We start from the raw sequence: 133,920 nt of genomic DNA, 5'->3' as shown, positions 1-133,920 counted from the left end.
CATGCCTAAAATTCAGTCCATTATTTCCTTCTCCCAACTCCATCCTCCTCCTCCTCCTTCTGCTTTCTATTTTTCAGTATCATACTATTTGGGGGTTACTTGAGACTCTGAGATTCATAGTAGTGATCCCTTACTAAGGGATTGTCACTAAGAGTCACTCTGGGCAGTGCTTGGGGGCTACTTGCAATTCTGTTCTTGGGACTCGATCCTGGGAATTCTTCGGAACCATGCAGTGCTGGTGCTCAAACCAGGCTTGGAGCATGCAACATTAACCATTGTACTCTTGCTCCAACCCCTCTGTTCATTCTTTTGTGATCTTAATGCAACATTTTTCTCTTATTTTCTAAGTCCCATATTTTCCCAAAACTTTGTCATGGGCAGGAAGACAGTTCAAGTGACTGAGCACAAGCTTTGCTTATATGAGAGGGATCTGAGCTCAATCCCTCCCATGCATTGCCTAAGTGACCCCCTGATTTAGAGCTCTACTAGGTGTGGTAACAAAACAAAACCTTTTCATGATCCCTTTCATTATTTTCCCCTCAAATATTTATAAGAAAGTTTTGACCCAAAGTTCCTTCATTACTTTTTAAAATTTAAGTCATCTTCATCATTTCATAGATTGTTATAATTGCCTCCTATTTTGACTTTACCCTTGCAGCATTTTATTCTAAACATAAAAGAGGGTTTGATAAACCTACTCATTTTAAAGAGACATTTCTTTTGTTTAAAGTCTCTCTTTTTCATTGTTTTAAAGGCCACAATAAATCAAAATTCCCATCTTCCTTTCAGCCAGGCTCTTTAAATTCAGTTAATTTTAACCTATTCCTGTCTGGTGCACACATTTGGAGAATAACAAATTGTTAACAATTATCTCCAATTACACCATGCTGTTTCATGCTAGGAATGAAGCCTCTTCTTTTTGACTTGATATCTTCCTTACCCCTTTATCCTTCTGGAACATTCCAAACGGCTAGATACAATTCAAAGTACCACTCCACCCCCCACCAAAAAAACTTTCCTTTCCAACTCTAAAATTCTATTAAAATGTGAATTCTTTCAGGACAGGGCTATTTTCTATTTTGTTAGCACTTGTTTAATATCAATAATTATTTCTGTAAATAAATAACTATTTTCTTAGACTGGAACCCTCTAAACTTAAAAAGCATCTGTCTCCTTATTTTTACTGATTTATTCCCCCACCAATAAAGCAAAATGTCTGATACCTTTCACAGGTTTCCTTTCTTTGTATGTGAACTAATATTTAGGGAAAATGATCAAATTACTCTAAGTCTTTAATCTCAAGGTGAGACATACATATTGTACTATAATTATGCTTTATTTGAAAATATTCTGATACAAAGATGATTTATTAACAATCTATTTCAAACTTAAGAGAAAAAATTACTTGTCATCCTATTTATAATGAACCTTAAGATTTGATATTTCTTCTGCTTTTGAAAAAGAAAATGAAAAATAATTTACAAAAAATGGATTTATTAGAACAGTAGATTTTTTAAAAAGTATGAGCCAGTTTATTTATAGCCTATATTCTTGATAACGCTAGCATTTTCTCCTCTTTCAAATATATGTACATACTCACTTAGCCTTCTTAAAATAAATTGCTTTTCTGGTGCTGGAGTGATAGCACAGCGCGTAGGGCGTTTTCCTTGCACACAGCCGACCTGGGTTCGATTCCCAGCATCCCATATGGTCCCCTGAGCACTGACAGGGGTAATTCCTTAGTGCAGAGCCAGGAGTGACCCCTGTGCATCGCCAGGTGTGACCCAAAAAAGCAAAAATAAATAAATGACTAAATAAATAAATAAATTGCATTTCTGAGACACATGAAAAATAGTCATTTCTTTCTTCTCCTCTAAGACTCAGCTGAATAACCAAGTGTGCAAATCACCAAGAATGAGTTTTGCAAGGCTCCAGATCAGTGAGATGATATCCTAGTAGAACCAGAGCAAACAGAAGTTATAAGTTAAACTCATAACCAAGGGTCCCAGGGATGATCCAGGGAGGAGAAATTTGACTGTCCTAATTTCAATAGACTGAATATTGGTGAATGACTTTCTTTTTTTCTTTTCTTTTTTCTTTTTTATTTTTTTTTTTTGCTTTATGGGTCACACCCAACAATGCACAGGGGTTACTCCTGGCTCATGCACTCAGGAATTAACTCCTGGCGGTGCTCAAGGACCATATGGGATGCTGGGATTCGAACCCGGGTCAGCCGCGTGCAAGGCAAATGCCCTGCCCACTGTGCTATTGCTCTAGCCCCATGACATGATTTTCTATCTGAAAACAATGACTGTCTTACACATGTATATGTTTATAAATCACACACACACATGCTTTTATTTAGGGTCACTAAATTTTCTGTGTAACTATATACAAAGAGCTCTGTTGGAGAAAGCAGATGGAAAATATGGGTCACAAATCCTTCTTTTCTTCCTAGTAACCATTTTTAAAGAACTTGTTCCTGATTTAACTTTTGTACTGGAGCGATAGCACATTGGTTAGGGCATTTACCTTGCATGGGTCGATCTGGGTTTGATTCCTTCATCTCTCTCCAGGAGCCCAGCAAGCTACTGAGAGTATCCCTCCAGCATAGCAGAGCCTGGCAAGCTACCTGTGGCGTATTTGGTATGCCAAAAACAGTAAAGTCTCACAAAAGAGACATTACTGGTGCCAGCTCGAGCAAATCGATAAACAACGGGACTACAGTGCTACAGTGCAGTGCTAGTTTTAAGTTTTAAAGGAAGCATTTATGGACATTATAACAAATTCTTAACCATACCCTAATTTATTTGCTGCAAAAACAAAACAAAAGATCCAAGGCCTTGGGCTGGAGCTATAGCACAGTGGGTAGGGCGTTTGCCTTGCACGCGGCTGACCCAGGTTCGAATCCCGGCATCCCATATGGTCCCCTGAGCACCGCTAGTAGTAATTCCTGAGTGAAGAGCCAGGAATGCATCGCCGGGTATGACCCAAAAAGAAAAAAAAAATCCAAGGCCTTGCCTTGTCTACCATATAAGGCCATTAAGGGGGAAAAAAAAGAGCAAAGAGATACTGCAATCAAGGTGCTTTGAAAGCTATAACTCACTACTCAAAATATTATTACTACACTCATCACTGTCATAATTTGTTTTCACAACAATCTTGTGAGTACAGTAACTCTTACAAAGGAGGAAACTAAGGAAAAGTAAGATTAAGTACCTTCCTTGAAGGTGTTTAGCTATTTGATGATCAAGTTGATAGGAATTTCAACATACTACCAGACCATATAAATGTATGCACATTAAAAGCCAAAAAGGAAAAGAATTCTAGAATTGCATATGAACACTAACTTTTGTGTCTTTCACAGAAAATTGTTTAAACTTTTAATAAGATATAGTAAATATCTTACATACATCCAAGTCAAAATATCAGGTTAAAATTAAAACCAGTTTCTCCAGTAAGTCAATCAAAACCAGAACAAGACAAAGGGTATGTAGCAGTGTTTACCCAACCAAATGAGACTGATTTTCTTAGACCTTCAAAATACGTTAAAGTTACTAGTTTGAAAGTATGAGTCATTATATACTATAGATGGAAGTATAGCTTAGGACAATTTTCTTTATAGAGTAATTTGTTGAGATATATATGTACATATATATATGTATATATATATTACAATTAAAGGAACAGAGCAAGTTAGCGACTATCCAGCTGAGAATTTAGACTTCAAATATGAATTGTTAACACAAGAAGTGTAGCAATTCTTGTAATAATAAGAAACTAAACTCAATTGAGTTGATTCTAAAGAATTTCTTAAATAAATTATATATTGGTTAATAGAAAACTACTTAGCCACTTTAAAAAGTGAGATTAAGGGGTTGAATCGATAGCACAGCTGGTAGGGCTTTTGCCTTGCACGTGGCCAATCCAGGTTAGATTCCCAGCAACCCATAAGGTCCCTTGAGAACCCCTGGGAATAATTCCTGAGTGCAAAGCCAGGAGTAACCCCTGTGCATCGCCGGGTGTGACCCAAAAAGCCAAAAAAAAAAAAAAGTGAGGTTAAATTTATGAGTCTAATGAAAGATGGCCATTCATATCTAGTGATGAAAACCAGTTACAAAATATATAATTTTTCATTTATAACATACATATAAAGATTGGAATGAAAACGTCTGATGTTCTACTTTCCCCTAAAGAATGCATGGCTCAGGGACCAGGGTTAATACCTGCATGCATTAGGCCCTAAATTCAATTCCTAGAACCACACAGCTCTTAGACTATTACCAAGTCCCCTGCATTGCGGGACTTAAAAGGCCTCCACTGCCTAAGCACTTCTTGAGAGGTCCAAAAATAAATAAATAAAACTCATGACAAAGTAGAATTTCACTCTCTATGTTCCATTATTGCTAGAATTTTTATTACAACAAGCATAAACCATTTCAGATTGTACATTTAAATAAAAATAGCGTTAATTCACCAGTTCACTCTCTGATTTAGGGCTATACCAATGAACAGATGCCTTATGTTTATTGTTATGAACAGATGCCAGAGTCATAGTACAAAGGGTAGGGCATTTGCCTTGCACACAACGGACCCTGATTTGATCCCAAGCACCACATATGTCCCGTAAGCTTGCCAGGAGTGATCCCTGAGTGCAGAGCCAAGACTAAGCCCCAAACACTGCCAGGTATGGCCCTGAACCAAAAAAACAAACAAAAAGAGATAAAGAAATAAATTGATGCCTTATAATATTAAAGATAAAAAGATAAAGAATATTCTAAACAAGAATAAGAAGTGCCAAGAACAACTAGCTCTTCCAAAGACAAAATAGAGATAATAAAATGTTGCAATATTCACACTCACACAAATGTAAATGAAGTTTAATTTTTAATTCCAATGAACCTACTTCTGTGTAAACATTCAGTGAAATAATCCCAGGAAACCTAATGTTATTTGAGGGGAAGATATAGTGTATTTAAAACTTATGCCTCAAATCGGCACCATTTCAACTATTTGAACAATATGTAAAAATGCAAAAAAGAAAAAGAGAAAATGAAATGAATATTATTACCAGAAATTCAGGTTTGGTTTTGTTTGGTTATTTGTTTTGACTTTTGTGCCATACTTGGCATGCTCAGGAAATACTCTTGCTCTGCACTCAGGTAATTTCCAAAATGCTCAGGTACCTGGAGGAGTTCCAGGAATCAAATCCAGGTCAGCAATATGCAAACAGCTTCCTAACTGCTGTACTATTTCTCTCTAGTCTCAGATACTCAGGTTTTAAAAGATACCTCCTTAAATAAGTTTCCCAGAGTAAAATTATTTGTACACACACACACACACACACACACACACACACACACACACACACACACCTTTGATCTTGACAATTGTTAGGAATCAAGTTTAGAACACACGTTTTGATGGATGTTTGATTATTTCATGACTGACACTCAAACATGAAAACTTTGAAACTGTAGCTCACAGTGATTCAGCAACAAAAAAAATTTAAAAACAAAACACAAAACAAACAAAAAAAACACACGTTTTCACAACTATTACAAAATGCACAGGGAAAAATAAACAAAATATCTAAACTCAACTCACTTAAAGTATCAGGCATTCTGTAAGTTTTCACAGCAAAAGAAAGCTAGAAGCAAGTCATATCTCCCATATAAATAAAATTAATGTAATATATTTGTAAGAGAATAATAGGACATCATATTTAAATGTAATCCTATAAAATAGAAATGGTAAAAACTGTAAAGGTCACAGGGACTCTTGTTAAAACTCCACATAAAAGTGAATTAAAACCAGAAGAATGCATAGAGAAAGGGAAAATGTATTTGTTCAGGTTGTGAAAATATGGGTTAATTTTATGTCATTTTAAATGTTATTTTAACAGTTTACATTTAACTAGCCTAATGGAGTATGTTGAAGTGCACAGATGATAAGAGCAAAATTGTTATCATCAACTAGCAACTTTACTGACACTAATTTAGGTAGACTAAGGTATATTATTAAATGTGAACTGACTGCATTAATAAGCACAATTGTTTTCTAATAAAGGACAGTTTCAATTGTTTAGAGACAGAAAAGAAATGGATACATTATAAAATGCCTGATAACTACATATATTTTAAATGTAAATCACTAACATATTGCACAATGTCTGTTTAATTCACTTTTACACAGGATTGTAGGTGTGTGTGAGACATTAGGCTAATCATTGGTTTCAGGCCTTTAATGTAACTAACTCAGCCTCCACCCTAATAAAACAACTATATTAGGCTCAATTTTTCCTCTGAGATTTGAAAATAGTCTATAATTAGAATCTGAAATTCTAAAGAAAAGCTAAAAATACATAAAGCATATATTCGTGATGCAGAAAACACACTGAGTTAGATGAGACCTGGGACAATTCTCAACTATCAAGATTCTCATGCAGCTGGCACTTGAAGAACAAGTTGAAGATGCTTCTGCCACCTGGTGGTCAATAATGTTTTTACATTTATAACTAGAATTAAGACCCTGAAACACTTTCAGAGTTATTTCATAATGGGCTGGAGCGATAGCACAGTGGGTAGGGCGTTTGCCTTGCACGCAGCTGACCCGGGTTCAATTCCTCCGCCCCTCTCGGAGAGCCCGGCAAGCTACCGAGAGTATCCCACCCCCACAGCAGAGCCTGGCAAGCTCCCCATGGCGTATTCGATATGCCAAAAACAATAACAAGTCTCACAATGGAGACCTTACTAGTGCCCGCTTGTGCCAAAAACAGTAATAACAAGTCTCACAATGGAGACCTTACTGGTGCCTGCTCGAGCAAATGGATGAGCAAAGGGAAGACAGTAATAGTGACAGATACTAATACTGATGTTTCTACTTAGCCTGTTTCTACTCAGCCCAATAATGATTAAGGAAACTAAAATTTATTTTAGGATGAACAAAGCTAATAAAATATTTTATTAATTTACTGAACATCAGTTAGAAACAGTAAAGACATATAGTTTAAAAGCAAATAATTTTTAAAATACAATGCTTCTTAGAAAAGTACCTAAAGCTTTCTATTTTGGCAAACAGTAACCCATTGTTTTCAAGTTTTGTATATTTTTATCCAATAATAGAAATTTTTTTCTTCCCAAATCTAATTAGGAACATGTGGATAAACTTTTTATTGAAAAATGTTAAACTTTACTATTATTTATTCATTCAATATGTCCCAATGTTTACAAAACCCTCCATGGTGAAAAAAATGAGAAATTATTTTAATTATTTCAAAACATAAAAAATATTTTAAAATATGCTTCATAATTTGTGCCACAAATCAAAAACACTGACTGTTATAATAACAATTGTTATCCCTAGATTAAGTCTTTTTTTGGGGGGGTCACACTCAGCGGTGCACAGGGGTTACTCCTGGCTCTGCACTCAGAAATTATTCCTGGCAGTGCTCAGGGGACTATATAGGATGCTGGGAATTGAACCTGAATCGGCTGCATGCAAGGCAAACACCATACCCGCTGTGCTATCACTCCAACCTTCAACTCCAAGTCTTGTATTAACTCTATCAACTCCAAGTCTTGTATTAACTTAGCACTAAACTCAAATGCTTCTTTGCTAATGTTAACATATTAATAAGTGAAAATATAAACTTCTCATTTTTAACATTTTTTACATCACAATAATTTTATTTTCTGGAGCAAAGTGCCACACCCTGATCAAATATGAAGCTGCATGGCATCAAAAAGTTATGTGAATTCTGATCTCTGAAGACAAATAATACCTGATTTTCACCTGAGAGGAGTTAGTGAGAACCAGCTTACTTAACATCAGCTCAAAATCTTGCTAGAGGTTCTCTGGCTTTGGTTACCAGGGATGAATATACTCTCAGCTTCTGTAAGCACCTATTCTTCACCATCAAAATAATCCTCTTGCTTTAGTTTTCTCTGTCTCTGATTCTCTCCTCCCTTTCTCTATTTATATCTCCCTCCCTCCCTCCCTCCCTCTCTTCCTTCCTTCCTTCCTTCCTTCCTTCCTTCCTTCCTTCCTTCCTTCCTTCCTTCCTTCCTTCCTTCCTTCCTTCCTTCCTTCCTTCCTTCCTTCCTTCCTTCCTCCCTCTCCTTTTTTTAATGATAAAGTGGAGTACTGCTATTTGTTCAGCCACTGATTGCTTTTTTTTTAAATTGTATCACCATGAGATAGAGTTACACAGCTTTTACGTTTGAGAGTCAGCCATACAAGGATGGAAAACCCATCCCTCCACCACTGCATATTTTCCACCACCTACATCCCAGTCCTCACCCTGCCTTTCTGGCAGACAATTTCCCCAATATGCTCTGTCTAATTTTGGGCATTGTTTTGCTCGAAATTTCCCACCACTATTCAAGCCAGGGGCAGGCACTTGATAATTTATTTTCCATTGCTCATTTTGAGCATCATGAGAGCTTGCACAGTCATGGTTATAAATGTGAATTTCTAGATTGTAAATGGTTGGGTTCCAAAAACATCTCTGTATGGCAGAAATCCATTTTGGGATTCAATTGGGAGTCTCTGGGTCAGGGCTGTTGGTGTGCAAAGATGGCACACGGAGGCAAATTGTGGGCGTGACAGCCAGTCTACTGGGCAGGCAGGGACCCAGGTTTCCCCTCCATGTGTCCTGGAGATTTAGTCCTGGAACCCGAATACGGGGGTAGGGGCTGGGGCTTGTTTGTGGAAGCTCTTTGTCCCCGAGATTCCATCTGGAGTAGGCAGGGAGAGTGCACCTGCTCTGTGCCTGGGATGATCCAGTGAAATTGGCCTGGTATGGGGGCTGGAGAGATCTCTGACGCTGTGGTGTCTTTCAGGACTTGCTGCTGTGTCTCTGGGCCAGGCTTGCTGGTGCACTAAGATGGCACCCGGAGGCAAATTGGGGCATGACAGCCAGTCTGCCAGGTGGGCGGGGATCTGGGAGGTACAGCCCGGATCCTCTGCTGCCATGCCTGGAGATTTAGTCCTAGAACCTGCATACCTGGGTCTTGCTTGTGGAAGCTCTTGATCACCGGGATTCCATCTGGAGTAGGTGGGGAGAGCACACGTGCTCCATCTGGGGTGCCCCGAAGAAATTGGCTCAGTATGGGGCTCATGTGGTGGTGTCTTCCGGGACTTGCTTCTGTGTCTCTGGGTCAGAACTGTTGGTGTGCTAAGATCCACATTACAAAATTTTCAGCAGATTAGATATTGATTTAGTCCATCCTGAGACAGTAAAGTCAGTGTGGGGGTGTGGTGGCGATTTTGGATTGTGGAAGCAAGTGGCTGCCCAGGGCTCTGCTTGAGTAGGCACAGGCCAACCCACTCCCGTCCAATTTACCCCAATCTGTTCAGTCATGCACGGGTCTGAGCTTTTCTGTGGCTTTTGATCTCTTTTGAGATTTATTTAGGGGTCTCTGAAGCAAGGATGGCAGTAGAGCTTACAGGGTGGCACTGGAATTGGTTCTGGGGGTGACTGCCAGTGCTTCCATGTGTATTGGGAAGTGGGAGGAGTTAGCCCACCCCAACTCTGAGAAAGCCTGGAGATTTCAGTCACAAAACCCGCATGAAGAATTTTCAGCAAATTATATCTTGGTGACGTACATCCTGAAATAGTGGAGTCAGGCCAGGGATATGGCAGAGATTTTGGATTGTGGAAGCAAGCAGCTGCTGGGGGCTCTGTTTGGGTGGGCCACGGCCAACCCAGCCCCCTATTTCACCCCAGTCTGTTCAGCCATGTGTGGGTCCAAGATTAACTGTGGCTATACTGAGGAAAGGCCTTTCTATACTCATTTTGCGAGAGTTTTCATCACAAACGGGTGCTGGATCTTGTCAAATGCTTTCTCTGCATCTATTGATATTATTATATGATTTTTATCTTTTCTTTTCCTCCTTTGTCCACCCAAGGCATCGGTCGTCCTGGGTAGGGATGTGGCCGGAATCCCCTGAATGCAGGCAGTGAGAGAGAGCCACTGGGATCTCCCTAGCTGCTTTGTGATTACTCAGCTGGCATTCCTGGGTGGGCACGAACTATCAACTACAGGTAAGAAAAGCATTCAGTGGACCCCCAGTCTAGAGCATGAGTGGGAGAACTGGATATTTTAGGGTGCTGGGACTTAGAATTCTAGCAACAAGTCCCTACTAAGATGGGACAGATTCTGGGCCTTCCAGGATCTTCATAGTTTCTTGAGCCAGATTGAATGGGCCAAGTCATTTATTGATTTGATTCAGTATCTCTCCCGCAGAACAGGGGACCCAGAAGACTACATTTCGAGACCAACTCTAGTCCTGCTTTAAAGGAGTTTATGATATAAACCCATGGTTCCCAGATGAAGGAAATCTAGATAGCAACATTTGGAAAGAAGTTAAGAAAAGTATCTACACCGCATCTAAGGAAGGGACTAAAATCCCCATGGAATACTGGGTTACACGGGGGATTGTTAATTCTATTCTCCTGATTTGGAAAAGTACAGTTGAGGAGGAGGAGAATATTAAAAATAAGATGCTCTCAGCTCCTTCCGTACCTAAGTCTTAAAAGAAACACAATGTGTTTCCAGTAAAAAAGTGCTCGCAAAGTAAAAATATTTCTGATGCTGGTGAATTAATGCCCCCTATGGAGAGAACCTCATCTCTTCCATATAACTCTGCCTCCAGTGCATCAGATGAAAGTGATGCAGATTATGAGTCTGCCGCCACTTCCTCAGATTCTGAGTCATAGTTGGAAAGAATGTAAGACTGAAAAACAGCAACAAAAATGAGGAGAGAAGCTGCTCAAAGATCTGTCTGCAGGATCTACTAAATGGCTTCTGTGGTCTCATTTTGATCAGGGTCTCACTTGAGTAGAGTAAAAAGCAGATTTTTCAGAACTGTGGTGTAAATATGCAAAGACGAAATGATGGCCATTGAGAGCATGATTCTTTTTTAAAGTTCAGTATTCAGTATTGTCATTTTCTTCTGTCAGCTTTATATGTCTCCAAAGAAATAAATGAAAGTATAAGTAAAGGATGTAATCTCCAAGGAATTGTTTTGTACATTGCTAAGATTGAACCCGCGGTCTCATACGTATGAGCCATGAGTGCTACTACTGAGCTCTGTCCCAAGCATCTGATGTTTTTTGAGTCTGGCTTCTCTAGAGCTGATATTTTGTATAGTAGAGTAAGTGTGGGAGCTTGGTGGTTTGGAGGCACTTTTCACTTAAAAAAATTCATCTTTATAGAGATGAGGTATGTGTATATGTCTAAATGACAGAGTCAATCATAATAAAATTATGAGACCCACACTACAGCAATTAAATTAAAAAATATCTCTGTTAAGCAGGCAGACTGGGGGATAGAAAGGAATCTGAGGACTTTGACACAGGGAAGTCAATTCTGGGGGTGTGACAGGAGTTTAAACAATGTAGGACTGAAACCCAGCTAAGAATATATAAATCACAGTGCCTTGTTGTCTGATAAAATTTTTTAATGAAAATTTTAGAAGTTTTATCTCATTTGTCTGTTTAAACTTCTCCTAACAACTGACAACACAATTATTTGATTATAAGACATAAGAGGCAAATTCAGGATAGATAAGAGTAAGCTCTTTGACAGTAGAGGGGTTAAGTCTTTACCTTGAATGCAGTTGGCCTTGGTTAACTTGATCCCAACTGCCACATATGGCTTTCAGCATTACCAGGGATTATTTCTGAGCACAGATCCAGGAGTAGCCCTGGAGCACTTCTGGGTGCTCATCCCCTAAAATATTAAACCCCATGTTTAATATTAACCCTCTGTTCTACTCAATAATCTATTGTCTTGAATGTTTTAGAAGTGAGATGTACAACATCGCTGTGCTGTTGGTCTTGCCTTTAAACACTGCTCACATCTTGTGGGGCAAATGCCCACTTATTCTAGATTTTCTAGAAGACACATGAGCTGGGAACAATCCTGTCTTTTCTGCCCAGACTGTCCCTCAGACAGCACAGCTTTCCAGAGGAGAAAAGAGAGGAGCCTCCTCTCTTCTTGCCTGTCTCTGAACATTCAGTATCACCAACTCCTGGGCAATGTGCTCAGCTACCAGTTATAGAATGGATGAAATATTGAATAAAATAATAAAATATTTGATAGCATAATAGAAAAAAGAGTAGGCTTTTTTTTTTAAGAGTAGGCTCTTTTCTAAGAATATTATTGGGAAAAGATCAGGTCACATCTGTCATGCACTTACCTGTGTATGAATGTTTACATTCACTCATCCCTTTAGCCAATACATATTTAAAAGCCTATGAATATACAAATCACTATGTCACTATATTATATCCTAGCCATTGTGATGCTCAGAACAAGTAGGGTTTTCTTTTTTTTTTTTTTTTTTTTTTTGCTTTTTGGGTCACACCTAGCGATGCTCAGGGGTTACTCTTGGCTTTGCACTCAGGAATTACTCCTGGCGGTGCTTGGGGGAACCACATGGGATGCCGGGGATAAAACCCGGGTCAGCTGCGTGCAAGGCAAATGCCCTACCCGCTGTGCTATCGCTCCGGCCACAAGTGGGGTTTTCTTGGTTAAGCCGATTTAGTTCTTGATGGCAAAGGCAGATCATATATACATACATACACAGAATGACCATTTCCAAGAAGAAAACAGATAATGAAACAGAGGACTCCAGGCAGCACAGAGGTAAGGGTTTCAGTGTATAGTTACTAGACTTCATCACCTGCAGTATGACTAAGACCACTACTGTCTACTACTGTCCCCACATCACCTGTCATTCTTCTTTGAAGCCGGACATTTCCAGATGTGGAATCATCAGTCAGTTGGGGGGTTACAGCCCTTCAACATTTCTGCAACCCCTGCCTCAATCCAGCACCGAGCACAATACGCTTTGATAACAACAACAGCAACAAACCACTTACACTTTCCATGTAGCCTATATAATAATTTTATTAAAAATCATAAAACCTTTAGAAAAAATAGGGAAGGTGCAGAGAGATAGTATAGCAGTTAGGGTATTTGCACACAGCTGATCTGGATTTTATTCCTAGCATCCCATATGGTCGTCTGAGCACCGCAGGGAGTAATTCCTGAGAGCTGAGCTAGAAATAACCCTAAGCATCCTTGGACATGGCTCCAAAACAAACAAACAAACAAAAAATGTTCCTACTTATAACATTACATCCTACAAAGTAACTAAATGAACTACAGTAAGAGGAAATATAAACCATACTGATTAAAGCAAGCCTTGAAGAAACAAAACTGAATAAATGCACATTAGATGAATCACTGGATTGAAAAACATATATAATAAAGGATAAAGTGAAACTACTAATTAGTAAATAATATCTGTGTGGTGAAGAGATTTCTGCGTATTCACCACTATAACCTGAGAGGCTACCTACAATAGCGCACAGGGGGCACTCAGTTATTTTATTTTAGTTTTTGTTTTGTTTTGGAGCTGCGCCTCATTGTGCCCAGGTTTATTCCTGGTTCTGTGCTCAAGGATCACTCCTGAGAGGATACAGGGGGACCATACAGGGAATGGGAATTGAACTTGGGCTGGCTGTGTGAAAGGCAAGCACCCTCAATATACTTTTCCTCCAGCTTTCAACTAATTGTTTTTCAGTGAACTGTCTTGATTTTTTTTTTAAGTAAACAGATTTTATTTAGAGGCTTTTTGAGGGAAGGAGGAAGGGATAAGTGGAAGAGAGAATAGTAAGAGTAACACGCTCAAGAGAGAATGTGGGCTTCTCCGAGGGTGGAGAGAGCCCTTACATACATCCTAGCACTAGACACGAATGCATGAAAGTACACATCTCAAGATGGGAGATGTGGTCGACACATGTGCTCGGCCACATAGGAGCAAGTGACACATGGGCTCAGGCAGCATATGCGCAAACTGTCTTGATTTTTGTAAGTAGAAAAAGAATGTAAAATAAGTGAATGCAATTAGCAGTTTTTTCTATTAGGTGTCGATTCAAGTTCTGTTTCAATGTGTTCCAATTATTCTAGAACTAAAGAAAATATCTCCCATGCAGCTGTAATTATTTTTTATCAGGCCACTGCCAAACAATGATATTTTAATCCCAGCAGGAATAGAGATAGAATGCAAATTGTTCCTTCTCCCATGACATAAGCCCTTATTATCTTACCCTGAAGTTCTGCAGTACTAAGAAGCTTGAGATAGAAAACCATGTGTAAACGCTTGACATTTGGTTCTCTCCAGGGAAATGAGCTTACTTAGCTAGTTTAATATTCCTTGGGGTGGACCATTTAAGCTGGTTGTTTCTCAGAGATACTTTTCTCTAGCTTTACTGATGATTCTTCTCATTGTTGCAAAAAATAATTAAAAGACATTTCAATAAGGAGGGAAATTTTAGGTAATATATTCCTATAACTATCCAATATTATCCTATGGTAACATAATTTTTCAGGCAGGAATTCTTTCAGTTCATGATGATATGTCACAATCAAAGTATTTCAGCTTAATATAGCTCAAATGGATTTAGGGTTCCATTTTTATTTTTGAATTCCTGCATTCATCTTCTAATTTATTTAACAAATATTTATTAAGTATCTGGTAAGAATTTTTCAGTTGTATCCTGAGGATCTAGTGGTGAATAAGACAGGAAAGCTCTCAACAGAGATTTTCACAAATCAAAATGTCACTGTGTTTTGGGAGTGGTTAAACAAAGAACTTAGAAGAAAGGAAAGAAACTATAACATCTTTTGAATTCTTATGTGCCAGTGACATTTGGAGGATTATCACTAAATATCCTTTCTTACTAGTGCTTTTATAAACCCTACTTTATTTTTCTTACCTACTAATTCCCTCTTGACATTGTTTACCTTTCTATCTCCACCTCTAAGAGGTGACCTTCCTTTAGTAGGTTTATTCACAGATGTTGCATGAGTGAAGTTGACAGATAGGAATTCTAGTTTTATAAATGAGACCAAGACTTCAGTTATTTGCTCATGGTTTTACAATGTTATTCCCCCTTTTCTTCCTTTTGCTGTTGTTGCAGTGATGGGTGAAAGGATTATCTGATTGCAATGCTTGCTCAAAGTTGTACAGTTTACTTTGTTTTTTTGGGGGGTGGGTCACACCCGGCAATGCACAGGGGTTACTCCTGGCTCATGCACTCAGGAATTACTCCTGGCGGTGCTTGGGAGACCATATGGGATGCTGGGAATCGAACCCGGGTTGGCTGCATGTAAGGCAAATGCCCTACCCGCTGTGCTCCAGCCCCAAAGTTGTACAGTTTAGTTGTGCTCACACACAACTTGATTGCTGTGTGTCAGAGATGTGCTTTATTGTGACACTCAGGATCCCCAACAGCAGTGCCCCAGAAGTAGTTTTGTCTGTCGGGCAAAGCAGGCCCTCAAACACTGAACTGTCCTCACCCAATTCTGAACCCTTGCTATTTTTTGTGGAGAGAAGGGATTAGGCCACACCCTGAGGTGCTCTGGTAATACTCCAGGTTCTATGCTCAGGATCTGTGCCTAAATTGATAGCCCTATGCCAGGCAAACACCTTAACCCATATAACTTTCCTTCAGGCCCCCATCCTGTAACTTGTAAGTTACAAATCAGAGGTTTAAGTCTTTTGTTTGTTTGTTTGTTTGCTTGCTTTTTGGGTCACACGCAGCGATGCCCAGGGATTACTCCTGGCTTTGCACTCAGGAACCACTCCCGGCGGTGCTTGGGGGACCATATGGGATACCAGGGATCGAACCCAGGTGGGCCGTGTGCAAGGCTGTGCTATCGCTTGGGCTCCAGAGGTTTAAGTCTTAATGACAAAATTCACGCTCTTTCCACATTAACTCCTATAAATAGATACTACTTTATGGAGGCATTAATTGGATCTCTTTAACACTGAGCAAATGAAGAAATGCTCTAAAGTTATAAAGAAGATAGTGCCTTCCAGAGCATCAAATAAAGAACTGGAAACCCAACTGGAAATGCAATGTAATGTTTGCATGAGGAGCCTGAGACAGGAAAAGTGGGAACTGGGGCTGAAGCTAGGTCCTAAAGAGCATCATCACCTGGCAGGGGCCTGTGGTCCCTGCTATATGCATTAGGCAGAGTAAGAATACTACTTCAAAGTAGACCTCTACCCTGCAAACCTTTTCTCTGACTGATTCCCGCTTCTCATTTAGATCCCAGAGAAAGGTAGTTTCTCTTTGAACCCTTAGTGCTTCCTTGTAGAGGAAAGAGAGTGGAAGGTAGAAGAAAGGGTTATTTTGAAAGGTGACTTTGTGGTCAAAGAAATGAAGAGGAGGAAGGAAAACAAAACTGTGCTAAGGAGTTTGTTTTCTCTTGCAAGGAGAACAAGTTTGGAAGAGAAGGGCGCTAACTTCAAAGAAATCTCCTCTTGGGAAAATAAGAAAACAGTCGAAAGTCCCTCACCATCACTTGGCAAACCTTTGCATTTCTCTGGCCTCGGTTTATAATATTGGGCACCAAACAGTGGCCCCCTGGGGTGAAAGCCGGATGAAAAGGAACATTTTCTACTCGTCACAGAGATCTGCGTGGGAAACGAGCGGCAGGAGCTGTGCAGAAGGCGGCTCGCCCCCACGCTCCGGCTTTTCCCTCTCCAAGCAGGCGGCCCCCTGGGCCGGACCTGGCGAGAGACTCGGCCCCGGAGGTCTTGACTGCTTGGTCCAGGGTCGAGCCGGAGGGCGGGGACCTGGACTCCAGTGCGCTGGCGTCAGAGGCTCCATCCAGCTGCGCTTCCCGAGCTCCCACGGGAGCGCGGGGGACCGCGGTGGGGGCGCGGGCCAGGCGACGGCGGGCGCGGGAAGCGGGCGCAGCATGTTGGCGGCGGTGGGGAGCCTCCTGCGCCCCGGCTTGGGACCCATACTCCGCTGCATCCCGGGGGCGCGTCCCGCAGCTGCGTGGGGCGCGCTGGCGCCTCTCCGTGCCCCGACCGCACCCCGATACAACAGTGGCGGGGCCCCCAGCGGCTCTGGGCCCCAGAGTCCAGGTGAGAGGCGGCTGGGACGCGCCCGGGCGGTTGCGGGCTGCGCCACGGAGCCGGGTGGTGGCGGCCGGGCGAGGGGCGAGCGCGGGGTGGGTCCGTGCGTCTGTCCGTGCGTTCTTCCATCCTGTCCCTTTTTTCGCCCGCAGGGAAGGTTCATCGGGTCCCCGCCGAACTCAAGCCTTCACAATTCGACAAAAAAATTCTGCTGTGGACCGGGCGTTTCAAAGCCCTGGAGGACATCCCGCCCCGGGTCCCGTAAGTGCACGCAGAGCCACAGCCCGGGTGGAAGCGCGCTGCTGGGCGGGTCCTGGCTGGGACATCCCCGTGCTGAGCGCTCCCCGCAGCGAAAGGCGACCGCCGTTTCAGGGTTCTTTCCCGTAACATTTCTGCCACCTAAGTCTGACCCTCACCCTCTTAACCAGACCTTGGGCATCTCTAGGGGGAAGAGGGCGGGGGTGGGAGTCCTTGAAGTGAAAACGCTGAGTCCAGCGGGGAGGGCTTGCCTTACACGCGGGCGATTTGGGTTCGATCCCCAGCATCACATTTGGTGCCTAAGCCTCCCTGAGCACAGAGTCAGGAGTATGCCCTGAGCACCGCTGGGCGTGCTCCCCCCGGAACCACTAAATAAAGAAAAGCAGAGAAAACGCAGAAATTTGTTGGACAGTTCCACCAGAAAGGAGTAGTGGAGCAGTTAGATTAAACAGAGGGCACCCCAGCAGACTGAGGAGCTCCAAAGACGGGACGAGGAGACGCTATGCCCTTTGCTCCGTCCAAGTAAGGGGTCCCTGGCCATGGATCTTGAGAGGTCAGTTTACTTTCCGGGAAGAAGCTGAGCGACCCTCTGTACCCGGGGAGAAGGAAGCCTGGCAGAGCCTCCAGCGCAGCTGCTGCTCTCACTCTGGGATCCAGAGGAGCATCCGTGGTGCCTGTGCCCTCTCTCTCCCGGGTCCCAAACCTGTGATTAGAGCTTCGCGAAATGATAAAACTCAAGCTAATAAGATCAGTTCCAGGGCAACTAACTTGGGGGTGAGATGGAGCTGGGACGTAAACGTCCCAGTAAAATCGGTCTTGTGTTTTTGGGTTTTTTGTCCCCCCCCCGCCCTCCCCACTGTTCTTAAAAATAAGGAAACAGAGCTATAAGTGTCAGGGATTTGAGATATTGTCTATTTTTACAGACTAGAATCAATGGCTATTAGAGTTTCGTGGTAACTGGGTTTTCATCTTGTTTTGCATATTTTGCCTACAGTAATGTTGCATTTTAGTATATCACTTACCAAAAGTACCTCAAATAAATGGGAAAAACCGTGGTTGAGACTGTTCACCCAGTGAATTCTCAATTATTTTTATTCCTTTTTGGAATCAACTTCTTTGATGAGGAATGGGTGTGGAATTTGAAGTTGGTTTCAACATGTATTTAATATTATAAAACATATTTTTACTCTAAGATTTGTGGACTAAAAAAACTACAAACAGCCGGAAGCCACAAGTTACCCTAAAAAGGTCCTTATTATCATAAGTCCAATTTCGCATTGATGCCCTAGGATTTTATGCATTTTGTAAAATGAAAATAAATAAAAACAACAACCTGAGGCTGTGAGAGAAAAAATTTTAAATGTGAAGTCAATACAGTCTAAATTAATACAATTAAAGCTTGTCAAGAAACACTATAGTCAGAACTGCATTTAGAGCTACATGTGATAAGCCACTCATTTTACACAAAAAATGTTTTCTTTGTGATGAAGGTAAAAAGAATTATTACAAATAGAAGACTTTAACTTTACACACTAATCCTAAGAAAAGTATTGTAGTTTAGATGAAATGCTTCTTTTCATCTTGTTATTTTCTCGAATGTTTTGGGTATTATTATTTAGGAGACAGATTACTACTAAATTAAGTGTAAACAGCTTTAATTTTTTACTCTTAATGGACCTATAATTAACAAATTGACCTATAATTTTTGCACCATACACTTATGTTAATAAAGTGTACACTGTTTTTCAGTGGTAAACCAATTTGGTGTAACAAATCAAAGCCAGATGGGTGGATAAAAAGATCAGATCTTTTAGCTCCATCTGGAATAAAGGTCAATAATAGATATAATCTAATAATGTAATCATAATCACCTATTTGCAACTAACATCTTATAACATGCATCACTCTTCCTAACATTAAGGAAAACAGGCAACATAAATTGTTTTCTGCACTCTTTCAACTAATAGAACAGTTAAGAGAAAAGTTTTTCATTTTAAAGAGAAATACCAAGGTTTTTTTTGGAGTATTTTTCAAAAAAATTTAATTACATTAAATATACACTGCAAAATGCATTCCCCAAAGTATGCTTTCAGGATGTCTTTATAAATTTGTTTCATATTATTGCAAACTGTTAATTTAAGTATAAAGTCATGATTACTTCTATGCATTTTCATGTTACTAAAATCTTGTACCATTTGATAAAAAATTCTATTAATAAATTAGACTTCCCACTATAGACTGACCATTATTCAAGCACATAAAATTTCAAAATAACTAGAAAATGAAATTGCTTAGTCAAATTATGATTTTGATCCTTTTTTAAAAACTTCATGCAAAAATCATGAACACTGTCAGAAAATTTTTATAGGAATATTCTCAAAAATGTTTCATAAGTTCTTTAATACAGCTAGGATGGGAGGAGGCAAGAAGAGATTGGGAGATTACAAATATAGAAATTGAATTTCTTAAATTAACTTGCTCAAAACTGAAAGGAGAGGCTACTTTGTAACACAGGAACACATGTTTAAGTCATAAACATGCATATGCTTAAATTCTTACCTTTTCCCTTAGTAGTGGAAAAATTATGGAGAGTTAGGCAATATCATTTAAAATTTTGAGCAGTTAGAAATAATATACTGCACTTTGGTTTCATAGTGACCAACATTAATTGCACTGTAGTGCTGTAGCACTGTCGTCCTGCTGTTCATCAATTTGCTCGAGCGGGCACCAGTAAGGACACCCATCCCTCCACCAGTGCATATTCCCCACCACCAATATCCCGGGTGTACCCCCCTTTTCGAACCCTCCTCCTGCCTCTATGGCAGACAATATTCCCCATACACTCTCTCTACTTTTGGGCATTATAGCTTGCCACACAGACACTGAGAGGTCAGCATGTTTGGTCCATTATCTACTTTCGGCATGTATCTCCCATCCCAACTGGTTCCTCCAGCCATCATTTTCTTAGTGATCCCTTCTCTATTCCATCTGCCTTCTCCCCTCTGCTCATGAAGCAATCTTCCAGCTATGGGGCAATCCCCCTGTCCCTTGTATCTACTGTCCTTGGGTGTCAGCCTCATGTGATGCTACCCTACACTCCACAAATGAGTGCAGTCCTCCTATGTTTGTCCTTGTCTTTCTGGCTCATTTCACTTAGCATGATACTCTCCATGTTTATCTATTTGTAAGCAAATTTTGTGACTTCATCTCTCCTAAAAGCTGCATAGTATTCCATTGTGTAGATGTACCAAAGTTTCTTTGACTTGTTACTGTTTTTGGCATACCAAATATGCCACGGGTAGCTTGCCAGGCTCTGCCATGCAGGCAAACAGTAACAGTAACAGTAACAAACATTAATTAAATTAGAAAATTACTGTTTTTGAAGTGGGTGGGTGAAAAAGTAGGTTTGAAGCTGGCACCTTTAGATCTTTTATATCTTGTTTGTCTTCCAGAAATGTGTAGGATATTTAGATAACAAATCATTGTCTATTACACCAGTAATAAAACCATACTACTTTTTTTTGTTTTTGTTTTGCTTTTTGGGTCACACCCGGCGATGCTCAGGGGTTACTCCTGGCTCTGCCCTCAGGAATTACTCCTGGTGGTTTTCGGGGGACCATATGGGATGCTAGGAATCGAACCCGGGTGGGTTGCATGCAAGGCAAATGCCCTACCTGCGTGCTATCACTCCAACCCCATATTACTTTTATATTATTAACAAAGTACACATCTTGATTTAGACCAGAAATGATAGATGCTGCAAGAAACAAAGCTCGAGTGAAAGCTTGTTACATAATGATTGGACTCACCATTATTGCCTGTTTTGCCGTGATAGCATCAGCCAAAAGGGTGAGTACTTCTTTGAAATACAGACTTGTGAATTTAAGAAACATTAGGATTTTGCTCTCAGTTCCAGAGTATTGCTGTTTCTATATGAGAACAATATTTGTTTTAGAAACCTGGGGCCACTCACCTATAGATACAAATTGCAAAAAGACTTGTCCCTAGAAATTTGAGTTATTGAATTAACTCTTTGGCCAGTAGTATAGTATTTTACAAACTCATTGGCAAAAGATTGATTCCACTGAAAAACAAAATAAAAATAGGACTGTTTACAGCTTGGTTAAAATTTGCATAGAAGCAAAAATTTGAAGTGTAAAAATTACTCAGACAAATCATCCCTAAAATCAGTGTTTCTCATCCGTTTTCCAACCGTGGATTTCCAACCCTTCCAATCTTCTTTTTCTGTCACCCCCCTTTCCTGCAAGGTGGCTCGTAGTTTTATACTGTGCCCCTCTACTCAGTTTTTAACCTCAGTGGACCCCCTTGGAACATACTGGTTGGCCTACATGGGACATATAGGCCCAGATGAGAAATGCCACCTTACTTCATGAATTCAGTTAGTTGTTGTATAGTATTATGAAATAGAAATGCAAAAACCAGAGTGATCACCAAGGCTTAGTCTTTATTCTCTCTATATTTTGTGTCATCTTTCCATGCTATCTCCAGGGTGGTACATTCTATTTGATGTCTCAGCTAATGAAATTAAGAGCTGATTCCACCCTTAATCTTGTTTTTTGTCTCTCTAGATTCTTTGTCTGCTAGTCACTTTTTATCACAGAGCAGCCCCCAAATATTGAAGACACCTAACATAGTCTTTGAGTCTTATTTCTTCAGTCTTAATTTCTTTATTCTTAATCAGGCCTCTTTCTTTTGGAACCCTTCTTTGGATACACACCAGTTGTGAGTGTCCTTCTTTATTGTGGCACTACAAATGAGTATATTTGAAGGTGACTATAACCTTCTTCTTTATGAATATTGCATTTCAGTAGTGCAACTGGAGTTGAAATTGGATTTTGGTAGGCATGTCACACAGAATTGATGGGTTGGATTCTTACATCTTCACTATCCACTATTAGCTAATTACTGTTCTTCCTTTACTCCGCAGGTTAAGAGTATTGAATTCAATATTTATCTCAAAGGGACTTGAATAACTCAAAGTCTACTCATGTTATACACAAATTTGTTCATATCTGTTAACATAGCAAAGAACTATTTTGAAACTATTCCTATAAAATGGGGTAAAGCTTTACTTTACTTTGTTTTACTTTTTACTAGCTTTACTTTCAGTAAAGTATTTACTGAAAACTTAAACGTAGAAACAAAATTTTTTATTTCTTGAGTTTTATACTACATAGGCAAAAAGAATTGTAAACCAAAGTTGTTGATTCTGTATTTCCAACAACAACAAAAATCTTACTAATTGGAAAGTAATTTACATAAAATATATCTGAAATAGCTCACTCATAAATCACGTTAAAATAATGGTTTCCAGACTGGAAGTCATAATTCTCAAAATTCAGTACATATGACTTAGGGCTAGAGAGATACTCAATTGGCAAAGCTCATACTTTGTGCATGGGAGGTCCATATTTTAACCCTGGTAGTGCATGGTTACCTGAGAGACTCCTGGGAGTGACACCTGAGCAAAGAGCTTGGAATAGCACCCCAGAACTACAGGATCTACCCCCCAAAATCTGAAAAATCAGAAGCATATAGTTTATCAGCAAATTGACACAATTACGTTTTATTCTAACATGAAATGTTAGAATAATTTTAGAAATGTGATTAAACTTGAAAGAGCCTCTTCATTGTAGATGAAAATTCATATTTTAAATTTAACTCTATAAAGAAGCAAAAATAACTGGCTAAAGTAGCAGCTAATAACTGAGTTCTTATTAAGGGCACCAGTTAAAGCATCATTTTATTTTTTCTAAATTTGTAATAGGAAACACACTGATTAATAAACATTAAGAGAGTAAATATTTTTGAGCACCTGACAAATCCCAGGAATTATGCTTGTTCCTATGACACAGTGACCAAGAAATCTGTCATTTATCTATAGCAGGGAAAATTAATAGTGATCAATAAATGACTAAATTTAAAAGTCATTATAAATGTAAAGGAAAACAATGTTAAAATATTGAGTAAGCACAAGCCCATTTTAGATAAAATGTTCGGGGAAATATTTCTAAATAGTTACGTCACTATGGCAAAGGAAGGGACAGCAATTAAAGCCTACACATCATGAAGAGTTTGATGAATCAAAAAAGTAGAAATTAGAAAAGAATAGTGTGACTGGAGAATAAGAACAACAAGAAGAGAGTATGAAACAGGAAGGATGCAAATAGAGCCTGGTCTCACAGGCCATTGCCAAGTTTGGATTATACTTAAACATGCTGGGGATCCAATGGATAAAAATTTAAAAAAAATTTTACTCTGATACTCTCCATCAATTAGAAAAGAGAACAGAGGCAAGGACATTACTTAAATAGCAACCACATATATACACACAAAGATATTTAGGAGTAAATTTTAAAACTGTGAGAAATCTACTTGGAGAAGCCTTGTACTTGAGGTAAGGGAGAGGGTGGGGTGGTTTCTGAAGCAGTGCTCAGAGGACCTGGGACCACTCTCTGTGATAACTGGCCTAGCCATGCAGGGCTGAGGTTCAATGTTCTGTCTGGTGATGAAGAGTTACTTATGCCCAATGGTGCTGAGGATAACCAGGACTGGCTACATGCAGTGCTAATGGAGGAACCATATGATACCAGCATTCACACTTGGACCTGTGCATGCAAAATAGGGATTTAAGCCCTTCGAACTATCTACATGGACTAGAGAAAACTTAACACATGACCATTGGACAAAAGAAGACTTGACCCAAGAAACACTATGATCTTGAATATCAACACTCAACGATGGCACGCTGGGGCTGGAGACAGAGTGCTGGGGCTGGGTAGAGTGCTAGCCTTGCACGTGGCCACCCAGGTTCTATCCTTAGCATCCCATATGATTTTTCAAGCCCCACCAGGAGTGATCACTAAGTGCAGAGACAGGAGAAAGCCCTGAGCACCAGTTGTTGTGGCCCCAAAACAAAAACAAAAACTAATAAATCAATAAAGATGCCATTGTTTTTTAAAATTTATAAGCTGATATGATTATAAGCTACAAAAAGAATATGATTAGTTTCAAAAGTGAAAAGACTTTCTCTAAAATTAATGTAAAAAGAAAAATATACCAAAGTACAGTACTAAGGAACTGTAGAGCCAGTTCTACAGGATACAAACAATAGCAGTAATTAAATAGTATAGACACATTGCTAGACTAGAAGTCATGACAGAATAGTATTCATAAAGTAGCCCATTACTGGTATGGAACAGGTGAGGTACTGGCAGTTCTGAATATGAATGGAAAAAGATTAATTAATCAACAAATGATACTGGGCTATCAAAACTGTTTCTATTGCATCAAAAGAGATTGAAACTAAATGTAAGACTTAGACATTTATTTATGTTTTTAATTAATTTATTTTTTAATTAGTGAATCACTGTGAGGGTACAGTTACAGATTTATACATTTTTGTGCTCATGTTTCCCTCATACAATGTTTGAGAACCCATCCCTTCACCAGTGCCCATTCTCCACCACAAATAAACCCAGCATCCCTCCCACCCCCCTCAATCCCATCTCCCCCCACCCCACCCTGCCACTGTGGCAGGGTATTCCCTTTTGTTCTCTCTCTAATTAGGTGTTGTGGTTTGCAGTAGGGGTGTTGAGTGGCCATTGTGTTCAGTCTCTAGTCTACTTTCAGCATGCATCACCCTTCCCCCACATGGCCTCCAACCACATTTTACTTGGTGTTCCCTTCTCTATCTGAGCTGCCCTCTCCCCAGAATGTGAGGCCAGCTTCTAAGCTATGGAGTCAACCTCCTGGTACTTATTTCTACTATTATTCTTGGGTGTTAGTCTCCTACTCTGTTATTCTATATTCCACAGATGAGTGCACTCTTTCTATAAGACTTAGACATTTAAGTACAAAGTCATGGAAGTACTAGAAAAAAAGTTTAGAAAGTTACTTTTTTCTAATCTTTGTTCTAAGTATGGAATAAAACCCAGAAGTGTATACAAATGATGATAAATTTAATTTCATAAATTTTAAAAACTCTGCTTGACATAAAATATCGTAACTTCCATTACTACCATAAAATACCATAACTTCCTACTTCACAGGGAGAATCGGCGCAGAGGAGAGGTGTCCACTCACCGCATGACTGTTTATTCTGACTTTCTACCTACACCATGTTGCTCTTGCTCCATACTAGAAGCATCTTAGTGATTGAGCAAGACCCATTCCATTTCCTTTCCAAGGAATCCATTCCAGAAATTCTCTAGTTTATATCTTCACCCTTGATGTTCTCTATTTTATGAGATAACTTTATAGAACACCCTTGATGTTCTCTATTAATTACCCATGCCCGTGAAAACAACAACAACAAAAAAACAAACACCAAAACTTTTCTTGGTTATACTACTATGCCATTTCCTAAGGCAGGTCTTTTCAGTAGCATTGTCTACAGATGTACATTGTCTACAAATTGTCTTCAATTTCCCGCCACTCATTCTCTTTCTGATCAAGGTTTTGTCCTAATTACTCTACCAAGCTGCTGTATGTGATATACATGATTTTAATTTATCAGTTGATATTAAGGGTACCTATAATTTTTTTCCCTAGATTCCTCAGCATTTACCACAACTGTTCTCTCCCTCCCTTTTTAACTTATAATAAATTGTATTTTGTATATGAAAACATTTTAACTTTCCCTAAATTTATTAGTACAGAAAATATAACTTTTCTGTATTAATATTTTATATTAATATTCATATTGATATGTTATATTTATGTATTATGTTAAGAAGTGTATTTTATACATAATTGAAATGATTATTAAAATCTTTGCAATTTTGTCTATGATCACCATAAATTGAAATGTTTACCACACTTTGCTATATGGAATCAGTTGCAGAAATATGACCTTACATGTGATTTATAAACCATGGCAATTTTGTCTACCAATGTTAAAGTTTTTGATGAAATTCCAGTAATTCCTTATATCCCTGCTGTCCATCAACTACTTATTTATTAGAAAATTGTTTTCTAGTTTGTATTATATGGAGTCTTTAGTAGTCTGTAAATTGTGCACATGATGATCTAAATATGCCATTTTATCCTTGGCAGAAAAATCACAAACAAAAGAAAACATTTTAATTCATTTACAGTGCTGAAAACACTATATCCTAGTGTTCTGCAGTCAAACATCACTCAGAATACCTCCAAAAAAGATGGAACCTTTACATCTCAATACACTTATTATTAAATATTCATAGAGGTTTTCCTACTTTTTTCAAGATCAAATGTTCTAATATTTCTTCCTTTAACTTAGTGGACAGTAATAGTTCCCACTCTACTTGCAGTCAGTTTGGCACTACATTTGGCTGTGTGGGTGCTGATAAACATGTTTTGACAGGTCACCCAACAATTCTAATTAACAAATATTTACTTCCTCTAAATATTTTCCTTCCTGCTAATTTTACTCAGGCTTTTAGTCTACTAGAATTGAAGAAACATATTCATATTGGGTATAATACATATCTGTATAAATACACATATGTATATCGATAATGGTCTCCTACTGAGTATAAATTACTACTCTACCAGAATTCTGGCTTTGGGGTAGGTAGCCTGTTTGTCTTTTACAAGCTTGAAAGAAAATACTGATTGTGCACATGGAAAAAAAATCGTTGTAAATGGATACAAGACACTAGGATCGACTAATGTGACCAAGTAAACAGTTTACTTCCTGTTTGTTGAGAAGTGTACTCCTTCCACAGGAGTACTTAGAAACTAGTGAAATAAGAGAATTGGCATCAGTTTTGTATTTTTTTAAAAAACATTGTCCCTTGGTTCTTACAACACTGCCACATTCCTATATTTTCTCTGCTGGCCATTCCTAAAATTTCCCTACAGGTTCTTCCCATTTTTGGGCCCTCTTAATAATGTAATGGTACCATGGTTCAATCCTTGTCCTCCTATATTCTTCACTTTTGGGTATGTTATCAGCTTTTATGGCTTTAAATATACTCTGTAATCCACTGACTAGGAAATGTAAATATCCCAGCTGATTTCCTCTCCTCTGGCCTAGATACCTTTTCAGTTCCAGTCCTATTCATGTCTTTTGAGTTTTTCCCTATTTCTGATACCTGAGAATTTTTCTTGATTTTGAACTTATTTCTTTATGTGAATATAACTTTGTCATGCATTTCATCCAACAAACATGTCTGTGTGTGCTGAGAGGGTGGGGATAATTTCTGACACCCCATCTACCTGTTAACTGGAGTCTAGCAAACCAGGTAACTTTTTTTCTATATCATAGCATCATTTTTGGATACGGTTTGTGATATGTTTTCAGTTGTTCGTCCTTTCCATTTTTAGACAATCTGTACTATGTCAATCAAAAACATATTTTCCTCCAGAGTCACAAATGTTTTGTTTTGCTTTTTTGAAGGCTGTAGAACGACATGAATCCTTAACAAGTTGGAACCTGGCAAAGAAAGCTAAGTGGCGTGAAGAAGCTGCATTGGCTGCACAGGCTAAGGCTAAATGATATTCTAAGTGGCAAAGAGTTCATCAGAATATCATCACTATTCTCAGCAACAAAAATACATTTGCAAAAGAGAATATTTAACAATTTTTTTCTGCCATGGTTTTATTTTGGTGACAAGTAGTTTAATCTTTTTTTGCTATTTAGTAAACTTTATTTTGAGGTATAACACACGAATACACACTGCTTGATGGAGTGTGTGGAACCACTGGCTAGGTCAAGCATAGGAACAGCAGAGTAACAGTAGCACTCTAGAAACATCCTTCCAGCCTTCTCTGTTAACACTCTCCAAAAGGTGGCCATTGTTCTGGGCTTTATCACAATATCCTGCCTTTTTCTAAGATACTACTTTACATAAATGAAACTATGCAAAATGTGCTTGTGTGGATTCTTTCTCTCAATATATTTCTGAGAACATTGTTCATTTTCACTGCATAAGATCATTCTTTTGCATGACTGTATCACAAATGATCAGAATATTTGACTCAGTTTTAGCAATTAATGACAATGCAAAAGGAGCACTCTGTGCATGTCATTAAAATTATATTGAAATGAAACCAGAAAGATAATACAGCTAGTAAAGTTCTTGCTTTGCATGCAACCCATCTGGGTTTTATTCCTGTCACCTCATATGATCCCTTAAGTAACACCAGGAGTGATTCTTGAGCACAAAGCTAGAAGTAAGTCCTGAGCACAGCTGGATATGGTCCTAAAACAACAATAATAAGAAAGAAAGAAAGCTGAACTAAATCACTATGGGCTCTAATTTTAACCAAAGTTGTGCAATGCTTGGTGAATGGATAGCCCTTTTGGTTATTCTTTTCATACTCTGCAAGCTACCGAGAGTATCCCACCAACATGGCAGAGCCTGGCAAGCTCCTGGTGGCGTATTTGTTATGCCAAAAACAGTAACAACAAGTCTCACAGTAGAGACGTTACTGGTGCCCACTCGAGCAAACCGATGAACAATGGGAGGATAGTGCTACAGTGCTAGTCTGCAACCAGGTGAAACTACTTTGAACGGTTTATAAAGCAACAATTACTAATTTCAAAGCCTATTGTAAAGTGCTAAAGTACTAAAATAATAATTTGAAAAGCAATTTTTTAAAGCACTGTAGTTCCATTGTTCATCGATTTGCTTGAGCGGGCGTCAGTAACGTCTCCATTGTGAGACTTCTTGTTACTGTTTTTCACATATCGAATATACATACCACAGGTAGCTTGCCAGGCTCTGCCGTGCAGGTGGGATACTCTGGGTAGCTTGCCGGGCTCTCCAAGAGAGACGAAGGAATCGAACCCGAGTTGGTCGCGTGCAAGGCAAATGCCCTACCTGTGGTGCTATCGCTCTAGTTCATTTTTAAAAGAATATTAAACATTAAAGAAAATGGTTTAATGCTTTCAAAACTTGTTTGCATCCAAAACAACTTCAAAATGATCTCTTCTTGCATTTTTGATATCTGTAATTTTTAACCAGAAATGCAGGTAATTGGGAAGATATAATTTCTATCATAAACTTAAAACTACATAATTAGCTCTCAACACTTTATAATTTTGATAAAAGCCAGCCTATCTAATGAGCTGTCAAACTTAACTTTTTGTTAGACAGTCTGTGATTTGAAAATGAAAATGTTAATATGTGTGGCTATGATGCTAACCTCCCCTCTGAACTAAACTCTACAATTCATCAAGAAAACATGAAGCACTGTTTCCCAATCAACCTAGATATTGGCCCTTTGAACATTTTATACAGTGGATCTCTCTGCTTCGCCCAAGTGGAACTTCTCAGAATTTCATCTTGAGTTATTGACTTTTCACACAGGGTTTTACCCAATAGAACAAAGCCCAAATAAGACTCAGAATGGGTGAGATATTTGTTTGTTTTTGTACAACACTACAAAGGATTATGATTATGAGAATAAAGATAACTATAGCATGCCACAGGCTATCAGGCTATCCTGAACAGAACAGTTTTAAGAAAGAGTATATACAGAGTTAGACCAATTCCCTGAGAACTACTTATTCTGTATGTTTTCTTAAAAGTCGTGTGTGTGTGTGTGTGTGTGTGTGTGTGTGTGTGTGTGAGCACCTGCATGCACAGGGTGGGGATGCCTCTATCCAGGAGATCCAGGAACTGAACCTGAAAGTCTTTGTTTAAAAAATTTTCCCAAACATTTGAAGATTCCCCAAATTTTCTACGAGAGTATATAGACTATTAAAATAAAACGTTTGTAGCACTGTAGCACTGTTGTCCCATTGTTCATCCACTTCAAAACATTTGCTCATCATCCAGTCCAAAACATTTGTAAAAATGAATGTATAGTGACTTCCATTTCTGGCTAGATGGAAAACTGAATGTCCTAGAGCAGTTTCTCATTCAGTACTGAGCTAAAAATTCTGGATGAAATATTTTCCTAAGTGCCTTTAAAAATACTTGGCTAAGTTACCCACACACTCGGGCCGAGCTTCAAGTACAAGAGAATGTACTCGTGGACCTCGAGGCTGCAAATAAGGCACTTCCTACCCATTCTCCATAAGTACCACAGCACATTTGATGGCGTTCAAATAGTAGGCAACAAATCATAGAGGGAAATATATATATGCATATAGTTTCATATATATGAATATATGAAAGCTCACATCACTCAACCTTTAACAACATGTAAGTGATATTCTAAAGAATGTCTTAATGACCCATACCAAAACAGAACAATCTTCACAGCGTCTCCTCTATAAGAAAAAAACAAAACTTGGCTAAGCTGTTTGAAAAATAAGGATTTTTATTATAGGCAGTTATATAGTAAGTTAAAATCTGGTCTTTAATCTTACCAGATGCTGCTATCTGCCATGAGGTCTAACCTAAATGATTACATGCTATGGAAAATAGACACAAGGCGTGCAAAAGCTGAAATGATGAGCTGGAAAGCTCAACATAAAGCCAGAATTCCAGAAAATGACACCCAGAGGATAGGATAGGGTTTAGTGGTGACAGTAGTTATGTCTATACCAGACACAGTTTTATCAAGCTGAACAAGCAGCTTATGTGTGTATGTATACTTCTGTACATATATATGTATATATATACACACATTTATACACACATCATCTATATGTTCATACATATCTTATTTATTTATTTTTTTATTTTCATTATTATATGTTTGGCTCTTTTGGTCTTATCTTTTTTTAAATTTTTATTATATCACCATGTGGAAAGATACAGTTTTCAGGTTTATGTCTCAGTTATACAATATTCAAACACCATCCCTTCACCAGTGCCCATATTCCACCACCAGAATCCCCAGTGTACCCCCCCGCCCCCCATCCCCCACTGTATAACTGATGAATTTCACTTCATTTTCTCTTTACCTTGATTACGTTCCATATTGCAAAACAAAACTCACTATTGTTGTTGGAGTTTCCCCCCAAGAAAGACAGCCTTACTAAGGAAGCATTTGATAATTGGTTTTCCATTAAAAGATTTTATGTTTTCAGTTTTTAGAAAAGGTCGCGCGGCCGTGCGGTTCGGATGTGTTCCAGTCCCGCAACCCGGAGCCGTGTTAGTTGCTGCTCAGTGTCGCCAGGGCTCCATTTGGAGAAGGCATCCCAGCTGTACCTCCTCCGTCTGGATCCCTGGTGTTGTTGGCCCGGATTCCGGTCCGGAGCATTTCTCCGGCCGCGTTGCTCACCAGACTGCCTGGCCTCCTCTCTGTTCAGTGTGGCCCATACATATCTTACTTAAAGGAATTTATTTAATTTCCAGTATAGGCTGTCAAATCAGAATTTATTTGGTAGGCCAGCAAGTTGGGAAGTCTCTAGCTAGAGCTAAAGTTAGATAAGAGAGAAACTTTCTCAATTTTGCTCAACAGAATTCATCAGTTGATTGGATGAAGATCACCCATATTTTAAAGGATATCATCTTTACTTAAAGTGAACTGACTGTAGATATAAATTTTATATCTGTAAGATATAAAATATGAAAGATAAAAATATAAAGACATAAAATTTTATATCTATAAGATTTACAGAATAAACTCAATGCAACTTTTAGTATCTAAGTAGTACTCCAGCACCATCCAAACTGATACATAAACTCAATTATCACAGTGCCTTAAAGGAAAAAAAACGATGGGGAGAGAAAGACAGGGGATCACTTACCGTCATCTTCAGATCCAAATGAAAGGTAGGAGAAAACCCTTAATGAATATCTAGCCACAAGTCTGCATTTGGGGCCATCCTTCAACCCCCCAATGAACATAACCAAATAATCTGATTAACAATGCTTACCTAAGGACCTACTGAGGGAATAGTATTCTAGATTGTAGTAATACACAATTATACAAGCATATAAATTATAAAAACTCAAGCTGTTCATCTGAAATGGATGACTTTTATGAATATAAATTTCACTGCAATAAAGTTGCTAAAAAAACAGTGATTTGAACTCGTACAGTGAGAAGGTTGGTACTCTCACATACTGTTTTTCAGAATAAAAATGTGAACTATAGCATTTCCTTTCTTGGGAATCTAACAATTCCTAGCAGATATTCTAGGCATTTATTGGGCCAGAATTACAATGATATTCATTGTCAAACTATTTACAATGCCAAGTCTGAAAGTAATATAAATGTCCATCAACAGGGGAATAATTGGATAAATAGTACTCGTGTGAACATATGTGCAAAGTACTCTGCAGGTACTGTAAGGAATAAAAAGCTCTATATTCTGTGATGGAATGTGCTATTGAATACAGTGAGAGGCAAAAAGCACACTGAAGGAAAAGTATATGCAGTATTTATGTTAATAGTTCATATTCTATTTTTATGTTGTAATTCTACTCCTAATACAATGTTTATATTATATAACTGTGTCACTGTCATCCCGTTGCTCATCATTTTGCTCGAGCAGGCACCAGTAACGTCTCCATTGTGAGACTTGTTGTTACTGTTTTTGGCATATCGGTAACTTGCCAGGCTCTGCCTTGAGGGCGGAATACTCTCGGTAGCTTGCCAGGCTCCCCGAGAGGAACAAAGTAATCAAACCCGTGTCGGCTGTGTGCAAAGCAAACACCCTACCCGCTGTACTATTGCTCCATTCCCATAAAAAACACCTCCATATACGTCCTTCTGCCAGAGGCAGGATGTTTTAAATTGCTGATATGGAAAGATGATGTAAGTATAAACCCGGGTCCTATCAATGTCATTGGTAAATTGCATCTAGATGGCTGAAGTGCACCAGGTCACTGGACCACAAGCACCACCGCACTATTTGGGCCTCAATGATGATGTTCCCCAGAGTCTTCTGAATTACAGAAAACTCCCACTGGAAACTGGTCGGGAGTGCGAAATTAGCATGAATGCAAAAGCTAGGAGAGAAATAGCAGGGGTAAGGCAGTCTTTTGGACATGTCTGCTGTGTCCTGGCTTCTGGGCACTGGAGGTAGCTTCAGGGGATGTCACATCATTGCATTCGTTTCTCTATCTTCAGCAGGCGGTGCTCCTGAAGCGTGAGTAGCCTCATTCACTTGATCGGAGGGGATAAAACATGCATGGCAAGCTGGAACCCGAACCGGCTTTTCTCCTTCAGAGTGTAGAATAGAAATAAATCATCCCCTCCCTGAATATAAACGTGGGCTGGGGCCTTTCTATGTCTCTTCTCTGTACAATCATAAGTGACAAAAAATGAAATAGACACATTTATAGAAGTGGAATTGTAAAATAGCATTTTATTATTTTTAATATTACTGCAGTAACATTTCCTAATGTTGCATACTGCTCAAATGCTGTTAAGCCAAAACAAAACAAAACAAAACAAAACAAAAAAACCAACCCTCCCTTTGTCCCACCCCCCTCAAGCAGAATTTAAAGACACATTATTCTTTTAGAGCTCTATCATATTAGCTCCTGATAAATCACAATTCATAAGATTCATAAGATTACTGGAATAAAAAAAATGGTTAACAATAGTTACATCACAGTTTCACAAATAAGCAGTCAGTAGATTGCTTAGTTTAGAACAACAGCAAACTACTAAGACTTTGTATTTTTTCCATAATGCTCCTTTAAAAAAAAAAAAAAGAAGGCAAAGATAATGTTTATTTTAGTGCTAATAACTATAACTCAACCCATAACTACAAAGAGGTTTGAGTTACCAAATGATATGTTATTTCTGTACCAGAGGATTTTATAATTTCTTCCTTTTTTTTTTTTTTTGCTTTCTTGTTCTAGTTGTTACCAGTAAGAGAACACAATGACACTGAAAATTAAATTATAGGAAAACCTTTTCAAAATAAAACTAGTACTTAAAAAAAACTAGGTCAGTGACTCAGTACTTACAAATATAAAATAAGTATAATTGCATAGATTAGTAAAAATTCAAATTCTCACAGAATGAAACATTAAATTTAATTAAATAAATGAAAATTACTCAAGTATTTTTTTGATTTATGCACTAAGGTTGCATGTGTTTCCTTTTACAACATGTTATAAAAATCTTTTGGCACAGTTCTCTCAGATTTAAGTATAACTGTCACAAGGTTAGTGACAATTAATGAAAATCCACTTTGAAAACTTTTAATAATAGGTCAATTGAAAAAGTAAATTTTTAAAAATTATAAGAAGTATTTTCTAATCTTGACTCAAAAATTTAATAACTAGGCAAATAGGTGGTCCCAACTACTTGATAATGTCCCTTGTATTCAAAGCTAAAGATCTACACAAGAAATGAAATAAATCTTATATTTTAAATGCCTATATTTCAAATTTAAATCTTAGAGATACAAGTTTTGTTTTACTAAAAGGTTTTAAAATTTTGTTTGAAAGACTTGGCCTGGATATTTATTAATGTAACTACAAATTCCTCAATTAAAGAAAAAAACAACAGGCACAGCCGGTAAGTTTATGAATTAAATTTGCTGCATTAACAAGTTCAAGAGTGAAATATACCCTGTCACCTGATACATAGAACCATCTGTACCACAAGTGTTTATTTGATAAATCACCATCAATTTTATAAAGTTTTTAATTACCCTGTTCTTCTGAATATACATAATGTAAAGGAAAAGCTTTTTATACTAAACTTGTTAACTTCCACTACATTTAAAAGGGCACAAGATATAACCTTCCAATTAACAATATAAAAAGGTTTGGCAAATGCAGTCAGCATTAATAATATCATCTAAACCTGTGTTTTATAGCTGTAAGTTTTATGTGTCTTGCTAAAAGCTTCACTTCATAATAAATAATTTACAAAGGTCAGACTATTTGAAAGTACTCCTATGTACATTTTTTCTTGAACATGCCTCTGATTTCCAGCAGAAACATTATCAGTAAATGCTATCATAAATGAAATCTTTCATCACAGAATAGACTATGAGTTGTATAAAAATGCTTTTGTTTCCCTCTTAAAACAGTTCTAAACTAATTTTTAAATAAGAATTTAAGATATGGTAACTGGAAATGTAAATAACCTGCATATAACTATAAATGAAAGACTCTTAAGTTTAATAGTACTATATTTTAGAAAACTCCACTTAATAGTACTGTGAGGATAACACACACATATATATCTATAAATAAATAGATGTACTTCTTCTTTTGAAACTTTTTAAAAGTTTCAGCTTAAACTGAGGTTTTTGCTGTTAATATGTAAAACACACATTATATTGACCAGCCTGATATAAATGAAAGATAACACAACAATCCATAACAAGCAGCAGTATGGCCCTCTAAGTACTATATGCTCCAAATTTCTAATATATATTTTGACTATATTAAATAATCCTTAATAATTTTCACTAATATCATCCCTTCGTGTCCAAAGATTAACTGTGTTTAGTAGCACTTAATACATAACAAGGTATTCCCTTTAGGAAAAAATGCCATTCAAGTACCCCAGTTCATTATGTGGAAAGTGAATTTCAGTTACTGCTCTGAGAGAGAACAAAGTATCTCAGAAAGCAATGAGAAAAAGAACTACATATTTTTTCACTATGCAGCACTTTAGATTCTTGACGGCATCTCTTCCATGTTGCTCTTTAAAATAAAGTGAAAAAGTAATAAAATACTTTAAAATGGTAGCATATTTGGTTGAAATACAAAAGATACTAATAGCACTTATATAAAAATGAAATATTTAAATGTGTAATCATTTTAATGTGTTCAATATGAAGAAGAGTTTCTCTTCAAAATTGTCACATTAACAGTACACTATTTCTATTTTTATAAATAATTTATAGGCTTTTGTTATAACTCTTTTGCAAAGTATAACATATAGCACAGTGACTTATAATTAAAGTGATAAGTGTTTTCACATTCTAATTTAGTTTTTATACAATTTCCTGCTTCTGCAGCTTCTTGCTTGAAGATAGAGGTAGATTTAGAAGAGAATGAATGTGTCAGACTTACTGCCAAAATGCAAGTATCAATAGCTATACTGCTAATGTGCAGTTTCCAAAGATGCTAGACAAAAATGATGACTATTATGTAATACTTTACCAAGTTTTTTTAAGCTTAAATAATTTCATTATGTACTTAATTGTTCACAAGTAGATATAAAAATAGATAAAATAATAAAAGACATAAATACAGGTGTATGATACAAAAACAAAATCGTAAGGGAAGATTGCATCTGAATGGAAAACTCTTTTTGCTTCTTAAAATTATTTTTTTCCTGTTCCTTATAAATATACAGGAAACATTTTTATTGACACTGCAAAAGAGATGAAATATCCTAGCTATCCTTCTCAGCTATTTGGTTTTTTTTTTACCCTACCAAGTCAAAGATGAAAACCTTCCATTGGTGTTTCTTGCTGCTGAAAAACAAACTGTTGTTGGTTTTCATCCACCTGAGGTACAATGCTGGCTTCCTCTTCTTCAACGCCAAAGTAATGCTCAATCAAATCGAAAGCCTTTTGGTAAATTTCTTGATTTTCATGGCTTTGCAGAAATTCAATTTTATCCAGACCTGTTATACAAAGAATTTATGAATACAAAATTGCTATTCAACTTTATATATATGTATATATAATGTTAGTTTTATTATAAAATTGTTATTCAAGTTTATATATATATATATATAGCTTATTTTATTATAAAACATCAACCAGTCCATTAGCAAAGGGGCACTTACTTTTGCCTAATTTTTGCACAAATTTTAGCCAACACTAACATTTGATTTCACTAAAATTTGGTTTCACAATACTTGCAGTACTTTAATTTTAATATACTTTAGTTTCTCAATATTAAAATTATAGCTTTAGTTTATTTAATTCCATTTCTCCTTCTGGAGTAATTGTGCTAGAGAAAAAGAACACAAAAGGGAATACAACAAAATAAAAGCAAATGAACAAACCAAAATGCAAGCACAATTATACATGCACACACATTATCTCATGGAAGGAAACAAGAGGTATCCACATGGTACATGGTTTTGAGCAGTTTGCAAATACAGTATGGATACTATATATGTCGACTTGCTAAATCAGCAATCACTCCTGATGTCACTTTGGGTCAAACTGAGTTTAATAAGCAAATGCAAGGCCTTAACCCCTGTACTATCACTTTGACCCACTATTTTATTATTAATAAGAATTTATTATTAAAAAAATCTCATAAATCTGAGAAATGCTAAACTATTTTTTATTTAATGACTAAAAAAACTCTAAATCATATATTACAGGATAGAAAAAAAATAATCAAAGTAGTGTATCTCTAAATAGTCAAAGCTATAGAATCAACAGGTTCAAAATAATGACCATTTTGAGAAAAATCTCAAATCAGTGAGTAAAAGTCTATATTTTTTTATACAATGCTTTAAGAAATGACATCATGCAATCTGAAACAAGAGTAAGTTTATATTCCAAACTTGGTTTAAGAATCATGAAAGCTTGCAGGCTGGAGAGTAGGTAGAGTGTTTCCCTTGCATGTGGCCAGCCTAGATTCAATTCCTGGAAGTCCTGGAGGTCCTCTGAGCCCACTAGGAGTGACCCCTGCGTACAAAGCCAGCGTAAACCCTGAGCACTGCTGGGTGTGACCTCCTCCAAAATAAAATTCATAAAAGCTTGATTTAACCACATAATCTATGCGAATTAAAAACTAATTTTTTTTTTAGTTTTTTAATTTTTTGGCCAGGTGATTACGCCACTGGCCAAGCAAGTAAAAACAGAGATAAATGAATGGGACTATCTCAAACTAAGAAGCTTCTGCACCTCAAGAGAAACAGTGACCAAAGTACAAAGACAATCTACAGAATGGGAAAGGATATTTATGCAGTACCCATCCGATAAAGGGTTGATAACAAGGATATACAATGCACTGATTGAACTCCACAAGAAGAAAACTGCCAACCCGATCAAAAAATGGGGTGATGAAATGAACAGAAGCTTTCCTAAAGAAGAAATCCGAATGGCTCAGAGGCACATGAGAAAATGTTCCACATCACTAATCATCAGGGAAATGCAGATCAAAACAACCATGAGATATCATCTCACACCACAGAGACTGGCCCACAACCCAAAAAACAAAAGCAACCGGTGTTGGCGTGGATGTGGGGAGAAAGGGACTCTTCTTCACTGCTGGTGGGAATGCCGACTGGTTCAGCCCTTTTGGAAAACAATATGGACGATTCTCAAAAAATTAGAAATTGAGCTTCCATTTGACCCAGCAATACCACTCCTGGGAATATATCCCGGAGAGGCAAAACAGTATAGTAGAGATGGCATATGTATTTCTATGTTCATTGCAGCACTGTTTACAATAGCCAGAATCTGGAAAAAACCAGAGTGCCCCAAAACAGATGACTGGTTAAAGAAACTCTGGTACATCTACACAATGGAATACTATGTAGCTGTCAGAAAACATGAAGTCATGAAATTTGCATATAAATGGATCAACATGGAAAGTATCATGTTGAGTGAAATGAGTCAGAAATAAAGAGACAGACATAGAAAGATTGCACTCATATGTGGAATATAATGGAACTGAGAAGTACAAGTTGGCAACGATGTAACTTCTGGCAGATATCTCTCTGGACTTAGTTACTAAAATACTAAATTACAGAAACCCAAAACTGAGAGGCCGCTAAGTGTGGTCACTCGACCTCATACCTCTTCATCCTCAGCAATGGAAAACAAATTATCTAATGCTTCCTTTTCAGCAGGTCTGACTTTAGGGGAGAGACTCTCCAAACAATAGTAGTGAGTTTTGTTGAAATATTGTATGCAATCAAAATGAAAGTAAAGTGAAATTTATTAGTTACACAGGCGGGGGGGGGGGCTTAGGGTGGGGGGGCTAGGGGCGTGGGGGGGTTAGGGGTGTGAGGGGGCGGGGTGGAGCTATACTGGGATTCTTGGTGGTGGAATATGAGCACTGGTGAAGGGATGGTTATTCGAGCATTGTATAACTGAGATTTAAACCTGAAAACTTTGTAACTTTCCACATGGTGACTCAATAAAAAATTTTAAAAAAAATAAAAAAAAACAGGTGATTATTTCACTGGAAATAAAAGAAAAAAACAAGTTTGATTCATTGTTTATCCTAAAATAAATTCCATGTGTTGAATGTTTTAAGAGTATAATCATAAAAATCTGTAAATTTTGTACAGGACGAAAACACTATTCGGGTATCCCAAAGAGGAATCAAAAAAGCTATGCTTGGAATATCACATTTCACTCAAGTGAGAGAAGGAATCGGAGTTCCGACCTCTGTCAACGATCAAGAATCAGGACGGTCTCATTTGCCAAGATGTCAAAAATCAGATGGGCTGGACGCGTAATGCAATTTAGAGATGACCACTGGACTAGAGCTGTCACCAACTAGATTCCACTGGATGTCAAAAGACCACGTGGCCGCCCACCTATGAGACGGTCAGACTTCTTCGTCAAACCCTGAATGAACGGTTTGAGGCTCTTCCTGTTCCTGGAGTGAGCAGGTATCATTGGGCTACACTAGCACGTGACAGGGATGAATGGAGACATTACTGGTGCCCACTCAAGCAAATCGAAGATCAACGGAATGACAAGTGATCATAAAAATAGACCCAATTAAAAAATTAATTGTAATAAAATCTCTGTGGATTCAATGCCTTTGTAAAATGTTTAAGGAATAGAAGATTAGACTGAGTGATCCAAATATAAACAAACATGGATTTTTTATAAAAAAGGTACAAATTACAGGGGTGAACGGTGCATGTTTTCAGGTGGGGTTTAATCCTTGGTACACACGTCCACCCTAAATGTAGCCCTGAAGACCTCCAAGCACTGCTGGATGTGGCCTTGTTGGTTTCCAGCCCCACAGGCCCCAGCAGCAAGCTCAGCAGAGGAAATGCATTAACATACAGAAAATACGCTACTACTGTATACAATAAAGTCAAGAAAAACTTAATGGCAACTTGGAGATAACAGTTTTATAAACATAAGCCTATACATAATGGCAAGTACATAAATGTAAAATATCTGTGCATGACGAAAATGTAAAAAAGCCTGAGAATAAAAAGAAATTGTTAGGGTTTAGGTAACAGAATTAAAGGTAATTTTTTAAATTTCATATTATACTCTCTTGGAGAGCCCGGCAAGCTACCGAGAGTGTGGAGCCCGCACAGCAGAGCCTGGCAAGCTACCCGTGCGTAGTGGATATGCCAAAAACAGTAACAATAAGTCTCTCAATGAGAGATGTTACTGGTGCCCGCTCGAACAAATCGATGAGCAATGGGATGACAGTGACAGTGACATATTATACTGCTTCTAAAATAAGCTGTTTTTAGATGTTTTTAAAACATCTAAAATAAGGTTTTTCTAAAACATTAGGAGAAATGTCTACAGCAAGTCATTAAAAACTGGCTGTAATTATACATTTTTTTTTTTTTTTGCTTTTTGGGTCACACCCAGCAATGCTCAGGGGTTACTCCTGGCTTTGCACTCAGGAATTACTCCTGGCAGTGCTTGGGGGACCATATGGGATGCCGGGGATCGAACCCGGGTCGGCCGCGTGCAAGGCAAATGCCCTACCCGCTGTGCTATCGCTCCGGCCCCTGTAATTATACATTTTTAACTGATGGCTTACCATATGCTTCTTCGATCAGAGCACAGTAAGGATTAATACTTATTCCATTCTGCTTAGATTCTTGCTCTCCAAGACGTAAAATATTTTCAAGTCCATTTAATGCAACTTGGACAATTTTAGAGTCCATAACAGTCAAAAGGTCACAAAGTGGTTTAATGCAGCCTAAGGCAACCAAATACCTTCAAAGTGGTTAAGAGAAAAAAAAGACAGAGGAAAATAAAAACATTTCAAAATGCTTATGCCAATGGCATGTATTCTTTATAATGAAATATTAAATAAAAAATAAAATTACTCCTATAGAGACCCAAACATTAAATTTTCACATACACAGGAACCTGAAAACCTGTTTACTCTCCCATTCTCACACTATAATTAGCAGTAAATAATATTTCATATATCATAAAGATATACATGTAACAAGCAAGTAAATTAGTACTTGAGCTTATTTTCTTTATGGCATATGTGCATAGATAATAGGTTCAACATATTTTATTTTTTAAGAGCTGTACTTTCAGAAGCACAGAAATCTTCCATGAGCTAAATAGGTCAGACTCTGTTAATAGTTTTTGTAAGTAATCTTCACAAAAATTATTTCACTCATTTCCTTATGCTCTTTGTGTTTCTGTTTACTACAAGTTCTTTTATCATTATTTGTAATATTATTTGTTCACTTAAAAAAAAAAAAGTCCTATTAAACAGACTGAACAGTACAGGAATTAAGGTGTTTACCTTGCATGCAGATGAATCTGTTTTACCTCCGATGATCTATATGGTCCTTAAACCCTGTGAGGAGTGACCCAAGGAAAGCTAACGGATCCATGAGTATCACTGGGTGTGGCCTAACCCCTCACATCACCCACCCAAAATTCATTATTAAACATGAAATTTAAAACACGACCTCATGGCTTTAAGTATTGATTCCATTTCTTATCAGCTATGTGTGATCCTGAGCAACTGCTATTCCTCAGTTTCTCTATCCTAAACTGGGGATGATAATTGTATAAATCTCAGAGAGCAACTGTGAAAATGCAATAGGTTTTCAGTTAAGTTTCTACTCCCCCTCCCACTTACCATATACTTTAATCAGATATAATTTGTTGAATGAACTATAGCTCATATAGTCATAAAATTAGGGCAGATAAGACAGATGGAAGTATCTAATAACACTTTTTGGCACTCAATAAACAAAATAACTTAGAAAAGTAACTAGCAATATTAAACACTCGACAACATAAGTGGTATAAATAGTGAAGCTAATATCAGACCAAAAACTCTCCACAAAGAAAGTTCATAAAGTGGTGAAATGGGCAGAAAAAATAATTTTTAGCTTGGACATATTATACATACTTATAAATTTTTTAAAATATATGGAACAAAAAGAAATTGCTAACTTTGAACAAACAAACTTTGAGCCCGGAAGCAGATAGTACAGGGCCGGAGAGATAGTACAGCTGGTAGAATGCTTGTCCTGAACATGGCTGACCCAGGTTGACAACCTGGTACTATGTATAGGTCCCTCAAGTACCACTCAGAGTGTGTGTTCAGAATCAGGAGTAAACCCTGAACACTACTGGATGTGCACAAACCCTCCCCGACAAAGAAAAACAAAACCCCTGGAGAGCACATATGCACGCACCACAACAAAAGGAAAGTAAACCTTGATGGTGCATTGCCAAGCGTGTAACCACCTCAACCTCATCAGTGATCCCAGACACAGGTAAAAATGTGTGAGCACCACTGCCCCCCAACCCCCTAAAAAACATCATTGCTGCATATCTACCAATATAGCATTTATCAAGAGTACATTTTAACATTCTTTGATCGTGGCGTATACTTGTCTATGGGTTGGTTGCAGCATCTTACAGATTCCTTCATTAACTGAGACAACAGCAATCTTTGTCACTTCATATTTCACCAGAATCATGATTATAGTCTCCTTTAAATGTATCCTCTATTAACACTAAGAATGTCTATAAATGTATGTGTGAGATTACTGGAAAAACCTAAGACCAAAACAAATGTCAGGAAACTATATATATATAGATTATGTCATTGATCTATTGAAATAATTATCCTCTGCCAAGGAGAATGTTGTTAATTATATGGTAAATGGAAAAAAACCCTATTGTGAAGTTGGAGAGATACATTAATATCTCTCCACGATTTTCATGCAGGGACCCAAGCACCTCCCGGACTGATTCCTCACCAACCACCGAGCCAGGAGTCATCCCTGAGCACCATGGGTGTCCCCAAGCCCCTCCAAAAACAAACAAACAAACAAACAAACAAAACCCCCAAACTACTGTGAATGAATTAGACAATTGATATATGTTATCCACTCACATTAGAAAAGTTTATCATACCCACCTAGAAGTAATATTTTTAGTTTCAAAAATAAGAAGAGTATTGTTTGATAACTGTCCCATTTAAAAAACAATTGAAAAGAAAGTCTGCACCATACCTTATCTGTTCAGGAGTGCCTCCAGATGTAGCATTCGTTATAGCCCAGGCTGCTTCCTTTCTAGTGCGAAACTCTGCTTTCTGAAGAATCTCAATCAAAACAGGAAATATATTTGCATCTATAACAGCCTGAGAAGGCAAAATTAGATTGCATATAAATTCAAATGTTATTTTTAAAATATTATAGAGATTCTTAATATTCTATGGTTTCAAAAGTCAGGCTTTAGAAAAATCATTGGAGCTACCATATTTTGAATTTGTTGACTAACTTTAACATATCTTCCAAGTCAGTAGCGTAAGAATTTTTTTTTATTTATTTTTTTTTAATTAATAGTTTATTCTTAATTAGTGAGTCAACGTGAGGGTACAGTTACAGATTTATACATTTTTGTGCTCATGTTTCTCCCTTACAAAGTTTGATATCCCATCCCTTCACCAGTGCCCATTCTCCACCACCAGTAAACCCAACATCCCTCCCCCCCTCCCCAGTCCCGTCTCCCCCCACCCCACACTGCCACTATGGCAGGGTATTCCCTTTTGTTCTCTCTCTCTGATTAGGTGTTGTGGTTTGCAATAAAAGTGTTGAGTGGCCATTGTGTTCAGTCTCTAGTCTATATTTGGCCCACATCATCTTTCCCCCACATGACCAACAACCACATTTTACTTGCTGTTCCCTTCTCTGAGTTGCCCAGAATGAGAGAATGACAAGTGTTTTGTGGGCGGACGAGCGGGCAGGGCCACACCTGGCAATGCTCAGGTAGTACTTCTGGCCCTGCACTCAGGAATCACTCCTGGAGGGGCTCAGGGGACCATATAAAATACTCGGGACTGAACATGGGCTGGTCGTGTGTAAGGCAAGTGCCCTATCCGCTATCTTTCCAGACCCAGATGACAAATTCGGTTGAAATGGGTGATAATTAACTCAAGGAGTTTGTTGGTACCAAAACAAGTCATTATATCAATGCTTTGAGGCAAAGATCAAAATTTATTTTTAACTAACAAGGATCAAGTCTGACGAGACTGCTAAAAGGGCTGGAACGAACATTTTGCCATGCAGGAACCCTGGGCTTGACAGACAGCACCAGCTGGTTTGCTAAGCACCACTGAGAAAGCCTATGAGTGCCACTACATGTGGCCCCCAAACTTAAAAACAATAATAGCAAACAAAATAAAATGAAAATCAGAGTTAGAAATATGTGGTTCAGTGTATAAACTGATTGCCTGGTATGTGTGAAGCCCTGGGTTTGATCCCTCTCACCTTTCCAAAACAAAAATCACTACTGAAAATCAGATCATTTTAAAGACAAACCATTATGGCACTAAAGAGATAATTTGTGGGGAGGGCACTTGCCTTGCACGACTGACCCAGGTTTGATCCCCCGCATCCCATATGGTTCCTCAAAGCCCCGCCAGGAGTAATTCCTGAGTGCACAGCCCAGAATAAGCCCTGAGCACGGCTCGGTGTGGACCCAAACCCCAAACAAACAAAAAACCCTAAGATAAACCATTATGTGCTAGGCTCTGTTGTTGGGCAATTTTATACATATTTCTATATACATGCATATATATGTATGTATCAATACATATCATTATCATCATCATCATCATCATCATCATCATCCCGTTGATCGTCGAATTTCTCGAGTGGTCTCAGTAATGTCTCCATTCATCCAAGCCCTGAGATTTTAGAAGCCTCTCTCTACTATATATCGATACATATATATCTATACATATACATAGATAAATGTATATATCAATACATATATATCTATACATATATATGCATATACATAGAAATAAATATATATACCTCTCGGAGAGCCCGGCAAGCTACCGAGATTATCCGCCTGCATGGCAGAGCCTGGCAAGCTACCCGTGGCATATTTGATAAGCCAAAAACAATAATAATAACAGGTCTCATTCCCCTGACCCTGAACGAGCCTCTAATCGTTGGGAAAAACAAGTAAGGAGAGGCTGCTAAAATCTCAGGGCTCTACATCCAAAAAAACAAAAGCAACCGGTGTTGACAGGAATGTGGGGAGAAAGGGACTCTTCTTCACTGCTGGTGGGGATGCCGACTTGTTCAGCCCTTTTGGAAGACAATATGGACGATTCTCAAAAAATTAGAAATTGAACTCCCGTTTGAGCCAGCAATATCACTCCTGGGAATATATCCCGGAGAGGCAAAACAGTATAGTAGAAATGACATTTGCATTTCTATGTTCATTGTGGCACTGTTTACAATAGCCACAATCTGGAAAAAAACAGAGTGCCCAAAAACAGATGACTGGTTAAAGAAACTTTGGTACATCTACACAATAGAATACTATGCAGCTATTAGAAAAGATGAAGTCATGAAGTTTGCATTAAGTGGATCAACATGGAAAGTATCATGTTGAGTGAAATGAATCAGAAAGAAAGAGACAGACATAGAAAGATTGCACTCATATGTGGAATATAATGTAGCAGAGAGGTACGAGCTAGCAATGATGCAACTTCTGGCAGAAATTTCTCTGACTTAGTTACTGAAATACTAAAATACAGAAATCCAAAACCTCACAGCTGCTATTGTGGCCACACGACCTCATATCTCTTCATTCTCAGCAATGGAAAACAAATTATCAAATGCTTCCTTTCCAGTAGGTCTGTCTTTGGGGGGAGGGGAACTCCAAACAGTTTTTTGTTGAAATATTGAATGTAATCAAAGTAAAGAGAAAGTAAAGTGAAATTTATCAGCCACACAGGCGGGTGAGGGACTGGGGGAGGTGGGGGGGGAGGTTTACTGTGGTTCTTGGTGGTGGAATATATGCACTGGTGAAGGAATGGGTGTTTGAGCATTGTGTAACTGAGACTTAAGCCTGAAAGCTTTGTAACTTTTCACATGGTGATTCAATAAAAAAAAATTAAAAATAAAATTAAATTAAATAATGTGGGGTCCCCCCTGCGGGCATCATCCTGTCCCGCAGGGAGGACCCTTCATGGGGCTAAGGAGGGGACATAACTGAATGAACAGACGCAGAGCCAGAAGGAGGAGGAGAGAGAGAGAGAGTTTATTCACAGCAGTTACAATACTTATACCTCTTGGTGGGAGGGGGCGGTATGCATGCTTGGACCCCCCCATAGGAACAATAGTAAAATGCAGATCAGGCATGGGCGTTGGGCAGATCAGGCATGGGCGTTAGCTAGTGAGAGAGGAATGGCGAACTGATAAGATCATTAAGGTCAGCAGTGATGACCTTGTTACAGGAATCCCAAGTAAGCCTTCGCTTGACTAGAGGATAAGAGCCGGGCTTGTAAAATGGCTCCCTACAAAATAAAATCTCAGGGCTGTGAAGAATGGAGATGTTACTGGCACCTGCTCAAGTAAATCGATGAACAACGGGATGACAGTATACAGTGATACAGTGATCTACATACACACATATATACATATGTACTTACTATGTATAGCTACACAGACATATATGTATGTAAAATATTGCTTTCCCTCTGCTATTATTCTGCTGTTTATTGCTATTTTTCAAGTGAATGCTAAAAGCAAATACTGTTTTAGAGAAGCAAATGTCATATTTTTTTTCCCCTTTTCGGGTCACACCCAGTGATGCACAGGGGTTGCTCCTGGTTCTACACTCAGGAATTACTCCTGGCGGTGCTGGGGGACCAGATGGGATGCTGGGAATCAAACCCGGGTCGGGCACGTGCAAGGCAAACGCCCTACCCACTGTGCTATCACTCCAACCCCGAAAATGTCATGTTTATTCAATTAGCATTTAAACTAATTTCTGAGCTCCTTATATTCTATTCTCAGATATGAAAAGTAGTTACCTGAATTTGAGCTCTATTTCCAGCAGTGATGTTAGAAACTGTCCAGCAGGCTTCTTTTCGAATTGATTCCTTTGGGCTACTCAGTAAGTGTAAAAGACAGGGCAATGCAGAACAATTCAAAATCACCTGAAACAAAATTAGAAACCGAAACACGAAATTTTATAGCAAATAATTTATACAAAAATGTTGTGAATTACTTATACATAAAAACCATTCTGGAAAAATAAATTAAAAAAATAAAAAAAGAACACTCAGAGCTGGAGTAATAGTACAGAAAGTAGGGCACTTGCCTGGCATGCAGCTGACCGGGTTTGATCCATGGCACCCATATGGTACCCTCACTCACCAGGAGTGATACCAAAATTTGATATGGCCTAATTTTTTAAAAAAATCTCCTCAAAGTAAAACAAGCATTTACTAGAAGATATTTCATATTCCCACTTGATAAAATGAGTCTAATATTAATGTAGTGACACCCCATTCTCAATTCACTAAAATGTAAACAAGCAGGTCACTCGGGGCCACTCCAAGGTCCTTAAATTTACAAATGTACTCAGTATTCAACTGATACAATTACATAAAGATATAAGCATTGAAGTAAGGATCTAAATTTTATCAAATGAGTGGATAGGGGGTAGGGTGGGGGAAGAGCATCAATTTGAAAGAAGTCTTATTGTACAGAAGAAATCTACTTGTTTCATTACAAATGCTATTATTGCAGGGCTGAAAAGGCAGTATAGTAAGTAGGGTGCTTCCTTGCATGCAGCCTCTCGCCTCCAACCTGTCCCCGGATCACATATGGTCCCCCAAACCTTACCAGGAGTGATCGCTGAGCACAGAGCCAGGAATAAGCCCTGACCATTGCCAAGTATGGCCCAAAAAGTATTCCTCTGATTTATTTTTTCAGTTTTGCACTTTGCAAATTTGTAAAGTATACTGTGCACTGTCTACATTTTTGAGTCCATGGAAATTTAATTATTTTTCTGTTTTCAAAATATGCTCAAGAAGGGGTCAGGGATATGGCTTGAGGTGAAACATATGCCTCCCATATATGAGGCCTGAGTTTGATCCCAGCACTGCTGACCGCCAGAGCCTGCTGGATGTGGTAATTATAAAACAAACTCCCCTAGTGAGTTAAATGAAATTTATTTGGAAAAGAATATATAAACCAATGCACTGAAATTCTGTAGGAAAAAATAAGTTTAGAGGGATGTTTTCATTTTAAAAGATACTTTTTAGTTAAAAATGGAACAACTAGATAAAAAAAAAAGTGAAGCTAAGGATCAAATATTTCTTAACACTCTAATCTCTTTTTTTAAACTATGCTAGCATTACAACCAGATCACCAAAATCATAGACCACCATGGGTAATTTACTTTGTTTTACTATATCTTTTCTCCAGATTATTCAAGAGCAAAGTTCCAGATAACCTTTTTTTTTTAAAAAAAAAAGGGGGCTCTCCCAGCAGCGCTGGAGTTGAGGTGGACTGGACTGTGGGCCATGTCTAGAGATGCTAGGCCCCAAGTAAGTGGTCCTCACAGTTCAGAGCTTGGAGGGCACAAGGACCTCAGGTCTTGCATGTGCTAGTCATCTGCTCCTCTATTTTAAGCTATCTTACCAGCTTGCTATTTTACTTTTACAAAGACAGACCCGAGCTAGTATTTCCACATAAAGTACTTGTGATTGATCACTTACTATTAAGAGTAAGGTGTTTGAGATTTATCATTTATTATTAAACTTAATAATTTCTGGGATCAAGCGATAGCACAGCGAGTAGGGCGTTTGCCTTGCATGTGGCCGACCCAGGTTCGATTCCTTTGCCCGTCTTGGAGAGCGCAGCAAGCTACTGAGAGTATCCCACCCTCTCGGCAGAGCCTGGAAAGCTACCTGTGGTGTACTTGATATGCCAAAAACAGTAACAAGTCTCACATGGAGATGTTACTGATGCCCGCTCGAGCAAATAGATGAGCATTGGGATGACAGTGATACAGTGATTAAACTTAATGTCACATTGTAGATGCTTATATAATGATGGGGATAACAAAGAATAGGTCAAAATACAATCAAATGACACAAAACATAATAAACTTCCTAAACTCTGTTAACAATATATTATAGTTTGAACTCACCTGTGTTTGAATATCATCACCAGTCACAATATTACCAACTGCTCTTAATGCAGGTGACACAACTTTATAATCATTGTGCCTAAAACATTAAAAACATGACCTTAAATACAAGATCTTTAGACTATTTCATGAGACATTTTTCTTGTGTGTATTTTTAAACTCAGATATCCAGTAACATTTTTCATCTTTCATTCATTATCTTTCAACAAAGAAGCAATCTAAGATTAGAACTTGCGTGTAGCTGTCATGTTCTAAGCTTTACCCAATCAAAACACTTCCTTAGTCTATTTGCATGATTTTGACATTTTTGATGATCACAAGCCAGTCGTTTGGTGTTGTCCAATGTTTCCTTATGATTAATACTTAAGTTATATACTCTTGCTAGGACATCACAAGTGCTAGTCTTTTTTATTATACAATACTAGACAGCATATGGTGTCTGCTTTATTCATCATTGTGTTGCTGAAGCTGGATCACTGAAAACGCCGTCTGCCATCTTTTCCACATTACTATTATACTTTTTTCCCTTAAATATGTTTATTTTCAGGGGAAGTGCTTTAAATAACCATTCTCTGGCGTATTTTTACTACTAGGTCTAGCTTTTTTTTTAATGTTTATCTAAGTTTTTAATTATTAGTATCACTGCCAGATGATTTAAATCTCTTATTTTAGTAATGACCCATAGATTCCTACTCTATAGTGCATAAAGTGCACTAATTTTGTTTCAAAGTTCAAATCAATCCAGTTGAGATCTGAATGGTGGAAGCCCCTTCATGTGGGCTTCAGTGACGATATTTTTGCATTCTTAGACCATTCTTTACTTTTTGAAATTTATCTTATGTTTTTAAGTCAAAGTCCTAGAATTAGTCATTTCTCTAAGAATCATGTTCCCTTCAACAGAGATTGATAATTAAAAGCCAATGGCATCCTCTGTGTTTAGCTGATTAAATGTATCATTTCTCTCAGGCTCTTTAAGAACAGGCATATACATATAGATTTACATATATTTATTTCTACATCTTGTTATGTTGAATATCAAGAGTATATTACTGATAATCCAATTAATCTAAGATCACTACTGTGGGGTTTCTCTCTTGCACTCTGTTTTCTGAGAGTAAGATACTTCTGACATTCCCGTCTTCCTCCATGTGGCCTACCTTCGGTCCAGCTGGACTGCTCTCCCGTGGTGTATTAGCTCCACCCCACACTCAGCCCTAGAGGGTTCCATCATCTGAGCCCTCACTGCTTCATTGGACGGCCTGCCCAACCTCCATGGATGCTCATCTCTTGCAACTCATTTATCTCTTTTTATCTCTCTTTTCTGTGATATCTGTCTTTAAAATGTTTTTTTTTCTAAAGAAAATGAAGAAGCTTTATCTTTTAAATGCAAAATTTCTTAAAAATTCTTAACTTTACTATAGAGAAAACTTGTTCTTCTGAAAGAACGTACCACAATAGCGCTGAAATAGAAACAATATTATTAATACAAGTGAAATACTGGCTAATTTTCACTACCTGGACTTTTATTCAATTATTGTGATGAACAATTGTTTGGTTTATGAGAGAGCAAGAACTGTATTCTATACTTCACTAATAATGTCTGGAACAACAGTCTAGCACAAAGGATACCAAACTTGACATACCATCCCCTTAAAATAAAATCACTGGGTGCTTCCCAGAAACCAACTTCCTTTAGGTCAACGGAAAGTGCCCTCATATACACCTGAGCCCACCACTGCCCCTCTTGATCATTCTAGTGCTCCCGGTGTGGGCAGTATCACTTACTCTGGGAAATACCACACCAGCAGCAAATAGGCATTCCAGAAACATCTGCTGGATTAAGTACCTCTCATTCAGAAAAGAGTCACATAAAGCTAATAAAATTAATTAACAAAATGATCATTCCCAACTAGAAGATGCAAAATACAAGAATCACTTTTCAATATTATAACTAGTATACAAAGAAGAGCCGGTATCTCTGCCTGAAAACAATGGCTCTTGAGATGTTTACTGGGACATCCCCATAACTGTCAAAGTTAATCTAATCATGAAATTATTAAACAAAAATAATAGTTACATCAAAAGTTCCACTAATCTTCGACAGACTCCAGAATCAATAACTGCTTGAATTTTATCATTAGGTCCATCAGAGAGGTAAGAAAGGGCCCAACAAACATCAGCTAATACATCTGAGTCACTGCTAAATAGTAATCGTGATAGAACATTTAAGCAAGGTGAAACCTGGAAGGGAAAAAAAAAGCCAAAGTTAAAAACTTTTATCTAAGGCCAAGTTTCTTCATAAAAAATAAAACTCATTTTGAAACAAAAACGTAATATTACAAAAATATCACAGAAATGAGAGCACTAAGCTTTTAAAATGCTGACATATACATGACACAAACCTGATTGTATTGCCATTTATCTTAAATAGAATAAAACATATAGTAAACATTTTCAACAATGAAATATGTATTGAGAAACACTGTTTAAATTATACACACATTCTCCAAAGGGCTCATTAAAAGTGAGAAGTCCAAGGTTTTTAACCAAATATCTAATATAATGATCATGAGATATTATTTAATATATGAATCACACTATTATTACATGTTATGTTACTGGAAGTACATTTAGTACATATTTGAGGAATAGTTGCATAGAAAATTAAAAATATGAAGGGTTTAAAATGAGTAAAAAACTATATTTCTACTGTACCAAAACCCTGAATTTCCAACTAAAAAACACACAAAAATATGACAAAAGGTTTGTTTACTTGTTTTATATTTCTGAGCACCGGGGGTGGTGATGGTTTACTTCCCTGGCTCTAAGATTAGGGATCACTCCTGGTCAAGACTGAAAACAAATGGGGTGCAGGGGTCAAACCTGGGTCAGTCATTCAAGGCAAGTACCCCACCTGCTATATACTCTCTCCAACCTAACATCAAAGATTTTTTTATCTATCATTGCACTGCACTATAGCACTGTCCTCCCGTTGTTCATCGATTTGCTCAAGCAGGCACCAGTAATGTATCCATTGTGAGACTTGTTATCGTTTTTGGCATATCAAGTACGCCACAGGTAGCTTGCCAGGCTCTGCCATGTGGGCAGGATACTCTCGGTAGCTTGCCTGGCTCTCCGAGAGGGACGGAGGAATCGAACCCACAGGTCAGTTGTGTGCAACAGCCCTAACCGCTGTGCTATAGCTCTAGCTAATTAGCCAACTGATAAGCAAATGATTCACCTCTATAAAACTCAGTTCCCAAATCTGTGAAATAGAGTCAAATTAGATCAATTTTATTATCCTTCTTTTTGCAAATCAGACAGACCAAGACTCAACTACTGTTCACTAACTGTTTAATAATTTCTTCATATACGAAATGCTAATAACACGGTAAAGTTAGTAAAAATACATGCAGCACCATAGGGCAATGTGTAGCTTACAGTAATCCCTTGGGTGTTCATCTTTTAATTGTTATCATCAGTATTGATTTACTATTTCTTAAACTATTTTTAAAATCAGTAACAGTTCCTCAGTCTGTCTCCTTACATAAGAATTATATCTTTTTTTAAAAAAATTTTTTTTATTTTTTTATTTTTTATTAGTGAATTACCATGGGGGTACAGTTGCAGATTTATACATTTTTGTGCTCATGTTTACCCCATACAAAGTTCGAGAACCCATCCCTTCACCAGTGCCCATTCTCCACCACCAATAAACCCAGCATCCCTCCCACCCTCCCCAGTCCCATCTCCCCCCACCCCACACTGCCACTATGGCAGGGTATTCCCTTTTGTTCTCTCTCTGATTAGGTGTTGTGGTTTGCAATAAAGGTGTTGAGCGGCCATTGTGTTCAGTCTCTAGTCTACATTTGGCATGCATCACCCCTCTCCCGCATGACCTCTGACCACATTTTACTTGGTGTTCCCTTCTCTTAGTTACCCAGAATGAGAGACCAGCCTCCAAGCCATGGAGACAGCCTCCTGGTACTTATTTCTACTATTCTTGGGTGTTAGACTCCTATTCTATTATTCTATATTCCACATATGAGCACAATCTTTCTATATCTGTCTCTCTCTTTCTGACTCATTTCACTTAGCATGATACTTTCCATGCTGATCCACTTATATGCAAACTTCATGACCTCATTTTTTCTAACAGCTGCATAGTATTCCATTGTATAGATGTACCAAAGTTTCTTCAACCAGTCATCTGTTCTAGGGCACTCAGGTTTTTTCCAAATTCTGGCTATTGTAAATAGTGCTGCGATGAACATATAAGTGCAGATGTCATTTCGACTATACTTTTTTGCTTCTCTGGGATATATTCCCAGCAGTGGTATTGCTGGATCAAATGGAAGCTCAACCTCTAGTTTTTTGAGAAAGATACAGTGACCAAAATACAAAGACTATCTACAGAATGGGAAAGGTTATTTACACAATACCCATCAGATAAGGGGTTGATATCAATGGTATATAAAGCACTGGTTGAACTCTACAAGAAGAAAACATCCAACCCCATCAAAAAATGGGGCGAAGAAATGAACAGAAACTTTCCCTAGGAAGAGATACGAATGGCCAAAAGGCACATGAAAAAGTGCTCTACATCACTAATCATCAGAGAGATGCAGATCAAAACAACCATGAGATACCACCTCACACCACAGAGACTGGCACACATCCCAAAGAACAAAAGCAACCGCTGTTGGAGAGGATGTGGGGAGAAAGGGACCCTTCTACACTGCTGGTGGGAATGCTGACTAGTTCAGTCCTTTAAGAATTATATCTTAATTGCCACAAAAAAGTGATCTTTTTCTAGATGAATTATCTCTTCACCTCTTTCTTGAAGATTGCAGTACACAAACTGACAGCCTTCTGAAAATAACTAAAAATATTTCTAGAGCCCAGAACAGAAAGCAGTTTGCTGATAAGTAGAAAACACTTCTTAACCTCATGAATCTATTCAGCTGGATTCTTCACCAACAATCATGTCTCTCTGTTTTTGTAACCAAGTCTTCAATGAATATAAGAATCATTTTTAAACGCTATAGCACTGTCGTCTCATTGTTCATCGATTTGCTCAAGTGGGCACAGGTAACGTGTCCATTGTGGGACTTGTTACTGTTTATGACATTTCGAATATGCCATGGGTAGCTTGTCAGGCTCTGCCAGGCGGGCCGGATAATCTCTGTAGCTTGCTGGGCTCTCCAAAAGGGACGGAGAAATCGAACACGGTCGGCCGCGTAGAAGGCAAACGCCTTACCCGCTGTGCTATCGCTCTAGTCCAGTCATTTTTAAATACCAATATAAATTGTTTAATTAAAAAAATGTAGGACAGAAAAAATAGTTTAGCAGGTAAGGTACTTGTCTTGCACATGACTGACCCACAGTTAATCTCTCGACATCTCTATGGTCCCCTAAAGTCCTGAGCACAGCCAAGTGTGGCTCAAAAAAAATAAAATACAATAAAACTCAATGTAGCAGATATACCATTTTACTGATATAAAAAAATTATGAAGTACCACAAATTTCTAGTTTTAAGAAATTTCTAGTTTAAAAAATAAAATGATTGTCCCACTGTCTTCTCAGAAACAAAGAAAACTTAAAAATACAAAGTCCTTTTTTTGAAGAGATCAATAGATGCTTAACATCCTGCCCAGAATACATAAAGATGAAATCAAATGATGTTAAGACTTAAGAAAACAGAAAGGTCAAAATTCAATGCCCAAGGGAGAAGAATTTTCTCATGGCATAGATGCAGAAACTAGTAAGCAGAACTAGTAATTAAAAACAGATATAAAATAGGAAACCTACTGACCATCATCAGATGCAATGTACCTTATTACTTCTCAGGTGATATTGAAATTTTTTCTTTCCATTCTATTCTATAATAGCTGTTGCCAAACAATTAGTTATGACATATACCTTTTTCAAAAGGCCATTTGAAGATTATTTGTGCACCTGAAAATTATTCCTTTTTCTTGTACTATACCCACTCTAAATTCTCATTCCTTCCCCTTTTATTAAACTAGAAATTCATATTTTAAAAGCTTTAAACGGAATAAAGCATATACTGCAACAAAACCTCCATTACAAAGCCACCACCACGCTCCAGGTCACTTTCTGGACACTCGGGCCAATCCTCACACATGAGTGAAGCCCCACAGAACCAGGTAAAGCAGAACTTTGTGACCTTGGAGTCCAGGCTCAACGAGACCCGGAAATAGTGATCCTCTGTCTGCCTCCCCCAATCTCTCGTGCCCCAGGAATCACACCCAGACGACCCACCCTACCAGAGCCAGATAAATACCTCATCGGCCAACATCCACTACCTCCACTACCCAGCCACCGCCATGCACCAGGCCACTTTCCGGGCCATCATAAGACACTTAATATCCATTTTCCATAAATACCACACCATATTTGATGGAGTTCAAGTATGGTGTGAACCATGGGAATACCTGTAAGGGCAATTAGAGGCCACCCTAAAAGCCTCCATCCCTCTCAGAGAGCCCTGCAAGCTACTGACAGTATCCCGCCCGCATGGCAGAGCCTGGCAAGTTATCAGTGGCATATTTGATATGCCAAAAATAGTAACAACAATGGGCCTCATTCACCTGACACTTAAAGAGCCCTCAATATGGCAGCATTAAGAAGGATGAGCAGGGAGAGGTTGATAAAATCTCAGGGACGAACTAGACTGCGAAAACAAAGGACTAAAATGACTGTACTTTGAATGCACATACGCTGGCATCAGAAACATCCATCCAGGATCTGATGGTGCAAATGCAGATCAAGTACGACATTACTGGTCTGACCGAGACAAGAAGGCATTGATCATATCATGCCGTTTTCGACACTGGAGAAGAACTGTTCCTTGAAACATGCGACAATAGAGGAATCGGTGGTGTCGGTGTCCTTGTCAACATGAACTTGCCATAAGCACTGATTATCAAATGCCTAACAACCCGAATCGGACAATTACGCTTGAACAGATGTGGCTCGTTGCTGGCACTTTCTATCTTCTACGCACCAACGCACCAACTACGTCATGTATGCACCATCCAACTACGATGAACAAATCTGAGAGGTTCTACATGAAGCTGGAGAAGTTCTATAAAGAAGACCACACCTTCTATAAGATCACTGTCAGTAATTTTAAAGCCAAGATAGGACCGAGAAAGTCACCCAAAGAACTCTACATCGGGACCCATGGCCTAGAATGGAATGAACAGGGTGAGAGACTCTCTGAGTTCATCATATCGACCAAGACCATCCATGATAACTCGCAGTTCCAGAAGGCCAAATCTAAACACTGGACATGGGAGTCTCCCGGTGGACAGATCCACAATGAAATTGACCACATCATATTCAATCGACGGTTTTGCCTGACCGATGTCACTGTTGTCCCAAAATTACAAACGGGATCAGACCACCATCTCTTTCGTGCAAAATTCTACTTCATGGAGCGGGGAGCAAGGGCTGCAAAGTTTAAGAAGAGAACTCTCAGAATGACTACCAATCGGGAGCCCTTTGGCACTACTGCAGCAACATCGAAAGATGCTGTCATTGACAATATCGATAAGAAATAAGATCAACTGGTTCAGCACCTAAATGATTGTGGAATGCAGAGAGAGAGAAAGCCACAAAAAGTTGCCTGTTTTTGGAAACTCTCGAGCTCATTCACCAACGTGGTCTGGCTCGAGCTTCAGGCAATCACAAGTTAACTTCCGAGCTTGCAAAGCTGTGCAGAGAAGCAATAAAGGAAGACCTCAAAGAGAGACGAGCAGCAGTGTTGGCCCATTTGGAAGAAGGTGGGAAAAGTATTTGTAACACCCGCCTGTCCTTCACCAACTATAAGAGCAAGATGACCACCCTCCAAAGTCCTGACGGATCTATCACACCTTCCAGAAGGGCAATGGAAAAAGTTATCCACGACTTCTACTCGGATCTCTTTTGATAGCCATGTCCACATGTCCACATACCAAATTCCGAAGGATGGATATGTCGTTTCCAGCATTCTCCCTTCCGAAATCCAACACTCCATTTCATCGGTAAAGACACATACAGCACCCGGTCCAGACAAGGTCCCACCCGAACACCTGAAGAATTTGCCACCAGTACTCATCAATACACTGGCTCGGCTCTTCACACGATATCTGTCTGAATGCAAGGTTTGTCCCAATGGAAAACCAGCAGGACTGTCCTGTTGTACAAGAAGGAAGACATCCACGACATCGGCAACTATAGCCTGATCTGCTTGTTGTCTGTCGTCTACAAGTTATTCACTCGAGTCATCCTGAATAGGATTGGCAGAACACTAGACAAAGGACAACCATGCAAGCATGCCAGGTTCTGAAAAGGATTCAGCATGATCAACCATATCCACATGGTGACAAAGCTCACTGAGGTTTCATGAGAGTTCAAGATGCTACTCTGTCTAACATTCATCGATTTTAAAAAAAGGCTTTTGATTCTGTTGAGACTGAAGCGGTCATCAAAGCCCTAGCCAAACAGGCTGTTCAAACGCAATACATGAGGATTTTCTGTGAGCTGTATTACAGATTCACCACCAAGATCTCACCATTGTACAAAGAAATGATCATCAATGTAAAGAGCGGGGTTAGGCAGGGTGATACCATTTCACTGAAACTCTTCAGTGCCACCCTTGAGAACATCATGCGACGACTGGAATGGGAAGGAATGGGAGTGATATAGACAGTCGGCAACTACACCACCTTTGCTTTGCTGATGACATCGTTCTCGTAACACCAGATATCAGCCAAGCGGTATGAATGCTGGCCGACTTCGATCATGAGTGTGGAAAGGTCAGACTGCAGCTGAATCTCACGAAGACAATGTTCATGAGAAATGGAGTAGTTCCTGATGTTCCATTTGCCCTCAAAAGAACGGACATCTCTGAATGCAGCAGTTATCTGTACCTAGGTCAAGAACTCAATATGACAAACGAGCTGGCACCTAGTTAGCTCGGTGCGCAGAAGGAAGAGAGCAAGGTGGAACACCTTCAAGAGCATTGAAGAAGTGGTTAAGAGGACAAAGAATCTCCAGCTCCGGGCACATCTTTTTGACTCCACCGTTCTTCCTGCACTAATATATGCCTCAGAGACCTGGACCCTACAAAAACAGGATGAGAACGCTATTCAGGTATCCCAAAGAGGAATCGAAAGAGCTATGCTTGAAATATCACATTTCACTCATTGAGAGAAGGAATCCGGAGTTCCAACCTCTGTTGATGATCAAGAATTGGGAATGCTGTCTCATTTGCCAAGGCGTTGAAAATCAGATGGGTCAGACACATAGTGCGATTTAGAAATGACCAATGGACTAGAGCTGTTACCGACTGGATTCCACGGACGTTAAAACAACACTTGGCCACCCACCTATGATATGGTCAGACTTGTTTGTCAAGACCCTGAATGAACGGTTTGAGGCTTTTGGTGTTCCTGGAGCAAGCAGACCCCATTGGGTTACACTAGCACGCGACAGAGATGACTGGAGTCGTTACTGGAGCCAGCTTGAACAAATCGACGAACAACGGGATAACAAGTGATAGAAGTGATACAAGTGATTATCTTTTCACTATCTTTTCTTTTCACCACCTACTGAGTCTCTCTCTATACCAATACTGAGTAGTTAATATAGAAAATAATTACAAAAAAAGAAAAAAGCCCCTTCAGTCTCTTAAACCTCTACTATAAGAAGATTTAAAAGATATGCGTGTAGATTTATTAAATTATGTATTTTACCCATACCTTACTGAAATTTGGAGGAGGGTTTTTGCCTCGACATAAATTTGAGAGCGCCCACACAGCATTTCTGGTAGTAGTAAGTCTGCTTGAATTTGTTAATAATCTGTCAAGGGGAAAAAAATAGAAATTATCACTCTATGTTCATTTTCCCTTATAAAATTTATCAAAAGATAAAGATCTCTCAAATATAGTTATAACACACTAAAACTGATCTGGCAAAATAGGAATGGAAATTTTAAAAACTGTTTCTATTTTCAGAAATAAAAATGTAGTTATCAGAATTCTATTTCTGACATTTTAGATGCAAAACTTCTGGTACAGTGGCAGAAAGTTAAGTGGTAAGAAAAATTCCTAATAATGTACAACCAACTATATGTTCAGAAAAATTTCATGAGTTTACATCTTGCTTGCGGTACATGTATTTGTATATCTGAGAGCGGAATACCTTGCATGGAGTCAAGAGAGAAAGTTTCCTCATAGAACACATCTTTGAGAGGTGTGGAGGACACTAGTGGCCTTTACTATTAGTAGCTCTGACTGCTGGGGGAGAAACAAAATAGAAAAGAAATGTCCATGGCCCCCAAACAGGAAAACAAACCAACTAACCTGAGCTGAAGGGGAAGGAAGGGGGAGAGGAGGAAAGAGGAGGGAAAGGGAAGGGGAAAAAGAAAAGGGAAGTTCGATTATGTTAAGTTAGCAGCAGCTAGAACAAAAGAGCTAACCAGTCTCCTACCCACTGAACCGCTCTGCAAGAGAACATAACAGCAACAGAGCACTGACCCAAAGAACTCTAATGCAAACTTTTAATTTTTTTTTTTTTTTGGCTTTTTGGGACGCACCTGGCGATGCACAGGGATTACTCCTGGCTGTGCACTCTGGAACCACCCCTGGTGGTGCTCAGGGGACCATATGGGATGCTGGGATTCAAACCCGGGTCGGCCCCGTGCAAGGCAAATGCCCTACCCGCTGTGCTATCACTCCAGCCCTGTAATGCAAACTTTTAGTCTAGACAAAATATGGAGTGGTATGGAAGTAGAGCTATAGCACGTAACTCTCCATCCTGGCTGTTCCCCTGAGACCACAATAAAAGCATTGTGAAGACTGTTATTTTCCATCTCATTTCATCACCCTTTTCCTCCCTTGTAAAGCCAAAAGAACAAAGGTGAATTCAAACACTAAAGCAATAGCGCCACCTACAGGAAGGCAAAAAACAAAAACATAACAAATCAAAATCTAACCCATAAAATAAGAAAATTCTGTGGGTATCTAAACATAAAAATACGATCAAATTGTTCAAGGAATTAGATAAACTTCCAAAATGCTAAAGTAAAGACACAAAATAGGAGGAGGCAACAAAATTGAGATAAATCATCATAAAGAAATGTAAAGTTAAATAATCTCAACTAAACAGAGTAGCAAGTCTAAGTTATCAAATATATATATACATATATAAAAACACAGTATTTTTACTAACAATACTTAAATATTAAAAAGTTACAATCAAGGATGCTGGATATTAAATACAATCTATGTTCAATTAATACAGAGTAGCACAAGTAGAGTCAATGTCACTAAAGACTGTCAGAAACTGAAGATAAAATCAAAACAATGACAATAGAAGAAAGAGAAATGACTTGGAAACAACAAAATCTAAAAGAATCTAAGTCTCCATTTGAAGAGTCAATATCATGAATATTGGCAATTCCAGAATGTGAAAAGAGAAAGAAGGGAACTGAGATTATATTAAAAAACAAAGCAGTGAACTTCCCAAACCTAAGGAAAGAACTAACCATAAATATCCAGGAATCTGAGAAAAAATATAGATTTCTGAATTCAAAATAAACTATACTAAGATATATTACTGTTAAATTACTAAAAATTAATGACAAAAATTATTTATAATTGCTAAGGGAAAAAAAAAAAGAAAACAACCAGGAACATAGAAAGGTATCTTTACCAGGTTTTTTTTTTTTTTTTTTTTTTTTTGCTTTTTTAGTCACACCTGGCAATGCACAGGATAACTCCTGGCTCTGCACTCACGAATCACCCCTGGCGGTGCTCAGAAGACCATATGGGCTGATGGGAATCAAACCTGGGTTGGCCGTGTGCAAGACAAACGCCCTACCCACTGTACTATTGCTCCAGCACCTCTTTACCAGGTTTTTATTGAACTTCTCAGCAGAATTTTAACAGGGAAGAAGATACAATAACATTTTCATGCCACTAAAAGATTAAAAAAAATGCTAAGAAAACTTTACTCTGAATAATAATTCAAATATGATGGCTAAAACAAAGGTGGTTCTCCCTCACTAACCAAAAGCTACTACACCAGGAAATTTATGCTACCAGAAATGTTGGATGAAGTTATTTCAACATGCAAAGAAAAAAAAAGTTATTAAGTTCTTATAATTACCAAAAAACACTGGTATGTGTCAACAATGAAACATAAAAAGAAGCAAATGACAATCAGTCAAGTGATGACGATGACACATCCATACTAACACATTTAAAGATTTGCTTTTATTTTTTAAAAAATGTTATTAATTCTGGTACTATAATTTTCAATACTATTAATGATGGTTTCCTGTGTATATAATTCCAACACCACACCCATCATAAGTGCATCCACTTTCCTCCCCCAAGATCCCCAATGATCTTTTTTTTATTTATTTTTCAGACAGGTAAAATTTATTTGAAAACTCTTTTTCAAACATGATCTCTTCCTATGCTGTGGATCGATCCTAGATAGGGACTGAGACTATAAAATTGAATTAAAGGTGGTTTCTGGTTTCCAATGTCAAGGAATTTAGTGTGTAGACCAGGCCAATTGGACTGTGGACACCAGTTTTAGAGTGATTAAGGAAAGTCCTATTTGTTTATTTATTTATTATTTATTTGTTTGGTTTTAGTCACCATGAGACACAGAGTTACAAAGCTGATCGTGGTCAGGTTTCAGTCATATAGTGTCCCTCCACCAGTGTATATTTCTCACCACCAATGTCCCCAGTTCCCCTCCTGTCTCTATGGCAGGCACTTTCCTTCCTTCCCTCTCTATCTCTCTGTCTCTGTGTATCTTTCTGTCTCCCCTCTGGGGCATTATGGTTTGCAACAGAGGTACTGAGAGGTTATCATGTTTGTTCCTTTATCTGTTTTCAGCATGCAGTTCTTATCCAGAGTTATCATTTCCAACTATCTTTGTCATGGTGGTTCCCTTGCATGTGGCCGACCTGAGTTCGATTCCTCCGTCCCTCTCAGAGAGCCTGGCAAGCTACCTGTGGTGTATTTGATATGCCAAAACCAGTAACAAGTCTCACAATGGAGACGTTACTGGTGCCCGCTCAAGCAAATCCATGAACAACGGGAGACAGTGACTGGAATCCTAAATCTAATATATGTTCATGTATTTTCTGTTTTAGCAATGTTTATTGTTGTATTAGAAACTAGATGTGCTTATCTAGTAAAAACAGAGATCAACAAATGGGACTACATTAAACTAAAAAGCTTCTGCACCGCAAGAGATACAGTGACCAGAATACAAAGACTATCCACAGAATGGGAAAGGATATTTACACAATACCCATCAGATAAGGGGTTGATATCAATGGTATATAAAGCACTGGTTGAACTCTACAAGAAGAAAACATCCAACCCCATCAAAAAATGGGGCGAAGAAATGAACAGAAACTTTACCAAGGAAGAAATACGAATGGCCAAAAGGCACATGAAAAAGTGCTCTGCATCACTAATCATCAGAGAGATGCAGATCAAAACAACTTTGAGATACCACCTCACACCACAGAGACTAGCACACATCCAAAAGAACAAAAGCAACCGCTGTTGGAGAGGATGTGGGGAGAAAGGGACCCTTCTTCACTGCTGGTGGGAATGCCGACTGGTTCAGCCCTTCTGGAAAACAATTTGGACGACTCTCAAAAAATTAGATATTGAATTCGCATTTGACCCAGCAATACCACTGCTGGGAATATATCCCAGAGAGGCAAAAAAGTACAATCGAAACAACATCTGCACATGTATGTTCATCGCAGCACTGTTTACAATAGCCAGAATCTGGAAAAAACCCGAATGCCCCAGAACGGATGACTGGTTGAGGAAACTTTGGTACATCTATACAATGGAATACTATGCAGCGGTTAGAAAAAAGGAGGTCAAGAATTTTGTAGTCAAGTGGATGGGCATGAAAAGTTTCATGCTGAGTGAAATGAGTCAGAAAGAGAGAGACAGACATAGAAAGATTGCACTCATCTATGGTATATAGAATAACAGAGTGGGAGACTAACACCCAAGAACTGTAGAAATAAGTACCAGGAGGTTGACTCCATGGCTTCGAGGCTGGCCTCACGTTCCGGGGAAAGGTCAACTCAGAGAAGCGATCACCAACTACATTGTAGTCGAAGGCCATGTGGGGGAAGGGAGTTGCGGGCTGAATGAGGGCTAGAGACTGAGCACAGCGGCCACTCAACACCTTTATTGCAAACCACAACAGCTAATTAGAGAGAGAAAACAGAAGGGAATGCCTTGCCACAGTGGCAGGGTGGGGTGGGGGGGAGATGGGATTGGGGAGGGTGGGAGGGACACTGGGTTTACGGGTGGTGGAGAATGGGCACTGGTGAAGGGATGGGTTCCCAAACTTTGTATGAAGGAAGTATAAGCACAAAAGTGTATAAATCTGTAACTGTACCCTCACGGTGATTCTCTAATTAAAAATAAATAAATTTAAAAAAAAATAAAATAAAATAAAATAAAATAAAATAAAATGAAGCATAGCAAAACTGATAAAAAAAAAAGAAACTAGATGTGCTTGTATGCAGAATAATATTTTAGCACAATAAGTATCAAGTAAAGCAACGAAGTATGACTAAAGAATATAAAGTACCAATAAGGTATAATTATTTTTTATATATTTTCAAACTATTGTAGGCATAAATAATGTAAACCAAATTTAAAAGCATCTTAATAACTCAACTGCTTATCAAGATAAAAGCAGTTATTTCTTTTTCAGGAATATTATTGACTTAAGTATGATAAACTTAAAAGTACTTACTCTAAAAGAGGTGGAAGTATTTCACAGTTCAAAACAAAATCTCTGCATTCTGCATTGTCACCAGCAATATTACCAAGTGCCCAAACAGCCTTAAAAAAAAAATTTTAATTATACTCTTTTATGACAGTACTAATAAACGTTCTCTATTAATTCAGTACAGAATGAATAAAGTGATAATTTTCAAAAAGTTTTTAAAAAACAGTCTAAACATTAATAAGAAAGGAAAAATTTATTTTATAATTAATTTTTTAAAAAATGAATCACCCTGACATACAGTTACAAAGTTGTGAGGGGGAGGTGAGATTGGGTTTCAGTCATTCTTTTTTTTTTTTTTTTGCTTTATGGTTTTTCTGGGTCCCATCAGATGAGGGTTTGGGATTTTGGTCCCACCAGAGATGCTCAAGGCTTACTCCTGGCTCTGTGCTCAAGGTCGCTCCTAGAGGCGCATGGGGAGACTCTATGTGAACCAGGTCACTTCATGCTAGGCAAGCACCCTACTCACTGTACTATCTTTCTGGACTCAAGAAAATAAACAAGTTTTAATTTAGTAGCAGTTGTATTCAAATGGAAAGCAAGGTAATTTTTTTTTAAGAGTGGAATATTGTTGAACAAAGAGCGCATTTTGTGTGCCATGACTACAAGAAGAGCAAAATATATCTATCTGGTTAATAATCCAATTAATTACACTAAAAGGTAATGCTATGCCAAAAATTTTTAAAAAGTCTCAATGTGGAAGGAACCAATTTACAAAAGAGGAGATAAAGTATAAAAAACTAGATAATGCCTAACATAAGAATAAGCATGGAGGGACTAGAGTGATAGCATAGCAAGTAGGGCGCTTGCCTTACATGCGGCCGACCTGGGTTCGATCCCCAGCATCCTATATGGTTCCCCAAGAACCACCAGGAGCAATTCCTGAGTGCAGAGCTAGGAGGAACCCCTAAGCATTGCTGGGTGTGACCCAAAAAGCAAAAGATAAATAAATTAAGTTTTTAAAAAATAAAGTTTAGAGTCAAACCTCTGAAAATAAGTTTAGGATTAGCCCAGGTTCATTGTGATTTTTAAAATACATGGTTAAGGGATGGAGAGATAATATAGTGGGCAGGGCATTCGTCTTGCACACAGCCAACCCAGGTTTGTTCCCCAGTACCACATTATGATCCTGCAAGCTCCACTAGGAATGACCCCTGAGTGCAGAGCCAACAGAAAGCCCTGAACAGTGCAAGATGCAGTCCAAAAGTAAAACTAAAATTAAAAAAAAAAAAAATTAAGTATACAATACCAAGTTAAAAATCAAATTAGTCACTAAATTTCAATTACATAAAATGCAAATTATTGTCTATTTTATAATTTTTCAGAAGCACTGCACTGTAGCAGTTCATCGATTTGCTCAAGTGGGTACTAGTAACGTCTCTATTGTGAGACTTCCTGTTACAGTTTTTAGCATATCAAATATACCACGGGTAGCTTGCCAGGCTCTGCCATGCGGGCGGGCAGCTTAGTAGCTTGGCGAACTCTCCGAGAGGGCCGGAGGAATTGGACCCAGGTCGGCTGTGTGCAAGGCAAACGCCCTACCTGCTGTGCTATCACTTAACTGTCAATTATATTAATTGGAAAAGTTTTAATTCAGCATTAAAAACATAATTTAATATATTTAATATCTAAAGTTTGCTTTTTGCTGCTCAAAGAAAATTCACTTAACACTGTACTATCTGAAGTCTAATATTCTGTTAGTGGTGATGCCAATAGTTAAAAACTCTTTTGGAAGTCAGTATAACAGTTCAAATTAGAAACTTACCTGTTCTTGAACATCTTCATGCTCTGAATTAAGAAGTTTGATAAAAATTGGAACAGCTCCAGTTTCAATCACTACCTTGGTATGCAGAAATGTTCCAGATGCTATGTTAGTTAATGCCCATGCAGCTTCAAACTAAGGAAAAATAAAAGTAAAATAAATTAAAAAGTAAAATAAATTAAAAAAATTTTTAAAAAGTACCAAAGAAATGTTCAAAAAGGAATGGAGGGAGGAGAATCCAGCTAGGTAAATTCACACTGTCCTATATCAGTAAGACTGAATTTGAAATATGACTTCATAGAGAAAAATCGTGAATTTTAAAAAAAGAAGTTCTTAATCTGGAAAACAAACACTGAAAAGAAATATAGTAAGTTTACAAAATTATGAACAACAAAGAACACATGCATGTACAAGTCACAAGATTCCTAATGTTTATTATTAGGTGTTCTAAAGCAAGGAGTTTAAAAATAAATGAGGCAGGCATTGCTTAATAGAACAATGGTATTATATGTGAAAGTTAGAATCATAAAGGTACTTTTGTTTCCCTACAGACATCTAATCCCCTAGCTCTTCATTTAAGAAACAAGAAAATTACAATTTCAAGTAATTGTTCTAAGCCAAAGAATTTCTTATAAGCAGAGACAGGAAAAACATTTGTGGCATTTTTTTTTTAAAGCAGCAGAGTCTCTGACAAGTTATTTATATCAATTAAACTAGAATTTGCATATATTTTGCATTGATTTATAACAAAAGGAACTGAGGACATTCAACCCATAGCTCTCAAATAAACTCATGAATCATAGGAAATTATTTACAAACACACAAGCAAACTAAGGAGTGGCTACAGTTCTAAAATTAATTGTTATATGGGGCTGGGAGAGAGCTCATAGTGTTCAACACATGGCTAGCACAATGCAAGGCCGGGTTTAAGCCCCAACTCTGCATTCCCAATCCCACCAGTTGTGGCTGTTACGGCTCCCAACTCCAATCTTTCAGGGCACTACTAGTGATGGCCTGTATACCATCAAGCATGGCCAACTTATGTTCCCTATCTTGACTACTTTACTATGTGGAAAAAATGCCAGCTTAAGTTCTATCAAAACCAGACTAGATTTTTGGGAGAGGGTTTGGGTCATACTTGGTAGCGCTCAGGGGCTACACCTGGTGATATGTGGGGGAACATATGTGGTGCCAGGGATTAAGCCCAGGCTTGCTGCATGCTAGGTAAATACCCATTTAACCCTGTATTATCTCTTTGTCCCCCAGTCTAGATTTTTATTCATAATTCCTCACTTCTTTAAGTGTACTAAGTAATCTTTTAAAACTTGTGCAGGCTAATTAAAACATGTCAATTTGGGGGTCAATTTGACTTACAGATCACCAAATTGAGGCCTATTGGTTAAGGCAATGTTCTGAACTATGGTATTTGATATTAATTTATGTAATATCAAATATAAAATAACATATACCTGTCAGAAGTCCATTCTGTTGAATTTCATGAAGTGTCAATCAAATTGCTCAAGCTCCCATTCTTCTTGAGTGCACTGTACTCTACACATACTATTCTCTGTTGAAATTAACTTTCCTCTGTCCAGCCTGTCAAACTCACATTCATCCCCAAGCCCTGAGCACAGTCAAGTGTAGTCCCCTCAATTGTAGTCCCCATCAAACAACAACAACAAAGTGAAACTAACATTCAGCAAACAGGTGACACCAACTTTTCATTTACGTGCCAAATTTTATTGAACACTTACAATATATCTGTCATTGAAAAGTCACTTTAGAAGCTCTAAACATGCTACTTATACAAAGAGGTCATAAAAGAAACTATAGAACTCACTTGTAAAGTACAATTCTCATTTCGTTCAAGAAATTTCACAAATCTCTGCACAACTCCTGGCTTTTGAATAACTTGATCTATTGGTGGATTAGGTTCTAAAAATGTAAAAAAGAATTAAGCTATCATATGGACACAAAAAGACAATGATTTGGTCTTTCTATCAATTAACAGGACACACAAATAACTTCCAGGTATCAATGACCAATTTTAAAAACCTTGCCTGGATATCAAAATGATGACAAATATTTTCATAGCAGCAATGTTTACCACAATTTTTTTCATTAATGACAAATATAAAAAACTACTTCCTATAAAATATTTATATTTGATAAATTATTTTAATTTATCATATCAATTTATGATAACTTCAAAGTTATCATAGTTTCTTTATCTAGTCATCTGCTCATGGACATTTGAGTTGTTTCCATATTTTGGCATATGGAGCTGCAATGAACACAGGAGTGCAGATGTCTTCTCTGCATTGTTCTTTTGTGCCTGTGGGATAAACTGTGGAATTGCTGGGTCATAATAGAATCTCCATTCCTGGTTGTTTTAAGAGTGTCCTTATTGTTTTTCAAAAAGGCTGGCTGGACCCTGACATTTACACAAGCAGTGAGAGTCCGTTTTTTCCTCACATCAACAGTGGTTTTTGTTACTCTTTTTTGATCTGTGCCAGTCTTTGCTGACGGACTATCTGTGGTGTGAGGTATATCTCATTGTTTTGATTTGCATTTCTGATGACTGGTGATATGAAGCATTTTTTCCCGTGTACTTTTTGGCCAGCCCCCGCAGCCGATCTCCACTACCCAACTGCCGCCACGTTCCAGGCTGCTTTCCACATGCTCAGGCCAAGCCTCACGTATGAGTGAACATATTCCTGGACTGTGCAACACATCATCATAAAGAGAAATATATATATATATATATGCCTCTCGGAGAGCCTGGCAAGCTCCTGGTGGCGTATTTAATATGCCAAATACAGTAACAATAACAGGTCTCATTCCCCTCACCCTGAAAGGAGTCTCCAATCATTGGGAAAATCGAGTAAAGAGAGGCTGCTGAAATCTCAGGGCTGGGACGAATGGAGAAGTTACTGGCGCCCGCTCGACTAATCGATGAACAATGGGATGACAGTGATACAGAGAAAAGTTATTTTGGAGGTTACTTTCACAACTTGGGAGTATTTCAGTTCAATGCTCAAAACATCAACTTGGGAATAAAATTCCCATTAAGTTTTTCCAACACTACTCTCAATTTTTAGATGAAATTACTTAATGTCTCTTAGAGCTGGATGAGATTCTATTTTCTCAAAATACTATTTACTATTTACAGAAATATTATAGGATAATCCATAAGTCTTGATTTTTTAACAAAAATATGATTTTGTGAATTATAAAATGTCCAAGAAATTTCAAAACATAAAAAATATTAAAACAAAGATAATTTGGCTACTGAGCACAAAGATCTCTCTTGGCTTCTCTTCTCGGCTTCAACAAAGTGATATGTTCTTGTAGTTCTCCACTAACTTATTTATTTGTTTTCCTCTTGATTGTTTTTTCCCTCTTAGCCTCATCTTAAAATATTTATTTTTTAATTATCCCTTATGAATATCATTATATAATTCACAAATCTAACCTCCACAACTGAATTCTTTGTTCCTACACTCTAGACTGTATTTTTAAGTGCCTAATAGCAAAATTTCTTCCTCCATGGCATATTTAAAATGTAGCATAGCCCAAACTAGCTCAAAAGTGGTATTAAGCTTAGTCTGCCCTCACTTGCCTTTTACTCACCATCCATTTAACCTATTACTCAATTATCTGTCTACCTACAAGAAAAATCTCATTTCCACTTTTGATTTTTCTTCATTACTATTTGCCTGTGTTCTACTGTTCATAAATAATTTACATGTACATGCTAACAGACTGTTTAATGAGAAAATAAATAACCATAAAAAAAAACTGAACACATTATAGTTGTTTGGCATAGAAAAACTATTAAAAATTAGGTACTCAATTGTTAAGAAATTTTTACTTAGCAACAGACTTATTTATAAATTGAGAAATGATGGGGTGGGAGAGATAGCACAGAGGGTAAGGAGCCTGCCTTGCATGCTGCTGACCTTAGTTCAAATGCCTGGCCCCATACATGGTTCCCAAAGCACCACGACGGATCAACCATAGCACAGAGCCAGAAGCAGACCTGAGTATTGCTGGGTATTGGTCCAAAAAAACAAAGCAAAACAAAACTTAGCCAAAAAAATCAGAAAATTTCTGTAACTTGCAAAGATACAGCCATAAAATATCATTTGGTTATGCTAAACAAGAGTACAGATTCTTCGAAATGTAAATTTCACACACAAGCTTAAACTGTCATTAAAGTTAGAAACCATTAACAAGATAAAACAATGTATATGGGAAGGTGGTAACTACAATGTAATCATTTTGACTTGAGGACTGGAGTGATAGCACAGCAGGTAAAGCATTTGCCTTGCAATGCGGCAGACCCAGGTTCTATTCCCAGCATCCCATATGGTTCCCAGCAATAATTCCTGAGTGCATGAGCACTGTGTATAGTTGGGTGTGTCCCAAAAAGAAAAAAAAATCATTTTTATTTGAGTTTTTAAAAAGGCTGAGGTATAAATAAATGTACATACACACATTTATCTTTATATATTTATATATGCTTATATTTTTACACATACATTTATATATTTTATTTATATACATATAGTATAGATTCTTTACATATTAATAATTACACTGTACTTACCACCTTCACTTCCCAGTTTTTTCTTATTCCAAAATAAATTCTAATAACAGTTTGATCCTAATATTAATATAAGTATTAATATTAATTTTTCCCTTGCTTTTATTTGGTTTTGGACCACATCCAGCGGTGCTGAGGTTTACTCATGGCTCTGCATGCAGGGAACGCTCCTGGCAGGCTCAGGGCTCCACATGTAGTGCTGGGGTCAAATTCAGGTATGCACGTGTAAGACAAGCACCCTACCCGCTGCCTTTGCTCTCCCAATCACTTGGGGGATATTAAAAAAAAAAAATGGAGGGTTAACTGGTTAGATGTGAGTACTGTGACTATAAGTTATATTTATACACGGAGACTGGTAAAGAGATAGATTTAAGAACAAAACATGGGGTCAGAGAGATAGTACAGCGGGTAAGGCACATACCGTGTATGCAGCTAACCCACGATGGATCCCAGCACCTATATGGTCCTTGAGCCCACCAGGAACGATCCTGAGTGCAAAGCCAGGAGTAAGCCCTCAGCACAACTGGGTTTGACCCCAGAACAAAAACCAATCAAAACAAGACAAACAAAAAAATTGAACTGAAGGAAAGGTCAACGCGTGATTTCCATCTGCAAGAGTGGCTCTGATAAAAAACTACACAGATGAGCAAAAGGCTGCACCTTGAGTTATACGGGAGAAGCTGTAATTCTAGCTCCAGTTCTAGTTCTAATTTTTCTTCTGTTTGTCACAGAAATGGATCAAGTAAAAATTATAGTATCTCTAATATTTTTCTAGGCGAAACTGCTTTTTCAAGAACTCACATGAATAAGTAAAATAATCATAATTCCTGCTACATGTCTTCTCTGGACAAAGATAATTGCAATAATAAGAATCAGAAAAAGATCGACTTTACTGAAAAAAATATATGGATATGAATATAGATATAGATAGGTAGACTCAAACAAACTTTATATTATAGGAGTTAGGTAAATGAAAATAAAAATCTTGTGACTAACCACAAAATTCAATAGTGGGGAAGTTATATTCCCAGTTACTCTGGTTTTCAGGCCGCAAACTCTGGGCCTTCTCCGAGTCAGGGTGGGCAGCCATGCCTCTTTCCCCACTCTGTACTGCAATAAGCTCCAGAAGCCACACCCACATCTCACCACCCCCATCATATAAATAGGCCAACTCCACAGTTTCCCAACTAATGCTGGAACAGATGCCAAGCTACTGAACTGCCTAGGTACACTAGTCTTCACGCTGAAAAACTCTAGGGCCTCATAGGATAGGGATGGGCAGAAAATCATGCCAGTTCTATTGCTTCTAAAGCTCCTGGAGTGCAGAGTGTGGGGCTACATACGTTGACTGTGCAACTCCTTCAAATTCCCAATCCTGACAGCCCAGTAGGAGCAGAGCAAATTAGATCAAAAAGTAGTATAGCTCGTTCTCACTAAGCTCAAGAAGTGAAAACATGAACACAGAAGTCTCAACTAGTAACAAACAGATCAATAAATCCTCAGACAACAGACAGAATAACAACAGTGTGAGATAGCAATTTTCAAAATTTTTCTTTCGCCAAACTACTTTTTGATAATTCCACTTACCATTTTGTTGTAACAAGCAATATAAAATGAATTACTTTGTGCCCGCTAAGGGGGCAGGTTTGAGGGGTGGATGGGAAACTGGGGACAATGGTGGTGGGAAGGTCACACTGGTGGTGGGATTGGTGCTGGAACATTGGATGCCTGAAACAACTGAATTATGAACATCTTTGTAAACCATGGTCTTTAATTAAAGCTAGGAAATAATCTATTTTAAATAATGGGGATATTAAAGCATAAAAACACTGGTTGCAAACTTTAGCATTTTTAAACAACAAATCTAATAAAAAATTCTGTAAATTGGTTATTATTAATACATGTCAAAAGATCTGATGTGGCCAAAGAGATAATACAGCAGGCAGGGCTCTCACCTTGCAGGTGGCCAACCAGGTTTGATCGCTGGCACCTCATAGGTCCCCTGGAGCCCGCCAGGAGTGAGGAATGATTCCTGAACACAGAACCAGGAGTAAGCCCTGAGCACTGCTGTGTGCGGCCAAAAAACAAGCAAACAAACAAAACAAAAAAAGCTGTTGCAAAATATTCAAAATATTTAAAATTTTAAAGCAATCTAATTAATAAAATAATCTCAATTATATAAAAAATAACATGACATAATAAGAGGAAGTCACTTTTCATTGATAAGAATTTCCTCACATTGCTAAACTACTTTAGCTAATAAACAGAAAATGAAGTTAATTATACTTATGACCAATTAGTACAGTAAAGAAAACAAAAGCTAAGCCTCTTCTCTGCTTTTCTGAACACAGATTTCTTTCCTTCTTATGGGTTAGTAAATTCTATCTCCTATTAGGAAAATAAGGTAGCTAAGTGAATCGAGCGCACTTTTAAAATCTTATCAGTTCATATATATAACCCAATTATAATGATTAATTCTACATACAAAACACAAAATTAATTTTCAAAAAGATAATTTGTATAACCTTAATATAAATTTGAATAGCAACCATATGTAGGCAATTATGACTTACAAAGTCAATAACAGAAGAAAAATATCCAATTCACATAGCCCCCAAATGCCAGAAAATGAGTTTACTGCATTTGTTTTGTTTTTCAAATAATAGTGTTGGGCCAAAGAGATAACTCAGAGGGTTAAGCTCATGCTTAGAAGACCCAGGTAGGATCCCAGTGCTACACTGTTCCCCAGAGCACTGCCAGGAGAGCTGCCAGAAGAATCCCCAAACACAGAGCCAAGTGTAGCACTGGAACACCACTGGATGTGGCCTCCAAAAGTTCCAAAAATTATATTGGTAAGGACAGAGTTAACGAAATACTCGAATAAATTGAGGATGAGAATATAAATTAACACACTGTTAACATTTCATCCAAAATTTTACTTTTACAAACTTAAACTGTGGAAGTTATAGGCTACAAAACAATTTATGTAATATTCTATATGATAATAAAGATTTGAGAGAAACATGAGTTGCAATAATTTTATATTTCTATTCATGTTATATTGCCATAACTTATATATCTGAAGAATATTTCTATAATAATTTAAAAACCTATCTCTAACGTTATTAGCAAGACTAATGACCTTCATATTTGAAAATATTCTAAAAGTCAATACGTGGCTTTTTGGGTTTTGGTTTTTGCTTTGCTTTTGGGTTCTGGCCCACATCTGGCTGTGCTCAGGGGCTTCTGCCAAGTGTTGCTCAGGGTTCACTCTTGGGGGTGCTTGGGGACCATGCAGTAAGAGGGATTAAATCCACATCCAAAATGCAAAGTATGCACTCAAGTCTTTTGAGATATCTCCCTGGCCCAACATATGGTACTTAGAAAAAAATATTTTTAATTGTGACCTACTAGGTTAAAAAATATACCTTAGAATATGTTAAAGCCTAATAAATAAAATTTCACCACAGAAATTCATAATATTAACTATACATGCTGAAAATAATTCTTGCCTTTAGAAAGCAGTTTTCTAAATTTCTGTGTTGCTGTTAGTTGTTGATCAGTGTTATTAGAAAAAATCATCTGAACCATGTCTGTGGTAATAACTTCTTCCTAAAACACACAAAAAATACCATTTAGCATTTTAAACTGTGCATGGATTTTATTTGTGGCATTCACTATATTTGAAATACTACTGAATATAAAATACTTTTTTTTTTTAATATCTACCTCAGGAATTGGTACAGTGGAACTGATATCTGGATCCTGGATAGGGCTCTCTGGCATAGATTCATCACTTCTGGGCAAAGAGACATTTCTGCGCTTGAACAACTGTAATAAAAAAAAAAGTAATATATTTATTGAGCTTTCAAAAAATATATTTCCACAGAAATATATTATTTAAATAAACAAAACTTTTAATTTTATCATTTAAATTATTTTAGTATTTCCCATATCTTTTATCACTTTTATAACATTTACATTTTACAGTATTTGACAATGGATGTAAGACCTTGCTGGATTATGAATTAGATAAGGAAGAATTCTTTCAAGAAAATCTTAATTTGGGGCTAGAGCAATAGCACAGCGGGTAGGGCATTTGCCTTGCACATGACCGACCTGGGTTCGATTCCCAGCATCCCATATGGTTTCCAGAGCACCGCCAGGAGTAATTCCTGAGTGCAGAGCCAGGAGTAACCTCTATGCATTGCTGGGTGTGACCCAAAAAGCAAAAAAAAAGAAAAAGAAAAAAGAAAATCTTAATTTAAAAGCAGTTTGAAAAAATGGCAAAAAGAGATCAATGTGTGAAATATTAACAGCGTGTATAGTTACCAATAGAGAATAATTCTCAGAAAAAAACATTCTATACTTATTAACTGAAGAATATATGAAATAAATCAAAATTGAGAGAAAAAAATCTGTTCGATAATTTTGGGAATTAAAAATTGACGTTTTTTCTCCGCGCCCGCACCCCCAGAATGACTGACGAAGAGGATGGAGCTGCTTGGGACACCGGCAGCCCACCAGCAACCTGCAGTATGTGACTTGAGAGTTTCCGCCAGGTCCCCCGAGCGGGGGCCTGGCGTTTCTCTTTTTTTTTTTTTCTTTAATCTATCTCTCTTCCCCTCAACTTCTGGGCACAGCACAGCATCTACCCCACTTCTGAGCACAAAATGGAGAGACGCACCCAAGTGCGCGGCGCGGCTGGCGGGGGATCGAGGGCGGGGAAGTACCGGTCTCCGCCCACATCGGACACTTAAAGAGAGTGCAGCCACGTGGGCTTTCCCATTTCTCCGCGCCCGCACCCCCAGAATGACTGACGAAGAGGACGGAGCTGCTTGGGACACCGGCAGCCCACCAGCAACCTGCAGTATGTGACTTGAGAGTTTCCGCCAGGTCCCCCGTGCGGAAATCTCTCTCTCTCTCTCCTTCAACTTTTTCCGTGGACTTTAGACAGAAACCCAAAACTAATGTCATCTTAGTATCAGCAGTATGTAATGGTTCCTTCTTAATGGGTCGGACTTTTGTGGGTGATCCTAACAAGAATAGTAAGTATTTTGTTGAAATATTGAAGGCAATCAAAATGGTAGCCATCTCTCTAGACTGAACTAAGCTATATCCCCACGCCGGCTGAGAAGAAATATCCTTCTTTCTCGGGAAGAAACGCGGCGTGGTGTCAAACATAGTGTGATGTCCATTAAGCAAACAGACCTGGTGGCGTGGGAATGGGAAATAAGGGGAAAAATTAGGTACATGGACCAGCGGGACGCTGGTGGTATCTCGAGCCGGAGCCGATATCAGCGCAAGAGCTTTGGTTCCAGAAACTGCTTCCAGACACTCTACTAGACTATCAACTAAGCCAGAGCCCCACGCCGGCTGATGACGGGAAATAACCATCCTCTTCGGTTTTTTTTCCCTTTGTCAGACAGCGTGGCGATTACTAAACAGGCGTGAACTCGGTGGCGCGAGGCAAGGGGGAAAAAGAAAAGTTATGTAACAAACAGCAGGACTTTATATCTCTATATGCTTAGTAATGGAGAATTATCAAATGCCTCATTGGCAATAGGACTGTCTTTTTCTTTTTGGGGGGAAACCCCAGCAACGGTAGTGAGTTGTGTGTTGAAACATGGAATGTAATCGAGATAAGCGCAAATGAAGTGAAACTTATCACGTACAAGGGTGGGGACTAGGGAGGTGGGAGGAGGCGGCAGATATACTGGGGGGGTTGGGGATGGAAGATGGGCACTGGTGAAGGGAGGGGTGTTTGAATATTGTATAACTGACATAATCCTGAGAACTTTGTAACCCTCCACTTGGTGATTCAATAAAAAAAATAAAAAAAAAATTGACGTTTAATTTGTACACAGTTCTCTTTATGATCACTCATTCAAACAGATTTTTTTTTTTTTGCCAACTACTATATCAAAGTTGTGCTAGACACTACAGAAGGGAGAGGGCAAATAATTACCATATTGCTAAAATAGGCCTTTCTCTCCTTTCTTCATTGCTAATTCTTTCACACATTAACTTTAATTTGTGCATGTCAGTACTTAAGAACATAACCTTGTCTAGTTGTTTTGTTGTTGTTGTTGTTTTCCATTTTTGGCAGAGCTGGATATACAACTCAGGGCCTCACATATTCAAGGCAAATTTTTCACTGCTAAATTGTAACTGAAACCTCTTAATTTTTAAAATTATTTATACATTGATCGAAAAATTTTAATTCAGTAGGTCCCCCTTATCAGTGGTCTCAACTACCTGTGGTCAACTGAAGTCTGCAAACAACACAGACAGTAAGATATTTTGAGAGACAGAAATAAAGGGAGAGAACAGAAAAGAAGACATTAACTTACTTTTGTTATTAGACTATATTGTTAGACTAGTTTGGTACTAACCGCTGCAACAAAGTGACTCGTACAACAAAATACGAAGATAGAAATAAGCCATGAGAACCACTGAGGGCGAACCCCTTACCTTCCCAAAATAGAATTAAATATTTTAAAACACCTACCTGTTCTTCTCTTTTTTGTTTTCGTAGTTGTATTCCTTCTTCTTCTCTTCGTCTACGCATCTCTTGGGGATTTAGAGCCTTATTCTTATAACTTTTCATTCTATAATTATCTTTTCCTGGACTAGCCATGGCATCTTAAAGTTGAGAGAAAAGCAAACAGATACCAATAACTCATAAGACAACACAAATGTTTAGTTAAGAGAATTGACTTCATACTATATTAATAAAATTTATTATGGAAATTGGACTGGAGCTTGCACGCGGCCCACCCGGGTTTGATTCCTCTGTCCTTCTCAGAGAGCCCTGCAAGCTACCGAGAGTATCCTGTCCGCATGGCAGAGCCTGGCAGGCTACACATGGCGTATTCTATATGCCAAAAACAGTAACAACAAGTCTCACAATGGAGATGTTACTGTTGCCTGCTTCAGCAAATTGATGAACAATGGGACAACAATGCTACAGTGCTGTTTATTCAGACATACTGATATTATGGAAATTAAATACAAAAACCATATTCCCTATTCCATATGAAAATTGGAACAAATCAACCAAATACTTTTACATAAGCTATCAATTACTATACTATCTATGGTTAAAAGAAAGTAGTTTCCCCATTTTTACTGATTCTAAGATGTACTTTCCCTTACCTGGTCTTTTGATCTCTCTGAAGTATACTGTATCACTATATCACTGTCATCCATTGCTCATCGATTTGCTTGAGCAGGCACCAGTAATGTCTCCATTGTGAGACTTGTTACTGTTTTTGACATATAGAATACGTGGATCTACTGTGTGGGTGAGATACTCTCGGTAGCTTGTCAGGCTCTCCGAAAGGGGCGGAGAATTGAACCCGAGTCGGCCTCGTGGAAGGCAAACACCCTACCCGCTGTGCTATCGCTCCAGTCCACTGAAGTATATTACATGTTAAAATTACTACTGTTCATGAAATAATCAGAAAATAGTTTAAATCATAAAATTTTGTTTTAATAGTTGTACTTAAAATATTTATTGGGGCCTGACTAATTTCCTTAAAATTAAAGACCACATGGGTCATAACTCGAGTTCATAACTAGCATAAAGCTAGCAATACCAGCTTTCTTTTTAAATACTAGAAATTCTTGTATACTTGGGGCTAGAGAGATAGTACAGTAGGTAGAGTACTTGCTGTGCACGTGGCAAGTACAATTTGCAGCAATCCCCAGCATCCCATATGAACCCCTGAGCACCAGCAGGAGTAATTCCTGAGTGCAGAGAGTAACCCCTGAGCATCGACACATGTGCTCCCCTCAAATTCTTCTATTCCTTTTTTCCTGGGTGGGGGTGTACATTCAGCAGTGTCCAAGACTTTCTCCTGGCTCTCTGCTCAGGAATCACTTCTGGCAGGGCTCAGTGGACCATAGGGAGTGCCAGGAATCAAACCTGGGACAATCTGCTGTAAAGCAAATGCCTTACTCACTGGACTGTCTCTCCAGCCCCTATTTTTTAATTTTTAAATAGCATTATCACAAATGCATTCTAAAACTTTCAGCATTTATATAAATATCATGTGCATATTAAAATGTCTATTTTACAAAAATATAACTATATGACATCATGTCTTTTATATTATATATTATATAATATTATATACTATAATATATAATATACCATAATATATTATATATTATGGTATATTATATATTATATCATTTTATATTATATCATTGTTACCTTGATATAATAAAATTGTATCAAGGTAACATTCGTTTATAGTGCTAAATAGGTTTCAGGTATAAGGTTTTAAATATTAACACCTGTACATACTACATAATGATCACTACTAAAAGTCTAGTTTCTATCCAACATCACACAAAATTTATTCCACTTACTCATCTTATTTTTTTAATGTCATATTTACATATTAATAATATCTGAAATGAATGCATCACTGATACCATAACCTAAGTTAGATCTACATATAAAATGTCAAAGAACAAGTTATCAACTTTTCATACATGAGAAATAATTAGGCTACATAGTATCATTTTGATAAATTCTGAGGACATATCCATACTCAGAGAAAATTTTATGATCAGTTAGCAAATACAAAGTCAACACTAAGTGTTGGCAATAGGATTTAGCATTTGTTATCACTGAGGAAGAAGCAACAGACTAATGAACTACTGAATTTTATTGCAAAAAGAGCACTGAAAGATATGCATTAAAATATCTGAAAACAGAGAAGGCATAGAATATCTGAAAGACTTCACAGTTATCTATCTTTATGGATGAGCAAGAATTTTGCAGAGAATAGGATAAAATGAAGAGATGTGAAAGAATAAACATTTTAGAGGGAATATATGCAAAAGCAAAGTTCTTGAAGAAGCCTGGCATAACTATCAGCATCAACATCATCATCATCATCATCATCATCATCCCGGTGATCATCTAATTTCTTGAGCGGTCTCAGTAACGTCTCCATTCGTCCATGCCCTGAGATTTTAGAAGCCTCTCTCTACTCGTCCTTCCAACGATGCCATACTAGAGGCTCTTTCAGGGTCAGGGGAATGAGACCCCGCTTGTTACTGGTTTTGGCATATTAATACACCATGGGGACCTTGCGAGGCTCTCGCATGTGGGCAGGAAACTCCCAGTAGTTTGCCAAGTTTTCCCAGAGGGAGAAGTAGGCTGTAAGATATTCGGGAGCTTGCTTTTAAGTCTCTGGATGCTGGCCATTGACAGGATTCCACAGCGCCGGGGGCAGTCCCTGGGTGTGACCGCCTAGCTACTAGGAATTGGGAAATCTGGGGGGAGGAAGCCCAGTCCTGATCCGAGGCGGCTTGGAGGTCTCAGCCCCAGGTTCCACACACCTGGGTTCCTCTGCCGGCCGAAGACCTCCGGAGTATAGCCACAGCCATGCTCAAGGCCCCTCTCCACAGGTTCGGACGAGCCTCACACATGAAGGCATAACTATACAATAAAAAAATTGAGTAGACTAAGGATAGTGAGAGACAGAAAGATAAAATCGAAACATCAGCAAAAAAAACTGTTCCTGCAATCTGGTTTTTATATAAATCAGGATTTCATATCAAGAAACATAATTAAAGAAATATTAGAAAGTTAAATGATGAAGTTTTGGTGATACAAATGTGAACAAAATTAGTAGTTATATCAGAAAAAAAGAACATAAGTTTGGGTTCCAGAAATGTTTCTGAAACTGACTCAATAAAAATTAGAGTCCAAAAGAACAAAAGGTATAGGATAACATTGGTTTGTCCCTTCCACCTAGCCAGAGGGAGCTTAGGTTTACTAGGTTACTCCCATCACAGGGCTCCCATCCTTCTGTGTTATTTTGTTTCTTTGTGCTCTGTTGACTTGTAAATATTGTTTTTCTCTTCTCCTTAAGTCCTTTGCGTAGTTAATTTAGAGCAATGTCCTTTTTGCATGGGCACAAGAAGACAGTTAATGCTACACTTATGAGAGTTAACTGACTCCAGATATTATTACCTCTGGGGCATCTTATCTGTTCTCTTGACCTAAGCCTCAGTTGCCCTTACTTCCTAGCACCCCCAAAGCAGTGTCCCGAAGAGGGACTGGATGGACCCAGTGCAAGCTGTGAGCTATGTGCTACCCTGGCATTGAAATGGGCCAGGCCAAAGTGCCATAATGCTCAACTATAAGTTAAGAGCATGGTCATGGACAAATGCTGTCATGATCCAAAAAGCAATAACTAGATTCGGACCCTGTTAGGATTAGGAATAATTAACCTGGCCTGAGCACTGTAGTCTGAGTGTGGGAGATGTCCCCAAGAGAGCAACCTTATAAGCTCAATGTATCTATTACTGCGTCCATACAAAATAACTGATATTAAGAAGTAGAATTAAGATGTTAATTACGTTATTGGACTAAGGAAAGCAGAAACACCCCTAAGTGGTATTTACTCTTGAGCAGAAGAAGGGCTTCTGATATGCTGTTTGCTGCCAAAGGGTGTGTGGTGACTACCCCAATACAGGGAGTTGGAGAGAAAAGAGAGAGAACCTGGTATCGAGATGGAGCATGGAGAGACTAGCAAGGGGGGCAGAAAGAGAAGAATGTAGGGAAAGAATGCAGGAGCAGGCGCGTGGAGACGTGGAGAGACGAGAGATGCAGCTGCGAGAGGGAGTGCGGAGAGATGAGCGGGAAAGACAGGAGGTGACAAGAATGAAGGGTAGTGTGAGACTAGAATGGGAAGCTTAAGAGTCTGGAACAGGCACGTGGGGATAATGGCATAAACAGCAACTGATCACCAACCACTTGGCCCTCGTTTTCTCCTTCATCTGCCTCACGGCCTGGGCCGCCTGGGGAGGGGGAGCGGCCCGAGTCCACCAGACCCGGGAAGCTCGGAGGAGAGCCGATGGGTTCCCCTGGCCACTACGGAGATTATATAATAAGGAATACATGATGAGGAAAGGACATAAATGACTTGATTTTTGGCTTGAGTTATTTCAGATGATTACAGAACATAAGGAACACCATTGTTCTGCCTTTTTCTGAACTTCACATAAGTTGGATAACACAGTATGCAGTCTTGGCTCAATGACCTTCATCGAGCATTGTAAACCATTTGTCCATCCATGTTGTTGGTATTTAACAATAGTTTATTCCTTCTTATACTTGAGTAATATTCTATGAACATATATAGTTGATCCATTTACCAGTTGAAAAGTTGTTATACTGTTCCCAGTTTAGGGCAATTATAAATAATTGCTTAGGCAGTCGTGCAGATTTTCATATAAATAAGATTTCCTTAGTCTTGGGTAAATATTTAGGTTTGATGGGCATACTGAAAGTATATGCTTCTTGCAGCCCTGTTCACAATAGCCAGATTCTGAAAACAACCCAAGTGCCCAAGAACAGATGACTGGTTAAAGAAACTTTGGTACATCTACATGATGGACTACTATGCAGCTGTTAGGAGAGATAAGTCATGAAATTTGCTTATAAAAGGATAGACATGGAGAGTATCATGCTAAGTGAAATGAGTCAGAAAGAGAGGGACAAACATAGGAGGACTGCACTCATTTGTGGAGTATAAAATAACATCACATGAGGCTGACACCCAAGGACAGTAGATACAAGGGCCAGGAGGATTGCCCCATAGCTGGAAGCCTGTTTCATGAGCTGAGGGGAGAAGGCAGATGGAATAGAGAAAGGATCACTAAGAAAATGATGGCTAGAGGAATCAGTCGGGATGGAAGATGTGTACCAAAATTAGATAACGGACCAAATATGATGACCTCTCAGTGTCTGTGTTGCAAGCCATAATGCCCTAAAGTAGAGAGAGAGTAAGGGAAATAGTGTCTGCCATAGAGGCAGGGGGAGGTGGAAAAGGGTGGGTATACCGGGGATACTGGTGGTGGGGAATGTGCACTGGAGGAGGGATGGGTGTTTGATCATTGTATGATTGAAACTCAAACATGAAAGCTTTGTAACTGTCTCATGGTGATTCAATAAAAAAAAAAAAGTATATGCTTCACATTTTTTAAAAAACACTGATTAGTATAATTTTGTATTCCCATTAGCAATGTTTAAGAATTTCTATTGCTTTGCATCATCTGACATTCATTCTGTTTTGTCAGGATTTTCATTGTTGTTAATCATAACAATTCTAATAGGTGCGTAGTAACTTTTTAAAAAATCATGAACTTGGGGGCTGGAGATAAGGCATAGTAGCTTGTAGGATAACATGGGGTTTGTCCTTTTAGCTTTGCCTTAGGGAACTTAGTTTACCTTAGAGCAATGGCCTTTCTATATGGACACAGGAAGACAGTTAATAATATGCTTTGTAACTTGGGAGCTGATTGACTCCAATAATACTTACTCCCGGGCACCTGAGTTGAGAAAGCAAATACAGAATGACATTGCTAGAAATATTAGAAGTAGATTTACTATAACTATTTAAGCAGATTACTAGCTCACACCCTGACACACCCTTGTTTGGAATCACACCCTTGAGCGGATCTCCTTAGATAACATTTCCTTAGATGAGATTTTGTTAATCTCCTCAAGAAATGGTCTTACCCTTTCTTGATTTGTTGATGTTAAACCCATGTAACATCTGCCCTATGTACTTTGCTATATAAACTGAGACTGTGGGGCAGAGAGGGGAGACAAAAGAAGAAGACAGAAGAGACAGAGAAGGAGATACACGAGAGGACACAGGAGAAGAACAGAGAAGGGCCAGATCCACAGATCAAGAGAGAGATCCAAAACTGGGAGAGAAGCAGAGAGAGAGAATGAAATAAACTGATCGAACAACCAGTTTGGCCTTCTTCCTTCCATCGCCTGCCCTTGACCAACAGCCACACACAGCGGTTCCAGAGCACCGAACAGGGCGGGCGGTAAGACAGCCACTCCGAGAGCCCGCGAGTGCACATGCCCATCGGTGTGCTTTAGTTTTCTACAGCAGCCGAGGCACTGGATTTGCACACAGCCTAGCCCAGGCCATCTGAGGTTCGATCCTTGCCATCCCTGAGCACCACCAGGAGAGACTCCTGAGTGCAGAGCAGGAATAAGTCCTGAGCATCACCGCGTGTGGCTCCACCAAAAATTAAAAATTTACAGTACTAAGGACACATATAGGAGGTTCCATAGATGGTTCAAATAGGTCAGCTCAGTGTACTAAGTACTGATTAACTACTCAATATCAAATAGAATTATAAAAGAAAACGGACTGAAGAGCAATCTTGAGGATCTCATTTTTGTTGATAAGAGGAAAAGAGATGGGAAAACAATGAGCGTCAGAAGAAAGTAATTTTTGAAAACAAGTTTTTACAAAGATAATATTTAAGTTGTACTAGCATTATAAATAAGCCATTTAATCAACTCTTCCTTGATTTATACAGCAAATATTAAGTTGTCTACATAAAACCAAATTAACATATCAGGGACCTGAACAATAAATAGTAAAGCAGGTAGGGAACTTGCCATGCACGTGGCTAACTGGACTCAAAGAGTTATTTTAGATATAAAAAAAATGATACGGAGACTCTAAGGTTGCAGAACAAAGAGAAAGGTGGGGGTGAGAGAGGGAAAATACTCTGAAAAAACGGTCGTGAGGCTGGGTAAATGACTAGAATTGAAACTCTTCCGAATAATCTATTAAAGGAATGTCTTGCACCAGTAGAGGCTCTTACTTGCTTAGGGTTGAGTGTCTAAGTAACAGCACAAGCTCCCACAAGCCCTTACAGCCAAACGCGCAGTGCTCTTGCCAATCAAGAGGGGAGGGGAGAGAGAGAGAGAGAAAAAAAGCACCTTCTACAGAATATGAATCACACAGTCAGTTGGACCAGTGGGTTTTAAAAGTCCAAGAGTGCATGCCCACACGCTACTCTTCTGCAATCCCACCGAGCCGCGTCGCAGCTTTCCAGTCCTTTCATTTCCCACGCCTCGCCGGGAGTCGCGTAAGTTTCCATCTCCGATTGCGGCCGGCGAGCCGGGCCCGACAGCAGCCGCCTCCCGGGCCGGGAGGGCAGCGGGGGCGCAGGTGGGGGCCGCGGCTGCGGGGGCCCCCTCGACACCCCGACCCTGCCCGCCTGCTCTGGACACGGAACTTCTCCCAGGCTCCCGCCACAGGCGGGCGCGGAGCCCCGGGCCACGTTTGGCCGAGCCCGTTCCGAAACGAAGCCGTGCCGAGAAACCCGGGAGCAGAACGCCCAGGGGCGCTGGGGCGCGGAGAGGGGGGACTCGCCCTCCAGGCTCGTTCGGGGCGGGGAAGGAGCCGGCCCCGGAGCGCCTTCGGGCTCTCCGAAGGGAAAGGCTGCCACGCCCCCCGCCATAGACGCGTGAGGGGGGGGAAAAAACCAACGCCGAAACCCCGCCACCGTCGGAGGCTGGTCTCCCGGCAGGCGGGGCGTGAAGAGAAACGCTCGCCGGGACCTCGGCGCTCCGCAAGTGTCCAGCCGCGACTCCCACCCCAGGCGGTCACTCCCACTTACCCATCAGTGTGCTCCGATCTCGCTCGCGCTCCGACTGCCCAGTCACCTGCTGCGGCGTCTGGGTCGGCGTCGGCTGCCGCCGCTCGGCTAACGTTGGAGCGGAGCAACCGGGCTGGCAACTCAAGATGGCGGCCACCTGCGCCCCCTCCCCGAGACCCCGCGGCTCGGTTCCCAGAAGCCCTTGCACACGGCTAGGGCTGCCGCGGCGGCGGCTGTAGTGGCCACACTCACTGGGAGAGGGGCGGGGAGAACCGCGCTGTCCAGTCCAATTTAGGGAAAGATAGGGGGCCGATTTATGCAGATTTCTGCATTTTAGTAGAGCTCTGTGATCTCAGAGTGGCGGGAAATTGTGTCCTACTGCCCGATTCTTTCATGGGCTCTCTCATTCAGTCGTTCAACACGAAGACTGAATGACAGCTGAATCTATATGCCAATATAAATATATGCCAGTATAAATATATGTATATATTTATAAATATATAAATCTATATGCCTGTATACATATTGGGATGACAACGTACAATGCACACTCCAGCTTCAACTGCCTGAACCTCATCCCATACGCTCTGCTCCTGTTTCTGCTTTTTCAACATACGTTTTATTTCTAATTTTTGTCGCCTCAAAAGTCTGTAGATTTTCCACCAGATAATGATCGATGAAATAAGTCATTCCAGGTAAAGAACGTAGTCTGAATATTTTAAAACACACAAATTGTGTTGTATTCCTTCCTTAGGTTCAGTGATCAGTACTGAAGGAGATTTTTCTAGTTGCAATGCTATTATAGGATATACAAGATAAATAACCCATGGTTCCTACACCAGAAAAAATATTTTATTTCCTATCGTGTGTTGCTTCTTTCATGCTCTCTCTCATATATTCTTGTGTATATATATTCGTATATTATATATACACTGTCACTGTCATCCCACTGCTCATCTGTTTGCTCGAGTGGGCACCAGTAACAACTCCATTGTGAGACTTGTTGTTACTGTTTTGGCATATCAAATACTCCATGGGTAGCTTGCCAGGCTCTGCCATACGGGCGAGATACTCCCCGTAGCTTGCCAGGCTCTCCAAGAGGGACAAAGGAATCAAACCTGGATCAGCTGCATGCAAGGCAAATGCCCTACACACTGTGCTATCACTCCAGTCCTTATACATGCATATATATGTAAATCTTTTTATATACATATATACTCTTTATTTTATTTCGGGGATGGGGAGAAGGTGACAGTGGTTTTGGACCACATCCTGCACTGCAGATCTTATTCCTGGTTATATGGTCAGGAGTCACTACTCTGGATCTGAGGAACCATACTCAGTGCTGGGGATTTGAACCAGGGTCTTAGCTGAGATTCTAGTGTAAGTCAACTGGTTAGCCCCTGTGCTCTTTCTTTGGTCCCTCTTTTGCATTTTTGGCACCAAGAGGTAGTTCCTAGTTTTGATTCAGAGATTAAATCTCCAAAGATTGTCATTTTAGTTTCCTTGAAGTTTATTTTAATGCAAGTTCTGTTTATTTAGAATCCAGTTTTCTTTTTTTTTAATTTAATATTTTATTTTTAATTAGTGAGTCAACGTGAGGGTACAGTTACAGATTTATACATTTTTGTGCTCATGTTTCTCCCTTACAAAGTTTGATAACCCATACCTTCACCAGTGCCCATTCTCTACCAAAAGTAAACCCAACATCCTTCTCCCCCCTCCCCAGTCCCGTCTCCCCCCACCCCTCACTGCCACTATGGCAGGGTATTCCCTTTTGTTCTCTCTTTCTGATTAGGTGTTATGGTTTGCAATAAAGGTGTTGAGTGGCCATTGTGTTCAGTCTCTAGTCTATATTGGGCCCGCATCATCTTTCCCCCACATGACCTCCAATCACATTTTACTTGGTGTTCCCTTCTCTGAGTTGCCCAAAATGAGAGACCAGCCTCCAAGCCATGAGAATCCAGTTTTCTTTTCTCTTGTTTTGGTTTTCATTTTCCTGCCACAGGTAGAACTCAAATGTCCTGAATTCTGTGTGTATTCATTTGTTTTTAAGACTAAGACACATACACACAGAGAAAACTATTATGAATCAAGTTTATCTGTAGGACTTGTTTACTTTCAAGTTATTGGCCTCTTTACGGTGATAAAATGAGCTCTTGTCTATTTCATTTGGCATGTTTTCTAAAAAGACATTATCTATTGATCTCGTAGACAATAATTTGCCCTAAAAAGACATTATCTATTGATTTCTTGGACAATGATTTTCTCTGAAGAAGAATGTTTCAATCTAATTCAGAACCATAAATCAAATACCAAAATGGAGAAATGTGGCTCCGTAATTCAATATTTAGCACTGTCATAGCACTGTCATCCCGTTAATCATCAATTTACTCAAGCAGGCACCAGTCCCTGTCACTGTCATCCCGTTGCCCATCGATTTGTTCGAGCGAGCACCAGTAACATCTCTCATTGAGAGATTTATTTTTGGCATATCCAATACGCACGGGTAGCGTTGTAGCTTGCCAGGCTCTGCCGCGCGGGCTCGATACTCTCCGAGAGGGCGGAGGAATCGAACTTGGGTTGGCCGCGTGAAAGGCGAACGCCCAACCGCTGTGCTATCACTCCAGCCCAGGCACCAGTAGCGTCTCCATTTGTCCCAGCCCTGAGATTTCAGCATTGTAAACTTTATGCCCTCTCTCCATGGATGCGGCACGCCAGCTGGATGTCCTTGGGCATAATGGTGATGTGCTTGGCGTGGATGGCCCAGAGGTTGGTGCCCTCCAAGAGCCCTACTAGGTAGGCCACACACGCCTTCTGCAGTGCCACGATGGCTGAGCTCTGGAGGCACAGGTCGGTCTTGCAGTCCTGCGTGATCTTGAGTACCAGCCGCTGGAACGGCAGCTTGCGGATAAGCAGCTCAGTGGATAAATTCAATATTTATCTTTCAGTATTCCCCATTTTAAATGAAACCCCTTAACCCCTACCTTTAATTGTATATTTTTGATTCATAGATTATCTGGCTTAGTTTCTTCATAAACTAAATCTTCTGTCCAGGAGGGGGAAATGAGTTGTCTGACTACTTGATAATGAAGAAAATTTGAAAATATGATTCTAACAAATCCTTATTCAGACTTTCAGAAAATGTTCCCTATTTCAGGCCAAGTTTAACGTCTCTTTCAGGATATTTAGTCCTTAATTTCTGAACATTTCCAGAGTTCTGGAATGTTGTTTGATATGTCTTTTTGTTGACTTCTCTCAGATAAGTTAGTTATTACTCATCCATACTTTTCTCAGGGAGGAAAAAAGAAGGGAAAAATCCAATAATCAAGACCTCTGATCTTCTGACAAACCCTCACAGGGGCCATATAATAGTTTAACTGGTCTTTCTAATGTGAAGACCCTATAGGGTATAGCCAATCAGATAGCAAAGTAAGGGGCAGGCATATGTACTATATATAAACACAGAGTACTGGGAACCAAGGTGAGGAGAAGAGAAGGGTGAGGAAGAGAAATGAAAGTTTCTACTGCTGCTCAAGCGTTCACTGAGGAGTCAGTCAGCCTGCATCAGAATGGAGGTGGGGCAATGGGACAATGTTGGAAGGAAGTGAACATGCTAGAAGGTGTAGTGTAACAGAATAACTTTGTCAGCCTGCAGAGATGTACCTGCATGAATTGTAAAATGAAGAGTTCTAACACTTAAGACATAGCATGGTCAGCATGTTCATCTTATATCTTCCTCAGGAATATAAAGTTACTGAGATTTGCTATGATAAGTGATCAACTAGTTTAGTAAGAGATCTACTAGCTTTTAATTTTTGGTTAGAATTACATTATTAAGGGTTTTTTGGGGGGAGCGAGGGGGCAGGTTTTGTGTGTGTGTGTGTGTGGGGGGTCATACCAGATTGTTCTCAGGGTTTCTTTACTCTTGGCTCTGTGATGGGAGTCACTCCCGACAGTGCTCTCGGGGACCATGTGGGGATCTGGGGATGGAACCCAGGTCAGGAAGGCAAGAGCTTAACTTCTGTACTATTCCTCTATTCCCATATTAGTGAATTATTTTCCTTACAATTTTTATCCTATTATCATATCAGTAGGTGTTGAGTAGTAGAAATTATATTCGTACATATTCAGTACATGTTCAATCTGCCATGTTTAATCAGTCAGCGCCCAGAATAAACCATGTTATTCTTCAAAGATCTGCAAACTAGTTGACTTAGCTTTTCATACACCGTACTATTAACTGTCTTCTAGAACTGTTCTTTTTGCTCCAGTCCTGGAGTTTCTGGTTTTATTTCCTTGGTCTAGAATGCTCTTCCTCCTTTTTGAGTCGGGTTCTTTCCTCTGAGGCTGTTTGTGACTATGTTAAGCCTCTTTATAAACAAACCAGTTTCATTTTCTGTTAACATTTGCCATGATCATCATATTTAATTATTAATTACTTAATCTCTGCGTCACTATAATACAAGCTTAAAATGGACTGGATTTTGTGCACTTGGATTACTGCCGCAGCCCAATTCCAAGCCTTTTTAATAGATCCTCATGAAATATTTGTTCAAGACCCCCAGTCTTCATCTGCATAACTTGGAGTTTGGCACATGGCATTATTAGCCCTTAACTAGTAACAGAACCGAACACTACTCAGCCAAACCACGACAATGAGGATTGTGAAGTACAATAACGCAATAACGTCCGGAAAAAAAATCTTCCCGAAAATGCTGCATCTAGTTCTTCTCTCCAAGGAAAGCCAGAGTCGGAACCCAGAACAATGACTACGACTCCCAGAATGCAAAGCGAGCCCGGCTGGCGTGGCGTGGTGCATTGTGGGAGTTCTTCCTTTCCGGGAAACTGGGAAAGCGCGTTTTGATTGTGATGCTGGAGACTGGTGTTTCTTTTAAGCGCTGACAGTTCGCTTTAAGCCTTTCGGGCCGGGAAAGGTGCTGGATCCCACGCACGTCTTTACCTGCCCGCTTGCTAGACGGCGGTGTAGGCGAGACGGAAGAGGACACCAAACCTGGAGTGGCGGCGCCGGGGTCATCGACTGAGTCGGTAGGAACTGACGGGCCAACCCCTCGGCCCAGGCGGAAAACTTTCATCCAGATGGTGTCTGGGCGGGTTTTGTAGCCTGGCTCGGGTCGTGGGCTCGGAACTTGGAGCGGTTCTTATTGTATCCAGGCTTTTTCTGCTTTCCTCACCGCACCCACACCCGCCCCTGCGTTTGTCGTGGATCTCAAATCTCTGGCCCCATTGTTCTTACCAACATACTTGGAAATCCAATCGCGTCCTTCCGGGTGTCCCACCAGGGTTAAAAAGGAAAGTAAGAAAAATTTTACACTGACTCGGGAGGGTGGGGGTGTGGGGGAGGGGTGTGTGTGTGTGTGTGTGTGTAGGGAGGAGGTGAGGGGCCGCTGAAAAAATTGTCTTATGAAAATTCTTATGAAAATTTTCTGTAAAGATGGAAGGACAAATAGAACTGTGTAAGGAGACTTTGTGAAGCTAAATATATTTCATGGTGGAATAGTGGCTTTTTTCCTTTTCCCGCTTTCGTACAGTCAGTTGAATCATGGTTTGGGGTGGTTGTGGCAGTGATTGCTTATTAAGAATTATTTTATTAGCAACATCGCCTGTTTGGGGGCGATAGTCTGTATTTTATTATTGCATAAAGCACAAATGAGACTTACAATTCGCTTGAAGGACATCAACTCAAAAGAGGTGAAACGCCTTATTTAGGTGTATAATACACAATTTTATAATCCGGTTCTCTGGATTCTGTTTTAATCAAGAGCTGTTAAAAGCTGACTCAGAAATCAGTCAGGGGTTCTCCAGTGCTAACTTAGCTTTAATTCTTTAGGTCGAGAGTTCAGATTCCATAACCTGACTGGTTATCAGTTCTGCTTCTACCAGTTTGTCTGTTGGTGACAAATCTGAGCTGGTTTTCCCCCAGTTTATACTTGGTTTTTCACCAAGTGGAATATATAAAGCCTTTAAGTGTGAAGCACTTGCATTAAGATGTGTTTCTTTACGTTGTTAGCAGTTTTACAATCTGGATTTGGGGTCAGTGAGATATTCTAGGGCGTAGGGCACTTGCCTAGCATGTGGCTGAGCTGTTCCATCCCAGGCACAGCTGGTCTTGAGAACACCCTGAGTGGAGTCGGAGCAGAGGCAGCAGTCAGCCCTAAGAACAGCCAGCCAGGTGTAGGCCCCAAACAAAGTAATAATTAGAAGAATAATTATTTTAAGTCTGTGTTTAGTAGATTGGATCTCTTTTTCATCTTGCTTGATTTATGTAATCTCGGCAGTTGAGAAATTATTTTGTTTTATTTTGGTTTTGGCCACTCCTGGCAGTGGTGGGGCTGTTCTCACTCTGGTTCTCAGAAGCAATGGGTGTTTTACAGGGTGCTGCATGGCTGAAACCTGTGTACAGTGCATGAATTCAGCCCGTTGGCTGCACTCAGGGATCACTCCTTATGGACGGGGGATCATATGTAGTGTCAGGTATTGAACCCGCTGGACTATTCCTGCAGTCCTTGAAATAAGTTTTGACTATTTCAAGAATTGCCTTCATTAGTGATGTATTATGATTTACCCATAAGCTTCTAGGTTTGAGAAAAAGTTAAGTAAACTGAAGTCTTGTTCATCCAAATAATTCAGTGTGAAATAACAAATGTTATGTCCCAAGTAATGTTATAAAATGCATTTCATTGTTCTTTAACTCTTACTTTCCAGTAATAGCATTGTGTTTTCTTTTCTAGCTACTTGATGTGCCATGTTTTCTTGTGATATATGTGGTGAAACAGTAACCTCAGAACCAGACATAAAAACTCACCTCCTAATTGCTCACATGGAAAATGAAGTTACATGTCCATTTTGCAAATTATCAGGTGTAAATTATGAAGAAATGTGTTTTCATATTGAAACTGCTCATTTTGAACAAAATGAACTAGAAAGAAACTATGAGGCGATCAGTCCAGTGCAGTATGGAACATCAGATAACAAGGATGGCACCCTACACTGCAGAACAGAAGTTAATTCAAGTAGTCATTCAGCTTGTGCATCTAATTATGCAAAACTTTCAGCTCAAATCTTGCCCAAGGATGGTACTTTAAAGCATACAGCCGTTCATTCTGAAAACATAAATGAATCTAGGAACTTACCAAAATGTAAGGAAAAACAGTGTGACTTATCCGAAAGAAAAGGATCAGTCTATGGAACAATGTATAGTCCTCCCGAATGTCCATTCTGTGGAAAAATAGAAGATTGCAGTAAAGATATGGAAACTCATGTGAAAACAAGTCATGCAGATCTATTAGACACTTCGTTAGAAGGTAAAGTTTTCATTTTATAAATGATTTAGTCTGAGTTTTTAATATGTAGTGACCTGTAAATTGGTTTGTGACTCATATTATTTCTAAACTGTTGTTCACCTTCCTTATTCAAATATGAAATTGTCATAGTAGAAAAGAATTTTGATGTTAAGATAATATTTCTGCTATATTCAAAGTAATTTTAGCACCTTTGGGAAGAGAAATAGGTTTATTATAGATTCAAGAGGGTATTTTTTTACTCACCAGGCCAATTGCATTCTCCTTTTCTGAGTTCTAGTTTGATTCCATTATTATTAACAAAAAAATGCACTGTGTGATTTCAGTTATTTGAATCTTGTTGAACTTTGTTTTATGGCCCAAAGTGCAATATGTGAATGATATATCCTGTTATATTTTCTATGAAATAAATTCTAGTGAAATAAATAATTTCCATGAAATAAATTAAGATCTAGTATTCTATATTTGTCAGTTAGGTCATACTCTGGTGGTGCTCAGATCTGTATTTTTGATGACTTCCTGTTTAACAGTTATATCATTTTTTGAGAGGTAATTGCTGAATTCCTTTATAGTTGATCATTTTTTCTTTTCAGCTTGATTCATTCATATATTTTGATGTTCTTTTGTTGGAATATACCAACAAGAATTGGATATCTTATTTTTTGAGTGTTAAGATTTTTTTAGCATGTTTTGGATACAATCTTTCACACCTAAGTACTTTTTAAATTTCTATTCTGTAGCTTGGCTTTTCATTCTCTAAATAGTGTATCTCACAGAGCAGATAGATGGTTAATTTTAATGTTAATTTACCTTATTTCATAGCTATAAATTTGTGCTTTTTGTTTATTTATTTTTTTTTTGAGGGAGGGGACACTCCCAGCATTGTTCAGGGCTTTTTTTGTGTCTGTGCTATGACCTCTCCTGGTGTTGCTTGGGAAATCCTATGTGGAACCAGGGATTGAATCAAGAGTTGGTAACATGCAAGGCAAGCGCCTTAACCCGTGGACTGTCTTTCCAACCCCAATGATGCTTTTGGTATTTCTTCTAAAAACTTTTCCCCAAATTCTGTAAGACAATTTATATTGTCTTATAGAAATTTTATACTTTACAGTTTTATAATAATTCTTTGCTAGAGTTACTTATCACAAAAGGTGCAGATTGTCTAGGTTCATTTAATAAACTTTGATTTTTAGCCCAGTTTCAAGTTTAAAACAGAAAAAGTACTTAGTACCTAAGTTTGCTAGTGTCTTAGTAGCCACACAAATCTCCTCCGTGAAGTTATAGGAGGAGATTTGTGTGGCTACTGAGTAGCTTAACTGATTGTTAATATGTTAATTAATATGTTAATTTGTTAATATGTAATATGTTAATATGTTAATTAACAATCAGTTAAGCTACTCAGACACATCATTACTCAAAGTCTTTGGCTTATTTTAGTGTTCTTTACTGGTGTTGTAGTTTTATAGATTTTAATATATGAAATGACTTGTATCCACCATTGAAGTATTAGAATAATTTCACTGCTCTTAGTATCCATTGTGATGTTACTAGCTGTCTCTCCCTCTAAATTTTGGCAACCACTGATTGTTTTACCATCTCCATACTTTTGCCATTCCAAAAATGTCATGTAGAAATGGTACAGAACATAGCTTTTTCATACTGGTCTATTTTTCTTTGTAAGATAAATAGTAAGATGTATTTAAAATTCCTTCATGTATTTTTTATGGCTTGGTAGTTTATTTCTTGTAGCACTAAGTAATATTCCTTTGAACAGACTGGTCAGTAACTGAGAGTCGTCTAGGTTAGTAACTGCAAAACCAGAATTCCAGGTTTGGGTAGTTAATAACAACACTGCTTTAAATATTAATATACATGTTTTCCTGTGGAAAGAAGTTTCCAGTTTCTCCGTATAAATGGCAAGACAAGTGATAACTTCATCCTATGCTAATAGTATTTTTAATTTTGTAAAATGCTAGATTACTCCAAAGTAGCTGTACCATTTTGCATTCCTGCCAGTAGTGAATGAGAGTTTTTGCTTCACATCTTTAAAGTATCTTTAATAACATGTGATACTGTCAGTGTTGCTGATTTGGGCCATTCTGTTATTTGTGTAGTATCTCATTTTAATTAAATAATATATCATGTTGGACATTTGCGTATGCATACTTTCTCCATACTTAGACTTTTCTTTTCTTTCTGTGAAGTTGGAAGGATCTCCCAAGCAGTTCTCAGTAAGTGTTAAGGAAGGAAGAGGACCCCCACCTGTGAGGCCAGTGGCCTGTGGTTCAGTGCAAGACCTTTGGGACACATTGTATTCCTTTAGATTTTACAATGCTGCTTGACTCTGTGGTGCTAGGGATACCTGGGCCATCCATGTAGGTACTAGGGTTCTCCTGGACCACATCAGGGAGCACCCAGTGATACTTGGTGGATTGTGTGGTGCCAGGAATCTAACTGGGAAAGGCTCACACATACTACTGTAACTATCTCTTAACCCCAACATACTTTTACTTTTAATCCATGTATATTTATATTTAAAGTGGATTTCTTATAAAGAGCATATAGGCAGCTCTTGTGTTTTTAATTCTTTCTGATTGTCTTTTCATGGGTGTATTTTGACTGTTGAAGTTTAAAATGATGGTTGCTGCATTTGGATTAGTTAGCTACCATATGTGTAGCTGCTTTTATTTGTTGATCCTGTTTCTATCCTCTTTTTATCTTTTGCAGTTTAAATTGAACATTTTATATGTCTGTTTCTCTTCATTGAGAAAAATTAATAATTGCAGTCTTTGGACCTGTGTTTGGTTACACAAGAATGGATCTGGGGCCAGGAATTTTTTAAATTTTTTTTTTTAATTTTTAAATGGAATCACTGTAAGATACAGTTATAAAGTTGTTCATGGTTAGATTTCAGTCATATCATGTTCCAACACCCGTCCTGTCCCTTCACCATTGAATACATTTCTCACCAGCAGTGTTCCATTTTTCTCCTGCTCCCCACCCCTGCCTCTCTATGGCAGGCATTTTTCTCTTTCTGTCTCTGTTTCTCTCTCCCCCACTCACTTCCTTCCCCACTATTTAGGCATTGCGCTTTGCAATACAGATACTGAAGGGTTATCATGTATATTCCTTTACCTACTTTCAACACTCAGTTCTTGTCCAGAGTGATCATTTCCAACTGTTATTGTCATACTAACTGTTACTGTCGTACTGGTCCCTTCTCTATCCTAACTGCCATTTTTTATCAAGAGCCTGTTTTAATCTTATTTCTATGTGTGGAAGTGCTTTCCCTATTTCACAACAGTATATATACTCTTTCAGCTGGGTTCTGGTAGCTGCCTTGTGTATTCCTAGGGGAAGGGGTAAAGTTCTTCATCTTGAAACACAACACACAGGTGTGCAGGGAGCAGTCTTGTATCAACTGTTGTGAGGAGCCAAACTGACATCCCCGAGCAGTCAGTTTATTACCAGCCAGCTTCTCTATAGTGTTGGCCTTTCTCAGAGGATTCACTTCCTACCTTATATAAAGACTTGGCTAGTGTGCCAGATTCTTGTTCCCCTAATGGTTTCCATTTCCTCATATGTAATTTCCTCCACTAAAAGATTTGCAGACCTTTCCCAGGGCATTGGACCCTCTCAGTGTGTTTTGTGACTCAGATTTTAGTGCTCAATTGTTAAGGTATTTTCTCTCATGATCTCAGTGAAGCAGTGTCCTGATTGCTTTGTGTGCCTGTTACAGTCTCCATTTTCAAACCAGTTCTTTTTTTTTTTTTTTTTTTTTTGGTTTTTGGGTCACACCTGGCAATGCACAGGGGTTACTTCTGGCTCTGCACTCAGGGATTACTCCTGGCGGTGCTCAGGGGACCATATGGGATGCTGGGAATCGAACCCAGGTCGGCCGGCCGTGTGCAAGACAAACACCCTACCCGCTGTGCTATCACTCCAGCCCCTCAAACCAGTTCTTAATGTGTAAATTTTTCTCAGTCCTCTCACTCTACATATGCACAGCTGGGTCCTTCCGTGCCTAATATCAACTAGATGTTGGTCTCAGAGTCCTGAAGTGCAACTGAGTGTAGCCATTTAATCTCCTGCCTCCCAAACAGGCAGTAAGATTGCAGTTCTAAGCCTCAGGATTGAATGTGTTCTTTGCTTTATCCTAATTTGCAGGGTGGTGCTGAGATATTAACCCCGTGCAAGTCCATGTCTAGACAGGCCTCTGCTTGCTGTTTTGATTTTTCTTAAACTTTTCTTGATTTGTCTGCAGATCTGAATACTTCTATTAATGTTTTGTTTTATTAAATTCTAAGTGAGGTTTCTGCTTACACTCAGTATTGGTCTTGACACTAGTAGTAAAAGGTAGGTAGATCAAGCTCTGAAGAATTTTTTTTAAAAAAATTAATAAAGTTGGTAGATAATTGGATAAAAACATAAAAGAGTGAATAGTAAAATTAATTTGAACTGTCTCTCAAAAACAGAGTGTGACCAGCCACTATATGACTGCCCTATGTGCGGACTCCTCTGTACAAATTACCGAATTCTCCAGGAACATGTGGATTTGCATTTAGAAGAAAGCAGCTTTGGTCAAGGTATGTTTACAAATTCTGAATAAAATTATCTGTTTCAGGTTTATAGGATACATAAAATTTTTTGGATGTGACTACAGGGGCAAAAAACTGACTTAAGATATGTCCCTTTAAAGCATTCTAATCTAGTTTTAACTTTTACAAATGATGTTTCACAAAAAAGCTGAGTTTTTAATTTATGAAACCAGCAACTGACCCCAGGTCATATCTCAGAGCACCAGTGTTCAGAACTGTTTTATTTATAAATTAAGGCCATTTCTTCAACAGCTAAAAATAATAATAATATAGTACCTCACTATCAGAAATTGTTTTTGAATGAGACTTCCACAGACTTTTTAAAAGAATCGGAATGTATAATTTTAAAATCTTCCAAGTATGTTTCTGCCTGCTTACTCCAACTTTGATTCTTACAGGTTTTATAAGTGACTAGAATAAAAGGTTTCCTTTTCTCACCTGTTTTCAGCAGTGCAGTGAGAGGCTAGAGGGATCACTCAAAAGGTCCCTCCTGTTGAGCACTGTTGAGTGTTGTCCTCATGGTCTTCAAGCACCATTGGGAGTAGCCCTCAAGACTCCTGAGCATTGCTAAGAATGCACCTATTTTAGAATGTCTGTTATTAAAGAATCATCTTGGAATTATCCATTTTTAAGTTTCCCAATTCCACTCAAATAAAATACTAAGAACCTCTTAAGTAAAAAACTATCCAAGTTTTTTCTACTAGATTTCCACTTTCTTTATATTAATGCAGGTTCTTCATTGTCTAGTATCAGTGATCCTAGCTCCAGTCATGGGCTTGTGGACAGCATTCCTGTCACTTAGCATGATCTCAAGATAAGAATTACTGATAGATGGAATAGTTAGTCTTCTGCTCTGGGAGGTTCTCTTTAAATATTGTGGGAAAATGACACTTCCAAGATCAGTATCTTATCACTTTTCTGACGATGGTGTAGACTTTGGTTGTATAAATAATTCTGAAAGCCTATAATGGGTAATGGAGAAGGAGAACGTGATATATCACTGTAGAAAGCCCCAGAAATACACTAAAAAGCAATTAGGAATTGTATATCTCTAACATTGTAAGTAGGGACCAAATGTGATATAAAAGACTGAGAGGTCTGAAAGGATAGAACTAATAAAATCATTAAACAGGAATGAGAATGAGACAAGCTGCTGTTTAGAAGTCACTAATGCATTTACATGACACTGAGTAGAGAGGAAAGAGGGTGAGATACTGCAGTTGTAATATTTAGAGCCAGATTATAAAACACCTGTGCTTTGCAAGTATATAGCTTAGGTTCTATTATTTTCTCCCCTCCACATGTATTTCTCTTAAAACCAATTTGCTTTAGTTGTGTCAATAAAGAAAAGGGTGTTACTTAATTTCTCCAGGGTCTGGGTTCCCTTATCTCAACTTGATTTGGTTGTTGAAAATTGAATTAGGTTAATTATTGAGAAATGCTTTTCAGAGCTTTAATGCTCTGTGAATGTTAGTGATAGAAACATAGATTATAGCCCTTGCAGAAGTTCTAAGTTGAACTAAGTTTGTGGTCAGTGTTGCTCTAATATGAGTTATGAATAAATGACAAAATAACAACATTGACTCCAAATAGGCACGAATAGAGTCCCATGTTCAAGTGATCTGCAGTTGGCTCACCAACTTCAAGAAGAAGAAGACAGGAAAAGGAGATCTGAAGAATCACGACAAGAAATGGAAGAATTTCAGAAGTTGCAAGTAAGAGAGTAAAAATATAATTTCAATTTGGTAAAGCTACTTCAGCAATATAAATTTTTGCTCCTCTTAATATACAAAATAATATATGTGTGTTCTTTCTTTTTTTTTTAGTGTTTTACCGCCATTATTCATAAGGGTTCACTCTGGTTTTGTAGAATAAGCATTTCTGTATATCTCAAAAATTGATACAACCCCGAGAAAAAATTCCTTATTGACTTTATTAGAGATGAAGAAAGAGAGGAAAGAGTGCCTGCTTGTATAATCTCTAGTTGGCTCTGGAAAACCCTGTTGGCTCTCCCTCTTGCTGCCAGGGTTCAGTGGGCTCAGGCCGCTCCCTGTCCCCAGGCGGCCCGTGTCATTGGCGGCTAAGGAGGAAACAAGGGCCAGGCTGGTTGATGATCAGTTGCCATTTATTCCATTCTCCCCATGTGCCTGTTCCAGTCTCACTTCGTTTCCCATTCTAGTCTCACACTGCTCCTCATTCTTATATGCTCCTGTTTCTCCCGCTCATCTCTCTGTGCTCCCTTTTGGAACTGCGTCTCTCGTCTCTCCAGGCGCCTGCTCCTACATTCTTCCCCTGCATTCTTCTCTCTCTGCCCCCCTTGCTAGTCTTTCTGTGCTCCATCTTGCTGCCCTGGTCTCTCTCTCCTCTCTCTCCAACTCCCTGTATTGGGGTAGTCACCACACACCCTTTGGCAGCAAAATCAGCATATCAAAAGCCCTTCTTTTTCTCAAGAGTAAATGCCACTTAGAGGTGTTTCTGCTCTCCTTAGTCCAATAACTTAATCAACACCTTAAATCTTAATTGTACTTCTTAATATTAGTTATTTTGTATGTACACATAAGAGATACATTGAGGCTTGTAGGGTGACTCCCTGGAACATCTTGGCACAGACTCAAACTCCAGTGCTCAGGCTGGATTAAACATTCCTAACTCTAGCAGGGTCTGAATCTAGTTATTGCTTTTTGGACCATGACAGTATTTGTCCATGACCATGCTCTTAACTTACAGTTAAGTGTTATGTACTTTGGCAGGCCCATTTCGATGCCAGGGTAGCACATAGCTCACAGCTTGCGCTGGGTCCATCCAGTCCCTCATCAGGACTCTGCATTGGAGGTGCTAGGAAGTAAGGGCAACTGAGGCTTAGGTCCAGAGAACAGATGCCCTGAAGGTAATATTATCTGGAGTCAATTAACTCCCATGTTACAAAAACACAGCATTAACTGTCTTCTTGTGCCCATACAAAAAAGACATTGCTCTGATTTAACTATGCAAAGGACTTAAGAGAAAAACAATATTTACAAGCCAACAGAGCATAAAGAAAGAAAGAAAGATAAACACAGAGGATTGGGAGCACTGTGATGAGAGTATCCCAATAAACCTAAGCTCCCTGTGGCAAGATGGAAAGGAAAACCAATGTTAATCCTACACCTGCTAATTTAATTTGCTCAAATTCAGATGATATTGCACAACAAAGTTTGGATTTAAACTTATGTAAAGTTTGTGTGGAAAATTAGAAAATCGGCCCAAAATTTTAGGGTATGAATATGAAGAAAAATAGAATTAACTTTTCCTGTCTGAGTCTTAAATTCTTTAGTGATTGAGGTTCAAGCATTTACAAATATATACATATATTTTTTAAATTTTAAATTATAAGTCCACAATATTTGGTTACATTTAACATTCAAACACCAATCCCACCACCTTATACCTTCCCACCACCAAATTTTGGATGTTTCCATCCCGAGCCCCAATCCCTGTCCCAAAACACAACTGAGCCTGGTGCGGAGTCTGGTGGCATGGTTATGGGGGCCTCATGTTATACTCCCTTCAGGGAGAAGCAGCTGTGTGATTTGGATGGTGGCTGATGACAAGATTTTCTGGCGCTGGCAGGAGGTGACTTATGGGTGTGACCCCTGGGTTGCCAGAGACTGGGGGAAATGGGCAGAGAATCTCCACTCCCAGTCCCTTTGAGCCCAGAGTCCAAGGTTGCAAAGTTCTGCATTACCTGGGTTCCATGCGTGAGACTTCACTCATGTGTGGGGCTCGGCCTGAGTGTGTGGGGAGCGACCTTGAGTGTGGCAGCCTTTGGGTACGGGAGGTTGACCGCCAGGGCTGGGTCCGTTGGGGCAGGGAGGGCTCTCACCCGTGCCCTGAGTGAAGCAGCTTGCCAATGAAGTAGCCTGCCACGGAGTCTGATGGCATAGCTATGGGGGCCTCATGTTATGCTTCCTTCTGGGAGAAGCAGCCATGTGATTGCCAAAAAAATATATTTTTAATGGAAAATGCTCTTTGATAAGTTTTGAGACTTCTGTATATATTACATGGGTATTTATTGAACTATACTTAACATTCTTTTGGAGGGAGGGGAGGGGTTGGGTCACACCCATATGTGTTCAAGGCTTGTCTCTTGAACTCTTGTCTCTGCTCAGAGATCATTCTCTGGCAGTGGTTTGGGGACCATATGCGATAATGAAGATTGAACAAGGGTTGGTTATATGCAAGCCAAGTACCTTTTACCCTTTACCATCTGTCTCTCTCTCCTATATTGTTTTAATGCATTAAATTTTGTTTTAGTTTAAGAATCACTATAATGTGCTCAGGGGACATTGAAGTGCCAGAGACTGAACTTTAGCTCCCTGTAAGCTCAGCCCATTGAAATATGTCTCTAACCTGCATTTAAATATTTTATAGATTATATGGTGTTATTTACTGGCCTGGGTTTGATTCCTCCATCCTCTCGGAGAGCCTGGCAAGCTACAGAGAGTATCTGCCCACCTGGCAGAGCCTGGCAAGCTACCCGTGGTGTATTCGATATGCCAAAAACAGTAACAGTGGGGACATTACTGGTGCCTGCTTGTGCAAATCAATGAACAATGGGATGATAGTGCTACAAGTGCTATTTTCCATTCTGATTTACTATGGACTGTAGTATGCTAATAATGCTTATAAATTTTTTAGATAATTTTTTCTGTGTTAATAGGATAATGTATAAATAAATTTTTATGATTCTATACATTTGAAAGCAAATAAGAGGTTGGGAGATAGCTCAGGAATGCAGGAAGCCCCAAGTTCAATCCCCAACACTTCATGAGCCCTAAAGTACCTAGTGACCCACAAACAGCACAATCGAGGTGACCATGGTAGTTCCCCGTGTCTCTGAGAACAGCGTTGCATTGAGAATTTAAGCATTGAACCGTCCTACTTTGTTGTTGGCGTATCCTCCTGGGTCCCCAGAGCATGTTTTAGGAAAACCCCCTCCTCTCAAAAGAGTTGGGGAGGGGGAAAAAAAAAGTATGTTTGTATACTTCATAGTTTTCCCAGATTTATTTTTCCTTTCACTTTTTTTCTTTAGATACTTCACACAGGGGCATTATTCCTTGCAATACTCGTTGGAGTATCTAACTTGGCTGAATTTCTCATTGGTATCTCACTTATTTGCAAATTATTTTTTCACCAGGATTCAGAGGGGTAAAATAAATTGGATTTTCTTTGTTTTATGGAATTTTGAATGTTAGCAATACAAAAATATCCAAAATAATAGGGACATTGTTCTGTAACTTTCCAAATTAGTTGTTTAGATCTTAGAGAGCTAGTCTCTTACCAATGTTGGTATTTTTAGAAAAATACTATTTTTAAGGATCAAAGTATTTTTTCCATAAAATTCTTATAAAAAGTCTACAAACTAGAATACTTTTTCCAAATACTTTTTCTTAGAAATATGGTAAGTTTTCATACTTGTTGTATTTAAAGGACTTAAAAATGAAGTTATTTGTTATTTGTTTTTATGTTAAATAGAGGCAGTATGGCTTAGATCATTCAGGAGGATATAAACAACAGCAACTGCGAAATATGGAGCTAGAAGTAAATAGGGGGAGAATGCATCCATCTGAATTTCATAGAAGAAAAGCTGATATGATGGAATCGTTGGCGGTTGGTATTGATGATGGAAGAACAAAAACTTCTGGTGAGTACTTAAGTATCAAAAAATTTTAGTTGTAATAGTATGTTAGATAATAAAGTAACCATCAATACATATTTGACTTTTAGATAAGCATAAATTCACAGTTTAAGTTTTAGATGAGGTTGTTCAGAAACATTGAAATTCTTTTTCCAAATAATTCACTTTTGGATGGAGAGAGTATGGTGGGTAAGGCACGTGCCTTGCCTGTGGTCAATCCCCAGCATCACATGGCCTCTTGAGCTCCATCAGATGTGACCCAAAAACAAAAAAGTTAATCATTTTTATATTGTATTGATATATTTGATATTTTTAACAGAACCTTTAATATATTAGTTTTTATGTGAGCCACATATTAATTTTGTATTTCCAATAGCCATATTAGAAAAATGAAAAGAAACAAGTAAAGATAATTTTCGCGGGTGGTTTATGCCACATGTGGCAGTGTTACGGCATTCAAGGCCTCAGCCCCTCTATTATCTTTCTGGCCCTCTCAGTATTTATTTACTTATTTATGATGCCGGAGATCAAATGCAAAACCTTACTCATGCAGAGCAAGTGCTATCCCGATGAACTACATCGCTGACCCTGTATTTTCATTGTTTTTAATTTGGGGCCATGCCTAGTGGTGATAAAGTTTGGGGGTGACCATATTTGGTGCCTGGGACCAAACTCAGATAAGCTGCGTGCGAGGCGAGTACTTTATCTCTTGTACTATCTCTAGCCCCTCATTTTATATTTAAAATCCAAAATCATAGTAAGCCCAGAATAGAACTGAGTGGGTAGAACCCCCCACCCCCCAGAAAGAAGAGTTTGTAATTTGTATTAAATTGTGCATATGATGTGAATTCCAAATTTGATTGTAATCAAATTTCTGTCTCTCCTTTTATTATTAAGTACCTTGTTTAACCCTTCACCCATCTTTGAAATCACAAGTTTGTTTATTTTCTTTAAATATTTTACTTTGCTTTTCATACTGTGAATTTAAACCACATGGAATTTACTTTTCCCTGTGTGTCTTGTGTGTATTAGGAGAAGGGAGAGAGATTAGATAATTTTCCTTTGTTGATAATTAGCTCATATAGTAAGTACTTACTGCTTATTTTACTTTGTATCACTTAGCAAATCTATATGGCATATATTTGTAACATTACATATTCCATATCACATCTGTTTCTGAAGGCTGTCTTTGTATTTCTTCAGGGGTCTTCATGTAAAAATTTCTTTGTGAGATGGGATATCCCAGCAGATATGTCATATCACTGATTAGATCATACAGAGAAAAATATTTGAAATTTTTAGATCATCCTCTACTATATACTTATTTTTAAATTGCTATAAAGTTATATGTATATGATTATAAATAATTAAAGCATGTTTCCCTGTAAAGTACTTTCCTTAAGCTGTTTTGCAATATAGCAGCTTATAAAAATATTTGATTCCAGGGCAAATAATTTTTTTTTTTATTAATTGGAGTAGCTATCATTTAACAACAAATGCTTATTTTGGGAATTCATCTAATGAGATTTAGGTGCCACAGAATAGAAATCACTTTACTAAAAGAAAACTTTATGTTAAAGTGGTTTTTGTGGGGCCTCAGAGACAGTAGGCAGGGTGTTTGTTTTACACATGCCTGACTAGATTCAATCCCAGGTACCTCATGTGGTCCCCTAAGCACTGCCAGGAGTGATCCCTGAGCACTGCCAGGAGTGATCCCTGAGCACAGAGCCAGCAGTAAGCTCTGAGCAACTCTGGGTGTTCCTCTTACCCCTCTCTCCCTCCCAGAAAAGAAGTGTTTTGATACGATTACTAGGATAGTATTACCCAAACTCTGAGGTACCACGGTTAATAAGTATATCAGAGTGTATTAGGTTGTGCATTACCATCTTCTTTTTCTTGCCCATGGGTTAGGGGAGGGGATTCTCTTCAAAGTTTGTCCCAAATATTGATGTCTTCATCAGCCTATGAACTGAAGCCCACATTAAATTTCTGTGAATTCCTCAGACACACTTTTCATGCTCTAATATATAAATATATTAGAATATAGCAGAATATGAGTAGTTCCTGGTATGCGCATGCACACGCGTATACACACACACACACACAATTTTGAGAGTTTAGAAAAAGATCTTAGTATCTGTTCATTGGGTAGCATCTGTTCATTGGGGAATCTGTGAGGTTTCAAAATGTAAGGAGAAAATACACTGGGATGAGGAAAGAGTTTGTTATACCCTATCTGAATAATTAATGTTGTAGAATGAGCTATTCATTCTACAAATAAACAAGATATTGTGGGTCTGTGAAATTTTGAGAGATATTGATACATTTATCTTTATACTCTCAGCAGTTAGCTGTAAAAAGAGGTAAGTAATTACTGGAATTGAATGAAAACTCCATGGACAATATCATGTGCGATGTATTCAGTTGAGGCATTGCCAAGATTGTAGAAGAATGATTTGAAATAGAGTAAGTCAGAGGCCAGTTGGCTGTGGCTTCATATAGTATGAGTTAATGTTCCATGGGTAATAGGTAGCTGTTACAGTCTTTATAGGGAGCGAATTGATTGGAACTGAGCTTCAGACGGAGTGCTTTTTGAGCAGCATGTAAAATAACTATACAGAATAGTTAGAAGCAGTTCATGACCTAAGATTGTAGCAGCAAGAATGTAAAGAAGGTAGAATTAGGATTTTGTTGTAGAAATTGAGGGAGAGATTGCTGTTAGAAATACGTAGGAGCCTCAACAACAGCCCTCTAAGTCTTCTAAATCTCTTTTCTACTTTAGGAATTATTGAAGCTCTTTACAGGTATTATCAGAATGCTGCCACAGATGTGAGGCGTGTGTGGCTTTCTGCAGTGGTGGACCACTTTCATTCATCATTTGGTGACAAAGGCTGGGGTTGTGGTTACAGAAACTTCCAAATGCTGCTTTCATCATTACTACAAAATGATACTTATGCTGACTGCTTGAAAGGTACGTAAAATACAGTACTCTGAACATGTCATCTCATACTGTGCATATAATATGGAATGAATTAATAGCGGTTACAACTAGTAATTTTAACAAAGAAGTACTTTAATGGATCTTTACATTAGAAATATGGGGACTGGAGAGATAGTACAGCGGGTAAGGCATTTACACTGCACATAGCAGCCTTGGTTTAATTCTTCACAGCCTATATGGTCCTTAGCCCACCAAGAGTGAGCACAGAGTCAGGAGTAATTCCTGAGCACTACTGGGTATGAGTACCCCACCCCAACCCCCACCAACAAAAAATATCTTAATTCTGTTGGGAAAAAGAAAAAATCATATAGGAGATGCGAGGACTAGATCTTAAAATGTATATGTTTTTTGTGATGTGGGATAGCACTGTAGCACTGTAGTTCCTTTGTTCATAGATTTGCTTGAGCAGGCACCAGTAATGTCTCCATTGTGAGACTTGTTACTGCTTTTGGCATATCAAATATGCCACGGGTAGCTTGCCAGGCTCTGCCGTGTGGGCGGTATACTCTCGGTAGCTTGCCGGGATCTCTGAGACAGAGTAATCGAACCCAGGTTGGCCACATGCAAGGCAAACGCCCTACCAGCTTGCTATATATTCAATAATTTAGTAATTATCTTGCAATATATTTACTTTTATAATTTTAGGTATGTCAGTTCCTTGTATTCCCAAAATTCAGTCTATGATTGAAGATGCTTGGAAGGAAGGTTTTGACCCTCAGGGGGCTTGTCAACTTAATAACAAGTTACAGGGAACAAAAGCCTGGATTGGAGCATGTGAAGTATATACACTACTGACCTCCCTAAGGGTAAAGTATGTACCCTAAGAACCAAAGTTAATGTTATTGTCACATCTAGGAGGTGATTGTTTTCTTTTTGGTCTTAATTATTTTTATTTGGGTAAGTTGTGTTCATAATACCTAGATCCACCCTGGCAATACTCAGCCTGGTGGTTCAGTCCAGAACTTGAGCACTTGTGATCATGATGCTACGGCTAGAAGTACTCAGGGCCTTTGTGGTGTTAGGAACCAATTCTGGGCATTTGCGTATAAGCAGTGTACTCTACTCCTTTGAGTTATATCCTCATCCCTTAATTTTATTTTATCGAAGATATTTTATAAAATTATATGGCCCTGAAAGTCTCCTCATGAAAACCAGCAGCTCATTGCCTGTCATGTTCTATCTTCCTAAATCATGTTTCTCAAAGACAGCTGTCCTTTCATTGCTTTTAAATAATGTGCTTTCATGGTTTTTCTTAGATATTGCAGTTACATTCCTTTTATATCTCCCAACATTCACCCTCTGTCCTCCTAATTATGGTTTGATCTCAGGTTTTATTACAGGTAGTTTGTCTGTATGACTCATTGTTTACTTTCTTTCCTGGGATACTCTTTTTTTTAATTTTTCCTTTTTCCCTTTTCAGTCACATCTGGTGATGCACAGGGATTACTCCTGACTCTGCACTCCAGAATTACTCCTGACAGTGCTCTGGGAACCATATGGGATGCTGGGAATCAAATCCAGGTTGACCAAGTGTGAGGCAAATGCCCTACCTGCTGTGCTACAGCTCCAGCCCCAGGATATTCTTTTAAAAACTTCCTTTAACAGCCTTTTCTTTTATTGTTTGGCTGCTTCAATATCAATTTTGCCCCAAATGTTCCACTTAACATATAATTTTATTCCTGATCACGTCCCCTCTTAAAGCCATCTGCCTGAGATCATAACTCTGAAAATTTCACCTTCATCCCCCTCCACAGCTATAATTGTGTGGTATTTTCTTACAATTTTCCTGAGTTAGAACCTCCATTTTCCTTGACTTCGATGTCTTGTTCATTTTTTTAATATTTTTGTGTGTAAGTACTCCCTCTTTTAACTTCCTGTGAAAGTGTGCCAGTTTCTTAACTACTTTAATGATAGCTTGGGCAGCCTTGTTACTCCACATTTAAAATAAATTCTTACATCTTTCTTTAAATGGTTTTTTATGTTCTCTTAGACCTAATAGTGATGAAATTTTACTGTGCTGTGTAGACTTGGACTCATCCATCGAGTTGGAAATTTTCTTTCTTTTTCTTTTAAATCTGAAATTGTAAGGTATCAGATCTCATGATTGTGGGTAAGAGTGCTTACTTTCTACTGCCTGCAATTGATGCCCACTTCCTAACTTACTAGTACATGATTTAATTTGTAGAGTATTCAAACAGTAAATACTTCATAGATATTTAAGTTAAATAATAAAGTGTTTAGGATTCTGACCGACATGTTGAAAGAGCTCAACGATAAGTATATTTTAGAAATTTCCATCCTTCCATTATTTTTTTTCCTGGAACACTTACTAGTTGTAAGTGTTCTTCTTTGAACTTCACTGAACTTCTTTGAACTTATGAATTTATCGGTAATGTTTCATTTTTATCTTTGCTTTTGTTTTACTATCTAGGTTTCTATCAAATTTTTTTATACCTCCCTATCATTTTTTCTGCATCTTCTTCTCAGAGAACCTTAATTCAAATAGTAATATCCACCAGATTGTCTACTTGTTGATTTGTCTTTTTACTATATATCTGTTAGCCACATCTTTATCTAATATCAGTCAGCTGGCATTTTGGTTACTTCCCTATTTTTGCTGTTACAAATAATAATGTGGTAGGCACTGGGGGCAACTTCTAATATTAATTTTTTTTTGCATATTTAGATAGCTACAGCAGGTGGAGCATTTTCATTACTTGGAACTGACCTAGGTTCAATCCCTGGCAGCCCATATCGTCCCCTGAGCACAAGCAGGAGTAATCTCTGAGCACAGTTAGGAGTAAGCCTTAAGCACCATCGAGTATGGCCCCCAAATAATTTTTTTAAAATTCAAAATAAAAGTCAAGTGAGGTTCTCATTTATGATTTTCTTTCCTTATTGGAAAATAATGATGAACTAAAATTAATTCTAAACTAAGACTTTTTTTGCATTAGATAGGATAACTGCATGAATGAAAATATTCTTTAGAAGATTTTCTTATCTATTTTGTCAATTTTATATAGGTGCCGTATCATTGATTTTCACAAGTCAACGGGTCCTTTGGGCACACACCCTCGTTTATTTGAATGGATATTGAACTATTATTCTTCAGAGAGAGAAGGAACTCCAAAAGTAGTGTGTACATTCAAACCTCCTATCTATCTTCAGCATCAAGGTTGGTATAACTCACAGAAAATAAGTATAACTTTGTAAGACAAATTAGCTTTTGCTTTCAGAAAGATAATTCTGATGGTAGTTAGAAAGACACTAATTGTGACCATGTCTTTGATTTTCAGAACAGTGTTTGTCTTTCCAGTGCATTCCTAAATGAAGGGTGGCATCCTTGGCATGTTCAGGGCATTAGGTTCACTCTTCCTTTCTTGTTCACTCAATATCTTTTCCACATCTTTACCTGTATTTCACTATGGTGAGGCCATCCCTTGACCGCCTGTTTTGACATCTTACCTCGTTATCCCATCTCTCACTGTACCTATTTTCAGTCATTTAATTATGCTATTAAAAAGTCCATGAGAACAGGAATGTTGCTTTGTCTGCCTTGGTATTCCTAGTTGCCCATAATAGAGTTTGGAATCCGGAGAGTTGATAACTTTGTGTTGAGTGAACAGTACATAATTTCAGGCATAAAAAATAAAGGTTATTGATTTAGTTGTTTCAGTACATAAACTATAAAGCTTATAACCCTTAGGTTACTTTTTGTTATAACCATGAGAGCTTTTGCTCTATGCTAAGTAAATTTCATTTGAGTAAGAATGGTAAGTTGATAGGAAAGGAGCAGTAAAAAATCTGGCAGTATAAAAACAGTTGCCAGAAAAGTCTGGCAGTATAGTGAAGCCTTTTAGATAAGTAAAATTGTCCAAAAGAAGACTGAAGAGTATAATGTAGGATTTGTGTTTTAGGATTGAGAGAACTAAAATATTTAAGTGTCAGAGGGATTGACTAAACATACTTATTCTAAAAATACTTATTCACATGTACTTTATACAGAGGAAAAATAGAAATGACATTTATAGGAATAGTTTTACGTAAGTAGCAGACACATACGTATTCTTCTGGTACTTTATTTTTTGATAGGTCATAGTCGAACTGTTGTTGGAATTGAAGAGAGGAAAAACCGAACATTGTGTTTACTAATATTTGATCCTGGATGTCCTTCTCGAGAAATGCAGAAACTATTAAAGCCAGATATGGAGGCTAGCAGTATCAAGCAACTTCGGAAATTTGTGGGAAATTTAAAACATAAGCAATACCAAATAGTGGCAGTAGAGGGTGTTCTTTCTCCAGAGGAAAAAGTTGTAAGTAGCTAAATATCTGTTAAATAAATTGCAGACATTCTAAACTAAGGAATGTTGAAGTTTTTGTTAAAACTGGTGTTATTGTTTGTATCTTCCATTTTGTTCATTATGTTGTCAAGACATTTTGCTCCAGTATCTTTTAATTTCTATAATGGATATTATTAAATTTTGAATGTGGTACCTAGTTACTTTCAAATACTCATTTTCATAAATATATTTAATTTCATAATGCTATTGTCAGGAATATTGTGAAATGACAATATATAGGATGAAATCAAATTCAATCATGAGACTTGATTTATATTGTTCTTTTAAATTAATGTTTATTAAAATGTGACTCATGGTTCTTAAGACTTTCATGCTAGTGGGTTTATTAGATTTGCACAGTTCCATAATTAACTTTAGTATAGTTGCGCTTTTATTTTTGTAATTTGTGATGACGTAGTGTGTATTGTAGAAAAAAATTTAGATCTCTCTACTTGGCATGTGTAGTAGCAGACTATATCACTATATCACTGTCATCCCATTGCTCATCGATTTGCTTGAGTGGGCACCAGTAACGTCTTCATTGTGAGACTTGTTGTTACTGTTTTTGGCATACAGAATACGCCATGGCTAGCTTGCCAGGCTCTTCCATGCGGGCGAGATACTCTTGGTAACTTGCTGGGCTCCCTGAGAGGGGCGGAGGAATCGAACTTGGGTCGGTCGGCCGTGTTCAAGGCAAACGCCCTATATGTAGAAATTGCAAGATATTAAAGAAAGATGTGGAGATCGGAAAGATAATTCAGTTGGGAAGGTAGCTAACTCGGGTTCAATCCGTGACACCATTTATGGTCCGCAGGCCCCACCAAAAGTGATCCCTGAGCACCGAGCCAGGAGTAAGACATGAGCATTGCCAGGTGTGGCACAAAGAAAGGGAAAAAAAAGAAAGAAAAAAAATATAATGAACCTGTTGGTAGATTTCACATTGACTTGTTTCCCTGTAGGAGACAAGGGACTAAAGGATACTTAGAATACTAGGGTTGTGAGAGAATAGACTAAAATTGTTTGTCTCGTTACTTGGAAGGAAAAGGCAATATTTATAAGAGTTTCTTCAGTTTGATTATGACAAGGTGTTTTTTGCAAAGACTTCAATGCCAAATTTGTAGTACTAAAAGGTAGAGTGCTCAGGGGCTGGAGCAATAGCACATCAGATAGGGCATTTGCCTTGCACATGGCTGACCTGGGTTCAATTCCCAGCATCCCATATGGTTCCCGAGCACTGCCAGGAGTAATTCCTGAGTCCGTGATCCAGTAGTAACCCCTATGTATTGCTGGGTGTGACCCAAAAAGCAAAAAAGTAAAGGTAGAGTACTCAAGGTAGAGTGCTCAAGTGGTAAAGCATATCCCTAATCTATTCAAGATCGTGGGTTCAGCCCCCAACACTGCTGAGTATTAAAGCACCACCAGGAATGGATCCTAAAGAAAATAGTACTAAAATTGCATTTTATGCATCTTATTCTTAACTATAGCTAAATTAAAGTACCTTTTAATCATTTAAAAGTACGGAGACATTTATTCACCAACATGTCGTCAACTTTAGAGTCTGAATAGGGTTAAATGTTTTCAAGGAGGAGAGATCAGTTCTCAAAGAAAAAATGCTTCTAGTCTGGCCACTGTCTTATAATTACCTGATGGCTCTACTATAAATATATTTTGTGTGTTTATAATTTATGATGTTCTGTATGTGGAATATTTGTTTAGACAAAGGGATTTATTTTAGGAAAAAACCCAATTCCACTAAATAGTATTCATTTGACCTGTTATTTTTACATTCTGATCGATTATTGTTATACAGTATCAGTAGATTAATTTTCTTCATTTTGTAATTCAGTTTATTTTGTTTAACTTAATCTGATTCAATAAACCTGGATTGGAATAGCTCAAGTTGTAAAGAAAAGCATTAAAAAGATTAAATCTTGATGTGATTGTTTAAGGCCATAGTGAGGAAGATTGTTTTCTTCTAGGTTCATAATCCTCTCTTTACCTCTTCTCTCTAATTTTGAGCCATCGTTTTGCTTTTTTTGCTCATTATTTAATAGAAAGTTTCTTTTTTAAACTTATCTTTGGTTTAAGAGGAACTTTTCATTACTGTTATGGATCAGTTTTTAAATGTTTGTTTCTAGCATCCTAAATTTGAAGTTTGAATTTTTTTCAGAATTTTTATTATCTTGAAAAAAGTCTGTGTAATTTTATTAGAATTATAGTTGATACTGACTTCTGCTTGCAATTAATGAGATTTTTTTAATTTTCTTTCCAAGGCCAGAAGGCAGGCTTCTCAAGTCTTTACATCCGAGAAGATTCCTTGAAGAATCAGCATTTCAAGAATTATAGATTTTGTTTTCTAAACTCTGATTCAGTTTATTAAATATGTTTGAATTTTGAGTCACTTTATAATTTAATTTCTAAAATGTCAGTATTAGGCTCTTAATACCTGATTGTTCATTAATTGTTTCAATAAAATATTTGCATTATGGGTATTATATTTCTTTTTATTAAAGAGAATTTAATTTTATTTTGTTAATGCCTTGTTAAAATGATTATGGTTGTCTTTCATGTTTTATGTAAAAAGTTAACGTACCTTCACTACCATGAATGTACCCAAGACCCTTGATCCCTGCCTTTAGATGACTTGTACTCCACCTCTGCTTTTTGTTCATTTTCGATAATTATTCATTATCAAAATAAAGATTTGTATAATTGGTTACTACGGTTTTTAGTGTCTCATACTTTTAGTCGGTGAAATTTACCTAGTGAAAAAAAAATGACTATCTAATTTATATTTTTTTCCTGCTCAGAAAGGGCAAATAAGATGAGGCCAGTTTCACCAAAACACCTTTAAACTAATAATTATGCTTTTAATTGCATTTATTGAAAATAATCCTCCCAAAGACAGGATTTGTTAAGTGACAGAACCCAGTTATTTTGTGAAACAAGTTTTTATGATACTATGTTCTTCTCTATAAGCATATGTTCATAATTTTATCTTCTTTCAATGATTATTCCCAATATATTTATCATGGCATTCATTTTTTGCAAGTGTCAAACTACTGTGGCTTCTATAAATAATAAAATAATTTTTTCATTATAATCATTTCCGAGAAGAATTTTACAACTCCAACATATCACATTTATATAGTCAGTAAACTTTATTGCTAGAAACTCATATTTTCCTTTGAATTACAGCTTTAATTTGGATAGAATGGGTAGCTGATGTCATCAATTGATACACTTTCAACAAAATTGTTTTACCTATAACACTATTACTCTCTTACAGTATATTATCATTCATTATTATATTGATCATTTCATCACACATTTCTTACAAAAGAAATTCTTTGAGGAATTAATTCCCTTTCCAGAATTATAGGAACTAAACAGTCATTTGAATGAATTTAACCATCCTAAGGAACAGGTAATGCAGAAGATTGTGTCACTTGTATCACTTGTATCACTTGTCATTCTGTTGATCTTCGATTTGCTAGAGCAGGCACCAGTAACGTCTCCATCTGTCCCTGTCACATGCTAGTGTAGCCCAGTGATATCTGCTCCCTCTCCAGGAACAGGAAGAGCGTCAAATCATTCATTCAGGGTTTTGACGAAGAAGTCTGACCATCTCGTCGTTGGGCAGCCACGAGGTCTTTTGACATCCCGTGGAGTCCAGTTGGTAACAGCTCTAGTCCAGCAGTCGTCTTTGTAGAAGATTATCATATATAACTGATGAGTTGCCTATTTAGGCATGATTAAAATTTAAATTAACCATAATACTGTAGCAGGACCTTTACATAATTATGCAAAAATGAATTTTATAATTTTGTAATATTGAAGGTATTAATATGATAATATTATTTATATATAAGATGAGTGTAAAGAATGGGGACATACCTGGTCTTGATAAACTGAATTAATAAAAGGTTTTCTTTTTGTTCTGGATCACATCTACAGTGCTCTGGGATCACTCCCAGCTTGATATTTGGTGATCACCACTGGCAGTCCTTGGGCAACCTGACATTGCCAGGGGTTGAACCTAGGATGTATGCCAGCTTTTTTGAGCCATCTCCCCAATTCTAATAAACAGCGATTTGCTAGAGAGATAGTATGGCGGTAGGACACTTGCCTTGCATGCAGCCTACCAGATTCTATCCTCTGCTCCCCACTGGTTCCCCAAAGCCCCATCAGGAATGGTCCCTGAGCACAGAGCCAGGAGTAAGTCCTGAACACTGCTGGGTATAGCCCCAAAAGAAGAAAAAAATGGAATATTTGGATTTAACACTACAACACTGTTGATATGACTTCCAGTTAATATATTGCTCATAAATTATACATTCATACATGAACATAATACCTTTCTACTCCCAGGTATTAAAACTATCTCAAACCTTTACTTACTTAATAGGACGTATGAATACTTTTTAAAGGATTATTGTCATTTGAGTTGTGCATTCACTATAGTGTTAATGTTTATGGTTTTGTTTTTGGTTTTTCAGTTTAAAAATTCTAATTTTTTTCTTACAAATACCGCTTCGTGCTTGACTCAGGCTTTATTAGCATTTGTCAACAGTATCATTTCCTTATGAAATGAACTAGTACAACTTAGTTAAACCAAATGGAATTATAATCTCCCTAATTGGTAAATACTATTAGCTAAATTTTTAACTTGCATTTGTTTATTACAGCTGAACGTTTTTTTTTAATTATTAGTGAATCACTGTGAGATACAGTTGCAGACTTACAACTTTTCGTGCTTGTGTTTCAGTCATACAATGCTCGAGTACCCATCCCTCCACCAATGCCCATTCTCCACCACTGATGATCCCAGTATCCCTCCCACCCTCATCCCATCCCCCCTGCCCCACCTCACCTCTGTGGCAAGGTATTCCCTTTTGTTCTTTCTCTCCTTTTGGGTGTTGTGGTTTGCAACAGAGGTATTGAGTGGCCATCATGTTATGTTTGATCCATAGTCCACTTTCAGCACGCATCTCCCATCCCCAGCGGGTACTCGAACCACACTTTACCTGTTGTTCCCTTCTTTCTCTGAGCAGCCTTTTCCTCCTGTGTGTGAGGCCAGCTTCCAAGCTGTGGTGCCAACCTCCTGGTACTTATCTCTACTATTCTTGGGTGCTAGTCTCCCATTGTTACTTTATATTCCACAGATGAGTGCAATCTTTCTATGTCCCTCTCTTTTTGACCCATTTCACTTAGTATAATACTTTCCATGTTGATCCACTTATATGCAAAATCATGACTTCATCTTTTCTAACAGCTGCATAGTATTCCATTGTGTACATGTACCAAAGTTTCTTTAATCAGTCATCTGTTCTCGGGCACTCGGGTTTTTTCCAGATTCTGGCTATTGTAAACAGTGCTGCAATGAACATTCGAGTGCAGATGTCATTTCGACTATACTTTTTTGCCTCTCCGGGAAATATTCCCAGGAGTGGTATTGCTTGGTCACATGGAAGCTCAATTTCTAATTTTTTGAGAAGCGTCCATACTGTTTTCCAAAAGGGCTGAACCAGTCAGCATTCCCACCAGCAGTGTAGGAGAGTCCCTTTCCCCCCACATCCACGCGAACAGCGGATACTTTTGTTCTTTTGGATGTGTGCCAGTCTCTGTGGTGTGAGGTGGCATCTCATAGTTTTTTTGATCTACATCACTCTGATGATTAGTGATGAAGAGGCACATTTTTCCATGTGCCTTTTTCCCATTCTTATTTCTTCCTTGAGAAAGTTTCTGTTTATTTCATCGCCCCATTTTTTGATGGGGTTGGATGTTTTCTTCTTGCAGATTTCAACCAGTGCCTTGTATATCCTTGATATTAACCCCTTATCAGATTGGTATTGGGTGAATATCCTTTCCCATTCTGTAGATTGTCTTTGTATTTTTGTCACTATCTTTTGCGGTGCAGAAGCTTCTTTGTTTAATATAATCCCATTTGTTTATCTCTGTTTCCACTTGGTTGGTCAGTGACGTGTCATCTTTGAAGATACCGTTAGCTTCAATGTCGTGGAGGGTTTTTGCCGACCTTGTCTTCAATGTACCTTATGGATTCTGGTCTGATGTTGAGGTCTTTAATCCATTTTCATCTGATTTTTGTGCATAGTGTTAGGTCGAGGTCTAAACTCATTTTTTTGCATGTAGTTTTCCAGTTATGCCAGCACCATTTGTTAAAGAGGCTTTCTTTGCTCCACTTCACATTTCTTGCACCCTTATCAAAGATTAGGTGTTCATACATTTGGGTTCTGTGTAGGGATATTTCACCTTCTTTCATTGGTCTGCAGCTCTGCCGTTGTTCCAGTACCATGCTGTTTTAATTGTTACTGCTTTGTAGTAGAGTATAAGGTTGGGGAGGATGATGCCTCCCATTGTCTTTTTCCAAAGAATTGCTCTAGTTATTCATGGGTGTTTATTGTTCCATATGAATTTCAGGAGAGTTTGATCCATTTCTCTGAAGAATTTCACGGGTATCCTTCTAGGGATTGCATTGAATCTGTATAGTGCTTTGGGGAGTATTGCCATTTTGACAATATTTATTCTTCCTATCCATAAGCAGAAAATATGATTCCATTTCCTTGTGTCTTCTTTTATTTCGTGAAGTAACGTTTTGTAATTTTCTTCGTAGAGATCCCTTACCTCCTTAGTTAGGCTGATTCTAAGGTACTTGATTTTCTGGGGCATGATTGTGAATGGGATTGTTTTTTCATGTCACTTTTCTCTGTCTTGTTATTTGTGTATAGGAAGGCCATGGATTTTTGGGTATTGATATTATAGCCTGCGACTTTACTGTAAGTCTATTGTTCCTAGGAGTTTCTTGGTAGAGGTTTTAGGATTCTCTAGGTATAGTATCATATCATCTGTGAACAGTGAGAGTTTGATTTCTTCCTTTCCTATCTGGATTCCCTTAATGTCTTTTTCTTGCCTAACTGCTATTGCAAGTACATCTAGTACTATGTTGAACAGAAGTTGTGAGAGTGGGCATCCTTTTTTTGTCCCTGATCTTAGAGGGAAGGCCCTTAGTTTTTCTCCATTGAGGATAATGCTTGCCATGGATTTGTTGTAGATGACTTTGACTATCTTGAGGAAAGTTTCTTCTATACCCACTGGTGAGAGTTTTCATCATAAATGGGTGTTGGATCTTGTCAAATGCTTTCTCTGCATCTATTGAAATTATCATATGGTTTTTTATCTTTACTTTTGTTGATATGATGGATTATGTTAATTTATTTCCAAATGTTAAACCATCCTTGCATCTCCAGTATGAATCTCACTTGGTCGTGGTGTATGATCTCTTGATGAGTTGTTGGATTCTATTTGCTAATATTTTGTTGAGTATTTTTGCATCCGTGTGCATCAGGTATATTGCCCTGTAGTTTTCCTTGCTACTGGTGTCTTTGTTTTCTTTTGGTATTACGGAAATATATGCTTCATAGAAACTTTGGGAAAGTTCCTATTTCTTTAATTTCCTGGAAAAGCTTGAGGAGAACTGGCAACAGGTCTTCTATAAATGTTTGTAAGAATTCGCTAGTGAATCCATCTGGGCCTGGGCTTTTGTTTTTGGGAAGACTTTGGATTACAGTTTCAATTTCCTTGATATTAATGGCTCTATTCAGGTATTCCAAGTCTTCTTGGTTCAGTCTTGAGAGATGATAGGAATCCAGGAATTTATATATTTCTTCTAGATTCTCATTTCATGGCATACAGACTCTCAAAGTAGTCTCTGATGATCTTTTGAATTTCATTGGTTTCTGTTATGATGTCTCCTTTTTCATTTTTGATTTGGTTTATTAGGGTTCTCTCTCTCTCTCTCTTTCTTTGTGAGTCTTGCTAGTGGTTTATTAATCTTTTTTATTTTCCCAAAGAACCAGTTCTTGCTTTCATTGACCTTTCAGATTGTTTTTGGGGTTTCCATGTCATTAATTTTTGCTCTAAGTTTTATTATTTCTTTTCTCCGGCCACGTTGGGGTTCCTTTTGTTGATCTTTTTCTAAAGTCTTGAGCTGTGAAGTCAAGTTATCTATGTAGGCCCTTTCTTCCTTCCTGAGGAATGCTTGCAAAGCTATAAATTTTCCTCAACACAGCTTTAGCTGTGTCCGATAGGTTTTGGTAGCATGTGTCTTCATTCTCATTTGTTTCCAGGTATCTTCTGATTTCTTTCTTGACTTCCTTCCTGACCCACTCATTGTTCAACATTGAGTTGTTAAATTTCCAGGTGTTTGATTTGGTTCTCCGCATCTGTGTGTGATTAGCTTCTATCTTCAGTACATTGTGGTCTGAAAAAATAGTTGATACAATTTCTATTTTCTTGATTCTATTGAGGTATGTTTTGTGACCCAGCACGTGGTCTATTTTAGAAAGCGTTCCGTGTGCAAGGGAAAAGAATGTGTATTTTTTTTTTTTGGTGGGGGTTGTCAAGCCCTGTATAGGTCTGTTAGCCCTCTCTTTTCCATTTCTTCCTTCAGAGTTAGTGTTTTCTTGCTGAGTTTTTTTCTTGTTGATCTATCCAGAGGTGACATGGCGGTGTTGAAGTCTCCAACTACTATTGTATTGCTAGCAATGTCCACCTTAAAATCTGTTAGCAGTTGTTTTAAGTATTTAGCTGGTCCCTCATTAGAAATCACATTTAAGAGTGTGATTTCTTCCTGTTGAACATAAGCCTTGATAAATAGAAAATGGCCTTCACTGTCCTTTCTAATCTTTTCAAGCTGAAATCTATGTTCTCGGATACTTGTATGGCCACCCCATCTCTTTTGAGGGAGTTGTTTGCTTGCAAGATTGTTTTCCATCCTTTAACTTTGAGTCTGTGTTTGTTCTGATTTTTCAGATGTGTTTCTTGTAGGCAGCAGAATGTTGGTTTCAGTTTCTGGATCCATTTTGCTACTCTGTGAGCCTTTGATAGGTGCATTTAGACCACTGACATAGAGAGAGATTATTGTCATGGGGTTTTGTGCCATCTTTCTATAAGGGTTTGTTGTGCGTATGGGTATTTTCCTTCTTGTCTTACAGGAGCCCTTTTAGTCCTTCTTTTAAGTTTGGTTTTGAGTCTATGAAGTTCCTGAGCTGTTGTTTATCTATAAAATGGTGTATTGTTCAATTGAGTGAGAGTTTGGCTGGATAAAGTATTCTTGGTGAGGTGTTCATTTCATTGAGTATTTTCACTATATCCCACCATTTTCTTGGAGGGCTTCCTCTGATAGGTCTGCTGTAAATCTAAGGGGTTCTCCTTTGTTTGTGATTTCCTTCTTTGAAATTGCTGATTTCAGTATTGTGTCTCTATCCACAGCATCCATCATTCTGACTATGATATACCTTGGAGTGTTTTTATTAGGGTTTCTTTTAGTTGGCACCCTTCTGGCTCCTTGGATCTGGATGCCTGCATCCTCTAATTCTGGGAAATTTTAAGTGATGATTTCTTTAACTGTGTTTTTTTCATTGGAGTTGCCTCCCTGTCCTTCCGGTACTCTGATGATTCTAATGTTGTTCCTCTTGGAGTCATCTCCTAGGTCTCTGATTCACCTTAGAGCTATTTTGAGGTCTTTTCCCGTTGTTTGTTGTTGCCTGTACAATTTCTGCTGCTTATCTTCTAGTTCACTGATTCTGTCTAAAGCTGTAGATATTCTACTGTTGAGGGCACCTACTGAGTTTTTTATTTCATTTATCGAATCCTTAATTTGTGACATTTCTTTTTGTAGCTTTCTTATTTCTGCTCTCATTTCTTCCTGTATTTTCTCAGCTTATCTGTTCCACCATTACTTTCATTTCGTCCTTTAATTTTCTGTATGTCTGTTCCATTGATTCTTTGAGTTTCTTGAACATCCTCAGCATTTCATCTCGGAATTCTTTGTCAGAAAGATCATACATATTTGTGAGTATTCCCTGTTGAGGATTTGGGATTCTTTTCTTCATTCTCTACTCATAGTGGAGATTTGTGCTGCTTCTTCATTTTGTTGTTACCTTGCATTGCCACTGGAGATACTGTTATGAGAAACATTTTTGTTTTTAAACTGTAAACAAAGAGCTTGAATGACCAGATTAAGAAATAAAACAAACTTTGAAAGTATTTTAAATCATAGATATATCACGTAAATAGGAATAGTACTATTTCATGGACTGGAGCAATAGCACAGTGGGTAGAGCGTTTATCTTCCATGTGGCCGACCCCTGTTCGATTCCTCTGTCCCTCTTGGAGAGCCCGGCAAGCTACTGAGAGTATCCCACCCAAATGGCAGAGCCTGGCAAGCTCCCCATGGCGTATTCGGTATGTCAAAAACAATAACATCTAGTCTCAATGGAGACATTACCGGGTGCCCGCTTGAGCAAATCGATGAGCAACAGGACGACAGTGCTACAGTGCTACTATTTCATTTGTTATTCTAAAAAAATTTTTTATTCAATGGTTAAACACATCAAGTCAAATATATTTATTTAAATGCACAATGTTTCTTTTGATCTCACAAAAAAAAACTAAACCTAAGTTATCTTCAATTTTCTGATTAAGCATGATTTTGCTTTGTTTACGCTATTGTGATAACTCAATTTTTAAAGGCTATCACATAAGGTCTCTTAAATATTACTAGATTTTGGGGGAAAAAGTTTTATGAGACAACCATAGGAGTAGTGACGAGATGAATTTATTAGATATTCTCACTCAAATTATGAAACAAACCAAGAAATCAATAACACCTTTCTCCTGCTGAAATTTACAGGATTTTTTTATACTAAATGTTGCAGTGTAAAAAAGTTCAACTACGTAAAATATGGTTATGAGAATAGGAAATTTTAAAGTTTCCAGTTGGCTGTTTTACCATCAGTTTAAATCTTTTTGGGGAAGAATTACTTTTGACATCTGTCAGCAAAAAAGTTACAAAACACCCTTTTTTTCCAGAAAAACATAATAAATATGTGCCAACAACTTTAGCACACTAAGTTCCATGCCCAAAGTTCAAGCAAACCATGGTAATCACTTTTTAAGTCAAGGTTCGTATTTTGAAAGATAGAAATAAGTGATCAAACTAGAACCAAAATATTGTTTTGGTTTAGGAGTCTTTAAATGAACAAATGGTTGCAAATAATAAATAGGAAGGACATCAACTTTTTGGAACATGTTGCAAAAAGTAGATGTTCTATTTATTGCACTGTACTGCACTGCACTCTCATCCTGTTGTTCATCAATTTGCTTGAGTGGGCACCAGTAACATCTCCATTGTGAGACTTGTTGTTACTGTTTTTGGTATATTGAATACACCACAGGTAGCTTGCCAGGCTCTGCCATGAGGGTGGGATACTCACGGTAGCTTGCTGGGCTATCTGAGACGGGTGGAGGAATCTTATTTTTTTAATTTAATTACTTTCTAATATTTACTATTAGTTCCACAAAAATAAACACCATAATTATGTTGTTCTGAAAAGCAATGAAAGGCATGCATCTCTAATAGCAGATTTAGCATATCTGACTAAGTAAGACACCAGCTTCCAAGAAAATATGCTTCATGCACTGTACTGGTTTTGTTTCATTTGTTTCTTAAAACAGAAATTTTAACACATAATTTATTTTTCAGAGAACCAGAATGGAATGATCCAGATGACCTGTGATGCTTGGGGAAGGTAGTGGTTTGTTCCAAGGGACTGGGCCCTAGGTCCAGGGTTGTTTAGAGTTTTCACCAATCACCTGGCTTTCATGTGATCTTGATCTTGTTTGTCTTCTGTTTAGGATCACCAGATCAAGCAAATCTAGAACAACTTCTCTTTCTGATCCTCTCAGGAGAAGATGTTGAACTTGAATAAGATCTTTGATATGGGGAGGAGGAGCCCCTGTGCAACATAGAGCTCGATCTTGATTTTGATCCACAAGATCTCAACTGTTCTCTGGAACTGGAATGATATCTGAACTGCAAATTGGAAGAACATCTTGAATGGAACCTGGACCTAGACTTTTTTTTTTTGCTTTTTGGGTCACACCTGGCGATGCACAGGGGTTACTCCTGGCTCTGCACTCAGGAATTACCCCTGGCCGTGCTCAGGGGACCATATGGGATGCTGGGATTTGAACCTGGGTCGGCCGCGTGCAAGGCAAACGCCCTACCCTCTGTGCTATCTCTCCAGCCCCCCTGGACCTAGACTTTGAACTTGAGTGGGGAGATTGAGCATGATGAAGACTGAATGAGAAGATTGAGACTGAGCAACTTTGTGTATTAGACTTCTTTTAATTACTATCTTCTTCTTTACTGGCATCAAGATAATATATTGAGAGAATCATATTCACCCTTATCCTCATCTGATTGATATTTAGAAAGATCTTCATCCTAACCCTCTTCCTCACCCTCAGATTCTTTAAATTCAACTTCCTTTCAAACAGATGGAGGACCAACTGCCTTCCCTCTGTATTTTTTCTTCTTCATGCAAATTCATACACCATCAGAGTCCTTTCTCTGTATATTCTACACTTTTACTTTCATTAAAACCACCACCATATTCTGTTCTTTCCTTTAACTTAGAATACTTTGGAGTTTTACACATTGCACTCTGATCTTCAGCTCCAATTCACATTCCTGCAAGTTTTATATTGCCAGTCAATGGCACTAAAGAGGCCTTGGAGATATGCCATAGCCATGCTGTCAGATCTTGCACCACCAGGCTGTTTCATTCAGCGAAACCCAGGAGCAGGGGGTGGGGTTGGGGGAGGGAGGCCCCTCCCCATCCCAACGTAACCAGCCTTAGCAGCTGAACTCAAATGCCACCATGCTCACAGCCGCTCTCCACACACTCGGAGGAGCTTCACCCATGAGTAAACTTGTTTCTGAACAGCTCATACTTTACATCACTGATATGCCAAGAGTAGCACACCATATTTGATGGGGTTTAAAGTAGAAGACAAGCAATCTTAGGGGCAAATATATATACAGATGCAACACATACAAACATATATCATCATAATCATCATCATTATCATCATCATCATCATCCCGTTGATTGTCCATTTTCTTGAGCGGTCTCAATAACATTTCCATTTGTCCTAGCCCTGAATTTTTTTTTTTGCTTTTTGGGTCACACCTGGCAATGCTCAGGGGTTACTCCTGGCTTTGCACTCAGGAATTACTCATGGTGGTGCTTGGGGGACCATATGGGATGCCGGGGATCGAACCCGGGTCGGCTGCGTGCAAGGCGAACGCCCTACCCACTGTGCTATCGCTCTGGCCCCTAGCCCTGAAATGTTAACAGCCTCTCTTTACTCATCCTTCCCAACGGTACTGCATTGGAGGCTCTTTCAAGGTCAAGGGAATGAGACCCATCATTGTTACTGGTTTTGGCATATGAATAAGCCACGGGGAGCTTGCCAGGATCTCCCATAGCATTTTGAATACCTCCAGAAATTATCCAGGAGCACAGAGCCAAAAGTATCAGCCAAGCACTACTGGGTGTGCCCCAAAATAAACTGGTTCAAAGTCAAGCATAATAAAGATCATTCTTAGATCAGTAATTTAAAATTCTAATACTATTATAATTACTACTTTCTGCTTAAAATTAAGCACTTAAAATCAGCATTTCCTGATTTCTTACTGGGTTACTCTGTTTAAAAATAAAATGCACACGCTGTTTTAAGCAATAGTAGCTAGCCATTTTCATTCCTTCCTCTCTGGAAGGCCTGTATTAAGCACTCTATTTGTGTGATATTGTTCCAAACCCATTTTTTGTTGTATGGTGTTCAGAGTCTACCATAATTTGACCCACATTTCCATGTTTACACATGTTTCTGCATATAATCTGGCTCATTCCTGCAGTGACATTCTCTCTTTTACTTATTCCTCAAAGACTTTCTTTTTAGTTCTTCCAGAGATTGACATTCTATTCTGTGTACTAATAACACACTGAAAGGTACACTGCTATTATAACACCGGCCATGTAATTCTGGCAACCATTGGCTGAGGACATAGTTCCTTGTCTCCTTTATCAGTGTTTGCGAAAATCAGTCTGTTTATTTAAGTTACACATAAAACCAAAATAAATATTGAACACCTTTCTAAGAAAACCAGGGAAGAAATTGGGTGCTTATTGTCATTGTTGAGAAGTGAGAAAATCCATAACCATTTTATTGAGAAAATCAAAAGTTTGTTTATGAAATTTCAGCTATAATTTAAAGTGTGGGAGAAAAAAGTAAATTTTAGAAAAGGTATTTTGATTTCCAAAGTGATGCTTTAGAAACCGTATAAGAATGGGTATACATTAGTGGTGTGAAATGTGAAGAGATAGGTGTCGGAACATTGTATGACTGACACTCAATCATAAACAACTATGTAACTGTGAAAAAATAAAGATAATCAAACTTAAAAAATAAATAATGCATTTGCCTTGTAAAATTTAACAACAACAATAAAAATTAATGGAGAAAAAAAGATCAACATAAGCTTCCTTTAAGAACAATTAAATCTTTAAATTTAACTTATGTCTTTAAGAAAGATTTAAGAAAGATTAGTGGAAGAGAAAATAACTAAGAACTTTCCAGTCATTGGAGAGAGACCTGAACAGATTCAACAGGCTTAAAACTGTACCAAACAAACCAAACACCAGAATACATTGTAATCAAAGAGGCTAGAACCAAAGAGAGAAACAGATTATTTAAATAAAGTAGCATGTATATATGCACACAAGGCTCAACCATTAACATGTTACTGATCTCTTATAGAAGGACTTAATGGATCCTTGGTGAAATACAACAGTCTTCACACACTTTCCTCTAAGAAAACTTTTTTGTCTCATTTTTAGTGGATACTCATAACAAGCATTACAAAATAAATTGTTTTGGTTCTGCTTTGGGGGCAGAGTTTGGGGTACAAGTTGGAAATATGGTGGTGGGGAGGTGTAATGGTGGTGGATTGATGTTCGAATATTAAATGTAATCACATATTCTGAACAACTTTAAAAAAATTAAAAAAGTAAACAGGCTTTGGCTTTTTTTCTGAAAATATCTTTTCTATCTCAGTGCACTGAGGTTTCATCGCCTTAGCCTCAGTGCTTGATCCCGACCACATCTATTATAGCTGGTTCTTCTGGTAAAATTTACCACATTTTTGATGGGCACAAATCCAGTTGCTGTCACTCACTAAGAAATTCTTGGTTGACATCTTATATTGGGTGCTGCCAACACAGCCACCGCAGCTACGTCTTCCATGTTCATGGTTTTGATGTAGTTAATATGTCTCGCCTCCAACAAAGTGCCCAAGAACCTCAACCAATAGGCTTATGTTCTTTGAAGTCCACCTCATTCACCCCAATCACTGCTTGCTTAACATTCTCAGTTCTATCATCCAAGGCCAAGGATTTGTTATCATTTGATACTATTTCCTCCTTTCATTTCTCTGTTTACTCTAGGTGGGTAAGATCATCTAGTATTTGTCCTCTAACTTATTTTGCTTAATATGATACTCCAACTGCAGTAAACTGTATGATTTCTTCTTTTCTTAAGGTTGTATCATATTCTATAGTAAATATGTACCACAACTTCATTATGTAGTCACCTGTCATTGAACATTTGGGTTTCTTTCCTATCCTGGCTATTTTACGAAGGACTGCAATGAACACAGTATGCATATATCTTTTTGAACTAATGTTTTAGTGTTTGAGGAGCTGGGTGCCAAGAATTGGAGTGTCTGGGTCATATGGAACCCCTATTCTTCCATTTTTTGAGAAATCGATGCAGTTTTTCATAAAGGCTGAACCAGACAACATCCTGCCAAAATCTCCATATCCCTTCTAGCCCTGGTTACCAGTATTTTTGGTATATGTCATTTTACTGGTGTGAGATGATTTCTCATTTTGATTCGTAATTACCTAATAGTGACTATGAACACTTTCAGTGACATGCTAGCCACTTGTTTCTTCTTTTGGCAAAGTGTCTGTTCATCTCTCTCTCCATTTTTATGGGGTGTTTCAGTTTTTTCATTACACTTTGTGGGAACTTTCTATATCTTTAATATTAACCCCTTACCTGATGTATTGGACACAAATATTTTCTCCCACCTAGTAGAGAGTCTTTTAACTTTATAAACTTTTAACTTACTTTTAATTTTATTTTATAAAGTATTTCACAATATTTGATTACATTTAATATTCAACCCCCAACCCCACCACCATACACCTTCCCACCACCATATATTGGGTGTTTCCATCCCATACCCCAATCCCTGCCCCAAAGTAGAACCGAAATAATATATTTCCCTCTAAGGTTGGTTGCCTCCTACTTTTAATACCATGAAAAGTGGTGCAGTATTCTTAGAGTATGCTTAGGGTGTGTCTTATGAAGTATCGCAGGCCACATTTGCAGCTGTACAGTCCAGGAAAAGGTTCACTAGTGGGTGAGGCTCAGCCCAAGCTCATGCAGAGCAGCCATGAGCAGGGAGGTAGTTGGGTTGCGGAGGTTTTCAGCTGCTGGTACTGGGTCCCTTGGGGCAGGGAGAAGTCTCATCCACTCCACTCTGGGGCGCCTTGAGTTGAATAGCCTGGTGTGGCATCTGGCAGAATGGTTATGGTGAGTGTCATTTATGCTCCCTTCCAGGAGAGAAGAACATGCATGCAATCTGGATGGTGGCTGATGACAAGATTATTTATTATCTGGCACTAGCCAGAGGCAGTTTATGTGTATGACTGCTGAGTTGCTGGAGACAGGGGGTTACAGTCAGGTCTTTTAATTTTATCCCCATTTTTTTTTTTACCATAGGAAAAAAGTTAATTTGATGCAGTCTGATTTTTTTTAATTGTTCCTTTCTTTGCCTATGGATTCAGATTACTGAAAATACCTTTTGAGATACATGTCCTGGAGAGTTCTTGTTTGCCTCTATGTATTTTTTTTTATTCTAGTCTAATCTCAAAGTCTTTAATCAACTTTCTATTCACTTTTATGTATGGTGTGAGATACAGATACAGTTTTCCGTTTTCCTTTCTTTTTTGTGTACAACTATAGTTTTCCTAACACCATTTTTTTTCCTGTTGAGGCTTTTTCCTCATTCCAATTTGTACATGCAGCTCCTTTGCCATAAATTAGCTGTCCATAAATCTGAATGTTTATCTCTGCACTCTCTATTCTCTTGGTCTGAGAGTCTATCTTTATTCCAGTATCACACTATTTGTTTACTATAGTTACAAATGATTAGTGAATCAATAAAGTGGTGTTGGATAACACTGGGTGGTCCTTGCTCCTCCCACAGGGAGTTTAAGGTTTACTGAGCCACTCCCAAAACAGTATTACTGAGGCACACCCAATTCCATCAGGCACTAATAATCCTATATTGCTTTTCTCTTTCCTTTATGTCATTTGCATGGTTTATTTAGCAATATTCTTTTTGTATAGACACAGGAAGACAGTTGATATGATATGTAACATTGGACTTAAGTTCTCTAAAATAATATTTATTCCCGGCCATCCATATGTAATTGACTTAAGCCTCAGTTGCCCTTAGTTCCTATCACTCAAAAAGCAGGGTCTTGATGATGGACTGGACAGACCCAGGAAAGCTGTGAGCTTCTCTGGCATCAAAATGGGCCAGACCAATTGCCATAATACTTAACTATAAGTTAAAAGCATGGTCATGAAAAAACTGTCATGACTCAAAAAGAAATACTGAATAAGGGCCCTGCTAGGGTTAGGAAAGTCTAACCTGGCCTGAGGACTGTGGTCTGGAATATATAGCGAGACATCCCCAGGAAGAACCAACTTTTAAACTTAGTATATCTCTTACAGTGTTCACACAAAATAACATGCTAGAAATATTATAAGAAGTAAATCTTCTCTGACTGTTTAAATGGATGACAAGCTGAGGAAAAGTGAAAGCAATATACCCTGGATGGAATCCTGCTCTTGAGAGGATCTCTTAGTAATCTGGAGTGCTGAATCCTCAGATGAGATATTGTCCTTGAGTTAATCTCCTAAAAGAGAGGCTTTACCTCTCTTAGTTGTTATGATAGTGTTCAACCCCACCTCTGTATTCCCACCCATTATGATTTCTATATGACTATTTTGTAAGGGGTAAGAGGGGACTAAACTCTGGGAAGGAGATGATGAGAAGTAGAAAGTGAGGACTAGAATCTGGGAAGAAGATGCTGGGTGACTAGACGCTGGGAAGGAGATGCTGAAGACGTTGAAGACTAGATGTTGGGGACGAGAAAGTCAGGACTGGATGCTGAAGACTAGAAGCTGAGGCCTACATGTTGAGGACAAAAAAAGTCAGGATAAGACATTGAAGATGAGGAGGAGAACTGAGACTTTGGAGACTCCAAGGTCTATGAGGAAACTAGGATGATGGAACTGTGATGACAGGGACTGCTACCAAAATTATGACCATGACTGTGCCATAAAGGTAGAGATAGGACGATGCCGGAGAGGAGAGAGAAATAAACTGACAGTGGACCAGCCAGGGATCTGGCTCCTAGTTCTCCATTCTTCGGGTCCCTCACTCATCATTCGGCCTAGGGTGGTGGCTTCCGGCCACTGAAAGCTACAGTAACCTGTAAGGCCCACCACAGCTTTTTTCTTTTATTTTACACTTACAAAGTGGAATGTACTTTTCTGTCTGTGTACAATGATGAAAGAGGAAACCTTTTCAAGGAATGATCCAAAGTTTGTTAGATAACTTTACTAAAGATGGATAATGATGACTGGATAGATAATACAGTGGAATAGGCACTTGCCTTGCACAAGCTCACTGGGGTTCAGTCTCTAGCACTCCATATTGCCCTTAAAAACTGACAAGTCATCCTTGAGCACAGAACCAGAAGCAAGCCTTTAGTACTTCAGGATGTCACCCCCTCAAACCAAAAATGCTCTATGGAAAATTGATGATAATGGGTAAATGACATGAAATTGAAAGCTGTACTTATGAAAAACTGGGGGCTAATAGTCCGAAAATAAGAAAAACAAAAATCTGGAGATATCCCACTTACAATAAAAGAAAGCAGCCATTACTTGAAAGATAAGGAAAACAGTATCTGCACATAGAAGTAAGTTTCAGTTGGCAAAAAAGATGGACAAACTGTCCCAAGCAGATTGACATAACAGAAGCTGGCTGATAATTAACTATAAGCTTCAAGGGGCAGCACAAAGGACATAATGCCAAGACTTCTAGAAGGGTAGGATTATGAGTTTAAAACAAGGTGACGGACAGGTTCTTTGACAGATTAGACTCTTCATGGAAGCTGGCAGTCTAAGAGGTAAAATACAAACAATAAAGGATAAATTGAAAGAAAACATTTGGAGTTGACCAAAAGTGACTATTTTTTTAAATTTGTTTATTGAATCACCATGAGAACAGTTACAAAGCTTTTGTATTTGAGTCTCAGTCATACAATAATCAAACACCCATCCCATTACCAGTGCACATTTCCCAACACCAACAACCTCAGTATACCTCCCTCCCACACCTACCCTTGCTTGTGTGACAAATAATTTGCACATTATTCTCTGTCTACTTAGATTACATTCAATATTTCAACACTAGTGCCAACATTATTATTTGGAACTTTCCTCCAACACTCAGACTTGCCAAAGAGGCAACATTAGACTATTTGTTTTCTATTGCTGGTTATGAATAGCATATGATGTCGGCTGTGTGATCTTGGAATTTTAAAACTTTAATAATGAGGTATCCAAATCACATTATGTGTCTGGCCCATCTGATTTTTGATGCCTTGGCAAATGAGACCACCTCCTTGATTCTTGATCATCGACGGAGATTGGAACTCTGGATTCCTTCTCTCACTTGAATGAAATGTAATATTACAAGCATAGCTCTTTCAATTCCTCTTTGGGAGACCCGTAGAGCGTTCTTATCCTGTTTTTGTAGGGCCTAGGTCTCTGAGGCATATGTTAGTGCAGGAAGAATGATGGAGCTGAGAAGGTGCTGGAGCTGGAGGTTCTTTGTCCTCTTAACAACTTTCTCAATGACCTTGAAGGCATTACACGCTGCTTTCTTCCTCCTGCACAGCTCAGGTGCCAGATCATTCATCATGTTGAGTTCTTGACCTAGGTATACATAACTGCTGCATTTGGAAATGTTTGTTTCATTGAGACAAACATTCAGTGGAACGTTAGGAACTAGTCCATTTTGTTAGACTAGAGCCGTTACCGACTGGATTCCATGGGACGTCAAAAAAATGCTGGCCATCCACTTACTAGATAGTCAGACTTGTTCGTCAAGACCCTGAATGAAGGTTTGAGGCTCTTTGTGTTCATGGAGTGAGCAGATGCCATTATGCTACACTAGTACTTGGCAGGGATGAATGGAGACGTTACTGGTGTCTGCTAAAACAAATCGATGAGCAATAGGATGACAAGTGATACAAGCGATAATAATGAAGTCTGGAGAAATTTCTGTCAAGAGCCGCTTGGTTCAAGATTCGTTTGTGTGTCTCTAGGATCATAGCCATTAAGGAGCTTAATAAGTAGCCAGGAAGGCTGTCTGCAGGTGGTGTCTTGGGGTCTTGTTGGGGCGGGGAAGGAGAGGGACCTGCTCTTCCCCTTTTCTGTGAGGCCTGGCGTGTGTCGTTACTTTTGTCTCATACCTGGCATTCCTAATGAGCTTTGGAAGATGGCTGCGGCCAGGCTTCCCAGAGAACAGGTGGAGGGACAGCACCTGTTTCCAACTGGGGCGCTTGGCGAAGGTGGCCTAATGAAAAGTCCGGAGGCTTGTCTGACGAGAGTAGCTCGGTTCCGAGATCATTTGTGTGTTTCTCAAAAGTGACTTTGTTTTACACCACATACAACACACTACAATAAATTTTTGTCATTAACATTTTCTGAGTAAATAAGAATGATGTTACAGTAAGTCTGGGTAAGAATTACAGGTATTAAAAAGAACAGAATGATAAAATACACAATTAGGTATATACATCTTCTAAAGACATAAGAAAGTATTGTGAAGCGGATGTCTTTAGAAAACAGAGTCTATTTTTTAAAATTTATTCTTTTACTGAATCACCATGTGGAAAGTTAAAAAGCTTTCAGGTTTTAATCTCAGTTAAACAATGCTCGAACACCCATCCCTTCACCAGTGCACATATTCCACCACCAAGAATCACAGTATACCTCCCCCTTCCCCACCACCTCCCCAGCTCCCCACCCCACATGTGTAACTGCGTAAATTTTACTTTACTTTCACTTTACCTTGATTACATTCAATATTTCAACAAAAAACTCACTATTATTGATTTGGAATTTCTCCCCCCTAAAGTCGACCTGCTGAAAAGAAAGCATTTGATAATTTGTTTTCCATTGCTGAGAACGAAGAGATATGAGGTCGAGAGGCCACACTAGCAGCCGCACGGGTTTGGATTTCTGTATTTTAGTATTTTAGTAACTAATTCCAGAGAAATACTGCCAGAAATTGCATCATTGTAAGCTTATACCTCTCAGCTACTTTATATTCCACATGAGTGCAATCTTTCTATGTCTGACTCTTTCTTTCTGACTCATAGAATCTGGGTATAGATAAGCAGGGTCATAAACTTTCTTCAAAATATTCCTTGCCTTGTGAAATCCATGTTTTGATAACCCTAGGAAGTCCATAGATTGCCATGTTATCACCTCAATCCACGCATCTATTGTTACATAACATTCTTTATGTCTTCATATACTGTCGTCTGTGTGTATTTATGTGTGTGCGTTTGTGTATGTGGTTTCTTTTCACATGGACACCATTTAGGGGCTCGAGAGATACTACAGGGGTTAAGATGCTGGTTTGATCTCTGGCATTGTATATGCCCCCCCTGAAAACTTCCAAGAGTTATCTCTAATCACAGAACTAGGACTAGTCCCTGTGCACTGCACAGTGTACCACCACTAGCCTCCACCCCTGTGGACACCCATTTATGTGGATTATTGGCCTACTCTATTCTAGTATAACCTCATTAGCTAACTGCATCTGCAGTAACCTTATTTCCAAGGAAGATCATGCTCTGAGGTTCCAAGAACTTTGGAAGATTAACGATCTAATATAGTACACAGTGTATCATTGAACTATTTAAATATGCCCCGGACCAGAGAGTTCTTGTTTGGACTTTAGGAGAATAAACAGTATCTTATGTTTAAGTTTCTACAGAATGCTAAATAAATCTAAGTCCCTGAATTATATAAAAAAAACTAGTGTAATTGTTTTACAAACTTGAAAATAAAATAATTATTTTATTTTATAAAATATAATCTTACAATATAAGATTATGTTGCAAATAAAGAAAAAATGAAAAGTGAAGTAAAATAATGGCAAGGGCCAAGGATATAGCTCAAAGGGCTAGAATGCATGTTTTCTATCAGGAGGTCCAGGTTTGGATACTCAATACCACTTGCACCCCAAGCACTGTAGGGAGTGAGCCTTGAGCCCTGTGCTAAGACTAGTAAATGAGCACTTTAATAAGGTGTTTTTTTTTTCAGGTTTAAGTCACAGTCAAATACTGATTAAACCACCATCCCTTCACCAGTGCACCCGTTCCACCACCAAGAACCCCAATACACCCTCCTCCCACCCCACCCCCCATCTAAGTAGCTAATGATATTCCCATTATTCTCTATATATATTGAGTACATTCCATAATTCCATACAGAACTCACGATTATTGTTTGGAAATTTTCCCCAACAATCAGGCCTGCTGAATAGGCATCATCTAATAATTTCTCTTCATTGCTGAGAGTAAAGACTCTGAGTCCGTGCAGCTGCTATTGCGGCTGCGTGGTTTTGGGTTTCTAATATTTTAGCTCAGTTCACAGTCAAAATGGATGGCTGCAAGAATCCGCTCTGGTGCCAAAATGGGTTAGGAGACCTCAGGATCACAATCAGTAGGCGCGGAGGCTCTGCTTCTCGTGCAGCGGCTCTCGGTTCATCTCTGGGCGGAAGGCGCGCCGGGAACACCCCCCCTCCCAGGACCACCTACAGGCTATGTCACTAAAGAAAGTCCTACCTCCTGGTGGAGGGGTCTTAGAGGGTGGCTCTCACCGCGTGGCTGCTGCCGCTGCTGCCATTTTCACTCAGAAAAATGGGGTGGAGAGGGAAAAAAATCCCTCCCCGGGCTGCACGAGGTTGTAGCTCAGTTCACAGTCAAAATGGATGGCTGCAAGAATCCGCTTTGGTGCCAAAATGGGTTAGGAGACCTCAGGATCACAGTCAATAGGCGCGGAGGCTCTGCTTCTCGTGCCGCGGCTCTCGGTTCATCTCAATAAGGTGTTTTATAGCCCAAAATGTGTTAAATTTTGTTGTATGTTCTATATGAGGTTTTATGAAAAGTATGTCTAATTGTTATTATAAAAAGTTATTTGTACATGAAATTTAGGTTAATTGATTCATGGTGGTTTGATTCAACTTTGTCCATATCAATGCTCTGCTTACTGAATCTACTCATTCAAAGATATTAGTTGAAAATGGCAACTGTGATAATAGATTATTGTCATTATCTTGTTTTTATCTGAGGCTTCAATATTTGAAGTACTGCTCATGATAGGGTTTCATGCATACAACATACTAACAGCACACCTTTCAACATAGTGTCTGTTCCTCCACTGTACCAGGATTCCATTGCATCAACTCCCACCCTGAACTTAGTTCTAGAGATGAGATCTTAGAATACTGTTGCATTTTTTACTACTACCTTACTATGTTTATTTGTCTCCCATATCAGAGAGGTTATATATTTATCATTCTGTATCTGCCCCTCTCTGCTAACTTCACTTAGAATGAATTACTATCTGGTTTCATCCATGTAACAGAAAGTTGTATGATTTCATCTCTTCTTCTAGCCAAATAATATTCTAATGTGTGTATATATACCAGTTTCTTAACCTAGTCACCTGTTCTTAGACACGGGTGATTTCCAGATTAAGTTTATTGTGAATAAAGCTGTCATGAATTTAGGAGCACAAACGTCTTTTTTTTTCCTTTTTGGGTCACATACAGCGATATTCAGGGGTTACTCCTGGCTTTGCACTCAGGAATTACTCCTGGCGGTGCTTGGGGGACCATATGGGATGCCGGGGATCGAACCCGGGTTGGCCGCGTGCAAGGCGAACGCCCTACCCGCTGTGCTATCGCTCCGGCCCCCCCACAAACATCTTTTTAAGAGAGTGTTTTGGGGCCCTTGTAATATATGCT

The 133,920-nt window shown here is 38.5% G+C and overlaps 3 protein-coding genes across 4 annotated transcripts; 2 read left to right on the top strand and 1 right to left on the bottom strand.

Annotated features, from left to right (window-relative positions):
* Positions 1-16,526: 16,526 nt before the first annotated feature.
* FAM162B (family with sequence similarity 162 member B) lies at positions 16,527-30,061 on the top strand. Its single transcript, XM_004614003.2, has 4 exons — positions 16,527-16,959; positions 17,103-17,211; positions 20,949-21,057; positions 27,614-30,061. The coding sequence occupies exons 1-4, from the start codon at positions 16,788-16,790 to the stop codon at positions 27,710-27,712; spliced, it is 489 nt and encodes a 162-aa protein (XP_004614060.2). The 5' UTR covers positions 16,527-16,787; the 3' UTR covers positions 27,713-30,061.
* Positions 30,062-33,558: 3,497 nt separating this feature from the next.
* On the bottom strand, positions 33,559-85,009 carry KPNA5 (karyopherin subunit alpha 5). The gene is made up of 14 exons (XM_004614004.2): positions 84,877-85,009; positions 76,922-77,055; positions 74,140-74,241; positions 73,923-74,022; positions 67,642-67,736; positions 65,805-65,936; positions 64,007-64,095; positions 58,948-59,047; positions 51,255-51,418; positions 49,178-49,256; positions 47,049-47,174; positions 43,225-43,352; positions 40,764-40,942; positions 33,559-36,669 (listed from the first exon to the last, which is right to left on the bottom strand). The coding sequence occupies exons 1-14, from the start codon at positions 84,878-84,880 to the stop codon at positions 36,482-36,484; spliced, it is 1,620 nt and encodes a 539-aa protein (XP_004614061.2). The 5' UTR covers positions 84,881-85,009; the 3' UTR covers positions 33,559-36,481.
* A 4,702-nt stretch (positions 85,010-89,711) lies between these two features.
* On the top strand, positions 89,712-112,506 carry ZUP1 (zinc finger containing ubiquitin peptidase 1). 2 transcript variants are annotated; one of them, XM_004614005.2, is made up of 10 exons: positions 89,712-89,904; positions 91,608-92,180; positions 96,653-96,763; positions 98,369-98,490; positions 102,290-102,458; positions 105,235-105,423; positions 106,099-106,264; positions 108,477-108,628; positions 109,546-109,766; positions 112,067-112,506. In XM_004614005.2, exons 2-10 carry the CDS (start codon positions 91,622-91,624, stop codon positions 112,112-112,114), a joined length of 1,737 nt encoding a protein of 578 aa, XP_004614062.2. In that variant the 5' UTR covers positions 89,712-89,904; positions 91,608-91,621; the 3' UTR covers positions 112,115-112,506. The 2 variants fall into 2 exon arrangements, with proteins under 2 accessions (XP_004614062.2, XP_054993121.1); XM_055137146.1 differs by lacking the exon at positions 89,712-89,904 and adding an exon at positions 89,912-90,172.
* Positions 112,507-133,920: the final 21,414 nt, after the last annotated feature.

The sequence above is a fragment of the Sorex araneus genome, chromosome 4 (genome assembly GCF_027595985.1).
Source record: "Sorex araneus isolate mSorAra2 chromosome 4, mSorAra2.pri, whole genome shotgun sequence".
Taxonomy (NCBI): domain Eukaryota; kingdom Metazoa; phylum Chordata; class Mammalia; order Eulipotyphla; family Soricidae; genus Sorex; species Sorex araneus.
The sequence above is the reverse complement of the archived record's forward strand: the minus strand, read 5'-3'. Positions and strand labels throughout refer to the sequence as shown.

What these genes read in the sequence shown, in the direction of transcription:
- FAM162B (XM_004614003.2), top strand. Translation starts at nt 16,788, where the DNA reads ATGTTGGCGGCGGTGGGGAGCCTCCTGCGCCCCGGCTTGGGACCCATA. An exon ending in CTCTGGGCCCCAGAGTCCAG is followed by an intron (nt 16,960 to 17,102) that starts GTGAGAGGCGGC and finishes TTTCGCCCGCAG; the next exon opens with GGAAGGTTCATCGGGTCCCC. An exon ending in TGATAGCATCAGCCAAAAGG is followed by an intron (nt 21,058 to 27,613) that starts GTGAGTACTTCT and finishes GCTTTTTTGAAG; the next exon opens with GCTGTAGAACGACATGAATC.
- KPNA5 (XM_004614004.2), bottom strand. An exon ending in ATGAAGATGTTCAAGAACAG is followed by an intron (nt 64,096 to 65,804) that starts GTAAGTTTCTAA and finishes TTTTTTTTTAAG; the next exon opens with GCTGTTTGGGCACTTGGTAA. An exon ending in AGATTAGTGGAACTTTTGAT is followed by an intron (nt 49,257 to 51,254) that starts GTAACTATTATT and finishes TTAATGTTTTAG; the next exon opens with GCACAATGATTATAAAGTTG.
- ZUP1 (XM_004614005.2), top strand. Translation starts at nt 91,622, where the DNA reads ATGTTTTCTTGTGATATATGTGGTGAAACAGTAACCTCAGAACCAGAC. An exon ending in ATTAGACACTTCGTTAGAAG is followed by an intron (nt 92,181 to 96,652) that starts GTAAAGTTTTCA and finishes TCTCAAAAACAG; the next exon opens with AGTGTGACCAGCCACTATAT. An exon ending in CTGACCTCCCTAAGGGTAAA is followed by an intron (nt 106,265 to 108,476) that starts GTATGTACCCTA and finishes AATTTTATATAG; the next exon opens with GTGCCGTATCATTGATTTTC.